Here is a 122,045-nt window from a genome sequence, read left to right on the forward strand (position 1 = left end):
CCCTTTCCATTTCACAGCTGGGGAAACTGAGGCTCAGAGAAAAGAAGCGCTTTTTCAAGACTCCCCACATCTGACCAGGTCTGTCTACAGCGCATGCTTCTCCCCACCCCACAAAATGCCACTGGACATGAAATGAACAAAGTCAAGTTCACGGTTGGCAGGCATCCACACCCGCCTGGGACCAGGCCTCTGGGACCAGGCCTCTGGTCACCGTGCTGTTCTGCTGCTCAGAACTATTTCTCCCATTGTTCAGCCTCGTCCCCACTGCTGGAACCCACTGAGCCTCACTCAGTCCTCTGACCCTCACCTAGAAAATGGGGACACAGTTGTTGAGATGAGATGAAGCAATACTGTGAAAGTGCTTAGAGTAGTACCTGATTCCCACTAAGCCCTCTCTAAGGTTAGCTGTTGATTCAGCATCAGTTTCACACCTTCTGAGCATCTCTCCCAGGCTGAGCTCCAGAGTCTGTGGGCAGTTCGAAGCTGCAGAAGTGGCCCCCTGAGAGCACAGCTGGGGAACCGGGACACGCACGTAGCCACAGCTAACATGGCAACGACGCGGGGCACGCAACTTCCTGTGTGATACCTGGGTGTGCGAAACACTTGTTTTTCAAATAAACATTTCTAAACTTTAAAAAATCTGTCTTGGACTGAGCAAGTAGTACCAGAATGCATTTCCTCAGTGTAAGCCCAGCGCCACACAAGTATAGGGAGTGGGTCTCCCCGCACTGCCCCTTCTCCGCCCTCCTAGAAGGGGTGCTGTTCACAGCTGTCTGCTTTTCCATCCACACACCCCTCCCCAGCTGTGAGCCAGTTCAGCCTCAGTCATGTTCAGGGTCACACGGGAACTGGGGGCTGATTTTTTCTGTATAGTTTGGGAAGGGTCTGGGTCTTTGTCCACTGCAGCTGCCACTCCGCGGCTGTGCCACAGGCGAAGGGATCCAGCATTTGGGTACATCGTGCACGCCCCCTCTTGGCCCGCAAACTGAGGCACCACGCTTGCACACTGAACAACACCGCTGAGCAGTGCCCAGCCCCTTCCCCTGTCTCAAGTGTCTCAATTCCAGGGCCAGCCATTCCCCTACATGCACTCCCCACAAAGCATGCATCCTGTTCTCTGTTCCAGTGATCCAGCCCCCAACCCACCACCCCACCAAGAGACTGAACCACCAGGGCCAGTGGCTCCCCATGGACACCCGGAGGCGGCTTCCCCTTCCTGGGCCGGGGGTGGAAAACCCTCTAGAGGGATCACAGCTGCAAAAGAATAAAGCCACACACTCAAAACCAACAACAAGGAAACACCAAGTCATTTTTTCCATCGCCACTCACCTTTTCACACCCTCTCTCTGGAAGCCCCTGCGGATCCCCATGCTCCTTAGCCGGGGCTGGGCCTGTGCCCAAGCTGCCCCGGAGGTGTGGGTGGAGGATGTTGTCTTGGGCTGCCCTAGGGGCCTTGGTCAGGGAAGGGGATGCTGGATGTCTTCCTGGGCAGTTCCTATCAGCTGCCACAGGATAAGCTTTCTCAGAGTGTTAAAAGAACACTCTGACACACAAGCTACACACAGAAGTGTATAGTACAGAGGTTCCCAAAGGGCACAGCGGGCAGGAGGTTGGAGATCAGAGCACCTGGAAAGCCCCCTTCTCACCCCCTGACTACTGGGGCTCTCTAGAGGGAGCAGCTCTTCAGGCCAGATATAAAACAGAAAAGGGCAGATCTGAGCTTGGTAGGACGAAAATTGGAAGGACAGACAGTTGGACACATGGGGAAATGGAACTGGGAAGAGGGATTTGCATTAGTCAGAACTTTTTCTGTTACCAGTGACAGAAACCCAATTCAGACCAGCTTAGGTGGAAAAAAAGAGGGTTGGGGTATGTTGTGGAATCTCTCGGCTTGTGCACCTGAAATATCCCGGGGTGGGCTGGTTTCAGGTATGGCTGGATCCAGGACTCAAGGAATGATCTCAGTCTCTCTCTCTCTCACTCACATTCTCTCTTCACTTTCCTTATCTTGACTTAGCTCTCATTTGTGTGTTGACCTTTTATGTCTTCCTGCAGATGGGTCATGCTATCAAGGAAGAGAGACCACCAGTAGCCCAGGCTCACATCATCCCAGCTTGGTAATCCAAGCAGAAAGAGACATTTTTCTAATAGCCACATAAAGGCCTGACTGGCGTGGATCACAGGCCTACCCCTTGAGGCAACCCCTGATACCAGGGTGACGAGAGCACTAGCTCTGGGCAAGCCAGGGTCACGTGCCAATGACGTGGCTGGGAGAGCATGGGACCATGACCCACAGTCCCACCAGAACTATCGCTGGAGATGGAGGAGGGTGGTTTTGTGCAGACAAGAAAAAGTCAGTCTGCTACAGCAATCCAAGCTGATGGTATGGAATAAACTAAAGGCCAGAGATGGGAACAGCCAGCCAGGGCAAAGCATTCTTGCTGGGAGAAGCAGGAAATGAGAGAGAAGGTGGGTCAGGCCACCCACAGAGGGTCCCGGACACCCCACAGACAGCTCATCCTCTCCATCCATCACTCTCTCACTTTCTATCAAAATCACCTCTGGATACAACTCAACAACAATAACAAAAGAAACATCCCAACTCAAAAGTGAGCAAAGGACTTGCATAGACATTTCTCCAGAGAAGATATACAAATGGCCGATAAGCACATGAAAAGATGCTTAAATCACTAATCATTAGGGAAATGCAAATTAAAACCATCTGAGATACCACTTTTCACTCAGTAGGATGGCTATTACAAGAGAACAAAAAAGGAAATAACCAGTGCTGGTGAGGATGTAGAGAAATTAGAACCCCTGTGCGCTGCTGGTGGAAATGTGAAACGGTGTAGCCACTGTGGAAAACAGCACGGCATTTCCTCAATAAAATCCAAATAAAATTACTGTGTGATCCTGGTCAGGCGTGGCTCATGTCTGTAATCCCAGGACTTTGGGAGGCCGAGGCGGGTGGATCACTTGAGGTCAGGAGTTCGAGACCAGCCTGGCCAACATGGTGAAACCTTGTCTCTACCAAAATATACAAAAATTAGCTGGGCGTGTGCGCCCCTGTAGTCCCAGCTACTCGGGAGGCTGAGGTGGGAGAATTGCTTGAACCCAGAAGGCGGAGGTCGCAGTGAGATGAGATCTCACCACTGCACTCCAGCCTGGGTGATGGAGTAAGACCTTTTCTAAAAAAAAAAAGAAGAAAAGAAAAATTACCATGTGATCAAGCAATTGTACTTCCGGATATATGCCCAAAAGAAATGAAAGCGGGATCTCACAATAGCCAAAAGGTGGAAGCAATATGCGTATAATATAATATTATTCAGCCTTAAAAAGGAAAAAGATTCTGACATAAGCTATCACATGGATGAACCTTGAGGACATCACGCTAAGCACAATAAGCCAGGCACAAAAGGACAAATCCTATGTGATTCCACTTGTATGAGGTACCTGGAATAGTCAAATTTGTAGGGACAAAGTAGAATGGCGTTGTCAGGAGCTGGGAGCAGGGAGAACGGGGAGTTATTATTTAATGGGTATGGAGTTTCAATTTTGCTAAATGAAACAGTTCTCTGAATGGATGGTGGTGATGGTAGCACAACAACGTGAACGCAGTTGTCTGAGTCAGCTTGGCCTGCTGTGACAAATAACATATAGACCCAATGGCTTAAACAAAAGACACTTATCTTCTCACAGTTCTGGAGGCTGGAAGTCCGAGATCAGAGTACCAGCATGGCTAGGGGCTGATGAGGGTTCTCTTCCTGACTTGCAGACAGCAACCTTCCTGCCTTGTGCTCACGTGGACATTCCTCAGTGCCAGCACGTGGAGAGATCTGATTTCCTCTTCTTATAAGGGATCTAATTCCATCATGAGGGCTCCACTCCCAGGATGTCAACCAAACCTAATCACCTCCCAAAGATCCCACCTCCAAAACCCATCATATTCAGAGTCAGGGCTTCAACATGAATTTGGCAGTGAGACAGTCTGTACCCGTACTTAATGTCACTGAACTACACACTTAAAAATGGTTATGATGGTAAATTTCATGTTATGTATATTTTACCACAATTTAAAGAAAAACTATACAAGTAAAACAAAAATCACCTGCGGAGTGAGTTTAAGATTCAGGTCCTTGGGTTCCATCATAGTGATCTGATGATGGCTCTGAGCTACAGCTTGGGAGGGGCTGATCTTTTATGAGCTACAGGCAAATCCAAGACACGATACAGTTTGAGAAGCACACTTTAGGCACCAGGGAGCCATGGAAAGTTTTCAGCAGGGTGGTGGCAGGATGCAAGTTGAGGGTGATATGATGGTGTGCAGAAAGAGGTTCTAAAACTGTCCTGTCCACATGGATAAGAGGGGAAAGGTGTGGAAAAGAAGACAGCAAGATATGGCGGGGCTGGGGTGAACAATCTCCAGAGCAGCACTGAACAGAAACCCGCTGACCTCAAGCATGGCCAGCCCAGCCAGCAGCCCCCTCTTGATGAAAGGGGAGCGAGCGTCTTCCAGCTGGCTCTCCCAGAGCCGCCCTGACAGAGGTGTCTTGCAGCAGGACCATCTGCAGACACAAAAAGAGCAGCTTCTTCCGCTGGAGGAAACCAGCTGGCATCACTGGGGCCTGGCCAGGGACAGAATCCAAGTTTCGGAGCAACCAGCAGGGACAAAGGCATCTGCACTGTCTCAGCCAACACCTGCCAGGAGGGAAAGAAGAAACCTTCACTGGGAACTGCATGGCTCAGCTCCCAGCCCTCCGGCCACTGATGACCACTTACCATTCAAGGGGACAGACCCTATGGGGAGGAGCAGAGCTGGGGCCCTCCAGAGGCCAGCCTTTCAAGAGTCATTTCTGGTGCTACTGGAGGAGCGAGGCCCTGTTCTGATCCGGAGACACCGCAGCATCTGTAGAAGGAAGAGGCCTGTGGCCCCGCTCTGAGGCCCAGCCTTTGCCAGGCGAGATAAAGAGATCAGTTTCTCCTGGGGCCTCTCTCTGCTCTCTAAACACTTTCCAAGGCACCAAACCAGCTCTATCTAGAATGATAAGGAAGTGTGTGAACTCCGAGCCCCAAGGACAGGCACCCTCCTCCCCTCCAAGGTGAGTCCAGCCAGGTGGCAGATGGATGCAACCAGACAATGGTAGCAGAGGCAGGAGACAGGGCAGGGCATCTTCTCTGTCACATAGAGAACATCAGATGGTGGCAGGGGCAGATGGGAGTTTATGTTGGCTCTTGGGTCCCACTGCCAACAAAGTGATCACTTGGAAGAATGATTTCAGAAGGCCGATGTCTGTACACTTAGTGGCAGTCTTCAGCCTCAGACGTGCCCCTGAGGGTCCCTGCCTCCAGAAGGCCACTCCCAGAATGGCATCTGTCCAGGCCTCCACTATTTATCTCCAGATAATCTTAGGTTTCCTTTTCTCTCCCCATTATATGTGCTTTTTGTAAAAACCTTAAACAGTACTGTTATGGATTAAATTGTGTCCAACCCCCTCCCCAATTCATAAGTTGGAGTCCTAACCCCCAGTACCTCAGAATGTGACCTTATTTAGAAATACAGCCATTGCAGATGTAGTTAGTTAGGCCAAGATGAGGTCATGCTGGAAAAGAGTGGGTCTTAATACAACATGACAATTGTCCTTACGAAACCGCCTTTGCAAAATTATGACCGAGACAGTGAAAGAGATCTAACTTAATCAACTCCATCTTGCTTCTAACTTCCAAGCTGTCCTTGTTCATTCCTGGGCATAGGCTGAACTAACTTTGGGAGAGACTTAGTTTATAGTTTATAGTTTGAAACAAAGATGATGGTAGCCTTTCCCCAAAGCAGGCCTCCTTCTTGCCTGGGGACAAGATCCCCTTTGTAGGACTAACATTAGTCAAAAGATTAGAAATTATGGTTTAGGAGTCATGCAGCTGGAGGCTACAAGATTCCCATCCTCCCTAAACTGCCCCTAAGATCAGTGCTTGAGACATTTTGCTGACCCTGCTCTTGATGGATGAGCTGGCACCACCCAGATCGATAAGCTGGCTCATCTGATCTTGTGGCCCCCACCCAGGAACTGACTCAGTGCAAGAAGACAGCTCTGACTCCATTTGATTTCATCCCTGACCAGTCGGCACTCCCGGCTCACTGGCTCCCCGCACCCACCAAGTTATTCTTAAAAACACTGCTCCCCGAATGCTTGGGGAGACCGATTCAATGTTAAAACTCCAGGCTCTTGCACAGCTGGCTCTGCACAAATTACTCTTTCTCTATTGCAATTCCTGTGTCTTGATGAATTGGCTCCATCTAGGCAGTGGGCAAGGTGAACCCACTGGGAGATTACACTTACACAAAGAGGAAATTTGGACACAGACATGAGTCAAAGGAAGACAATGTGAAGACACAGGAGAAGATGGCCCTTTGCAAGCCAAGGAGAAAGGCCTGGAACAGACCTTGAAGACCCTGGCTTGCAGACCTTCCCTCACAGCCTCAGAAGGAGCCCACCCTGCTGACACCTTCAGCTTGGACCTCCAGCCCCAGAACCATGAGACAGTGTAAGCCAGAGGTACCCAGCCTTGGTACTGTTTTCAGCAGCCCTAAATCCTCTCTATTAAATGCCTTAGCGCTGAAAATGCCTGAAGTGGTCTTCTTTTTTTTTTTTTGAGATGGAGTCTTGCTCTGTCGCCCAGGCTGGAGTGCAGTGGCGCGATCTCGGCTCACTGCAAGCTCCACCTCCCGGGTTCACGCCATTCTCCTGCCTCAGCCTCCTGAGAAGCTGGGACTACAGGCGCCCGCCACCACGCCCAGCTAATTTTTTTGTATTTTTTTAGTGGAGACAGGGTTTCACCATGTTAGCCAGGATGGTCTCGATCTCCTGACCTTGTGATCTGCCCGCCTCGGCCTCCCAAAGTGCTGGGATTACAGGTGTGAGCCACCGTGCCCAGCCATGAAGTGGTTTTCATTTCCCTCCCTAGATCCTGAGTGATAGAAATAATTTGGTAAGTCTTATTTCAGACCTTTCTGCAGAGAACTTAAACACCGTTTGTTAGTTCCCTATTTAAGACTATAAAATTGACACCTATTCATTGTGAAACATTTGGAGTTACTTAAGAGTATACAAAACAAAATAATCACTTAGCATTTTTGAGGTTTTTCCATTCAGTCTTTTCTCTGTGGATCTCTGTAAATATATATATTCTCTTCTAAGCTGGGATCATAATGTGAATACAGTTTTATAACTTGCTTTTTATTCTTTTTACTATGCGAGCATTTTCCCATGTTGTAGAATTGTCTTCAGGAAGACAAGTTTGAATGAATACAGAATATTGTACTATAGTTCAGTTTATGTTTTAACTCATTTCTTTTGTGAGGTAGCTCATAAATATAAAAGAGGCCATTAACATATGCACAGTTTAAACAATAATTATAACATGAACACCAGGTAAAGAAACAGAACAGGCCAGGAACAGTGGCTCATGCCTGTAATCCCAGCATTTTGGGAGGTTAAGACAGGCAGATTGCTTGAAGCCAAGAGTTTGATACCAGCCTGGGCAACATAGTGAGACCCCATCTCTACAAAACAGTTTAAAAGTTTGGCTAGGTGCAGTGGCTCATGCCTGTAATCCCATCATTTTGGGAGGCCAGGCGGGTGGATCACCTGAGGTCAGGAGTCCTAGACCAGCCTGGCCAACATGGTGAAGCCCTGTCCCTACTAAAAATACAAAAATTAGCCGGGTGCGGCGGCAGGTGCCTGTAACCCCAACTACTCGGGAGGCTGAGGCAGGAGAATCTCTTGAAACTGGAAAGCAGAGGTTGTCCTTGAGTATTTTTATAAGAGCTGTTTTAAAGTTCTTATCTGCTAATTTGACCTCCTGGTTCATCTCAAGGTTTACTTCTATTGCCTGATTTTTCTCTCGACTATATGTTACAGTTCCCCGTTTCTTCACATGCCTGCTAATAAAAAGTTAATAGTCTTGCATGGCAGCCAGACAACCAGCAGATCTTGGCAAGAAGTGCTAGAATTTACAGGGCTTGATGCAGAGTCCAGAGTGAGGATGGGAAGCTACGACTAAAACTGCCCAAGGCACTAAGAAAGGCTTGACTAAGAAGGAATTCTGAACATCATAGATGATCTGTTGTATAAGCTCTGGATTATGTTATCTTCCTCTGAAGAGTATTGATTTTTGTGGAGGCTTGGTTTTCACACTTTATTAGGGAAGGTCTGTTTTGTTTTTGCCATTGGTCTTAGATAAATATAAGACCTAGTCTTTGTTCCTAATATATAACCCTCTTGGGGTTTCAGTGGAAATCCAAAGGTGTTTATGAAGCCTCATATAACTTAGTGGGACTCTAACTCCAAACTCTGACTTTGTTGCAATGGGAAATCTCTGATTGGCTTTTTCAAGCCCCCCAAGCGATTACTTTCTTCTGGGTTTCTTGAAGTCTCCCCCATGCAAACATGATTAGGAGTTAATTGAGACTGAGAAGGGGGTTAATATGCAGACTTGGGAGTCCCATCCTTTAGTCTCCCTTCTTTTTGGGATTTCCCTCCTCCACTTCCAGCTACTCTGGCAGCTCTAAACCCCTCATCCTACAAGATCTCAAGCCAATAATAATGGAACTTTTTGAGTTCTAGCTCCTAAGTGCTATGGCCTAGAAAGTGCCCTCCAGGAAGGGGCTGTATAAGTAACATGCATCTCACCCCATGCAGTTCCTTTTTATCAAGCATCAAATTCTCTCAAGTTTCTACCTGATCTTTGTTATTCTCCAGGGCCTTCAAATAGCTGTTTCTTTTTGTCGTGGTGGTTGCTACTTTGTCCATAGTTTATAAGATATGAGCTACTCTACAATTCCTGAAACTAGAATCTTCTGAATACTGTGTATTTTGAAGAAAAACGATTTTACTGCATCTATATTGAATAGTATGTTTAGGGAATCTTAAAAAAAACAAACTTTTAAAAGGCAGAGAAAAATTAAACAGGTAAACTATTTATGAGCTTTACTGTAAAACATCGTATTCAAGGGGCTGCCATTTCTTGGTACCCTGCCAGCAGTCTAAATTGAGGATCTTAAATCTCTCTGGCACTGCATTTCCCCTCTCCCCCCAACATGGATTTTGGAATAAGGCTGATCTGGTATGAATTTTAGATCTGCCATTTATTGGCTCCATGACCTTGGGTACGTCACCTGAGCTCCCTGACCTTCTAGTCCTCATCTGTAAACTGAGGTCAAGAATTCTGATCTCACAGAGATGGGGGAACAGTAAATGAAGTAACTTATATGAAGTGCCTGGCACTTAGCAATGGTTCCGTAAATGTTAACTTTATGATTCAAGAGTGAAACATTCCATATCTGTGAAGTCAGGTTCTTGTTCTTACATTGAAAGCTATTTGATTGTTTTTACCTAAAAACTGAATGTCCCAGGCTGTCTTTATAGAAATATCTAATTTTAGCTGTTATTTTCCTTTGGCAAACCCAGCTGAGAGGCTAGAACAGAAGTGAAGGGTAACTAATCTTGGCTGCACACCATAACCTCCCAGACCCCCGGGGGGGCCACAAAGCTGGGTGTGCATGGGCTTGGCCAGCCTGGTGGGGCAGCAGGCACCCAGTAGATCAAGACACAGTCCCCAGCTGGGAGTAAGATCCATTCATGGCAGGTGGAAAGGGGCCCGGGCTGAGGGTGGGGGGAGGCACGGCTAAAACCCTGCCTAACATGCCCAGAGAGAAGGTCTCATTGCCCCCGAATCAGGAAGTGCGCCCAGGGCAGCGAGGGCCGGGCATTCCAGGCACAGGAAGCCCTGGGGGAAAAGCATCGCTTCCAAGAAGTCACTGCCTGGCTTCCTCTTCAGGAGGAGGTGACTGGGGGGCAGTGGTGATGGGGTGGGGGCTGTGGAGAACAGATGAGGTCAGAAATACAGGCAATGCCGGTCGAGAAGTGCCTCAGCCCAGTTAAGCCAGGAAGTCTGGGCCTGAACCGGTTCAGTCTAAGCAGGAGAGTCCAGATAAGATTTGTTTTTCTTTTTTTTTTAAGGAAGAGGCTGGACTGGAGGAGCAGGAAATGGGCAGGGCATGCCCTGTAAATGCAGCTTTGTCAAGAGATGAGGGGGTGGGAGGAGCATCCTAGGACCTTATCCAGGAGGGTTTGTGGGACCTGGTGACTCATGGGATGTGGGTCTGGAAGGAGTTCTGAGCAGCTGATGCTACCAGGTGGGGAGATAGTGGGGAGGTGACACCAAACTGAAATGAAGTGACAGGAGGAGGGCCAGATTCTGTTCATTCTCCCATCAGTCTTGGGAGATACTGGTAACTATGCCCATTTTGCAGAGGAGGAAGTTGAGCTCCGGTACGTGGAACTTGTCCAAGGTCACACAGCTGCAGGCACACTGGCACAGGGCCTGGCCAACCGTCTGTGGAGTTGATCCAAACCAATGCTATGCTGGTAAGTCCAATTAAAAAAAAAAAAAGCCTGCTTTGAAGCATGTGCCATTTCTTGTCGTGTAAATACTCCCACCTCAGCCAATTTCAGTGACCAGTATGATGTCATTGAATGTGGAGCTGGGGATCCATTTTCATGAGCCAGTCCCTAGCTGGCTTCAGACCACCACTGACTCCAACTCAGGTCAGCCTGGTTCCACAGTGCCAAGCACACAGCTCACAACTAATCCAGGTCTTGGTATTTGTATTCACTGCCCTTTACCCTAGTCTCTCATGGGTTTTATATACAGGTTGGTGTATACAGTGGGATATAGGAAAATATCTGACAGTATAACAGAATCACTATCTCTCACTCTGCCCCCAAGCCCAGGCCTGCTCTGTGACTTCAGGATGGACAATTTAGTTACTTCTTCTGGAGCCATATTCAAGCATCAAGTCTCCTGCAGAGGGACATTCTGCTGAGGGCTCACAGGAATCACTGCAGCACGGCTGGATTTGGTTTTAGTGCTCACTGAGGTGGCTGCAGCTTGGCGAAACTCTGACATTAGCCATAACAGCTACCTGCTCACCATTCAGAACCCAAACACAGTGAGGTCTTGTCCCAAATAGGAATTGTGTTTCTGATGTCAAAATCTGCAAATGGATTCAATTTGCACAGCAGCTGTCCTCAAAGTTGGCAACTCGACATCCTCTCAGACAATTCATTTTAAGACAATGTGCAGTGTTTTAGTCCCAAACCTACAAAAGTCCATATGCATCCCATTTTCTCCCAAATCCTGTGGCCTGTGGATATTTTCCTTCTAACTTGAAACTGACTGCTGTGGAGGCAGAAGAAAGGCAGATCCACGAGGCCAGGAAAGGCGGGCAAGTGGAGCCGCGCGCGGACAGGGCCCTTGTGTGGGTGAAAAGGGACAGGGCACGGGGGCAAAACGGAGCCATTCTGTGACAAACTCACCTCCCAAAGCCACTCAGGGCGGTTGGCTGCAACAGCAGCGACTCAGAGGGAAAGGCCACTGCACCAGCCCTCAGCTCGGGGACAAGGCAGTGAGATGATACCACAGGGCATTCAGCCAGGGCCCCAGATCAGGTGTGACGTGGAAACCAAGCATTCTTCAGGGAAGGCCTGGCAGCAGAGACCCGACTTCTGGGCAGGCAGAGCAGTCAAGGCTGCCCAGCAGCTGCTGGTGGACCCTGGGAAACCAGCTGGGGCTGCACAGGGCCCTCCTCTCCCGCCGAGCTGATGGAACACATATGTCACCTCCTCCTGAGGATGCGGCCCAGATGGTGAGTGCACTGACACCCGCCTTCGAGAAGCCGGGCTGCTGAGTTCCTGCTGGAAGGCACATCCTCTTAGCAGAAAGGCCCATCCCCAAATCTAATTTTAAAGAAGGCCCATGAATCATTATCCTAACTGCTCATTACCCAGGCGCTGCGTGGGGAGCCGCCTCAGACCTTTGGGCTGCTCTAGCCCTGGGGACGCCGGGAAGGCACGTGTTGTTAACAACTGCTCTCCTGGAGCCCACGACCCTCTCTCAGAGACCCCCAGCTCACTGCTGCTGCCCTTTCTGCCACGAGATGCCCCGCGTCTTCCCTTCATCACCTGATACTCCTACAAAAGTGCTCACTCACAGCGTCCCCAGGCCCCCGGACTCCAGCTCACTCACAGCGTCCCCAGGCCCCTGGACTCCAGCTCATTCACAGCATCCCCAGGTCCCTGGACTCCAGTCCACCCCACAGCCAAACATTATCTTCAGATCTAATAATGTGCCGTGCCTTCCAAGTAGCACAGAAACCACATAATGATAAATCATAACCGATATATATTTTCTATATGGCATTATATAAAATATAATATCAATCTTCAAAACTTGCCTAGAACATAGGTAAAGGTGGTCAGTAATTCCATCTATGCATATCAAAATGTATTGCCATCTGTTTGCAAATTCCCACTAGGAAATCACTCCTGGCTGCCCAAACGGAGACCCGGTGCCTCTGGTCATGTCCACATCTCGTCCAACGCTTCCGCCGCCACCAAGTCTGGAAAGAGCTGCTCTTATCTCAGGCTACCCACTTCCACTCCACGCCCCTCCCTGTCCCAGCTCTTGGAATGAGCGCCAGCTTCCTAGAAGTGGAGTGTACCTCATTCCCGAACAGGCCCTCTGTCTGGAACGTGCCTCTTCTCGCTCCCTGAGTCATCAATAAATCTGTCTCACTTTGTCCTGACTCAAGCTCTGCAGTCATAGAGTTGGGTCTGCGGAGTTGCCATTTTCACAGGATGAGGGATCCAAGACTCTGTGTGCAATATTCTCACAGGATGAGGGATCCAAGACTCTGTGTGCAATATTCTCACAGGATGAGGGATCCAAGACGCTGTGTGCAATATTCTCACAGGATGAGGGATCCAAGACTCTGTGTGCAATATTCTCACAGGATGAGGGATCCAAGACTCCGTGTGCAATATTCTCACAGGATGAGGGATCCAAGACTCTGTGTGCAATATTCTCACAGGATGAGGGATCCAAGACGCTCTGTGCAATATTCTCACAGGATGAGGGATCCAAGACACTGTGCAATATTCTCACAGTATTTCTTAAAGGTCATTTCACTTTTCAGGCTTATTTTTAAAAAGGTTTTATTGGAACAAGCTAGTAGGTACAAAATGTCAACGTTGACCAAATAAAACAAAACGCCAGACAACTTAGTGTTATGTCAGAAATGGCCAAGCCCCAAAGTCCCTCAGCCCTGGAAGAGGATGATCCAAAGTACGAAAAGGGTGATGTGGAAAGATGCTCACTGCATCCTCTGACTCAGGATGGAACCACGGGACGCTGGAGATGGCCAGCAGGAGGGAGACGCCCAACTGTAGGAGAGAAGGCAGCCTTCCCGGGCAGTCTCACAGGACCAATGTGTTTTAAATGGACGGAAAAAAAGCAAGATGTCAAATTGTATGGTATGTGCACCCTTACATCAAACGGTAACTGCCACAGCCCCTGACGGGAACTCGGCAGACTGGGAACAGGGTGGTACAGAGGAAGGGCCTGGTCTTTCCTTTCCCTTCTCTACTTCCCTATATGGATATCCTCTGCTGCAGTTACATTGCTATTTCCCATGGAAGAAATAGAATCTGTTCAAAAATCCAAACTGCAGGCCGGGTGCAGTGGCTCATGCCTGTAATCCCAGCACTTTCGGAGGCTGAGGCAGATCCATCACTTGAGGCCAGGAGTTCAAGACCAGCCCGGCCAACATAGTGAAACCCCGTCTCTACCCCGCAGAGGGTTTCAACGTAGTGAAATCCCGTCTCATTTTCATAAAAATATGAAAAATTAACCTGGGGTGGTGGCACATGCCTGTGGTCCCAGCTACTTGGGAGGCTGAGGCACGAGAATCACCTGATCCTGGGAGGTGGAGGTTGCAGTGAGCCGAGATTGCACCACTGCACTCCAGCCTGGGTGACAGAGGGAGGCTCTCTCTAGAAAAAAACAAAACAAACAAACAAAAAACCCCCCAAAAAAACAATATCCAAAATGCTTCCTTCACAACACTAATGGGATCATTTGAAAGTGCACTTTTAGAAATGATTCATTTCTAGCTTCAGACCTCGGGGTGTGCCCAGGGCTTTTGAGGCTATAAATGAAATTCCCCTTTCTGAGCTTTTGCCTAAAACTTAACCCAAACTTAATTCAGAATGAATGAATCTGAAGGTGGCTCTAAGGCTTGGCTGGAAGCATTTCTTTTCTCCAGTAGAGTCACACGTGGAGCAGCGAGCGAGGCATGCGGGGGGCTGTGGTGTGAACCAAGGGGATGACTCGTGGCAAGTTGGTGAGCGGAAGGGGGCAGCGGCAGCCCGGGGGCATCGCCGACTTGACTGTGATGGAGAGAAATTCATTGCAGATAAGCCAGCTTCATTTAAGCATTTTCCAGAGCTTGCCCAACCACTTTGCTATTAAGTGATTTGATCAATTTCTTATTATATTTTCTCATTAAAAAGCGGTCAGGCATAACCGACTACTCTTACAGTTTGAAAGGAAATGTAGCTAGAACGTTCTTTAAAGGACATTTCATTTTTGTCTGTATTAGTAAGAAATGAAGACCCTCATCACTGAAATATCATGAATGGTAAATTAAACGCATTAAGAAATATCTGACAAAAGACATTTAAGTGGTTTAACTGCACTGATGACAAGCCAGCCCCTAATCTGTTTGACGCGATAGTTTCCGGTGAAAATCTACACCCCCTCCCTCACCCCAACACCCCTGCAGAAAACCAAACCTAACTGAAGCATCTGCTTTCTACTGGAAGCCATTCAAAATCAGTTACTGTAATTTGATCCATTGCATTGTAACCTTTACATTTTCAATGCATTTATAACAGGTTAGACTAAGCAGATTTGGTGCGAGCATTTTCATTTCAAGCAGAACAGAAGGGACCATCTTTCAAGGGTTTAGCAAGCACAGCGGGACCCACTGCGGCAGGTAGCAGCCCTGTGCAGCCGCTTGAGCTGACAGACCACCCCCGCCTCCAGCTGAAGCACATAAGCTCCTTTGCAGCAGAGATTACAGCAAGTTATACGGCAGTAATGCAGCCTAATTCCCCGGGGCAGGCGTCTGTCAGGCACAGGGAGGGCTGGCCCTTGGCTTCCTCCGTGATGAGGGCACAAGAGGAAACCTTGCCACCTGGGGCCTGGGCAGGAGCCCCTCAGTGCAGTAGGCAGGTGTGTCACCTTCCTGGAGGATGGGTCTTGAGAAACGAGACCCTAACAGCAGGGAGAATGCCTCTGAAAGCCGCTGGTTCCCATAACCTAAGTGTTGTCCTTACGAGATGGAGTGTGGTGCCGGCAACTCACTAGTGTGTACATCTGACTCGGTGAACACACTGAGTAGTGAATGGAGGTGGCTGCAGGAACGCCCAGACCTCTAGGTGATCCTTCAAGCGCATGGCAAGGAGGCAAGTATGACAATCATTTTGCTCAGGTGAACTGCTATGTAGATGGCCAGTGAGTGCCCTGAGCCCGCTGGGCTGGGGGGAAGGAAACCCGTGTCCACTTCTGGGCTCAGTCAGGTCCTAGGCTTTGATGCCTTTGTGAAATAGCAGGAAGGGGCTCAGACTGACTTTGCCTGTAGGCCTCGAAAACTTACCAGCAGGGCCGTGACGGCGTGCTGGGGCTGGGGCGGGAATAAGATGAGACATCCGAGGGTCAGAGTTCCTTCCATTATCTGAACTGTCGAAGGGCCCAAGCTACGAGTTTACAAGCGCCCGCCCTGGCCCTCAAATCCCAGAGTGGAGGGAATGCTCCACCTTCGCTCTCGAGGCCTGCCTGCTTTTGCAGCCAAGAGGGACCGTCTCATGACCTTGTGACACATGGCGTCTCCACAGAAGGCCTCGGGACATTAGGCTCACATCCATGCTCCGGTCTCATCCCAGCCCAGAACAGCAGTGCAGGGAAGGTGACCCACCTTCTGGAAGCAAGCTGCAGGCTCTCCTGGTTCCACTCCAGGCAGGGCCCCTGGCATCCAACCGCAAGGCCAGGATCCCACTGGCAACCCCTCCCCACACACTTCCCTGGGTCATGAAGCCACGTCCGTCGTCTGCCCTGAGGCTCCCCGCCAGGGTCCACATGCCCAAGAGAGAAGGAATTCCCTAATTTGTGTGCAAAGTTCAAACATGTTGTCTATGCATCTATAGGTACACTTCTGCTTCCTGGCCAGCACAAACTTGGTGGCTCTTTGTGGGAAGTACTGGGCTGGTGCTGGGAGGAAGGAGGGAGGTTCCCCTTCATGCTTTTGTGATTGTGCCCTTCTCCCCTTCTTCAGCCGTATTACACACTACAATTTTAATACTGTTCACAGGAGTCACAAAGCAGGAAACCACAGTGGAAGGGTTAAGTAGGAAGCTTCCAGAGATTCAGGGGGAAGGGATTAGTTCCAGGCCCAGTAGGGGCCGCAGGTCTCAGCCTGTGCACTGGCAGGAGTACTCAGTGCGGAGGATGGGAGGGCATGCCTTTGGCAGGAGGCACATGTGGACACGGCACTGGAAGGAGTAGGGCAGTGTGGTTCCCAACACGCCAGGGGACGGGCAGGAACAAGAGCCCCAGGCCTCCTTGAGGGGCTCTAGTGAGACAGATACAGCCACATGGTCACAGGAGGAGGCCCAGCTGTGTCACATCCCACAGAAGGGTCCAGGGTGGCAGCGAAGTGGACAGTGGGGTGTTTCAGCTGTGTCCTGGGAAAGAGTCAGGTTGTCCAGATGGAGGGAAAGTGTGTGGCAGGGCCACAGACACGGATGTCCCCACAACTTGGGGCGCAGCGGCTGGAGGAGGTGCCCTGTGGAATGGGGGAAGATAGACGCGGGGACAGTAGCCAGGCTGAGGAGGGCCCGGGTGCCAGTGGAACTGCCGAGTCTACCCTCTGGGCAAAAGAACAGCACCAGGTGACGGAGAGGAGAGTGGAACCTGGAGGCCAGCATGCGGAGTGCAGGCACGCCACTGCCAGGGCAGGGAGCCAGAGGAGGGGTCCCACTGTGTTTCTGGAAACCGAGCCTGGAAGGGAGGCAGTACCTCCGTGAACACCAACACTGCTATCAGGAAGAGGGACAGACTTGATCAGGAGTGGGAGCAGGGAAGGAAATGGCAGGTTTAACCAAGGGTCATCGAAATGCTGGATGCTCACTCAAACGTGTCACTCACACCACATCCCAAATCCCCCCCGTTTGTTACTATGGTAAATAGGAAAGAATTTATAATACTTTGTCATTAAGATGCATATTATGTTCTTCCTTACCGAAGAATAAAAATGTCTCTGCTTTTTCTCCAAGAAAAAACTAAACACTCCCACAGAGTAAATGGCAATTAGGCTGAATTACGGCAATTCTTCCTGTGAGTGCAATGTCATTATGCTGGGACTTAACTGTCATTACACTGTAAATATACCTATCCTGGGGGCAATGCTTGTCCACACGAGCTTGCTACCTTGGCATCAAAGATCTCACTTCTTTTGATTCTTGGGTTATATTGCAACTGTGTTGATTTATCCTCTAACTAGATTGATCCCAGAACCCCAAGTTATGCCACAGCACCACGCCGGGCACTTGTTAAAATGCAGATTCTATGGGGCCTAGGAGGGGACATTTCTATCCAGGAGCCAGACGGGGCCTGGGCCTGGCTTGAAGACCTTTGTTTTGAAGAACGTGGAGTCAGCGAGTTGATGAGGAACAAGGACGAGCTCATTTGAGGAAAAAACGGAAGGAAGCACTTGAAACTGGGTTTCGTTTCACTCCCAAACTGCAGTCCACAGAAGCATTTCCCTCAAATAACTTGAAAAACTTTATGAATCGTGTTTAAGTTTTTTACTCTCCAAATGTAATACAATTCTTCAGCTACAACAGGAATAATGAGACAAAATGGTTCTGAAAAGTACAATAGAAAAATATTGTTCACTGGTTTATTTTTCCAAATGAGCATCAGGCTATTTACAAATACGCAGATCTCCAATGATGTGTATTAAAATGGCAAATCTATCACTGTTTGAAATCTAAATGAAAAAAAAATTTTATTAAGGCACATTTGATCTGAGAATTTAAAAAACTAACTTTCTGGTATAATGACAGATTCATTTCACTTTTGTCCCCAAAACACATGAGCACCAAAATTGTCAAAGAACACTTAATATTTAGTAAAACAGTAAGGAATATAAAAATTAAGGAGGGGAAAAAGCGTTTCCAAAAGGAAATCTTTGGAGATCGGTTTACTGCAAATATAACAGACTAAACACACTCCCGATACACATAAATAATACTAACAGGTACTCAAGAAATGGCAGAGCTCTGAACAACAGATATTAAATAAATTAAAGGTATTTCAGATACAAAGGATAAAACAAAACAGTAATGAAATAATGAAAACCATCTCCACCCACATAACACAGACAGGATGAAAGGAACAAAACTAAATGCATTTTTCCCCAATGTTTTGATTGGGGGGTGTGTGTGTGTTTCAGTTTGTGTACATCAGATTTATTGTAATAATTCACCTTTGTCACTCTAAGCCTTAATATTTTACCCTTTAAAGAGAAGAGTCAAGAAGAGAAAATGCCAAATCCTTCTTGAAATTTAATTCCAGGTCTATTTAGGCCGAACGAACTACCACGAAAACAGCCACATATCTCACTGTGCTTTCTTCACACCCCTTGCTTTAAAACCTACATGGCCAGCTGGGCTTGGTGGCCCACCCCAAGCACTCTGGGAGGCCCAGGTGGGTGGACTGCCTGAGGTCAGGAGTTCGCGACCAGCATGGCCAACATGGTGAAACCCCGTCTCTACTAAAAATACAAAAAACTAGCCGGGTGTGGTGGTGTGCGCCTGTAATCCCAGTTACTCGGGAGGCAAAGGCAGGGGAATTGCTTGAACCAGGGAAGTGGAGGTTAAAGTGAGACAAGATCGCGCCACTGCACTCCAGCCTGGGTGACAGAGCGAGACTCTGTCTCAAAAAAAGAACAAAACAAACAAAAAACCTACGTGGCCATGCTGAGCAGAGTACCATTGAGGGGAAATGATCAACTCTGGAAAGCTCTCCTGAAGACAATATGATGAAACAGCTATTATCACATTTCCTTATCTTACAACTGGAACATGAAATGGCTTTAAAACAATTGTAAAAAAAAAAAACACACACAAAAGGTAGAATCTGTGGAATGTTAACAATCACAACAGAACATTTACCAGAGTTACAGTGTTTTGTTAAAATAATACTTTGCAGGAATGTTCACGTTTTCTGCCATAGGACTGGAGCCAAGGGTCTCAAAAGATAACATTTTTTAAAAAAAGTTTTGTTCCTCAGGTACAATTCAAGTCAAAGTTAAGCAGGTCTGCTACATAATGTTCAGCAAGAGGATGTGTTCAAAGGCAAACATTGATCACATTCTTGTTCAGAAAGCTCAATCTTAAAGGAGTCCTATGTAAGAAAACCACTTGTAAAATATATCCTTGTATACGGACTTCAAAAACTGATCATACAAAAAATTTTTGAAAAATAAATTAGATAATTAAAAACGTCTTTTCCAGCAAAGCTGGACATCAGGCTGTCCTCACTGAGCCATTATTATTGCTGCTTTTACTGTAACTTGGATCATTTTTTTCTAGCCACATCTCAGCCAGCTGCTGTGTGGACCCATAGGTCGATGCTTTGGACCCCAAGCACATTTTGTACTGTTTGGGGTCAAGATTGGGATCACAGAAGACAGGATGGTGGACGTGGACTACTCCTACGTCCTGGCTCCTAAACGTCTTCAAACCTGCCTGGACAACCTTGTTGAAAAGGTCCACATCCTCCAGCCCCCAGCCTTGGATGGAAACATCAAAACCACCCACTCGGACAAGATCTCCCTTATAAATACACGTGATGCCAAACCCATAGTTTCTCCAGAAGCCAGTTTTCTGAGTAAAGGCAAAATGGTTGTCACTGGGAACCTTCCCACTATAAACAATCTTTGGGTCATACTGGCTGAAGATGATTGGAAAATATATTTGTTGGCCCAGAACTGTATTTGCTCGACATCGCTGAAGGAATTCCGTAGTAAACACGAGGTCGACGTCGCAGAAGAAGAGCAAGGATTCATTGTTAAACTGGGAAGATCCTACTTCCAGGGCCAGAGCTCTTGAAAACTCTCCAGACACAGGCAGTATCTGCATGTCGGCTTTCGGGTACTTAACTCGGTAATCTCGCATCAGTTCAACTTGTTTGGCCTTGTCAGGGTTGGAGTCAGAATTGAAAAGCAGAACCACGAGCTTGACGTTCTGATTGGGGATAAGACACGTCTTCTCAAAGTTTCCCATAAATCTCACAAACATGTCGAAACGCCCAGACAAAGGAATCAGTATGTTTATCTTTTTATCTTTGGGTTCTTTGTGCTCACTCTTCGACCCAGGGAGCTGAAAGGGGACAAGCTTCTTCAGGGAGTTTGAGAGAAAAGACAAGGATCCAGATTCCTGATTGATTCTCTTGGCCAACTCCTGTGCATCCAGCTCCTCATGCTCCACAAACTGGATTTTGCTGAAAGTCTGCTGTAAATACGCATGCCTCCTCACAGGGACCGTCATTTTCTTCCCTTTGTGCTTTTTGTACAGAAGCAGCAGGTCCAGGATGTACTCAGCCCCATACATGGGGTTCACCCGGCGGTAGCCGTACTGGATCTCCTTGAAGTCAATGATGCGCCCTCTGGTCTTGGCGTTGGCATTGATCATCTCCATGACCTGCATGACAATGTCATCCAAGGCTTCCCTCTGAGCGGAGTCCATTCCTCTTCGAGGGGGCTGGCCGTCAACTGCCGAATACAAGTATTTTCCAGTCAGAAACTCCCATTCCAGAATCTCCTCCCGCTGGCGGGGCTGAAACCTCATGAAGGAAGGAGGGATTCCCAGCTGGAGGTCCTCTTTATGAATTTCTGTGTTGCTGTATTTGCTCATCAGGACAATTTCACGGTGCAGCTGTATTGTGCGATGGCGGAGCTCGGCTATTTTGCGGCTCAGCATGTAGCTGTGGAGCCTGTACTGGTAGGGTGGGTTTTTGTTGGGGTGTAATGTGATAGCTTGGTGAATTTTACTGTTATGGAGATCTCTAATGTACCCCTTTTTGTTCTGCTCATAATTCTCATAAAAAAGCTGCTGCATCTGTTACGGGAAAAAAAAGAGACCACAAATTTAGTACTGTATGATTGAGTGCTAGCACATGCTTAAGAAAATGCAAATATTAGAAATGTTTCTGAATGGACCACAGCACACAAAAGGCCCTAGATAAGGCTCAATCAACGGCAGTCCAACGTGGTTAGAAGAATTCACAGATAGAAACTACTTAAGGAAATAAGGATTAATAACCAAAGTTGGCCAATATACTTTTACAGGCAAACAGAACTATGAAAAAGTTGTCCCATAATGAAAACGTATAAAATTGAGATCACAGCGCACCACAGGAGCACGCCTGAAAGATAATGCCACCCCCATCCTACTATGCCTGTGAAAGGGACCCACAGAGTCATGTGTCCCTGGCTGAAGACCTGAATAGCAGACCCTGTGGCTTCTATCTATGGGAATAAACTTCCTCCTGAGAGCCAGAGAACTCCAGACAAACAACCTGAGCGAAGGAGTACCCTGCTTCCAGGGAGCTAAGGGAAAGGAAAGCCAATCAGAGGCAGGAGGCAGCCTGGCCCTGCGAGGATGCTGATCAGAGGCAAGAGGAGGCCTGGCCCTGCAAGGACGCTGTAGGGATGAAACAAGGCTCTGTGAAGTCTCTGGAAGCAAGCACATGCTGAAAACCCTCTTCACGCTGCTGGCCTCCCTGTGTACGAGGAAGGTACCCCTCTCCCAGGTCTTCTGTGGAGGCAGGAGTGGGCCTGCTTGCTCAGCATGGGGTCTCCGGCACCAGCACGGAGCTTGGTGCCTGGGGGATCAGAAAATGCTGGCAGATGGGAAACATGCAGGACGCACAGGGCTCACCATTCCACCAACTCTGCCTCCGCCCCGTGGCGCAGGTTTTGGGACAGCACAGGCTTACGGGCCATCAGCCAAAATGGGTTCCCTCAAGTTAGAAAGGGAATGTGCCTAATGCCTCAGTACATCCGGGCAAGGAGATGAACATTTTTACAAAGCATGTTGGAATGCAGAATAACAGTTTGCAAAAAATGTTCAGTGAAAGCATTTGAGGTTGGTATCTGGTAAATTAGTCCTGTTTCCTTCAAGTGCATGGTTGTTTTTTGTTCATATTGTTAAATACTAACTCGTGGTAAGGGATGATACGCATTCTGGCTGACTGGTTTATTTGCCTCTGGACAATCATATGCTGACTTTTTCCTGAGCCACTGCAACTACCATTAATAGTAGAGAAATATAAATGGGCACTTTTATATCTTATTTCTTTTTCTCATAAGGTAAAAAGAAAACAGGGAGCCGGCATGCCTGGCAGGCCCCGCACAGAGCTGGGGTCTGAGGACCTTTACCTCCTGGGCACCCGTAAGTCCGGTCTTAGAGCAAGAATTAGAGCGGAATTACAGGTCCTCCAAAGTGCCGCCGCTGTTTCCAACTTTCCTTCCCACACCGCTTATGCTCCCCACGTGGGAGGTGCACGCGTGGACTCACCACTGAAATCGCTGCCACACTGTGGTACACTTTTCCAATTAATCAGAAAAGGTGGTCAGGTTTTCTACGGGGGTAGGAAGCAGGGCCTCCCTGGGCTAGGAGGAGAAACTTCGACCCTGACCCCCAGGCAGCACACAGGGCACACTTTACGTGGAATTTTACATGCCCCTTCTGCTACCTACTATCAACTACAGGAAAGCAAATCTCAAACTCTCCTTTTAAATAAACTGAAGCAAAGAAGTAACCTGGGGCCTGCTGAGAGAAGGCAGTAAGCGACTGGCGCCGGGACTCCTTCAAGCCCTGATGGGTGGGCCAGATACAAACAACATGAAGATAAAGCCCTGCCACAAGGCTTGGATGAACCGCGTTAACTTATCTCTTTTTACTTTGCTCCTTCTGTGGGTCACAACAAAAGAAGCCTTATGAACTCCCTGCCCAAAGCATCCTTACTGTTCACTTTCTAGCTGGGCTGATTCTTGGGTACAAATGGCAGGGCTACAAGGTGGCAAATGTAATGTGAGGACTCAAAGAGAAGAAAGGTTTAGAAAGATTCTTTGCAGGCTCTAAAACCTTGAAGCAAATACAGTCATTTTACAATCCTGTTGGGGCACTCGGGGGCACGGCAGTTACAAGGACCTGCTATGGTGCCTCAGAAGATGCTCCCAGGGTCTGGGAAGCCATGCTTCCTGTTTCACCAAGGCCAGCCTTTGTAACGTGACTTAAGTAACTGTGCAGGCCACCAGACCCCACCGCTGACTCCACCTGAGGATCTCATGGTAAGGAAGGCTCTACCATGGCAGAGAACTCACAAACCCACATGCCGCCTAACTGAGAGCTAGCACAATCATGACTGTCTGCTATATGATAAAAAGCTAGATAACAATTCTGGCAGAGATTCTATATATATTTGTTTCAAGTATATATTGTTTCCATTTCATCTGCTCATAATTTCCAAATTCTTAACAATGAACATGAAGAACCATAATATTGTTTGTGGAAGGTCTCTCCATTTCCAAGAGTGTAACACACATTAATTTGGCCTTACAAGCTGTCTTCTACAGTGAGGTAAGAACAGTCTGAAGCATGTGCTGTTCCTTCTTTGCCCTGCAGGAAGCTCGTGCTGCCAATCCCATCTCCCCATGTATCTCCGACCCTTCTCTCTCCAGCCCCACTGGGTCATGCCACAGCTTCCCCGTGGGTCTGCTTGCAGAATTCTGTTCCTCCCTCAACAGTGCTTCAAGACAGTAGCACAGAGGTATTCTTAGAACACACACTGGAGACTTATGGCTGATAGCACAGAGGTATTCTTAGAACACACACTGGAGACCTATGGCTGATAGCACAGAGGTATTCTTAGAACACACACTGGAGACTTATGGCTGAACAGGAGTGGTGGAACTCACATGATTTTCTCCTCTCTTCCCAAATACAGTGGATCCTTGAACAACGTGGGGGTTAGAAGTGCTGACTCCTCGTGCAGTCAAAAACCCATGTATGGGTTTTGACTCCTAAAAAACGTAACTACTAATAGCCTACTGTTGACTGGAAGTCTTACCAATAACAATCAATAACACATCTTTTGCATGATGTGTGAATTATATACTGCATTCTTACAATAAAGGAAGCTAGAGAAAAGAAAATGTTATTAAGAAAATGGCATGGAAGAGTAAATACACTTACAACACTGTATTTATTAATACTGTGAGTTTACATCGTCTGTTTACAAGATCAATCGTCTGCATCTGAAATGGATGGGCAATTGCAGCTGCAGACCTCAATCTACAGTACCCAGCAAGCAATTCATCTTTTTCTTGTAATGTCATGACTTTTCTGTTTCTTGGGAGCCACTTCAGCATGGTTAGTGGTACTTCATGTGGGTCCCATGGTGTTACTCGAGGTTCACGGTATTGCACTAAATCTGATGAAAAATACAAGAACTGCAAGAGATTGCTTTTTACTGCAATATGCAATTTTCTGGAGCGATGAACTGTTCAGTGGGGATGATTAGTGTCACCCAGCATTTCAAGCCTATATTTGTCAACACCTGAGCTCACACAGTGGCAACAGGAGGTAGCTATGAAGTCACTACGGGAGTAGAGTACGTACTACAGTTGTTTTATACAGTTATGATTGAATGCTGCATCTTAGTCCTCTGGGTTTACTTCCTTGATAAATACATAACCCTGAAGTTTAGTTTTTCCAGAAATTACACCCAAGCACAAGCTGGTGAGGCACAAGTCTGATAATGGGGAAATGGAAACTGGGGGACTTGAGCAGGACCCTGCCCTCATATCCCACTTGCCTCCCAGAAAACTTACCCCACTCCCCACCCCACGCAGGACCCTGCCCTCATATCCCACTTGCGTCCCAGAAAACTTACCCTACTCCCCACCCCAAGCAGGAAACAGGAATAGTCTTTTCTGGATCAACTGAACAGTACCATAGATACCTAGAGTCTCCAACAAAAACATCAACCAAAAAGCTGGATCATTACAGCAAAGACACTAGTTTTAAAAGCCTCTGCTACACAGCTTCTGGTCAGCTTCTCAATGCTTCACTCTTAAATGAGAATCAACAGTCAAGGGTTCCAAATGGGAATGATGAAAACAAAACAAAACAAAAGTAAAAACCTTGGTGGAAAAGACACAACGCAGTGAACAGAAGAAAAACTCAACAACAAAAACAAAAAGCTACAATATAGTCAAAGGGAAGACAGTGCATCCGTGCAACCAAAACAGAATACGATAAACATGAAAATCAGAGGAAAAAACCCTTGAAACCAAACACAGAACAGCAAAACAAAGGAGTAGAGTTTGAAGATAAAGCTGAAGAAATCCCTAGAAGATCATAACGATAAAAAAAACAGACAACAGGAGAGAAAAGTATTCATTCTAGGAACAAAAAGCACATAGGAGGGACAACAACAATATAAAAAAAAGGATCCAGAATTAAGGGAGTCAGGTGCCTGGGTTAAACTCTAAAGTATCCAGTATAAAAAGTACAGTATAAAAGTATCCAGTATAAAAACTACAGGAAAAAGCAATCTAAAAATTTCCAAAGAGGAAGAAAAAGGGCATATACAAATAATCAGAAATGGAAATGACACCGGACACAGATACCATCACTGGAAGCTGAAGAACAATGCCTTCAAAAGCGGGAGGAGTGGAAAATTACTCTCAGTGTAGAATTCTCTTCCCAAACTAACTATCCATCAAGTGAGAAGAGCGAAAGATGCTCAGATACTCAGGACTCCATTTTACCTTGCATTCATTCCTTCCCAGGAAGCTACTGAAGGATATATTCCTCTAAAGCGAGGAAAGAAAGCTGTAAAGAAGATGACAGGATCCAGGAAACTAGACACATGGGCCAGAATGACCATGCAAGGAGGTACCACATGGACAGCCCTGCAGCAGCTGCGGGAACACGTGCAAATGGGGGAGGGTGTGGGTGCTCACTGCCTCCATCTCCAGAGTCCAGCTCAGAGCTTGATACATCGAATTCATAACAAGTGAGGCCTTTAAACAGAGCAAGTATGGAGAAATTGTTGAATGACATCAATACAGAAGGAAACAGCTGATGAGGACAGACATGATATGTTACACATGGTAAACGGCATACAAGGATAAGGCTGGGCTCCTCTGGCCAGGATGTGTTTTAAAATGCAAAAATCAGTAGCATATTTAAAGAGAAAATATATACTACTCTGGAGGGATGATGTAGTGGTCACCTTTTTTAACTCCCTAGACCAAATATGACTGGCACACTTTATTCCTAGCCGTCCACACCCCACACAGAGAGGGCGGGCCCCCATGGGAGGCCTCTACGTGACTGATTACTTCTCACACACCCACTAGGACAACACGTCCCCACACATTTTCAGGAATCCATTTCACAAAATGTTTTAGAAGCTGCCTATGGTTGTTACTTTCACAGAGTCTGTGTGCAAAGGGGGTAAACATGGAGAAAAGTATTGACTAACAGGCTGGTAGAAGCTGTAAAACAGACTGAGGGTTTTAACTACAGTGAAAGTTGCTCTAAGTACCTTCTGGCTAAACTCTAAAAATTTGAAATAAATGTGATATATATATATATAAATTTTTTTTTTTTTTTTTTTTTTGAGACAGGGTCTCCTTCTGTCATCCAGGCTGGAGTGCAGTGGTGTGATCTCAGCTCACTGCAACCTCCACCTCCCAGGGAGCTGGAACTACAGGTGTGCACCACCACATACAGCTAATTTTTGTATTTTTTTTGTAGAGAGGGGTTTCACCAGGTTGCCCAGGCTGGTCTTGAACTCCTGGTTTCAAGCAATCTGCTTGCCTCAGCCTTCCAAAGTCCTGGGATTACAGACATGAGCCACCGAGCCCGGCCATTTTCTCTTTTTAATGAAAAAGAAATCTGTTGTAAGATAAAAAGGTGTGTGTGAGTGGTGCGCATGCACATATGCTTGGGGGAGGGAGCACCTGACAGAAAGTGAACTTAAAGCCAAGTCTATGCCCAGACTGGCTGGTGGGCCCCTGCTCTGTCCCAGAGGATTTACTTTTATTAATTTATTATTTATTAATGTTGCTACGGTATATAAACAATTCAAAGAAGTTCCTACCTGACAGACTGGGTGGAACACATATCTGTAATGATCTCTAAAAAAATCTGAACTGACGTCAAGGAAATAGCTCCCTTTCTAAGAGGCTGATGCGGGTTTAAGCAACAGGTGAGCAAACATTCTGTCACAGGTAAGGATGAGTACCTCCACCTTAACCAAGACCGCCCCAGATGGGCTTCAGGTGGTGCCCTTCAGCCAATTTCTGCACAAAGCCTTGTCATAAACGGCTTTGGTGTAGAGGTAGGGAAACATTTTCTTGTTACCCTCAGTGTGTGGAATGGGAGACAGACAGGCAGAAATCAAATACGCTGTCTTTAGAGCTCTTTAAGAACAGGAAATGTGAAGTATAAAGCAAAGCAAAAATGTCAATGAGATATTAAAGCCAGGTTAGGAAAGAAATTCATACATCATCTGTGATTTCTGAATGGAGCAGGAAGGAAAACCTAGGGAAGCCCTGACCGGCCCCACCAGGCTCCAGGGCCATGGGGCCTCCAGGCCAGCCCTTGCTCTGAGTGTGGATGCCCTCCATCCCCCTTCCCTGTGAACACCCTCCACGGAGCACCCTCCATCCCCCTTCCCTGTGAAAACACCCTCCACGGAGCACCCTCCATCCCCCTTCCCGGTGAAAACACCCTCCACGGAGCACCCTCCATCCCCCTTTCCCACCTTCCCAGGTGCCCCTCCCATGTGACCACATCAACAGATCTCAGTGCTTCTGGATGGAGTCTTGGCCTCTGTGGCACTGCTGCCATTTGTACTCAACTTTGGAATCCTCTGCAATGTTCTCCTCAAAATATCTTTTTTTTTTTTTTTTTTTTTTTTTACCTCACCAAGTTTCTAGTTTCTCTGCTGTGATTTGGGTTTTCCCTACTTCCTACCTTTCATTTTCTTTGAGGATGCCTATCTAAGAGGCATGCTGCGGGTGAGATGAAACTGAATCATTTTGCTCTAGGCACATGAGAAATGGTGGTCATTAAGCGTTTAACACCTACATCTCCAACCATCTTCCTGCTTTCCCTCATATTATGGGCTACATCACTGCTCACCACCAGAATGCCATTAACTAGGAAAGACGCAGGTAACATTTAATTACTGAGCTCCAGGCAATTTCCTCCATTCAACAGGAAATTGTTGAAGTCCCTGACCCTTAAGTAGTATAGTCAGGCTGGGCATGGTGGCTCACGCCTGTAATCCCAGCAATTCGGGAGGCCGAGACGGGTGTATTAATTATTGAGCTCAGGAGTTCCAGACCAGTCTGGGCAACATGGTCAAACCTTGTCTCTACCAAAAAAAAAAAAAAAAAAAAAAAAAAAAGCCAGGGATGGTGGCACATGCCTGAGGTCCCAGCTACTTGGGAGGCTGAGGTGGGAGAATCACTTGAGTCTGGGAGGCGGAGGTTGCAGTGAGCCGAGATCGTGCCACTGCACTCCAGCCTGGGTGACAAAGTGAGACCCTGTCTCAAAAAAATAAATAAATAAATAAAACGTATCGTCACATGACTAAATTGCAATTTTCTTGTAACAGAAATAAAGCTACTATTTCTCTGGAAGAAAGTTTAGAATATAACAATTTCAAGAATAAAGCTGTAAGACCTTGGACAAGCTACTTGAATTGGTCGAGTCTCAAGTTTTCTCATTTATAAAATGACTGGGCTGGGCAAGGTGGCTCACGCCTGTTAACCTCAGCACTTTATGGGGCTGAGGCGGGAGGTTGCTTGAGCCCAGGGATTCAAGATGAGCTTGGGCAACATGGTGAGATCCTATCTCTACAAATAACTTAAAAATTAGCCAGACGTGGTGGCACATGCCTGAGGTCCCAGCTACTCAGGAGGCTGAGGGGGGAGGATCACGAGCCTGGGAGGTTGAGGCCGCAGTGAGCCATGATCACACTACCGCACTCCAGCCTAGGTGACAGAGCAAGACCCTGTCAAAAAAACAAAAAACAAAAAACAAAAAGACCCACAAAAAAGTGACTGCATTGTACTAGACAGAGGATCCGTCAAGGTAAAGAATTCAAAGATCTTATGTGACCATGTCAGAACGAGCCACAAATCCTCTAAAGCCCCGCTCTGACATTCTTCTGCTCACCTACTCCTGATATGGCTGAAGCTGCAGCAATATCTTCATTGACTAAAACTATATTTGAAGCATTAAAGGGTAATACCACATCCCTATTAATTGTTTCCTGTGAAAATTAATCTCCAACTCTTCTATAAAATTAGTTAAAAATATGAGATTCTTAACAGTTCATTTTAGCAGCTCCAGGAGTAACAAAGTAATGACATTTTTGTTATAAAGAATATTTTGGGCCGGGCCAGTGGCTCACGCCTGTAATCCCAGCACTTTGGAAGGCCAAGGCAGGCAGATCACTTGAGGTCAGGAGTTTGAGACAAGCCTGGGCAATGTGGCGAAACACTGTTCCTACTAAAATTACAAAAATTAGCCGGGTGTGGTGGCGTGTGCCTGTAGTCCCAGCTACTCCGGAGGCTGAGGTGTGAGAATCTCTTGAACCTGGGAAGCGGAGGCTGTGGTGAGCCGAGATGGCACTACTGCACTCCAGCCTGGGCGACAGAGCAGGACTCCATCTCAAAAAAGAAAACAAACAAACAAACAAACAAAAAACTCCAGAATATTTTGAATAGTACCAAATTCAAAATTTAAGAGGATTTTATTATCATAAGATATTTCAATAATCTATAATTTGGCACACCACTTAGAAGAATATTATAAAACAGAAAGTTAGAAGTACTGCAGAAGAAAACACAAGTCAATATAGACAGGTTAATTTAATAATCACAAGAGTATTCCTTGCTTAAAAAAAACTCAGTAAAGAAACCTTAAGATGCTTATAGTGGCACTGATGACTTCATTTAATTTCCACTGTCCATGAAACAACTCTTAATCTTTGTTATAAAAAGTGCCTCCATATCCTTCAACTCCAGCAAAGCCATCTCCCTTCCTGTGAGATGTTTCAGGGCCCTGCGTCATCCTCCAGTGAATCTGAGAGGGGCTAATACCAAGGTCACGCTATTCCCAGGAACTTCTAGCCCAGCTGGGAATAACCATCAACTACCCATATCTAATCTTTGGTTAACAAATACCTTCCACAGTCTTCATTAGCAAATGTCCTTCTTGTCTTCTGCAAGGAGAGCCAACATTCTCATTAAGTCCTCGTTCTTCCTGTTAACTGTTTACATGACTGTCCTTCAGCACATACACGTTCAGCCTCAGCTACAGACCGTCACTGCTACAGAGCAACAACTTCCCATTCGGACTTAGGCAGTGTTTCAATTTATACAGAGAAGCGGTTTTCTCACCCTTTTGTCCTGAAAAGTGGTTCAAAGAAAGTAAGCGTTGTCTAAATGTCAAGAGACCGTAACTGCTGGTAGCCAGAGTCACAAGTTTTTAAACATTTAAATTACATTCTCATATGCTTCTAGGTAGGCTCTACAGGTAACTTAATGTCCCAAGCAGGACCTTTTGAGATGAAAGAGTGGGTCTGTTAATAATCAGGCCGAGACCACCAGCATAAACTGGGCCTGTCCAGACTCTCAGGACATATGGTTATCCTACCGTCCCTACTAGGTCTTTCCTAATTAGTTTTGTGTAGGCTTTGCCAATTTTCATCTAATTAAGTTCAAGGATTACGTTTTTGTATTTTAAAGACTCCATTCAAAAAACTAAAATTGTCATGGAAATTAAGCTGGGACTTTAGTGGTAAAAAAAAAAAAAAAAATGAGAATTATTATGAATGAGTCCTGAATGGTTAGTGACTAATTCTGAAACCTAAACACCTTTTAGAGAAGCCTGACTCATTTCAAAATAATTGAGAATTAAGCTTAGCAAAGTAAAACAAAAGCTGTTGATAGTAATTTAAGGCTTCTGCATAAGACTATAAGTAAAGTGATAAAACTGAAACAATAGATTTTGCAAGTGAACATTCCATGTCTAAATAATCAGCAGAGACCGTGGCAGGAGACCCTTATCTGCAGTCCGAAAACTATCTAAACTCCCATGTCTTCCCTTCACAAACATCTGATCTGGGGCAATCAGTTGAGTGCACCAGGCATCACCTTAACAAAAACAAAAATAAAGTGGCAGACGTGGCAGCATTATGCAGGATGAATCCATGCAGAACCATCTTTAAATGGATAAAGTCCTGTGCACATGTGGCACTCAATATTTACTGAACACTCCTGTGAAAGGCGCTGTACCAGGCAGTGAAAGCCCAAATGTCACGTACAAAGAAGAAACAAGCGCGAACACAAGATAGAGCCGGTGAGCGTGGCGTTAACAGGCCCAGCTCGGGCCTGCCACGAAGTGGCTAGCAGGCTTCTCTCCAAAGGTGTTTCTAAAACCCGGCTCACCCAAGTACCAGGTATGGCCCTCTGACCTCCACACCTGTGCTTCTCTCAACACCCTCTTCACTCCAGTCAACACGGACCACACACCAACGTCACACATGACCCAACGTATCTCTATGTGAGAACATGATATAAGCTCTAGTCTAGGGGACTGCCAAAGCACAAACTAAATCAAAAATAAAATTTAAAACAAACTTACAGGGACAAGGTGGCTGTAAGCCAGAAGGGATGGAGCTCAGGGGGACCAGGACCTGCCACACAGACCCAGTGCAGCCAGGTTTAAAGGGAAGCTAGAAATTCAGCTGTTCTGTGTCAAGTCTAACTGAAGTGCTGGCAACCAGTTCAAGTGAGAGAGAAAGGGAAAGGGACAGAGAAAAGGAAGAGAGAAAAAAGAAATACAAGCCAAAGTATATCTGTGGGTTGAATATGACCTACAGATTCACTTCCTTCTAGGATATTTTTTCATCTACACCTTTTCGTAGAATCTTATTTGACATAAAGACATTCAACGCCGTGTTAACGTATAGCATTTAATGAAGTAATGTCTTACTTTAAAAAACCCAACCACCCCCACCACCACCTAAAGACTGAAGCAGCGCTGGGACAGTGGAGGCCTGGTGAGTGGGGACAGCACGGTGGCACTGTGGGCGGGGGGCAGGCCAGCGCGGGGAACAAGGGCTCCCACAGCCCCGCTCCACCACTCGAGTCCTCGGAGGAAAAGCAACTGCTCTAGAAGCCCCGGGGACAACCCAGCTTTGGGTCATGCATTACACTCAGAACTGTCAGTGTTTCTGTCATTTACACAGTGTTGAGTGGGGTGGGGGTTAAATGCCACAGGTTTGGACCCTAGGTTTTGAGCACGACCCCTGTGAGGCTGAAGACTCCATGTCTGCCAGCTCCAGTTCATATGAAGTCTGAGGGGGGACTCTCACTTGACACCTACCTCACAAAGGCACCATTCTGAAAGTTTTTTCAAAAAAGAGGGTAAGAAAAACACTGGAGAGGGGACTGAGGGAAGAAGAGGGAGTGGGTTTGTTTTTCTGGGGAAGGGTATGTGGGGAAGGGAAGCTAGTAAAGCTTTAAATTCCATAGTGTCAAATTCTCAGGGAAGCAATATGGACAGTTTTCAGAGCACAGGCAACCAACAAAAGCAATCCCACGGAGAAGTGACAGGCTTTTCAACCGTTGGGGCTGGAACAACTGGACATCCAAATGCAGGAAGATGACACGAGACACAGACCTTACCCTTCACAGGATCACAGGCCTAAATGCAAAAGGCAAAACTACAAAACTGCTAAAGAAAACAGAGGAGAAAATCTAGATGACCTTGGGTTTGGTGATGACTTTCTAGACACAACACCAAAGACACACTCCATGTAAGAACTGATAAACTGGACTTAATTAAAGTTAAAAACTTCTGCTCTGCAAAAGACACTGCCAAGAGAACGAGAAGACAAGTCACAGACTGAGAGAAAATATTCACAGACTTATTAAGACTTATTTAAAATATACAAAGAACTTCTTAACTCAAAAATACGAAAACAACCCAATTAAAAAGTGGCAAAAGGCTTTAACAAGCACCTTGCCAAAGTTATACAGATGGCAAAAAAAAGCATGTGAAAGTCATCATATGTCATTAGGGAGATGCAAATTCAAACAACGAGATGCCACTACACACCTATTAGAAGGGCCGAAAGGAGTGACGCGAAATGCTGGTGAGGAAGTGGAACAAGAAGAACTCTCACTCACTGCCAGTGAGAATGCAAAATGGTACAGGCACTTAGGGAGACAGTTTGGCAGTTTCCTACAAGACTAAACATACTCTTATAGGATCCAACAAGTGAGCTCCTTGGTATTTACCCAAAAGAGCTGAAAAGTTAGTGTCCACACAAATATCTGCATATGGGTGTTTCCAGCACTTTTATTCATAATTGCCAAAACTCAGAAGCAACCAAGATATCCTTCAGTTGGTGAATGAATAAACTGTGGCACATTCAGATAATGGAATACTATTCAGCATTTTCAAAAAATGAACTATCAAATCATGAAAAGACATGGAAGAAAGTTAAATACATGTTACTAAGTAAAAGAAGCCAAACTGAAAAGGCTACATACTGTACGATTCCAACTATATAACACTGTAAAACAAAACAAGGCAAAACTACAAAGACAATAAAAAGATGAGTGGTTGCCAGGGGTTATGGGGGAAGGAGGGATGAACAGGCAGAGCACAGAGGATTTTTAGGACAGTGAACTGTTCTGTATGATACATATATGAGGGTATTTGTTATAAACTTGTTTAAACCCACAGAATGTTCAACACCAAGAGTGACTCGTATTTTAAACTGTGGACTTTGGGTGATAATGACACGTCACTGTAGGTTCACTGATTCTAACAAAGGTACCACCACTCTGGTACAAGGTGTCCATATGGGGGGAGACTGTGCATGTGTAGGAGCAGGGGCCACTTGGGAAATCTCTGCACATTCCACTCAATTTCGCTGTGAACCTAAAGCTGCTCCAAAAAACTTAATTTTTCTTTAAAGCAACCTATTAGGGAAAAAATGTCCTCAAATTATCTATGTTAAGTAGATTGTAGGGGGAAACTGGTAGTACTTTTTCTCTGGCTTCTCATTTATAATAAATTCATTCATTTTCCTTCATTCATCCATCTACTCACTGCTCTAAGCAAAAAAAAAATTTTACAGAAATATATAAAATACACTAAACTTCAGATCCTTTGTGGAAAGAGGTAGGTGGAAATAAAATGCAACTAATTAATAATTAACAACGAGTAGGACTGTTTGTTCTTTAACACAGTATTCTAAACTGAAAAGCCCTACACAAAAGAAGAGAGAAATATTTTTAAACATCTGCTATGAGATACCATACTTCTCTCTCTCTCTCTCAACACACTCATTTAATCCTCACAATTTTAAACTCCTTGAGAGCAAAACTCATTTTGTTCTAGGTGCCAAGCACTTAGTAATTGCCCTCTACGTACTTGCTGAATAAATGAATGAGTAGATACTGTATCTCGTTTACAGGTAAAGACAAAAAGATTAATCACAGATAACAATGTAAGTGGCTCCTGTCAATACGTAAACATTACAGCAGAAGACGTGTCATGCTCAATAAACAAGAGCTAAGAGAACACACACTCCGCACAGGGCCTTTGCCTGCTCAGAAAAGACATCCCCACCCCCACCCCCACGCCCTACCCCTCAGATTCCCAGACAGCCAGGCAGGGGTCTGGGGCAGACCAGCCAAGGCAAGACAGCCAACCTCAACCCCAACTCCCCCTACTCCCAAATAATATGGCAACAAGAGCTAAGACAAGGGGACTTTCAAATACAGAAGATCAATATCTTCAGAAATACGAGAGGAAAAGCATCCTTCAAAGAGGATCAACTAGAATTTGCAGAATTCAGAGTTCTAAACGCCTCCCTAGTAGCTCCAGAGGTTCCTTGAAGGCAGGTCTCACAGATTCTTTCCACACCCATAGCACACAGCAGAGCCTGGCATTAATATATTCCCTTAATAAACATTTATTCAAAGGATAATATGTAATAGCTGAGAGTAATCATCCTACATGTATTTCCAAAATCACCTACTTCCCTGCACAATCATTCAACTATCCTATTAGCTAAACACTAGGCAACATGTTTAAACTGACAGCCAGCCTTTCACCCTTCAGAGACACCTCATTTTAAAAAATGCTTATTACAACTCCTCTCCCATTGAAGTGAAATAATTTATGTGATTTTATATAATAACATTAACAACTAACATCTCTTGGAAGCTATACCAAGGACCTACCCTGTATGCACTAATGTAATCCGACGAGGCAGCTCTGTTACTGTCCACATTTTACTTTCGGTGATACTCTAGTTTGTGCATTCAGCAACTTGCTCATACCCCACAGCCACTGCACACAGCAAAGCCCAGGTTGGCTCTCAGCTCTCTCTTGGGCTGGTTCTTGACAAGACAACTAGAAATGCCTGCCCGGCAAGCAGGCAACAAACAAGGAGTGTGTCAGACGGGGATTAGAGCTTTGGAGAACCACAAAGCTGGGGAGACAGCAGCGAGGGGGGGCTGCAGCATCACATCCTTGGGTCAGGGAAGGCCTCTCCAGCAGGGAAAACCTGAGGGAGACCTGACAGCAGTGAGGGGGCCAGGGAAGCTTTCCAGAGGGAATCTAAGTTGGAGCAGACTGAGGAATACGCTGTCCTCCTTCAGAACATTCATGTCTTCCTCTGGGCAAGGGGCCACACCCTGGAGCGAGGAGCAAGCATGACAGCTGGGTCACCAGCCTGACCAGCTGCCCGGGAGCAGGTGAACGCTCCTTCCTCTCCAGCCACCGTCACACTGTGTGCATGCACATGTGTGTATTTTAATGGCATCATCAGCAAGAAAGGTTTAAATGCTGGAAATGACTATTCACAGTTTCTGACCAAGTATGTTTACTCCATGGAACCAAATTTGGGTCAGATAATGCATAAGAGTAAAGAGAAGAGTGGGAAAGTCCTCTAGTTAATGTGCACACAATATCAACACTCCTGGCACCAAGGAAGACAAGCTGGGGACAGCAGCATGTTCCACACCAGGAGAGTGTGCATCTTCACGCTCTTTCCCTGCCTGACAAAACCTGCTGCCTTGGCCATGGAGACCACTTAGAGATCACTTCTGCTTGGTGAGCAGGTGGGGCACCGAGTCCCAGCAACAAAGGGCACCAGCAAGGGTAGGGCCATCAGCATGGATTTCCACACCTCCCTCTACCACCTCCTTCCTCCATGTGCTTACGGGCGGTCAGATGCCCTGGCCTTGGCCAAGCACCAGGGCAAAGTGGGATCCAAAGGCCACCAGCATCTTTTAAAAGTGAAAGTGACTCGAAAGCATCAAGTAACTTTCTCTGTGCCCTCTTCATGTAGCTATGGAGCGCCTTCAGCAGGAAAGCCATCACTAGTAATAGTAGAGTTAAGTAATCTAAGAATGGGTAACTTTTGTTTTATTATTAACATTAACACATAGACCACCAAGTACTACCAACTGAAAGAAAAGAAAAATTTCATTGGAAGTAAACCTGTCTCAACTAATGAAATGTTTCTACTCCTCTGTTTCTTTCTTAGCCTGTTTGTGTGTCCATGTGTACGCACACATTTTACATGGGTACCTCAACTGAGAAACATTTCAGTAGGCTAGGCAGCATTTTAAAGTATTTCAAAATGATACTTCACAATTGCATTTTGAATTGTAATTTCTAAACTAATTTTAGATCAGAATTATGTAGCCACAACAGCTATCCAGCCATTAATTTTGCCCTTATGTTCCTTGTTCTCTATTTGGTATTTTGCACCATTAAATAAAGCTGTATAATAATCAGGTGCTGAATGGAAGAGGATGTGACAGCTGTTTCTAAACAGTGCAGTGGTCTTCAATCACTCACAACCAGAGCCTCCTACTCTTCCTAGAACAGATCTGCTGCATGCTACATGATCTCCAAGTCTCCACACAATTCCATTTTCTAATCTTGCCTCTATTTCTAAATTAAATCACAAACCCTGACTTTTTGTATGCATGAGTTGGGTTGGGAGAAGGGAGACAGGGAGAGCTGTGAAGGGTGGGAGGATAAACAGTGGCATCTCAAAAACTCAAAATGCTATTTTCAAGAGTACACTTCTGATGCCAAGAAGATAAGATCTCATGCACTTCTTCCCCAAGTTTTGAACAGATTCCACAACATATGTCTTATAATAGACTGGCTACAATGAAATAAAGAGGGATTCATGAATGAAAAGTAGTCTTACAAACAGCATTTCGTAAGCTCACCCATAACCCACGTGACTCTTAAAATGCCATCGAGTAGAAACATTTACATCACTTATGATTAACTATTTTTAAACCTTCTTTATTATTATAAAACAATATATACTTATTATAAAATTCTGGAAATGGGATGAATCACTCATAATCCTACTCTGACATTTGAAAAACATTCCTTCTAATGCAACATATTCACATATAAGATTACAAAACTAATTATACTTTGCAAACTACATAGTACTTACGTACTTGTATATCACACCTGAGCAATAATCATATTTTGGATCATCTTATTTTCCTGAAATAGTTAACAACATTAACTGCTAAATAAAATCAAGCTATCCTACTATTTGTGTCAGGATTTCAAACCAAAGAAAAAGAGACATGAAAATTATAAGCTATAAGAACAACAAAAATTTCACAGATGTGAGAAAGCTTAAAGGCTAATGGTAAAGGTGTAAGTCATGTGTCAACCAAAAGCTAAAAACTTTTAATTACATTTTTTATTTAAAAGCTGGCCGGGTGCGGTGGCTCATGCCTCTAATCCCAGCACCTTGGGAGGCTGAGGCGGGCGGATCATGAGGTCAGGAGATTGAAACCATACTGGCTAACATGGTGAAACCCTGTTTCTACTAAAAATACAAAAACAAAATTAACCGGGCATGGTGGCGGGCGCCTGTAGTCCTAGCTACTCAGGAGGCTGAGGCGAGAGAATGGCGTGAACCTGGGAGGCAGAGCTTGCAGTGAGCCGAGATTGCGCCACTGAACTCCAGCCTGGGAGACAGCAAGACTCCCTCTCAAAAAAAAAAAAAAAAAAAAAAAAGGCTGTCTCCGGGGAGGAGGTAATTGCAGGAGAGACTATCAAATAGATTCAAATTCCAGTTACATAGTGTCAACACCCCAGTTAGTCAATATAAATTATATATAAATATTAAAAATGGGCATACAAGGCCAGGAGCAGTGGCTCATGCCTGTAATCCCAACACTTCGGGAGGCTGAGGCAGGCGAATTAGTTGAGGTCAGGAGTTGGAGATCAGCTTGGCTAACGTGGTGAAACCCTGTCTCTACTAAAAATACAAAAATTAGCCAGGTGTAGTGGAGGGTGCCTGTAATTCCAGCTAAGGCGGAAGAATGACTTGAACCTGGGGGACAGAGGTTGCAGTGAGCCAAGATCACGGCACTGCACTCCAGCACGGGTGACAGAGTGAGATGCAGTCTCAAAAAAAAAAAAAAAAAAAAGACATATACGTAAAATAAGCATACCCTAACTAAACAATGTAATTCTCATGAGATCCATAAGTATAAATTACACTAGAAGAAATGAAAACATTTTTCTTTGCTGGCTCTTATTCAGGCACTTTCTGGTGTCCCATGCTGATGTGAAGGCCAGGTGTCAGAAGCGGGAAGGTTTACTGCACAACCCATGTTTACTGGCAGAAACTAGGAAAACTCAGAGAGGTAAAAAGAAACACTAAACCTATTCCGTCTACCTAGTGATAACCACTGTTATTATCTTAGGGTACAACTCATGTGAAACTAACTTGAGAGAAGCCGCAACACTGTAATGCCAGCAAGCGGGATTACACCCCGAGATCCATGACTAAGACTATAAACCACATACACTAGGAACCACAGACACTATGCGAACTACAGGACGATTAGCCAACACAAGCAATAAAGCCATAATTTACATGTAAATACCCTGGCTTCAAATGTATTTGTCAAACATTCAATATAGGCTGGGCATGGTGGCTCATGCCTGTAATCCCAGCACTTTGGGAGGCCAAGGCAAGGGAACCGCTAGAGCTCAGGAGATCGAGACCAGCCTAAGAAATACAGCAAGACCTCATTTGTATTTGAAAGAAAAAATAATTTTTAAAAAACCCTTCACTATACCACATTGGGTGTATGTGACCCCAGCAATTCAGTGAACTACTAGTACATCCCTAGAACAAAAAGGGACAAAGCATGTTTAGTCTTAATTCTTCTATTCTTTGTTTACCTAATTCACAAGTATACATCTATACAGATATTCAAGAATCACAAATTTTGCTTGATTCAAAGAAAGTGGCATTATGCAATTTGAGATTTTCCGGCAAGGTGCGCTGGGACATGCCTGTAGTCCAAGCTACTCAGGAGGCTGAGGCAGGAGGATCACTTGAGCCCAGGAATTCAAGGCCAGCCCCATCGGGTGGAAGGAGTGGGGAGAGGCAATGCCTGGCAATTTAAGATTCTTCCCTCAAATTATTGATATATTTGACTGGAAGCCCATTAATTATGTTCCTTATTTAAAGGTCACGTTAAGCTTGGTAACTAATCACAAGACATTTCCATACCTGCCCAAATGTAAGTTTAATCACAAATGTATTCCCAAGCTCACTTGTTATGGCAGAGGAAGAGCTAAAAGCCAAATAACACAAATTTAAAGGAAGGAACCCTAAGGGAAACGTTTCCATCTGGACTGATCTGCTGGTTTATACCCTGAGAAGGTTCCCAAGTTCTTGTATCTACTATTACAGCCAGAATGATTTTCTAGGAGAGACAAATTTAGGGCAAATATCTAAGGACACCCCAAATTATGGCATTTATATAATGTTAAATTATAAACAATTTATAATGTTAAATGATAAACTCCTTTTATAATGTAAAGCTATAAATTTATATAATGTTAAATTATAATACGGCAAAACCAAAACTACAAATACAGGTGACCGATTCCTAAGAAGCCAGGATTCTTACGAATGGAAATACTTGTTAGAAGCCTATCTGAATCTCAAATTAGGAGCTTTTTAACCTAAAAGTCAATTAAACTACATTGTGCAACTGCATTTCTTAAACATCTGACCTTGGTATACCCTAAGAATTCCGAAAGTGGTATTTGGACGCCTTATATCTGAAACCTGAGAAACAAAAACCCAGTCCACCAAAGACAGGAAAGGCTGCTGGGGACTCACTTTGGGATGTAAGGATTTGTTTCCGTCACGTCGCACAGACTGCGACCTCGTCGCCAATGTATCTGTCCCCCTTCCCGTGTGGTGACAGACTGTGGTCTGACTCCGGCGATCGGGCCTTCTGTCCAGTTAGGTGTGAACCAAGACCCCCCCCAGCAGAGTGTGAGTGAGAGACCTGCTCCCCTTTCGGCTTGTGCTTAAGACCTGGCTCTGGGCTCTGTGTCCCCAGGCTCTCTTTCCTCTCCTGCAGCTGTCTGTCACCTGAGCACAGTAGCCATGCCATTGATCGGTCAAGGAAATTGCCACAGGAGACGGCAGTAAAGCAAAATGGAAGACCCTGGACCCCTCAATGACCACAAGGAACGGAGTCCCCCGAAATCCTGGAAAAGCCATCCTGTTACTGGACAGAGAAATTAACATCTATCTCTGCTGCATCCTCTCAGTTGTCTGTGACAGTGGTTTAGCCCTCTCGTAAGTCTTAAGTTGGCTACTATATTAAACACAGGAACCCATGAACAAACTATGATTTAAAAGCCACTTTTCAGAGTCACATCTCACAAAAAACACATCAGTAACTTCTACTTTCAGAGTGGCATTTTACATATTATTTCATGTCATCACATGCCAGGCACAGGTTTTATAGGTATTGCTCCCATCTTACAGCGGAGAAAGTGTACTTTGAAAAACTGGGTAACTTGACAGGAAACAGCAGTCAGCAGTACCAGGCCCAAAACAAAAAACGCTTATATCTGTAACTCAGGGCAGGGGTCGGCACACTACGGCCCACTGGCCAAAATCCCCCATTAAAATTTTTACTGGGACACAGTTACACTCACTTTTGTTACTGTCTACAGCTGTTTTTGCATTACACTGGCTGAGCTGAGTAGCTGGGAGCGAGATCCCACAGCCTGCAAAAACCCTAAAACATTTACCGGCCAGCCCTTTACACAACACAGAGTCTGCTGGCCCTGATCCAGAGCCTTCACCTTTATGCTGGAGCCCCACTTACTGGAGGTAAACCAGGCACATGCAGACTTTGCCTAAAGAAACTCATTCCTAAGTGTGGCATCCTCCTAAGCAGTTTGCCTTCCCATCTACCACTGAGCTGCTCCCTGCTCCCACTCCAGCTGCCCAAACCACCATGCCTGACCTGTGCCCTGCTGTGTCTTCCTGACACCAAGACACTCTGTTACATTTGTGGACACTGCGCCTCCGGCTTCCTACCTTTTCAATTCTAACAGAACTCCTTCAAAACACATCATTGCGGCCGGGCGCGGTGGCTCATGCCTGTAATCCCAGCACTTTGGGAGGCCGAGGTGGGTGGATCATGAGGTCAGGAGATGGAGACCATCCTGGCTAACACAGTGAAACCCCGTCTCTACTAAAAATACAAAAAATTAGCCAGGCGTGGTAGCACGCGCCTGTAGTCCCAGCTACTCAGGAGACTGAGGTAGGAGAATCGCTTGAACCCAGGAGGCGGAGGTTGCGGTAGGCTGAGATTGTGCTACTGCACTCCAGCCTGGGCGACAGAGCGAGACTCAGTCTCAAAAACAAAGAAACAAACAAACAAAAAAAAAACCACATCATTTCAGATGAAACAGTTCTGGAGACTGGTTGCACAACTTACATACTTAAATGACTGAACTGTATATTTAGATGTGACATGTATTTTACCAGTTAAAAATAGATTTTCTGAAAAGTAACTTCAAAAATAAAATTTTGTGGAAATTCTGTAAAAAATAAACATGTTTTATTCAAGTTAGATGAAAAACCTGGAAGTGGCAACGCTGGAGCTGGAAACACGACGCATCAGATTCTGCGTGGCTCTGCGGTTATACATTCAGTCTACTTTGGTTTTGTGCATAAAAGGCAGTTTCAAGAAACTAAAAACAGACATAGCACTCCCCAAAATAGAACCCCCAAAACCACGAACAGCAGAGTATGTTCATTTTATCCCTGTGTCTAACAGCATTACAGCTGCATCAGCAACTGGAGCTAAGTGAGTCACAAAAGCCCTCCGAAGCATCTTTCTGAATAAGGTACGAGAAAAAGTGACTCACACAATTCGTTTCACACAACAAATGCTTTGTGAACACTCACTATATGCCCGGTACTGTGGCACAGTTATCCAATATTCTACAACATAAAATAAATACTTCATTCCAAATATCCCTTATCATCCAGGAACTAAGATGACATTCTAGGTTGAATAAGACGAAACGTTGTCACCATATGTCGTCATTTCATGAGCCAGCTTACTTCTAGAATAACTTTTTTTTCATTTTAAAGAGTATCCAAGTAAAAAATAAGAGATGCCTTTATGCAAAAATGCTATCTATCAACAAAATTATTCAGGTTTGCAGTGCTACTGCATTTAACATGACTGGTAAACACAATGCGAAGAAGACACGGGCTGGAGCCCGCCCTGCTTCTCACAGGCTGTGTCCCTGAGCAAGTCTCCTGACTAATTTGGTCCCAGTTTGTCTCCTGCTTGATTTGGACCAGAAAGGACACAAAAGTCTTTTCTGGGGTTACAATTCAGGGCAAACTAACAGTACAAACAAGGGTAGGAGAATTGTTCAAGAACTGTTCTTAAGTACCATGAAAGATGCACTGATTAAGAACACCTGGCTGCTCCCTGCCAGCCCCTGCACCCCCAGATGGGTCAGGGACCAAACTCTTGCAGATGCAGCTCCCGAGTCTCTCCGATGTACCCACTCTTCTGCAGGCCGCAAGCAAGCCTCTCAGCTATGATTCTCTTCATTTCTTACCTGGCTGTTGCAGAAATCTCTTATGTCTCCTCTGCCCCAGCCTCACCTTGCTCTGAACCTGTCAGGGTGGTCTTTCAATATGGAACCCTGGTCATGTTGCTTGCTGGGAATAATTCGATCCACCCCAACTGCTCCGCATACCCCCTATGTCTCCCTCACATTCCAGCCACCCCTCCTCTCTCTGCCAGGCCTGATGTTGCCAGGCCACAGTTCTGTGGCTGAGGCAGGAGGTTCTCCCTCACCATGTGTGCGAAGTCAGCCACCCTGGGTAAATCCTGTCCCCCTTCCCTGCCTGAGCCAGAGTCCGTGGGAGCCTGTACACCTTCTGAAACACAATATCCAATATCCCACTGCCCATTGCCCTCCGAGGGCATCCCAGAGTGTGTCTAGAGGTGGGGGCGGTGGCGGGGGGGAGGTGGCCGGGGGTGGCGGGGAGAGACAGAGAGAGAATGTGAAATCTCCTTTGATTCCTCTTAGAGAACAGTGATTCCCCACAAATGGGTACAGAGTAGAATCATCTGAGATTGTAACGCACGTCTGGCAAAAATCCACTACATAAAGAAAATAATGAGTAATGAGGCTGGTGGTTAAAGGAGGAGTTGCCTGTTACTCCCCCGGCCCTCAGGCTTCCGTGAATTTCAACGTTAAGGCACCCTGGCAGGAGGAACCACCAAACGTCCTACAGAACAAGGTGGGGACGAGTGAGCAGAAGAGAAAGGCTCACATAAGAAAGATGCCTAAAAACGAGGAGGAAGCCGAGGAGCCCACCCAGCCTCCTCCACATCCTTCTGGGGCTGACCTGACCCATCTGATTGGTGGAGCGCGGCTGACCTGACCCATCTGATTGGTGGAGCGCGGCTGACCTGACCATCTGATTGGTGGCGCGCGGCTGACCTGACCCATGATTGGTGGAGCGCGGCTGACCTGACCCATCTGATTGGTGGAGCGCCAGGGCTCCCTTTCCAGCAGGCGGCTGGGCAGTGGGCTGAGGAGAGGAGGCAGGAAGACTCCAAGAGGAGTTAAATCTTAGCTGGGGTTGCAGCTGTGAGTCACTGGATGGCGAGATGACAGAGGTTGGAAGTCCCAGCAGCAGGGAAGAAATACAGACAGGCGTTCCCTGGCAGCTCTGGTGGCCCTGGGCTGGTAGGGGCTGCCCTTTCATTCCAGCCAATGTTTCTTAGAGAGATCCGCCTAACCAGATGGAAAGGAAGGCTGTTACCTTCCACCTTTCCTGAACTGTGTTCAGAGAGAACTGGAGGCTGCCTTCATGTTCTCCCAGAGGGGGTTAGAAGGAATCTCAGGCCAGCAGCAAGCCAGTCAGGGAAGGGCCCACTATAGCAGCTAAGGAGGACAACCCTCAGCCCTCAACACACTTCGGCTGTCAATTGGGGCTAGATTATGGGTCAGACTGCATTCCATGAGCTTTAGCAATTTCAGAAGCTGCTGATGACATGCTCTGGTCCTATGGAGCTTGCCAGGGTGAAAGCAGCATTTCTGCAGGAGGGGCAGTGGGGTCTCCGACACAGCAGAGGCTGCAGGGGGAGGATGGAGGGCATTTCTGATCTCTTGCAGCACTCACTGGTAAACATGGAATAAGGTGACTCTCATTTAGGATTTTTTTAACTTTAAAAAGCTAACATATAAATAGTAGTTTGCAAATTTAGGGATTTTGGGAGAGGTGGTTAAGACTAAAAGATTATAAAATGAGGACTAATAACTTAAAAGGCATTATGTAATGGTAATCAAACAAGAAAAAAAATATTTTACCATCATGAACCAGCTATAATTTGGGGAGTATAACATGGTCTTTGGGTTTTATACTGGATGTAGACCTAAATTCCACATTTCTTAAAATCCAATCTGCACTGCTACAGAGAGGTCACTTGTTTCCAGAGAAAAACATTACTAGTGCTGGTTAGCATATAAAAATAAAAATGTGACAATGGGATTCAGTAACGGCTATTTTCAAGTAAACAAACAAGAAAACAACCACAAATCAATTTTATTAACAACGGATTGCACCTAAAGCCAAGCTTTAAAGTAGAAATGTACTGGGTTGAAGAAACCACAAACCCCTGAAATAGGGAGGGTGAGGGAGTATAAAGGCAGCGTGGCACCCACAGCACAGCCAGTAGACCCTGTCCACAGTACTGACAGGGCATGGACCTTCTCCCTTTAGGCTGCCCACTCCACAGGCCAAGGCCATACATCCAAGTGTACAGGAGGACAGAGGAAAAGAGACACACTAATTTCAATACAAAGGCTTCCCACAACTACAGTCATTCAAACTACTTCTAAGAATGGAGAAACAGAATTCTTCTAAGAATTACCAAAAGCCCCCATATACGGCTGCTCAACAATATCATCATTTGACAAACATCATTAACTCAAGTAAAAATCATGTGGATGATTAACTCATCATTAACTCAAGTAAAAATTAGTGGATGATGCTTACAGGAAGAACAGGATATCTCATGGCCTCCAAATATCTCCCTATATTTATTAAATAACAAAAGCAAAAGTAGTGATTTTACAGAGGAGAATCTTGGCAAGAGATCAAAGTTAACACTGCCTGTACGGACCATACACCGAAATCACATGCTCCTGATGTGAGGCACTGAGGACACATCATGTAGCCTGGGGAAATGTCAGATAAACCCAGACTGAAGGACAAATAACTACAAAGTAACTCATCTGTACTTTTCAACAACGTCAAGGTCATGAACAGCAAAGACAAGGTCAAGGTTAAAGGGCACTTAAAGAGACATCCCATATAAATGCTGCATGTGACCCTAGACTACACTCTGGAACACCTCAAGTTCTTTATTTTGCTATGAAGGACATTACTGGGACAACTGGTAGAATATGACTAAACTCTGTAGATTACGTAACTGTGCTGTATCAACGTTAATTTCTCTGATTTTGATTACTGCGTTGTTTATGTAAATGAATGTCCTTGTTCTTAGGAAATACACATTGATTTAAGGGCAAAAAGAGCATTATATCTGCAACTTCCAAATGGTTCAGAAAAAAATAATGTAGGCCGGGCACAGTGGCTCACACCTGTAAATCCCAGCATTTTAGGAGGCCGAGGTGGGTGGATCAGCTGAGGTCAGGAGTTCGAGACTAGCCTGGCCAATATGGTGAAACCCCATCTCTACTAAAAATACAAAAATTAGCTGGGCATGGTGGCAGGCACCTGTAATTCCAGCTACTCGGGAGGCTGAGGCAGGAGAATCACTTGAACCCGGGAGATGGAGGGTGCAGTGAGTCGAGATCGTGCCATTGCACTCTAGACTGGGCAGTAAGAGCGAAACTCCATCTCAAATAATAATAATAATAATGTACACTTACAGAGAAAATGATAAAGCTGATGTGGTAAATATTAATAATCAGAGAATTTGGGTGAAAGACTTATAGGAGTTTTCTATTAAATTTTTTCAAAATAAAAATTGCCCCCCAAAAAACAGTGGTTAAAAATGACCATCCAGCTGGGCATGGTGGCTCACACCTGTAATCCCAGCACTTTGCGAGCCAAGGTAGGCAGATCACTTGAGGACAGGAGTTCAAGACCAGCCTGACTGACATAATGAAACCCCATTTCTACTAAAACTACAAAAAATTAGCTGGGTGTGGTGGCACACACCTATAATCCCAGCTATTCGGGAGGCTGAGGCACAAGAATTGCTTGAACCCAGGAGCCGAAAGTTGCAGTGAGCCAAGGTCACACCACAGCATTCCAGCCTGGGCGCTAGAACGAGATTCCATCCCCCCTCCCCCCAACCCACAAAAAAAAAAACCATCTGGCAGAGTTAAGAATACTGCCACTTCGCGAACATCATAGTAATTAATTTTTCACAATACTACATACTCTATCCACCAGCAAATCATGAAATTATGGCTAAGAGAGTTCTAAACAGCTCTTTAACTACTCAGAGAGATTTTCAGAAGCATAAAGCAAGAAGTTTTTCCTCTGTAATCTGTTTTTATTAAGCTTAAAGTTCTAATAATTTATCTTTTTTTTCTTTTTTTTAAAGTAATCAACATGGCAATACCTCATATGCTTGAGGTTTCCTGGACAAAACCCTATTACTATTTCTGTCTCTAATTCATCCTTTTTGCTTGCTGGGCTGTGGGCATGACATCAATTTATTATAACCAATAATTTCCAGTGCCTCCCAGCCACTAAATTGCCACCACACACACGATTCAGAAGAAAGAAACTAGAACCAGGATACTTTTCAGTTGTTTAAGAAAAAGCCTGGTCTTTATATTTCCCCATTTATATAAACAAGCTAGTAATCAATCGACATAGACTCCACAATGTTTCCTGATAACGAGAGAAAACACACAGGTCTACCAGATGTTTATAGCTACTTGTTAAAAGACACATACCCAAACCTGAAGAGTACTGTGATCACAAAACTGAGCTTGATATTTCTACTAATGACTATTAGTATTAGCAGCCTGACATTTAAACACACAAGCCCATACATGCTTATTCTGCTCTAAGTGAAGAATTTTAATTTTGAAGATTGTTGGCCGGGCGCAGTGGCTCACACCTGTAATCCCAGCACTTTGGGAGGCTGAGGCAGGTGGATCACGAGATCTGGAGACCGAGACCACCATGGGTAACACGGTGAAACCCCATCTCTACTAAAAATACAAAAAATTAGCCGGGCGTGGTGGCAGGTGCCTGTAGTCCCAGCTACTCGGGAGGCTGAGGCAGTAGAATGGCATGAACCTGGGAGGCGGAGCTTGCAGTGAACCGAGATGGCCCCACTGCACTCCAGCCTGGGTGACAGAGCGAGACTCCGTCTCAAAAAAAAAAAAAAAAAAAAAAAAAAAAGAAGATTGTTTATTAATTTGCTCTACCCCATGATCCGGGTATGGGAGTGTTTTCTATCTCAAGTTCCTATATGCTTCATAATGTTTGCAATACTAAATGAGAAGTTTAATTTGAAACTCTAATCTATGTCTGCTCTCCTTTCTCTCCCCCTGGGTGAGCCTTTGAGGCAAGAGGTTTGATTTAGGAAATAGAACTAAGGCCGCACAGGCATGGTGTGCCTCGTGTGCCACGGAGTGAAACTAGACACACCAGGGAAAACCTACCAGGTCTCGAGTCGGCAGGAGAACCAACGACCAGCTGTTTGTTTCTAAAGACTCGTATGATCCCCCGAAGACAGCTACTGAGTCAGAGGCAGGGGTGGAGGGTGCAGTGAGGGAGGACATGGCACCCTATCCCCAGGCAGGGGCAGCAGCTCCCACTGTGGGGTTAGTCATCAGCTGGGGCTCTGAAGGCGGTGGCGTGCTAAGTGACAGATCACCACCAAGATCCGTTTCCCATGAAAACACTTTGGAAAGAAGCTTTTATGTGGGCTCACTTTATACAAATAACACTTCAGAAAATAAACAAACACTCATTAAATTATGCACTCAAAGAAAGTAAACTGTGGAAGCTAGAAGAGACAGCAGTGTTAGATATTAATTAATAGGCTACAGAGAAGAAGTATATTTATCATCTGTGAGAAAACATGTAGGTTTGTCATTTTATTTTCCCTACACAGAAGTAGCCATAATGGCAGAGTGAACAAATATTCCCAGGGTTTTGGGGCACAGCCTAAAATAGTCCTCCAAAAAATACCAAATTTCTTTTCTCATTTTTAATCATAAAAATTCACACTAATTTGCATGATACTCTAGGACACCCATGTTTATCTCATAAAAAGAGTCTCTCTCCCAGATCTCAGGTAAAATTAATGTTCTAGGAACGTATGCCACGCATTTCCACTGGCTACCCGGTACCACTCTCGTGTGTCAGCATATTCCAAAATTAGTTTTATTTAAAAGAAACAAGACCAAACAAAACAAAGCCAAAAGGAAACAAACAAAACCTAAAATGGGAAAAATCCTACTAAGATAACTGAAACAAATATTGTCTAATATATTTCTCAGAAAGGGTCTACTCTTGACAAATGTTTTTTATATTAACATAGCATTTGCAGTCAAAAGAAAAATAAGCCACTCACTACCCAAAATGGGAATAAAAGTCTTTTCTTCTATACCTCATTTTTGGAAATAAAAAGTCTTTGGCTGAAAGCAAAGGAAAGAGTTACGCCCATATAACCCTTCAGAATGGGAAGAATCAGCGTCACCAAGTGCTTCTTAACTTCGCCAACTAACAACAGTATTTTAAAAATTGTTCATTCCAATTTTTAGAACCAACTCATGATGCTGGCTATCTGTGAACAACAATACCTTCTAGTACTTTATATAATATTTCATTTCAATGTTAACAGGATATTTTTCTTAAATTTCCAGGTACCCCTCTCATATGCTCTATATCTATAACTTGAATGTTACCAAACATTCAAGTGCCTCATATGTTAACCTCTAAATGGAATACAGAAATAATTAAGACAAGACCCAATCTACTACAAAAAAAAAAAAGCTGAATATTTGGCACAAAAAAACACTCAGAGAAAACAGATCTTCAAGAATATACTATCCAAACAAATATTCAGTCTTGCTAAATTTACCAACAGGTTTTTAAAATCCTCTGAAAATGAGGGCTGCGTTGCCATGTGACACAGGTAGTACCTGGAATCTAGTAACTAAAATTAAAAAGCTTATTTCAAGATGGAGTTAGGCTTCTTGCCCCCGCCCCACCCGTTGTCCTGAAGTAAAAAGCCACTAGTGGGGTCAAGCAAGATAGGGTCCCCAAATGGGGTGAGGGTGGGCTGGTGCAGTGGCCCAGCCTTGGGGCGTCAGGTAGGCTGCCAACCCTTGAGTTGAGTCACATAGGGAAGGCACTGAGAAGGAGGCATTGCAACAGAGGATTGCTCACTTACAGCGGAAATTGATGCAGTAAGTAAATGTGGCTGAGGCCAATTGGGAGCTAGATTTCTCAACTGTCAAATAAACCAATTACAAATACAGAAAGGGAGAGAAGAGGAAGAACCCTTTGGTGTTGAAATGGGATTTGGAGGATCAGGGGGAACACAAGGACACACACACAGACACGCACATTTTCCCTTGGTCAGCCCACTGCTCAGGAGTGGGCCTGCCAACACCCACAGCAACGAGCACACCCACAGTCTAGATCTTGGCTTCTAAATGTTTTCCACTAAAAAGAACCAGAGACTCTTCGAGAAATGGCAGACTGCAAGGCTAGGGCAGGAAAAAATAACAGCCTGAAACATCTTAGTATGCCAGAAAGAAATTGCTCAAACAAGTATAGGGGCATATCAAAAAGATACAGAAGGCCAGTCATGGTGCCTCATGCCTGGAATCCCAGCACTTTGGGAGCCTGAGGCGGGCAGATCACTTGAGGTCAGGAGTTCGAGACCAGCCTGGCCAACATGGTGAAACCCTGTCTCTACTAAAAATACAAAAATTAGCCAGGTATGGTGGCGGATGCCTGTAATACCAACTACTTGGGAGGTAGAGGCATGAGAATTGCTTGAACCCAGGAGGTAGAGGTTGCAGTGAACCGAGATCGTGCCACTGCACTCCAGCCTGAGCGACAGAGCGAGGCTCCATCTCAAAAAAAAAAAAAAAAAAGATACAGAAGCCTGCAAGAAACAGCAGCCACTGACAAGTCTAAGGTGACATAAACATGGAAATGTGTAATAATGATAAGAGATTATAACTCATTAAATAAAATAGGAATACAAGAGTGTATACTCATACAAGCACACACACAAATAAATGGGAAAAGGAACAAGCTTTTCCTCACTTTCAACTAATAAAAGTAGAAGGAATGACTGGATTAGAAAATCACCACTTAGCAACTATCACAGTATTCATTTATTCTGCCAAGAAACATCAATTAATGCTAAAACTATTGGGTGGGAGTTTGATGAGGAACAGGATATTTACAGTCTCTCCACAATGACACTCACTAATTATAAAAAGAGAGTAACTTTACAGTGGAGAAATCTGGCTAGGTTTTCCTAATCACTCTACCTTAGTTAAATGATCAAAGTTAATACTACCAATAACAGAGCAAACCAAAATCACAAGCTGTTAGGGTACAAAGAGAACAGAGCATCGTTTCTGTACTACCTGCATACTTGAATCTAACCATGAGAAAATAAATCCAAACTGATCATTCCACCGGCCTGTAAGCTCCAGAAGTGTTAAGGTCATAAAAATCAAGAAAAGAATGGAGACCTGCTTCAGACTGAAAGTGACTAAAGACATAATACCAGTGCTTGTAAAATGCCATCCACTTTAATAAAACTTCACCTTATACATAGACTTACATAAGAATAATAAAGCGATATGTACCTGTATGCCATAAAGCCTTTTAAGGAAAAAGGGTTAAACAAAAACCTTCATCACTTGAGCTTAAGAGACTGGAAATTGTGATATGAATTCAATATTCCATGGGAAAAAATAAACTGCTAAACAAAAATAACAAATACAGGATCAGTTGCTATGCAACAATAAGAAATGTTTGCATGAAGTCAACAAAGGAGGAGAAAGGGCAGTAAAAATGAATCTTTCTATATTTTCTATGTTAAATTCTCAGGGCAGGTTATAAATAGTGAATCAGAAACTGTTCCAATAGACAGGTATTTTCTTAGAAGATACATAGTGGCATTCTTCAGTTTCTTAGTGTAGAGGATGTGAGGACATCACTATAATGCTAGAAAGAAATCTACTGGCATGTGACTTATCTGTACTGAATGACAACTGAAATGGCAAGTTCAACACAGAAAGTATACAAGTGCCTTAAATTTTGTAATGAAGACTCTTTGAGGTTACTACAAGTTAGTGTCGTTAAAATACTAAGTTTCTTAAAGTACTTGTCTTCAACTCTTAGTCCATTATTTCTCTTCCTGCCTACTGATTAACCTTGGTAAAACTTTCTGAATGTTTCTAGGAAAAAGCATGGAAAAGAAAAAAACAAAGTTCAAAAACAAGATCTGTAACCTTGGAATATGATTACAATCACTTACTAAACAGTTAGATTAGCCAGTACTTTTTATTGTCAGGTTTTAAAAATACTTGGCTACAGGGAGTTAGTAAGGCCTATTATAGCCACAATTTTGCATAACGTGCAAAGCAGAAGTGCTTAGCAGAAAAAGAGGCTGAAGGCACCATCGCACCTTACACATAAACCTCTTAAGACTTTATCTTCCTGTCACTGCAAAAACACTACAGTTAATAGAAAAACTGATCCCCATCTAAATAACATCTAGAAGAGATATAGAGATACCTAGAGGGATATTGGAAAAGTAATGCTTTGAATCTCAAATCCTATTTTCTTGAGTTTTAAAATTACAAATAGTTTTTTTGAGTCAAAGAAAACTAGAATCTAAGTTGTGATTTTAAAGAAATCATAATCAAGAAGACTGCAAAATGGAGGAAAGTAGAGGGAGAAAAGGAGGAGAACTGCATCTTAAGAGCAGGGGTGGACCAGAAATAGACCAAGTCTTAGAAAAATGAAGCAGCTGATTCAGAACTCAGCTCAGTATCTGATTGGATTAAGGTTACGTGGTCCAACCTTAACCGTCTGCCAGAAGCAAAATTATATACTCACTGTAGGACAGTAATCATATCCAAAGACATTACAGTTTTTTTTTAAAATACAATGTTTGTGATTCAGTCAAAAGCTACTAAACATGCCAGCTGTTTAAGACCAAGTGACTGAAAACCAAGAAAAACAGACAAGAGAAACCTATACTTGTCAGATATGGGCTTTGAAATAACGTGATTAATATGTCCAAGAAACAGATGATAAGATGTAGAAGTTTAGCAGACAACATTAAACTATTAAAAATATCAAATGAAATATCTAAAATTAAAATATACAGCTAAAAGTTAAAATGCAATAGGTTTAGGCTGGGTGCAGTGGCTCACGCCTGTAATCCCAGCACTTTGGGAGGCCGAGGAGAGTGGATCACCTGAGGTCAGGAGTTCATGACCAGCCTGGCCAACATGATGAAGCCCCGTCTCTACTAAAAATACAAAAATTAGCCAGGCGTGGTGGTGGGCACCTGTAATCCCAGCTACTTGGGAGGCTGAGGCAGAAAAATCACTTGAACCTGGGAGACGGAGGTTGCAGTGAGCTGAGATTGCACCACTGCACTCCAGCCTGTGTGACAGAGCGAGACTCAGTCTCAAAAAACAAACAAAACACAATAGGTGTGATGGCAGATTAGATACAACTGAAGAGATATTAGTATAATGAAAGGTGTGTCAGATGGAAAAAATCCAGAGATTTTAGAGTAAAAAAGAATACTGAAAATAACATAAAACACATATAGGACTCAGTGAAAATGGGTAATATATATGTAACTAGAGACCCAGAAACAGATGCAAAAATGAGACAGAAGCAATATTTATAAAAATAACGGCTGAGAAATTTCTAATACTGATGAAAGACATAAACCCATAGATTCAAGAAGTTCAGTGAATCACAGGTGAATAAATACAAAGACAGTATAACCGGGCACATCATAATAGGACTACTCAAAATCAAAGAGAAAAAAAATTTCTATTATTTGACTATCAAGGGAGAAATAATCCTAAATACAGAGAAAAGATAAAATACCTTCAAAGAAAAAACAATATGACTTGAGAGGTGATTTCATCAGAAAATAACTGAAATCAGAAGGCAATGGAATGATATCTTCCAAGTGCTCAAGAATAGTCAGACAAACAAACAAAAAAACCCTGCCAATCTGGAATTCTATACCTAGAAAATGTATCATCCAAAAAAAAAAAAAAAAGGAGGTGGCTTAAAGATAGGAGAATAACTTCAAGACTTGGGGGTAGGCAAAAGTCATGGACAAAAGGTGTGAACAGACACTGCACAAAAGACAGGCACATGATGAATAAGCACATGGAAACGCACTCAATATCACTAGTCGTAGGGAAAACGCAAATTGAAATCACAATGAAGTAAATACACTACACACCAATCAGAATGTCTAAAACCATAAAAGACTGAGAATGCCAAACAATGATGAGGACATGAAATAACCAGAACTCTCATACGGTGCTGTTGGGAGTTAATAAGATACAGCTACTTTGGGGAAAAAACACATGGCAGTTTCTTATGAAATTAAGTATATACCTATCCTCTGACCGAGCAATTCCACTCCTAGGTATTTATTCAGAAAAAATATTAAAAAATGTCCACAAACAAAATCGTGTTCAAGAACAGTCAAAGGAACTTTGTTCATAATAGTAAAAAACTAGAAATACTCCAGGTGAAGTTTACTAAGCAATAAAAAGGAATGAGCAACTGATACACGCAATTGCATGAATGAGCCTCAGAAACATGCTCAATTGAGACAAGCCTTATACAAAAGAGTACATACATATGATTCCATTTAAATTAAGTTAGAGGACAGAATCAATCTTTGGTAGAAGAAAATCACAACAATGGTTGCCTTGAGCTGGGAGATTCATTGGGAAGGACAGGAGGAACTTTCTGAGGTAACAGTAATATACATCTTACAAGGAGTCTGGGTTACTACATGGGTATGCACTTATCAAAACTAGGCGAATGCAAGCTTAAGATTTGTGCATTTTGTTGAATATAAACATGATCTAAAAGAATAGTAAACTGTAAGTCAATATGCAACTCTAGGTAATAATAAGCATGTTGAAAACACTTGAAGGAAAGTGTACCAATTAACTTTGAAATGCATCAAAATATAAGATGGTTGGACAGATATGTAATAAAGCAAGTATAATAAAGTATCACTGGTAGAATCCAGGTGGTAAGTATATAAATACTGACCGAAAACACTTTCAATTTAAAAATTTTTCATAAATATTGAATAAAAATAGGAAGGTGAAATTAATACTTGACAAAAATGAAGAAATCATGAATAGAAAACCTATATTAAAGGAAATCTGAAAGAGTTAATTCTTCTGAAAAGAGGAAAAAATCCAGATGGAAGAACGGAGGTGTAGTAAGGAAAACAGAGTAAGAGGAAGGGCAACCACGAACATAAATCTAAATAAAAATCAACTGTATGGAACAGTAACAATGATGTCTTGTAGCAAACACACACACTTGACAACTATATCCTAAAAGGAGGGAGGACTGCATTGAGCTACAGTGTTGTAAAATCCTTGCATTTTTTCTGGGAAGTGATCCTAGTTTATAGTCTTTAAAAAGTCAAAACTGCATGAGGTAATCTCTAGAGCTTACCATTAGACAAATGGTAGAGGAAGGAAAAAAACAAAAAGCATCTAAACTGGAAAAAAAAATTAGAAGAGGCTGACCAATGGAAAACAAATAATAAGTATGGCATAATTAAACCTAAGTGTCAGTTATTATACTAAAAGTAAACAGACTGAATACTCTAAGACTATTCTCAAATTTAAAAAAAGAAATGTGCTACCTGACAGAATACTGCTGAAACCAGATAAATCCTGTTTATCAAATGTATTCCACACAACAGCTAACATAGAGACCAAATGAACAAGCAACTAGGATGGCATAAATTACGCTACAGTCACTCAAACTATTCCAAACACTACAGCAGCACAGCAGCACAAAATATGTCTTTGTGATTAATCACACCTCGAAGCAAGATGAAACAGAAGATACAGGTACAAAGAAAAGCAAACGCCCACATTACATATTTACATAGTTCCTACTGTGTGTAATTTCCTAGACTCGGTGTTTAAGTCTTACTCAGTCGTACCTGAAATATCACGAGGCTTTTACTTTTCCTAATGTGGTTAAAACAAAAATACAAGAACGTGGCAGACTAGCCACTGTCTCATTTTCCCTCCAATGAAAACTGACTACTTCAACCTTAAACAGATAGCCCAGGTATGGAAAACTGGTTAAACCTGGGCCAGTCCCAAGTGACCTGTGGGGCTGGTGGGGCAAAAGCCTGTGAAATGGCATCTGGCCTTGTGCAGAGAGAGTCCCCATTGCACAAACTGTTTTTGTGCTGTGTACAGACATCAGGGTGAGTATGTGTGTTTGCTGTCTGTGTGTGCAGAACTTACACCCCCTATTTGCCAAACCCAGCCTCATCTTGCATTTGGTAAAGACACAGCAGCTTCACATTACTGGATGCAGCACATCTCACCACCCACTGACCCTGTCCCTCACATACCCTGAACACCTACTTACCAGGGCCTGTGTAAGATGCAAGGACACCCATTTCACTGCAGTTATACCATAAAAGCACCTTATGTCCTTTTTTTAGGAAGACATGGACTAAAGTAAGATCTGCATCAATCTCACTGCACAAGTTGAGTCTGCATCTGCCATCTTAAAATGATAACTGAATTTTCACTTGTGTACATCCTCAACGACTGTAACAGATGCTTATATACTTTGGTATATGAATGCTGTGTGGCATGGCTTGGATCTGTGTTTCCATAAATCTCGTGTCAAACTGCAATCCCTAATGTTGGAGGGGGACCTGGTGGGAGGCTGCTGGATCATAGAGGTGGATTTCTCATGGATGAGGTTCAGCACCCTCCCCTTGGTGCTGTTCTCGTGACAGTGAGTTCTCGCAAGATCTAGTTTTTTAAAAGTGTGCAGCACCTCCTCCCTTTGCTTTCTCTTGCTTCTGCTCCCACTATGTGAGACACCTCGCCCCCACTTTGCCTTCCACCATGATTGTAAGTTTCCTGAGTCTTCACCAGAAGCCAAGCAGATGCCAGGATCACACTTCCTGTACTGCCTGCAGAACCATGAGCCAATTAAACCTCTTTTCTTTATAAATTGCCCTGTCTCGGGCATTTCTTTATAGCAATGTGAGAACTAACACAATGTGTAAAGATCTGAGAATACAAGATAAAGACTGTAAGTTACAGAGCTTAAAACCTTAAAAGGTTTTCCAGGGTATACTATCAGTATGAGCCTACATCATCAGATACAGCAAACTTAAGTTTTCAAGGCCATAAAAAGATGAAGGGGTAGGATACAAAGTTTAACAGCTACTGAGTAAGACCTTCACAGAGTTGCTATGGTACAGAATCTTCTATAATTTTTAAATATAGGCCACGTGTGGTGGCTCACGCCTGTAATCATCTGAGGAGGCCAATGTGGGTGGATCACCTGAGTTCAGGAGTTCAAGACCAGCCTGGCCAACACGGCAAAACCCCTTCTCTACTAAAAATACAAAAATTAGCCAGGCGTGGTAGTGCATGCCTGTAGTCCCGGCTACCCAAGAGGCCGAGGCAGGAGAATCGCTTGAACCTGGGAGGTGGAGGCTGCAGTGAGCTGAGACTGCACCACTGTACTCCAGCCTGGGCAACAAATCGAGACTCTGTCTCAAATCATTAGACATGAATTCATCAACAAATGAATGAACAATTCATGTACATCTTCCAGATCTTTTTCAGCTTGTTAATATTCATCTAGGTAGGAAACATGGAATGTGATAATCTTCTGTAAGTTTTTCAGACTTGTCTTAAAAACTTTTGCCATTACCATTAAGGTTAAGTAATCCATATTATTAATATTCTAGACGCCTGAGGCACGTGAACAATCATAAAAAGAACATTAAAAAAATCAAACCCAACCTCAGAGAAGATCAGTTCGACAATTTACCATATGCTCATTATAGTCAGGTGTAAACATGCCTAACTTTAATATTATTAAAATACGAAAATGGAAAGAGCAACTTGCCCAAATTATAAACAGCTAGAAACACAGTACCAAATAAAAGCCCCTCAGCCTGGACTAAGCCATCAAAAAGGCATTAAAAACCTCTCCCTAAAACAAAAATGAGACATCGCTCTATAACTATTAGAATGGTTAAAATCCAAAACACTGATAACACCCAGTCCTGGAGAGGATGCAAAGCAGAAGGAGCTCTCGTTCATTGCAGCTGGGAATGCAAAATGCTACAGACACTCTGGAAGAAAGTTTGGCAGTTTCTTACAAAGCTAAACATAGTCTTATATACAATCCAGCAGTCATACTCCTAGATACTTACCCAACTGATTTAAAAATGTATGTCCCCACAAAAACATGCACACAAATGTTTATAGCAGCTTTCTTCCTAATCGCCGAAAACCAAATGTCTTTCAGTGGGTGAACAGATATGGTACATCCATACGATGGAATAATATTCAGTGATTAAAAGAGAAATGAGCTATCAAGCCACAGAGAGGCATGGATGAATCTTAGATGCATACTCCTAGGTGAAAGAATCCAGTCTGAAAAAGCTATGTATGGTATGATTCCAATTATATGACATCCTGGAAAAAGCAAAACTATGGAGACACTAAAAAGATCAGTGGTGCCAAGGACCTAGCAGTTGGGAAGAAGGAGGGAGAAGCACTGAATAGGTGAGACACAAGGATTTTTAGGGTAGTGAAACCATTCTGCATGATACTGTAATGGTGGGTGCATAACACTGCATTTGTCAAAACCCATGAACTTTACAGCACAAAGAGCTAACCTGGATGTATATAAATTTTTACGAAATCATTTACGAGGTCAGGAGCGGGGGTCCCAGGATGGAATGCAGAGTGTGACAAAACAATCTAACTGCATTACAAATGTATGAGACAATCTCACTGAAATGGGCAGGGCAGAAGGTGCTGACCTAAGTAACCGTGAAAATGAGTGGAGACTGTAAGACTAAAGGCAAAAGAAAATGTACATAAGCACTGTACTCTATTTGCTAAAGTTGTTTCCCAAAGAGATATGTGTTAATTCTGAAACCACTATGCTTGTACACTGAAATTACAGAATTAAGTAAATGGATGGCGGGTGGTAAAAGCCAGGTTTCTTACTGTTTGGGAGGTTACAGTTTAGCAAAGAAGGAGGCTAGAACGATCCACATGGTAATAATTAGAGCTGGAGACATCACCATCAATTCATGCGTAGCTTAATAGAAATACCGATCGTCCCATAAAGAAATATTTATAAATATGTGTATACACATGGGTTAGTATACACATAGATATTTCCATGCTCTGTCATCTGAGGGGGCCAAGCGACACCCCAATAGCAACAAGCATACCTAGCACCCAAATCTTGCTTTCTAATACCATTCTCCAAGAGAAGAGCCTGGATTCCTTGAAGAAATGGCTGATTCTAGGCCTTGGGCAGGAAATATACAAGATGAGCCTGGAGCATCTTCTAGTGCCAGAAAGCAAAGAGGTGCAGGAGTGCAGAAGGAAGAGATGGAGGGAGGAAGGACCGACTAACTGAAAGAGCACCCAGTGGACAAAGGTGGAACAAGTTTAGCAACAAAATAAAAGCGTATATAATCCAAAATATAAATACGCATGAGACCATATTGATATAAATATATAACTCAACAAATAAATGAGGAAGAACAGACAAATTTCCTTCCTGAACAGAAGAAATCACATAGATATTGCAACCTCAAGGAAGGAGAGTGTAACTCCCCACCCATAAGTGTGAGTTGCATATTAGTGACCTTCTCCTGAAGAGCACAGTATGTAAAGAAGGGAAAAGAGCAACTCTGCAGTGAAGAAACCTGACAAACACTCCCTTCAGCCAGATGATCAAGATGAACATCAACAATGATAAATCATGCTGACAGTATGTACCCTTGATATGATGTGATGGAAATGGCATTTTATCTCTACAGTCTTCCCCTCAGAAATCCATAACACCAATCTAATTGTGAGAAAAACATCAGACAAATCCGAATAGAGGAAAATTTTACAAAATACCTAACACTCCTCAAAACTGTCAAGATCATCAAAAACAAGGAATGCCTAAGAAACTGGCACAGACGGGAGAAGCCTGGAGATATGGCAATAGAAAAAAGACAGCAGGTCAAAGCTAAGGACATCTAAATAAAGTATAGATTTTTATCTTTATAATTTTTCTGTAAATGTAAAACTCTCCAGCTGGGCACAGTGGCTCATGCCTGTTAATCCTAGCCCTTTGGGAGGCTGAGGCAGGTGGATCTCCTGAGGTCAGGAGTTTGAGAACAGCCTGGTCAACATGGTGAAACCCCGTCTCTACTAAAAATACAAAAAATTAGCCTGGTGTGGTGGTGTGTGCCTGTAATCCCAGCTACTAGGGAGGCTGAGGCAGGAGAATCACTTGAACGCAGGAGAATCGCTTGAACCTGGGAGGTGGAGGTTGCAGTGAGCTGAGATCGCGCCACTGCACTCCGGCAGTGCATAAATAAAACTCTCCTGAAGTTAAACTTACGTTGAAACAGGCCGGGCATGGTGGCTCACGCCAACAGAAGGCTGAGGTGGGAGGACTGTTTGAGCCCAAGAGTTTGAGGCTGCACTGAGCTACAGGCATGCCGGCCAGGGTGACAGAGCAAGACCCTGCCTCAAAAACAAATCCCTCTATGAGGTCCAACAGCTGTCACTTGAATATACTGTTAAACATATGAGTATACTAAAAGTATCCCACCAAATGAAGAAATGTAAGAACCATGAAAATTTTCCCTTTGTCAAAAATTCTCAACATTTCAACTTTATTGGTTCTTTTCAAACAAATACTGGCGGTATTTACAATAAAAAGGTACAGTGCAGTATCATACAGAAAAAGAAAATGTGATCATTAGAGTTCAAACTGCAGGCTCTACAGTCAACCTGCCTGGATTAAAACTCTGAATCTATCTCTTTACAAGCAGTACAACCCTGGACAAGGTTAAATAATCCTGTTTTAGGGAAGAACTGAAGCAGAGGCTTAGAAGAATGCAGTTTAAATGGGGTTTCTCTCTATACCAAAAGTATAAGATAACCTTAAACCTCATTCTCCTCCAAAAAAATCTATTTATTACAAAGGCTTAACCGAATCAATGTTCAATTATAATTGCCTCCTGAAATTAATAGTGATTTCTGCCAAGGTAAGTGTCCAGTTAGAAATCTTAAATATTACAAAAGGCTTAGATCACCAAGTGATCAATAGCATTCAGTCTCTTAAAGTTGATGGACTGCAGACTACAAAACAAAGGCTGAGGCCCAGATACATTTCCATGCAGCTGGTAAAGGTATGAAGCAGCTTCATGAGGGTGCATCCAGTTCCATGGTAGGGAGGGGTGGATTACCTTTTTAAAAATAAACAAATCATACGTTTTTAAATCAATATAAGCAAACGTCAAATTTCATGGTAAATAAAACCTCTGTAACACAGGGCTTACTTCTCCAAACAAACACCACTTACTTCTCCAAACAAACACCACAGCTTACTTCTCCAAACAAACACCACTCAGCTCTGCCCAGGTGCTGACCACCAGCCGTCTGTGGTCCACTGGTTCTCAGGCTGCCATTGAGGTTTATTATTTTCAAGTACTGTCTCGTACACCAGTCATCAGCAGAGAAAAAAGTTTCCCATTGTTATGCCAGCACATACCCCGTCCTCGTCCACCCATACCAGAAGATTCTCTTTTTTTTTTTTTTTGGAGATGGAGTTTCGCTCTTGTTTTGCCCAGGCTGGAGTGCAATGGCGTGATCTTGGCTCACAGCAACCTCCACCTCCCAAGTTCAAGCAATTCTCCTGCCTCAGCCTCGCAAGTAGCTGGGATTACAGGCATGTGCCACCATGCCCGGCTAATGTTGTGAGGGGGTTTCTCCATGTTGGCCAGGCTGGTCTTCAACTCCTGACCTCAGGTGATCCGCCCGCCTCGGCCTCCCAAAGTGCTGGGATTATAAGCATGAGCCACTGTGCCCAGCCTAGGATTCTCTTTTTAAACATAATATTCACTTTTGATAAGAATCTCCCAAATACCTGCCTTCCAAGTCAACTATTAATGTAATAAGTACCCAAATGGTGAGTGTTCAAGCATTGCAAGTGCAAACTAAGCAAACGTAAATCAAAGTTTCCTCCTATATCATTGGCCTCCCCTGCTCAGTCTCCTCAGCTGGTGCCCCCTCATCTCTGACCTCTAACCCACTGGAGCCTCAAGGCTCAGCCCTCAGACCCTGCCTCTATCTCCCTAACTCCTCGTGTACTTAAATACCATCAATATGCTGTGGATGGTATTTGTATATCAAGCCTGAACTTCCCAAGTCTTCCCCTTTACCAGGAACCCTATCCCTGTGAGTTCCCTGGGAATTCAACTGCTCAGGCAACCTGTCTCTCTCCCCACATCCTATCAACTCTACCTGCAAAATTTATCCATTTATCCACCATCCAACCACTTCTCACCAGTCATCCGGTCCCAGTCCCTTTCCCTCGCCTCTTCGCAGATGTTTCAGCATGCCTGCCAACCAACCTCCCTGCTCCAACTCTGCAGCTGCCTCTCCATGAGCTTAGCAGAGGGACCCTCTGGAAATGGAGGCTCGTCTGCCCCAACTCTCAGGGCCCTCTCAGCTCACTGACTGTAACCCTCAATGTTCTTATCACAGAAGGGGACAGGTCTCACAGGACACTGCCCTCTCACTCACGTGCTCTAACAACTCACTTCCGTGTTTTCTTAGTCATGTGCATATCCCACTGCCTCAGGGCCTCTGCACGCCCATTCCCTCTGCTTGAACTGCTCAAAAGGTCCTTTCCCAGATATGACCATGGTTTGCCTCTCACTCTCTCAGCTGGACAAGCAGCCCCGTCCCTCCATCAGTTGACTGCCTTATCACGCTTGTATTTCCGCAGACTCAGTGCCACCTGCCATTATTTATTTATTTGTCTCCTTATTTTCCGACATCCCCATAGAGAAACAAATGCATTGAGAGAATAGGAGCTTTGCTGGGTTCACTGTGGCAGCCCCTATGCCTAGAGCAGGGCCTGTCACATGCAGGTACACAGACAATTTTTTAAAAATATATATTAACAGGCTGGGTGCGGTGGCTCACGCCTGTAATCCCAGCACTTTGGGAGGCCGAGGTGGGCGGATCACTTGAGGTCAGGAGTTCAAGAGCAGCCTGGCCAACGTGGCAAAATCCTCTCTACTAAAAACAACAACAACAACAATTAGCCAAGTGTGCTGGGGTGTGCCTGTAATTCTGGCTACTCAGGACGCTGAGTCACAAGAATCTCTTGAACCCGGGAGGAGCCAAGCTTGCCCCACTGCACACTAGTTTGGGTGACAGGTTGAGAGTCTCTCAGTCTCTCTCTCTCTCCCTCTCTCTCTATATATATATAAACAAAGTTTTAAAAATTAAGTTTGTATTATCTGGGATATTCAATATCCATGCTCACTTTACCCTAATAAAGTAACCAGAATTCTAATTGATTACAGAATCAATATATAAGCATCTAAAAAGCAAAAAGGCATTCCTCGGGTGGTAAAAATGAATGAAACCGTACTCAACTTTCTGCCTTAAATAAACCACATCATTTTAAATAAAAGTTTTGTCTTTAAAACCAGTGTACCTGTTCCAGGAGACGGCACAGACATGTTAACATATGTGAAAGAAAAACTAGCACCTATAGTATTTTTCTGTCACAGGGAGTTTTTTTTTTTTTTTTTTTTCTTAAGAAAAGGCTGTGGAAATAAGTGCTAGACATCAAAGAAAATAGCTTTGTACTTTTTTTTTTTTTTTTAAATCCCTGCAAGAGTTCAATGAGAGAAAACACAGAAGCCAAACACTACAGGGTTAACCAAGATGATGTCAGCAAGCCCGAGCGTTAAATTGCTGAGTGAACGCTGAAAGATCTTTTTAGCCAGGGAAACGTTTTGCTGTAATGGTACCATTACAAATTTTTTACAGTAATAACACAGTAATAACACAGCACATTATAAGCTTGCTCAACTGATAAGCTCTTTGTAAGGGTTAGAAGTCTACGGCCCTCACACACAAAGACCTTTCTGTGTGAGAGTTCTTAGAAGTCAATAAGCTAAAAATCACATCCTGCACAATAGCCACTTAGAGTCACAGAGGATCCAGTCTTCTATTGCTTTGCCTAGTTTCCCCTCGGCATGGACAAGCTATCAGGATACAGAGGCAGAGACAGCGACATCACTTTTGTGTCCAATTATCTCTTGGTTCTAGCCACTTTGTACTTCAAGACGATTTTAGATTTAAAGAAGAATTGTAAAGATGGCAGAGAGAGTTCCCACAGCTTCACCCCGCTTCTTCTGATGTTAACATCTCACTTAACTATGCCACACATAGCAAAACTAAGAAACTGATACACGTATACACTATTACCTAAAGTGTAGACTTTATTCAGATTTCACCAGTTTTCCCACTAATGTCCTTTTTCTCTTCCAACCTAGGGCCCCACAGTACATTTATTAATCCCATCTCCTTGGTCACCTCTAACCTGTGACAGTTTCCCTGTCTTTCCTTGCTTTTCATGACCTTGACACTTTTGAAGAACACGGGTCAAGTATCTTGCGGAAAATCCCACCCCTTGGGTTTGTCTGAAGTTTTCTCCTGATGAAAGTGGGGTTGTGGATTTGGGGAAGACTATGCAGAGGTGATATGTCTTTCTCATGCCATCATGTCGGGGGGGGTACCTGATACGAATGTGACCCACCACTGTGATGTCAAGGTAGTGTCCACCAGATTCCCATTCTCCACTCCATTCAGGAGACTCGAGTCACCCTGTCCCTCCACAGTCAAGAGGAGGGAAATTAAGCTCCACTTCCAGGAGGAAGATTATCAAAGACTTTAAAATGAGCATTAAAACCGCCACAGTGATTAACAAATACTTTGTTAACTACTTTATTTGAGACAGAGTTTTGCTCTTTGCCCAGGCTGTAGTGTAGTGGCGCGATCTGGGCTCACTTCAACCTCTGCCCCCCAGGTTCAAGTGTTCTCCTGCCTCAGCCTCCCGAGTAGCTGGGATTACAGGCATGCACCACCACGCCCGACTAATTTTTTGTATTTTTAGTAGAGACAGGGTTTCGCCATGTTGGCCAGGCTGGTTTCGAACTCCTAATCTCAGGTGATCCACCTACCTCGGCCTCCCAAAGTGCTAGGATTACAGGTGTGAGCCACCATGCCCGGCCAACTACTTTCTTTAAACTATAATTTGTTCGATAAATAAATCTGGAGTTACAGTTCATGGCAACTAACAAAAGCTGAGGCTTAAGAAGGCTTATAACCAGACCACATGAACATTTGTGAAATCATCAATTACAGAAACAAAAGATGTTTTAAAATATCATATAGTTTTAGCTTTAAGGTGTTTGTCAGTTTAACCCCCCGCCAAAAGCTCTTTGTTTTCATCATCTCATCCAATACAGAGTACTTCCACATTGGGACTCATGATTTAGTGCTGACCGCTCATCTGCTCACTTTTACAGTCCTGGCCCCTGTAACGATGTCTCAGTCAACAACTGACCCCTTAGACTGTGGTCCCATAAGATTGTAACACCTTATTTTCACTGTACCTTTCATATGTTGTGATATGTTCAGAAATACAAACACTTACCATTGTGTTACAGTTGCCTACAGTATTCAGCACAGTAACATGCTGTACAGGTTTGTAGCCTAGGAGCTGCAGGCTACACCATACAGCCTAGGTGTGTTGGAGGCTGTACCATCTAGGCTTGTGTAAGTGCTCTCTATGATGTTTATACAAAAAATCACCTGAGGATATACTTCTCAGAATGCATCCCTGTCATTAAGTAACACATTACTGCATCTGGTTATACAACTCATTGCCAGTAACACGGCTCAGAGGAGAGAAGCAAGGAAAAGAATACATATATATAAAGCATTAACCTATCAAACATGTGAAGAAAGGAAAAGAATACATATATATAAAGCATTAACCTATCAAACATGTGAAGAAAGGAAAAGAATACATATATGTAAAGCATTAACCTATCAAACATGTGAAGAAAGGAAAAGAATACATATATATAAAGCATTAACCTATCAAACATGTGAAGAAAGGAAAAGAATACATACATGTAAAGCATTAACCTATCAAACATGTGAAGAAAGGAAAAGAATACATATATGTAAAGCATTAACCTATCAAACATGTGAAGAAAGGAAAAGAATACATATATGTAAAGCATTAACCTATCAAACATGTGAAGAAAGGAAAAGAATACATATATGTAAAGCATTAACCTATCAAACATGTGAAGAAAGGAAAAGAATACATATATGTAAAGCATTAACCTATCAAACATGTGAAGAAAGGAAAAGAATACATATATGTAAAGCATTAACCTATCAAACATGTGAAGAAAGGAAAAGAATACATATATGTAAAGCATTAACCTATCAAACATGTGAAGAAAGGAAAAGAATACATATATGTAAAGCATTAACCTATCAAACATGTGAAGAAAGGAAAAGAATACATATATGTAAAGCATTAACCTATCAAACATGTGAAGAAAGGAAAAGAATACATATATGTAAAGCATTAACCTATCAAACATGTGAAGAAAGGAAAAGAATACATACATGTAAAGCATTAACCTATCAAACATGTGAAGAAAGGAAAAGAATACATACATGTAAAGCATTAACCTATCAAACATGTGAAGAAAGGAAAAGAATACATATATATAAAGCATTAACCTATCAAACATGTGAAGAAAGGAAAAGAATACATATATATAAAGCATTAACCTATCAAACATGTGAAGAAAGGAAAAGAATACATATATATAAAGCATTAACCTATCAAACATGTGAAGAAAGGAAAAGAATACATATATGTAAAGCATTAACCTATCAAACATGTGAAGAAAGGAAAAGAATACATATATATAAAGCATTAACCTATCAAACATGTGAAGAAAGGAAAAGAATACATATATATAAAGCATTAACCTATCAAACATGTGAAGAAAGGAAAAGAATACATATATATAAAGCATTAACCTATCAAACATGTGAAGAAAGGAAAAGAATACATATATGTAAAGCATTAACCTATCAAACATGTGAAGAAAGGAAAAGAACACATATATATAAAGCATTAACCTATCAAACATGTGACTGGGGCATGTGTGTGCCAAGTCTGGCCTTCCACTAACCTGACTTTATGAAAGTTACTCACCAGAAAGACCCAGGGCTAAATGGGATGATGTCAATTCACAAAAACATAACTTCAGTTTCCACACATCCCTAACATCACTACATCATAAGAAATGTTTTAAGAGTATAAATGGCAATGATGGTTCTTAAACACTAGCAATTATAAGATTCACCAGAGAAGCCTGTAAACAGCGCAGATCACTGGACTCCACCTGCCAAGTCCGGGGCCTAGAAATTTGCCCATTAGCAAGCACCTCAAGTGATTCTCTTGCAGACGGTCTGCCTCTAAGAAACTCCCACCTCGTCTAAGAACCACAGGCAATGCTAATACTTGACGTCCACACACACACTGACTTACACTTCTAAACCTTACACTTTACCTCAGATTTTCCTGTCCCAGACAACACTGTCTCTCTCCCTACATCCTATCAACACTGCCACCATCAGATCCAGCTGCACCTTTGTTCCCTCACCTGTTCCTTTTCAAACACCAGAGTCTTATTAGTTCAATAAAGATGATTAAATGTTAGAACTAAAGACTCAAAAGCTTTGCTGATGCCATCTTAAGACCTCTTAAAAATGTGAAAGGATGCCTTCGTGATTGGTTGGAACAGTCCAGAAACCCAGCCACCTTTACAGAAGGGCGTGGCCCAGGCAACGAGAGTGCCTCCCACCGCTCCCCAACTCATCCTGCCTGCTCTAATTGATCCAGGCACCCACCCCGTGCTTTCCCGTATAGCTTACAGTATTCTGCCTTGGTGTGCAGTGGCACAGTCACAGCTCCCTGCAGCCTCAACCTTCCAGGCTCAAGCCATCTTCCCACCTCACCTCCAAAGTAGCTAGGACCACAGGCGTGCAACAAAATACCCAGCTAATATATATATATATATATATATATATATATATATATATATATTTTTTTTTTTTTTTTGGCAGATACAGGGTCTTACTATGTTGCCCAGGCTGGTCTTGAACTCCTGGGCTCAAGTGGTTCTCCCACCTTGGTGCTGGGATTACAGGCGTGAGCCACTGCCGAGCCTTGTTTTATTCCTATCTCAAAATGCTTCGAATATTGATATACGTTTTAAAAAGCAGATTGCCGCTGATATAGTTTGGATATTTGTCCCCTCCCATATCTCATGTTGAAATGTCATCTCCAGTGTTGGAGGTGGGTCCTGGTGGGAGGAACTGGACCCTGGTGGGAGGTGGATCCCTCATGGATGGTTTAGCTGTGGTGCTGTCCTCCTAACAGTGAGTTAGTTCTTTACAAGATCCGGTTGTTTAAACACGTGTACCACCCCCCTCCCCTTGCTCTCACTTGTGCCACGTGAGATGTCTGCTCCCCCTTTGCCTTCCACCATGAGTAAAAGCTCCTTGAAGTCTCCCAGAAGCCAAGCAGATGCCTGTGCTATGCTTCCTGTACAGCTTACTGAACCACCAGCCAATTAAACCTCTTTTCTTTATAAATTACCCAGTCTCAGGTATTTCCTTATAGCAGTGCGCGAACGGACTAACACGCCAGTTCTATTATGGGAACTGAGGTGATAACAGCTGTGATCTCAGTCTCTTCAAATGTATACAGGAAATGCCACTGTGCTATGCCTTAAGATAAAGAAAATGATATGTCGATCCCACCTCCTGAGAATGTGCTAACAGGCTCCCACAATCACAGGACTCTGATATACCCAATGGTGAAACCATTTCAGAGATGTTCATGTACCTGGAGAAGGTTTGTTTTGCCAACAAAATAATCACAGATCCAAAGCAACTAACACATCCATTTTAGGTAAACTATGATTGGTTCTGTCAAAATAGTCTTCCCTAAATTGTAAAAACAAAAACATGAGATTCCAAGACTACAATGTTAATAAAAAGCATATTCAAGTATTTGTTTATATAGATCAAAACCTATGTGGTGGTCTCAGGGAATGAGTTCTGAAGGGCTTTGCTTTTCAGATACTTGAGGATAGTTTCCGGTAGCCCTCACATTTCACAAGCAAGCACTCACCTGTCCCAAACATGAGCTATGGTAATAGGTAACATGCACCATCTCAATTTATCCTTGGAACGACCCTATAATGTAGACAATTTCTACCCTCACCCCATCTTTAAGGAAATTAAGGTTCAGGGGAGTCAGGTAACTCGCTGCCCAAGACCACACAGCTAGTGAAGAACAAAGCTGAATGAATGAAGCACCATGATTCAATTCAGGCCTATTTGCGCCCAAACCAATGTCCTCAGCATTCCCTGCCTTCCCTCAACTCTGGTGCTGTCTGGCCTTACCCTTCGCCCCACTCTGCCTCGTCACTCCACTCATGCTGGCCACTGTGCTATGTCCTAAACATACCACTCATACTCCTCTGTGCTGTCTCTCACTGCACCCCACCTAGCTCCACCAGCATATAGGAGACCATGGTCTTGGCTTTCTGCACTGTTGTGTCCCCAGCTAGCACAGTGTCTTGCTACAGATGTCCAAAATTTATTTTTGAAATGAATGGATATGAATAGTCACTAATTGGTTGGAAGTCTTTCTAATTTTTAGAGCACAATACCCTGACTTCTTAAACAGAGTATAAGGCGACACTCAGCGTAATTCATCTAATTATAAAAAGCAAAATTTAAGCTGTGGCGCTAAGTCCCCATAATGGATGCTCTTAGGTGACATCAGTGAAAATGGCAAAGTGAAGACCTCCAAAAATTCTGTCTGCCCTGAAAGTAAAGCGAACACTGACAAAAATGGGCAGAGGCAACCTTTTCAGGACTCTGGATATTAAAGATTTGCAGTAATCCAGATAGTATTTATGCAAGAAAAAGACAAAAATTTTGATAACAGTAAGCTTGGTAGCATTTTAATTTGCCCTATTTCCAGCCTGGTTTCTACCCTAGCCTTGAAAAACAACAGTCTACAATCACAGCAAAAACCAGCAGCTTGGAAGCCACTAGAGGGGTCAAAGAGGGGCTGGAGCTCCTTCAAAGCCCCATTCCCAAAGAACTGTCATTATCTGACCTATCAAGTGGTCCCCTGGAAGACCTTTATTTGACCTGACTCAGAATTTTCCTATCGTAAACATCGTAGACAGCTTCTTGGAAGGGGAAAGGAGGCTGGTCAAAAACAATCACAGGCAGTTGTTGAATACAGCACTGCCCAAGGGAGATGGCTAACCATAAACGCAGTGGGGTTGGGGGGGGAACAAACAAAAAAAAACAGGCTGAATAAAAAGCTTAAAAAGAAAAGCAGGGAGTAAGATGCGATATGGGGTTTTGAAAAAGCTTCAATATATTACTCCTGGGAATCCACAAGGCCACATGCATGTGTGGGGGTGGGGCAGGTTCAGCAAAGATCCACGAAGGCCCTAAGCTCTCTGCACAAGCAAGTTAAGTAGTTAAGGGAAGGTTAAGGCAGGGTTGTCAAACGCCTGGTGAGTGTTCAGGGCAAGCACCAACAGGTATACGTAGCCCCTCAGCAAAGAGTCAGAAACTTTTTAGCTCCAGGCATCTAAGGAAATCTCTGTCCAGTCATTAGCTAAGCACTAAGCAAATCATGTAGAGACTTCCGTGGCCACATACAAAAAAAATACACTGTACGGAAGTGGTTCTGAAAAGACACTAAACAAACAACAAAACCCAGCAATAACATCCCTGAAGAAGGGGCAGAATGTGATTTCAAGAGTTGTCACATTTAAATAATAGTAAGTAAATGTCCAGTTTCCAAAAAAAAATTATAAGGTATCAAAGAAACAAGAAAGTATGGCCCATACAAAGGGGGGGAAACCAGGCAATACGGAGACAGAAATTATTTGTATTTTTAATGAGCCAAACAGAAATTATGGAGTTGAAAAGTACAATATCTGAAACGAAAATATCACAACAGAGTCGAACAGGCAGAAGAAAGAATCCATGAAACTGAAAATAGGCCATTGCAATTATCTGGTGTGAGAAAGAGAAAGAAAACAGGAATAAAAATGAGTAGAACACAGCATGACGGGCATTCCAAAGGAAAACAGAAACAGAGAGAAAGGGGCAGAAATACTCAAGAAATAATAAGTGAAAAATCTCCAAATTTGATGAAAAACAAGCTACATATCCAAGAGACACAACAAACTCCAAGTATGATAAACTCAAAGGGATCACCTAGACACATCCTAATCAAACTGTTGAAAGCCAAAGAGAATCTTAAGAGTAGCAAGAAAAGCAACTCATGACATACAAAGGATCCTCAATAAGATTAACAACTGATTTCTAATCAGAAACCATGAAGGCCAGAAAGCATCCATTCAAAGTGATGAAAGAAAAAAAGATTGGCAACTAAGAATTCTATATCCAAGAAAGATGTCCTTCAAAAGTGAAGGAGAAATTAGGAAAAAAGTGAAGGAGAAATTAGGACATTCCAAGAGAAACAAACAGAATTCATCTCTAGCAAACTTGCTCTATGAAAAATATTAAAGGAAGTCTTTCAAGCTGAAATGAAAGAACATTATACAGTAACTCAAATAGGCATGAATAAGAAGCCCCATAAGGGTAACTACATAGGTAAAAAAGGGTATAAATGCATTTTTTTATTTGTAATTCCTTTTTTCTCTGATCTGATTTAAAAGACAAGTACATAAAGCAATTATTATAAATCTCTGTTGACTGGCATACAATGCATAAAGATATAATTTATTTGACCACAACAGCACAAAGAGAGGAGACAACACAGCTACACATGAGCAAATCTTGTGTTTACTATTGTTATTAAGTTGGTATTAATCAGAACTAAATTATCAGGTAAGATGTTCATCCCCAAGGCGACTACTAAAAAATACAGTAAAAGAAATGAAAAAGGAATTAAGATGGTACACTAGGTAATAAAAAAGGTAGTACTGGAATAACAGAAAAACAAAGATACGACATACAGAAAACAGAAAAATGGCAGACATAAGTCCTCCTCTATCAGTAATTATATTAAATGCAAATTAATTAAATACCCCAATTATGAGGCAATATTGGCAGAATGAATTTTTTAAATGATCCAACTATATGCTGTCTTCATGAGAGACACACTTTACATTCAAAGACACAAACAAGTTGAAAGTAAAAGGATGAAAAAAGATATACCATGCAAATGGTAACCAAAAAAGCTGGAGTCATTATACTAATATCAGACACAATAGACTTCAGACAAAAATTGTTACTAGAGACAAAGAAGGAATTTTATAATGATAAAAGTGTCTATGCATCAAGCAGGTATAACAAATATAAACATATATACATCCCAAAACATGGCCCTGAAATAAAAGGAGAAAAACCTGACAGAACTGAAGGAAGAAATAGACAATTCAACAATAACATTAGAGACTTCTGACTAGGTACAGTGGCTCACACCTGTGATCCCAGCATTCTGGGACGCTGAAGCAGGCAGATCACTTGAGGCCAGGAGTTCAAGACCAGCCTGGTCAACATGGTGAAACCCCATCCCTAATAAAAATACAGAATTTAGCTGGGCATGGTGGCATACTCCTGTAATCCCAGGTACTCAGGAGACTGAGGCCGAGAATCGCTTGAACCAAGGAAGCAGAGGTTGCAGTGAGCTGAGGTCATGCCACTGCACTCCAGCCTGGGTGACAGAGTGAGACTCTGCCTCAAAAATAATGATGATGATATTAGAGACTTCAATATCCCACTGTTTTTTTTTTGTTGTTTTTTTTTTTGAGATGGAGTTTTGCTCTTTGCCCAGGCTGGAGTGACGTGGTGTGATCTCGGCTCACTTCAACCTCTGCTCCCCAGGTTCAAGTGATTCTCCTGCCTCAGCCTCCAGAGTAACTAGGACTACAGGCGCCCGCCACCATGCCCGGCTAATTTTTGTATTTTTAGTAGAGACAAGGTTTCACCATGTTGGCCAGGCTGGTCTTGAACTCCTGACCTCAGGTGATCCACCCACCCTGGCCTCCCAAAGTGCTGAGCCACCACGCCTGACCCTAATACCCCACTTTTGATAATGGATAGAACATGCAGCATTAGTGCTCACTCTTTGGGACATCTAGCCACTGACGGTCTGCCTGGTTCTCAGGCCTGCAAGTTTAACGGGCAGCCTAAATGAGTGAGGAAGGAACTACTGGAAAACAAATCATCTCCACGACAACCCAAAGTCAAGAAAAATTATTTATTTGTGGAGAGAACATTCAAAAACCTCTCATGAGGTGATGGACATGTCAACCTTCCTGATTTGATCATTATACAACATATACATGAATACATTAAACCATACTCCATAAATATGTACAATTATAATGTGTCAATATTTTTTAAAAAAGAGACATTATTTCTTCTATTATTAAAGGGAAAAATACCCCAGGCTTCTGGTATATGGATGTTCAACGTTCCTTTATAAGACAGACTAACAAGGAAGATTTTATCTTTTTACACATTTTGCTGCAAACTCCAATTTCCCTTGATGATATATGCCTCCCCATAAAAAGAACATTATCCATTTCAGCCTTCTCTGTACTGTTTTATATTTAAAATCAGTATCACAAGTTTCAATATTTAAAATCAGTATCACAGGTTTCATATTTTTAATTTCTCTTCAACTGTTTCATGAACATATGGTCTTTGTCTCCTCAACTACTCTGAAGTCCTTGAGGGAGAAAAAGGTGGCCATTCATGTTTCAATCTTTTGCAATTTCCCTACCAATTCAGAGGGCAGTTCTGAGGTCATTAATGAACCCTTAACAACTACTCACTGGCTAACTCGGAGCTTCATAACTGGTGTATTTTGGTGTGTGGGTGTAACATGAACAAGTTCCACGTGTGCCCAGATAACAAACCTTCCAGGCCTAGAGTGGTATGGGGCTGTAGGGGTGGTGGAGGGGACAGGAGCTAGGGATTGGGGTAACAGCAGCCCTTGGAGGCAGGCTCCTCAGCGTAAGTGAATTGAGTCAATGTCATGATGTGAAAAAGGTTGGGGAGCCTTGGGCTAAATGACCGCCTGGAAACACTGCTGAAAGAACTCGAAACAGCCTGAATGTCAGCCTGAATGTCATCAAAAAGACGAAGTTCTTTTATTTACCAAATGGGAAATCTTCCAAGACATAGATAGTAGGTATTATGCTACCATTCGTGTAAATGGGGAGAGAAGTAGAAACTTAATTGTTTGTATGTGATACGATACACAGGAAACCTGAGGCACCATGGTGGCTAATTCACAGCAGAAGCCCAGGGGCTGGAGGCAGAGGAAGGAAGACTATTCCTACATGCCCTTTGCACTTCTGAATTTTGAGCCACGCGACAATATTGGCTATTAAAAACAATTAATATTTTAAAGTTGTCAAATCCACCTTTGCCTATCTCCAAATTTCATTAATAATGATTACTGTCTACACCTTCACCCCTAGTCAAATATGAGAAAACAATAAAAGAAAGATCTACTGGTTGCCTGCGTGCAGTCTGTGAAAATGCACTGAGCTCTACACTTACGACCTACGCACTTTTCCATAGGTATAGCACACGTCAACTTGAAAGTTAAAGACAAAATGAATAGCTTACTTAAGTCAATTTTCTTTTTGTTCCCTCTTAAGAGTAGTATAGCTTTTCATATATTTGCCTTGATAAAATGAATTCCTATTTCAAATTTTTCAATAATAATTCTCAAAAGCACCTCACCTGAGTTGAGTCAATATTGCTGACACCATGTGGCAAGGGAACCAGGAGCTGGGCTCCTCTCAGCTCTTCTCCAGCCTCAAGGCCTAAGCTATCACTCTCCTGTGACTTCTCTGAGTTTAACGTTATTTCCAAACACAGTTCTCAAGGCTATTTATTAATAACCACCAATAATTATCAAAACAAGTTTAGAAATGAATCTAGACTTTGATTTTGACAGTTGTTCCTCACAAGTCATTTTAATTACCTAAGTGTTATCCCAAGGTATTATTTCTACTTGCCAAAAAAAACCTGTACCTTCTGGCTAGGCTTATAATAGGGCAAAATAAGTACCTTCCAAGTCCCAAAGCTTAACGTAATTGTCTTTAACATAAGACTCCACCTCAATAATTTCCCATAATGTGAGCCTTAATGGGGAAACTAGATTTACAGGAAGTTTAATAAAAGTTCCTCATCCACATGAAGGATTAATCTTACCTGAGTGGTGAACACAATGATAAACCTAATAACAACTTAGGTTAGAAGCACTTAAAGCTTTATAAAAAGAAAAAGAAAAAAAAATAGAAATCAAAGGTCTAATAAGATGGCAAGTGTTCCAATAGATGAATTCTTAAAATTATAATGAAGAACTACACGTGAAAGGGAACACTTTAAACATATAAGAAAACATACAGGAGAAAAAATATTCATGACCTAAGGAAGGGAAGAATTTCTTAAACACAAAAGCATAAACCGTAAAGGAAAAGAATGATGCATTAGATTGCACTTAGATTCACAATTCGTGTACAATAAAAATCCCACAATTAAGGTGAAAAGATAAGTCACAGTCTGAGAAAAGATACTCTATCCAGAAAAAAGCACTTCAACAAAACCGTAAGACAGACAACATTTCAGCAGACAGATGGGCCAACACTATGAACAGGCAAGGCAGCTCACAGAAGAGAAAAAGAGAGCTTTGGGCACTGCAGGGGGGAGGACCCTGTGGCACAAGCCCGAGGAGAAGCCTGCAGCAGTCAGTCAAAGCTCTGTCACCACAGGGCATTTAAAGAAATACAGAGCAGCAGCAGGCCCAATAACCACACTCCCAGGGACAGCCTTGCTGCTGCTGTCCCTGACCCACCTCCCAAGGCAGGGAGACAGGGAACCACACAGGGAGGAGGCCTCCTCACCAACCAGGTCCCTTTAGCTGATGAGGCCACTGACAGGATGCACCAAGCCTAAGAGGGGGCTCCAAGTGTCCAGACAGGATCATTCCATGCACCCCTTCGCAGGTCATCAGAAACCTTTTGTAATTACCTCATGTCAGAGGAAAACCACCTCCAAAATGGCCTCCTAGCCCTGCAGCCCCAGGATGACACTTTCTAACTACATCTTGGCATTAACGCTAAACCCATGTTCTTGATCAAACTCAAGAGACTGGCTCTGTTGGTGTCTGTCCAGCAGTATATAACAGCGCGACCACACTAAGACATACTTTTAAAAATTCTCTCCCAAAAGAAGGTCTGTCTTCTGTGAATCCAGCAAGAAGGCTGTCTTCTCAGAGATGACGGTCAGGAGAAAGTGTTCCAAAATATACAACGTGTTACATATTTTAACCATAATGAAATGTGTCAAGGTTATAACTACTTAATTAGGATGGGGAAAAATGCAGAAATATTGCCAGCTGTATTCTGCTTAAAACAGCGTGAAACCCTCAAACAGCTTTCCTCGCTGCAAAAATCCGTGACAACAGAGAGATCCCGTAGGCCCAGTGAGCTGTCCCCTAAGTGCTGGGGTTGGGGGGATAGTGTAAGGCACACAGGGATTGAAGAGTTCACTCAAGATCACATTTAGGACTTAAAATGTATCTTTGTAGACTTTGTAATTAAAAATTACAGGACCACTCCCTGTATGCTTGAAAATGTCCACTTCTCTAAAGTTCAAACAAAAAAAAAAGTACGAGTGATTAGCAGACATTTAAAAGTAAGTCTGGGGGTGGACAAGTACAGGCAAGAATACTGCTCTTTCACTCAAGTAAGTGGTTTAGAAAATTAGTTCAGAAAAAAGCTAACAGTTCATATCAGAAAGTGGATTCTTCTTCTTAGGCAAAAGATCCAGCAATTCCCCCTGCTCCTCACAACTGCCAGGAGTTTATCAACCTAAAGACAACACAACCTAAATAATTTTTTTCACCATTAACTGATATCAGATTCTGCAAACTGCAGGCAAAGGGAGCAGTAACAATAGAGGAAAGTCCTCTGTTGCCAGTAACAACAGAGGAAAGTCCAAAGCCAACTGATCTTCTCTAGAACTGCTACAGAGAAAACATCTACAAGTGGACTTCCTTTGGCAAATTTCATTTATGTGTCACGGTAACTCAGGAGCTGCATTGACAACTATTCTGAAAGCAACAACTATATTGTAAACTCACAGATTAAAGTAACTATCTGAAAAGTCAAGGTACACAACAAATGCGAAGTCAAATGCTATTGGCTTTTTTACATCATAATTCCTTTTATAAATTCAAAACATGTAAGTTTCTAATCTGTGTAGGTCATTATGACCAGATGAGAAGAGCCAGGCCTTTGCAAAAACAAATAGGGAAATATCCTACATTCTTGCAATTACATCTGTGGAATCAGCAGAAGTCAGACAAGACGATTTTCTGGATAATCAAGAAAATATCACTGTGACCATCAGCAACCCATTATCTTTTCTTTAGGCCCCAAATGCCATTATTTATTAACTAAGTATTAGGACAAAAGTATGGAAGAGCCGAGCGCAGTGGCTCACGCCTGCAATCCCAGCACTTTGGGAGGCTGAGGCAGGCAGATCACAAGGTCAAGAGTTTGAGACCAGCCTGGCCAGCATGGTGAAACCTCGTCTCTACTAAGAATACAAAAATTAGCCTAGCGTGGTGGCGCCTGCCTGTAATTCTAGCTACTCAGGAGGCTGAGGCAGGAGAATTGCTTGAACCCAGGAGGCAGAGGCTGCAGTAAGCCAAATTGGTGCCACTGCACTCCAGCCTGGGAGACAAAGCAAGACTCTCTCTGGGGGGAAAAAAGTACAGAAGATACGCGCTCAAAGCCAAGGAAAGGTAACAAAGGGGAACTGAATTTTTTTTTTTAATCTAAGGCTAAAAATGTAGAATAATACCAACTTTAACCCTCGAAGAGGATATCATCTCTAGTTTCCTATGATACGCTAGAACTAATGACAAAATTGACAAAATTAAATTTTTCCCATGGTAAAGAATTCTGTTCTTACCTCGTAAGACCAGACACACTGCACCCCTGCAAACCTCCGGACACATCTTCCCACCTCCACGTCCTCATGGGTGGTGTACATCTCCCGGAGACACTTGCCAATGTGCGGCACCATTCTCCGAAGCACCTCCCGGCTCATGATCACGCCAGGCCCCCCCATGCAGAAGTTCTCACCAGGCTCAAGGGCCAGTTTTCCCATTTCTTCTGTGGTGCCCAGGCCTGTCTGCCCAAGAAAGAGGGGCTCGCTGCTATTCAAACTCCTCAGGAAGTTCTCCAGACGGTCTCCTTTGATGTACACGTCATCATCTGCTCTCATGAACCATTCATACTTGTCCAAGTAGTGGTCGTGCATGTACTTGAGCATCATGAAGGACTTCTTCTGGGGTGGGTAGGAGTCGTCCACACCCCGTAGTGGCACGATTGGAATTGGTATAGATGTGTCAGAACCCTCACTTGAGAAGAACTGAACTTTCCCAGGAATTGTCTTGGACCATGTTCTGGAATGAAAATAAATATCGGTTAGAGAACACTTTATTTCAAGCTGATTTTCAGGAATTCATGTATCTGCTCATCTTGTATCGCCGTGTCCAGTGGAATGATAAAAAGCTACTTGGCCTGCTTGGTTCCTCTTAATGAAAGGCCAAGTTACCGGGTATTGCAAAGTCTAAATTAATTTTCAAAAGAACCCCAACAAAAAATGAAGAAGTGTTAAAACTGTTCTAGGATAACTAAGTTTTAGTTATGGCTGAAAACCAAACTGCCAGGGGACCAAGGTCTGGGTATACAGATTAATTTTGTGATACTATCAACTCCCTACCTAAAAACTTCTCACCTCTATAAAACAAAAAACAAAATCAAATGGTTCACTCAAAAAATTTTCTTTGAACCAAGTGCCAAGTATGTGCTAAGCTAAAGGGATGCGGTAGTGAACAAAAACGTGGTCCCCAAGTCATAGAGAGGACATCAGGAGAGACAGACACTTTTCAGAATAATGAGACTAATGTACATATTATTATGAACTAAGAGAAGTACTCCCAAAGGGCAGAGCACAGGACATGAGCTAGACCAACAGAACAGGGAGCCTTCCCCTGAAACAGGGTAAACATCAAGGAATGCAGGGCACGAGAGCGCTGTCATGAGGCGAGGAAGAAGGCTGATACAGTTTGGCTGTGTCCCCACCCAAATCTCATCTTGAATGATAGCTCCCACAATTCCCACATGTTGCGGGAGGGACCCAGAGGAAGGTAAGTGGATCACAGGGGCAGTTTCCCCCACACCGTTCTCATGGTCAGGAGTGAGTCTCATGAGATCTCATGGTTTTACAAGGGGTTTCCCTTTTTCTTGGCTCTCATTCTCTCTTGCCTGCCACCAAATAAGACGTGCCTTTCACTTTCCAGCATGACTGTGAGGCCTCCCCAGCTACGTGGAACTGTGAGTCCATTCAACCTCTGTTTCTGGGCCGGGCGCGGTGGCTCACGCCTGTAATCCCAGCACTTTGGGAGGCCGAGGAGGGCAGATCATGAGGTCAGGAGATCGAGACCATCCTGGCTAATACGGTGAAACCCCGTCTCTACTAAAAATACAAAAACAAAATGAGCCGGGCGTGGTGGCGGCGCCTGTGGTCCCAGCTACTCGTGAAGCTGAGGTGGGAGAATGGCGTGAACCCGGAAGGCGGAGCTTGCAGTGAGCTGAGATCGTGCCACTGCCCTCCAGCCCGGGCGACAGAGCAAGACTCCATCTCAAAAATAAATAAATAAATAAAATAATTTTAAAAACCCTGTTTCTTTATAAATTACCTATTTTGGTATGTCTTTATCAGCAGTGTGAGAATGGACTAATACAGAGGCAAATGTGGTCGGGCGCAGTGGCTCATGCCTGTAATCCCAGCACTTTGGGAGGCTGAGGCAGGCAGATCACAAGGTCAGGAGTTCAAGACCAGCCTGGCCAACATGGTGAAATCCCATCTCTACTAAAAAAAAAAAAAAAATACAAAATTTAGCCGGGCATGGTGGCATGCACCTGTAATCCCAGCTACTCAGGAGGCTGAGGCAGGAGAATTGCTTGAACCCGGGAGGCAGAGGTTGCAATGAGCCGAGATCGCACCACTGCACTCCAGCCCGGACAAACGAGCAAGACTCCATCTCAAAACAAACAACCAACCAACCAAACAAACAAAAAACAGAGGCAAATGTGCAGGGCCTGGCAGAGCACACTAGAGATGCAGGCCTCTATGCTGCAAGAGCCACACGAAGCCTCTAGAGGGAACACGGCAGAAGACAAGATTAAGGCCCACACATTTTGAACCCCCTAGGAATGGAGAAGAGGGCGGAAGGAAGCCCGAGTGGACACAGGAAGACCACCGAGTAAACTACTGCAGCAGCCCAGACCCGGGTTCAAGAGGCAACGGTTGCCCATCAACAGAGGGAAGATGAGTGGCAAGGAAACCACGTAAAGGCTCCTTCTGCTGAGCAGCTAATGGAAGGCTGTCATGTTGCACTTTCCCTCCTACTTTCTTCACGTTCTGTATTAAGATCTAAAGTTGTTTGGCTACAATAATTCATTTATACAGACTACTTCCAAGAAAAATGTATCATGGAGAATAAATAAAATAGTAAATTTAATCCTAAAATCAAAAAAGCAGTTATCAAATGATGTTCTCTCAAATATTTTTTATTTTACCTGTTACAAGTGTATTCATTATAGTGAAAAATTACTTGAAGGATCAATGAAAACCCCACACATCTGTAAGGGAAAGTCTTAGGAGAGAAATATCTGAAAAGATACACACCAAATCTCTGGGGAAGAGGTACACAAGGAGGAAAACTGGGAGGAGCTGGAATGTGTGTGGACAAAGGTGACTTTCACTTTTTATTCTATGCATCTCTATATTGAAGGACAACTGCATAAGTATCATATTACTTATTTTTTTTTTAATTGTGATAAAATATACATAAAACTTATCATCTTAACCATTTCTAAATGTAAAGTTCAGCAGCGTTGAGTGTTGTGAAACCATCACCACTACCCATTTCCAGAACTTTTTTCATCTTGCAAAACTGAGATTCTAAACATTTTACTTTTGTAATTTTAAAAAGAATTTACAATGAAGTACTTGGAAAACAAATGACTGGCTTTTATTTCTCTTCCAAACCCAAATATGAGGAATACAAAACAACTTCGAATGTATCTCTTTCAAGTAGAGGCAAAATTCGATGGAATTCAACTTTCTGCCAACACGCCTCTCAAAAAGTGCAAGGATTAAATATATACCTTTTTTCATCAAATTTAGGATGTTAACTGGAAGATGCACCATTGTTTTATCTATTAACAAATTTAAAAAATACTGCCAATCATAATCCCAGGATGCCAGTAACTATAAAATGCATCCTAATTTCTGAGATGTCAAAATCACAGAAGGGATATAAGATGGTGTTGTTAATCTTTTCCCTTAGTGCCTATGGATTTAAGATGGACCTGTATTCTTATGCCACGTAAACAACTCATTAACAAAGAACAACAATAACAACAAAAAACAAATTCAGCCCATTCATTCATTCCACGGTTATTAACAGATACTGTTCTAGGTACTGCACTCCATTTTCACAAAGGATATGCTCCTGAAGAAAAAGGGTGTAGAATAAACATAGAGATGTGGCAATTAATTTAAAGAAAAACCAATCCCACCTACAAAGGGACAAGTCCTTTTGCAAATGCGACAATGTGTGAATGTGTGACAAGCTATACATAGTCTTCTGATGTGGTGACATGTGGAGGGGAGATAACTTCTCAGAACTCCTCCAGCCTTGGGAAGTTAGTAAGGACAAAATTATAGTGCAATGACCCCCCTGATAATGCTCTCTTTATAGAGAAATGTTTTTCATTTGGCAGTCACAACAATTCTTTGAAAATGTAAATAATTTCAGTGCTTGGCACATTATAGAGATCAATAAATGTGTGGACTGAATACTTCCCACTCGTGTACAGTAAGTGACTTAATGGTGCCGCATGTGTTTGCAAAAGGTCAGAAATCATTTCTTTCTTGTATCTTTGAGAAATTTTCAACCTAGAAAGCCATGAAAATACTAAAACACTATAATGTTATTTGGGAGATGGGGTGGCTGAGACAATTCCTGCCTTCAAAGAACAACCAACTAAGGAGGCAATCTACAGCATCACAGTCAAGAGCTGGCTCTGGAATCAGGCCATGGGGTGAGAATCCCAGCTCCACTTTGGACAAGTTACTCTGTGACTCAGTTTCCTTATCTGTAAACGGGGGTTGCTGTGAGGGTTAAATGAGTTCTCTATAACCAGCTTAGAAGCCTGCCTGGCACTATGTAAGTATGACTTATTATTAAGGAGGACAAGAGTTTGCAAATCAAATAAGGTAGTGAAAGAAAAAGTACGGAAGACAGGAAAGTGTGGGCTCCACATGGACTAGTCAGTCTCAGCAGCACACAGAGCAAAGGTAATGTGGAAAATGCTTCTTACATTTCTGGCTAAAAACCTGAGCCTCAAGCTATGTACTGAAATCCTGTTTTACTATCAACTTCAGACAATGCTACAGGAAAGAAGTCTAACTTTAAATTTCACAAGTATTTTTGCTGTAGAACACGAGAAACTTTCCTATTAGACTGAGGATGAAACTTCATTTTAGTTTGGCCCTGCTTCCCGTGTGCCCCACCAGGAAGAACACAGTGAAGGAGGCCCCAGCAGTACAACCAGCACGTATGCAACTAATGCCTCAACTGTGACTTGAAATGGTGTAATTTGCCCAAGAAGAGAAACCAATTAATTTTAAAAACAGTCTAACCTCAACCCTACAGTTTTATGGTAACTCCACCCAATTATTATCTGTTCCTTTTTAGGTAACTCAGGGAAAAACCTCATGTTGTCCTTTTCTGTTCTAAATGACTGGTGGTTGGTTTGAGGGAAATCTCTCAATGTCAAATCTTTGTAAACCCTCCAATCTTAAGAAATTATCATCTTTTCAATTAGGGTCCTTTAACTTAAAGAGCTCCACAAAGTGAACGAGTTCTGGAACATCAATCGTGATTCACCACCATCTTGAGGAAGGAGGAGGGGGTGCATTAATAATTTCAAATAATTGAAGGGAATGCTCCCAAAGAAGCAAGCTGTCCCCTCTTCTGCAATATCAACAGGTCCAGTTCCTTCATTTTCATAAGCAAACGTCAGCTTTGCTATCAACAAATGTGTTACAGGGAGCAAAGAACTCTCACTTAATTGAAACGACAAAACGTTTGCAGAGGACTTGCCAGAAAAAGCTCATTTTCAACGAACTGATATCCAACTCTTGCTTAAGCCCAGATAAGACAGCTGAAACTTGAGAGTGCCAAGTGAATCTTCCATCAATCTAGGTTTCTAAACGCTATTCCTACACTGAGTTAAATCACAGTTAAGTAATTCAGCTGGACCAGTGTTAGCTTAGCTAAGGAATGCCTTTGCTGGTTAGGACTTAACCCATTTATGTCGGAGGTTGCGATTTTTGTGTGTGGAAAAAAATCAGACTTTAGTGATGACCTTGAGCAGGATATAAATAACTCCCACAAGCTTAGCGTTCCAATAATGGAACTCTAGGCATAAATGGGTTAATATCATAGTCTCCATTTCTATTCAGTGTTGTTTTAAGAAAAACCACATAAAATACACTTCTGTACAAAACTGCATCTATAGCATGACTCTTGTCCTCGGTAAATATTCATAATATATGGGTAAGTTTAAAAAGCAGGCAACAGTATATATGTGGCTTACCAAGGGAACAAAAGTACATATACAAAAATAAAATAACGTACAACTCCACCCCCAAAGTATTCACCGTGGTTATTTTTGGATGGGAAAACCAGAAAGGATTTAATAGTCTTTTTTTGTTTTCTGAGACGGAGTCTGGCCCTGTCGCCCAGGCTGGAGTGCAATGGCGTGATTTCACTGCAACCTCCGTCTCCTGGGTTCAAACGATTCTCCTGCCTCAGCCTCCCGAGTAGCTGGGATTACAGGCACCTCCCACCATGCCCAGCTAATTTTTGTACTTATAGTCAAGACGGGGTTTCACCATGTTGGTCAGGCTGGTCTCGAACTCCTGACCTTGTGATCCGCCCACCTCAGCCTCCCAAAGTGCTGGGATTACAGGCGGGAGCCATCGCGCCCGGCCAACAGTCTTCTTTGTGCTTTCTAAATTTTCTAAGTTTTCCGCAACAGGTATATTTAGCGTTAGAAAAAAAGTTTTAACTGGGCAAAAGCTTTGAGGCTAACAAGCAACCAAAGAAATCAAAACATGTAACAACAGAGAATTTTTACTTTTGTAATAAAACATTTTTTTTTTACCCAACAAGAAAAACTGAAAGAAAAATGGAGTAAAATTGAGTCGTTTCGATTGTGATTTTTAAGCTTTAATAGTTATTCTACTATTTACCATCAAAAAGGTGGGGAGATTTTCTGTGAGTTCCCCAAAATCACTATTACATGTGCTGTCTGATGGATACACGGCAGTAAGTTTTAAAGGACTCATGACAAAATCATCTTGGAAGTTAAAGAAGGGAGGATATGGGTTTTTCTCTGTAGAACTGATGGATAATAGGAATGAAGTGTATATACAGCTGTTCCTTATCATCCAAGAGGGAATGAGCCCAGGACCCCAAAATCCACAGATGCTTTAGTCCCTGATATAAAATGGTGCCGTACTTGCTTAAACCTTCACATATCCTCCTGTCTACTTTAAATCATCTCTAGATTACTTATAATACCTAGTACAACGTAAATGCTATGTAAATAGTTGTCATACTATATTGTATTTACTTGTATTGTTTTTATTACTGTTATTTTTCATTGTTTTTCCCCCCAAATATTTTCAATCCATGGATGGTGGAATCCACAGATGTAGCAGATAGCAGGGCCAGCTGTATTTACATTCTCCCCTGTTACAGAAGGGATTTAAGACAACTTAACCAAAATGCATACAGGATGAGAAAAATCAGCAAGAAAATGAGACCAAAGAAAAGTAAGAGTAGGAAACCCTCATGCAAGGAACAAAAGGCAAATCCTAGTGGGGGCTGCCCTGCCCAGGGCAAACCCTGACTCAGTGAGAGCACTCTCAGGAGTCACCACTTCAACTGCAAAGTGCTCATGTGCCGAGACCTATCCGCCATCACGTGACCTACGGATTTGCTAGTGGTGGGCCCAAATTCAGCTATAAACTTTTCAGCAGGCAGCCATGAGAAGTCAGAAGACTGTGTCCTACTGTTCAGGGTTAAGTGTAAAAACTCTTTCAGATACTAAGGCCTGAGGGAAACTTCCCCCGAGGTCAGTGATGGAGGTGTCCTTACAGGAAGCACAGGATGATGGAGCGGCAGTCCAAGTTCATCCTCCAAAAGAGTACATGGAGGCCACTACTCTATGCTGCCAGTCAGAGCCACGGCCTTCAGAAAAGGCAGAGGTCTTTCAAGGCCACCAAGTGATGCCACGGGCCTCGCCTGGGCTGGAAGGAATCCCTCTGGCAGGATGTTGCAAACACTGTTCAATCCCTCATCTCCGTCGTCTGCCTTGGTCCCAGAAGCTCTGCAGCAAATGCATTCAGCTGCAGCTTCCCACTCCTGGGCATGTGGTTTCCTCTTTCAAAACCCTTAACCGTCTCATCGTGCACGTCCTTATGACCCGTCCAATCTCAAATCCTTTTTGAAAGGAGGTGGGAAAATATAACAGAGGCTGTGAATGGTGGGGAAATTATTTTAAAACAAAAACCAAATTATACTCCTTACTGTCCATCCTAAAAAATAGACTTGAAGGGAAAGGAAGCAGTAAAGAGCCCTTTTTTTTCTTAATTAAGCTGTTGGCAGGGTGGATTACAGCTTCTCACTTCAACAATGGCCTAGGCACAAGCCCAGACGGCATTCCAAGGTATTAAGAGCTATGAGGAGCCTGCCCTTTGAGCCCAGGTTCACAGCAAACAACGGGAACAGAGACCACAAATAGGCCACTTTTGAAACATAAGAATTAAAATTTGGAGTGTAAATGACAGAAGACAAATTCTGATCTCATGAGACATTTCCAAAGCTTGAAAGTGTTGGAGAGCTACTTTATATAATTTGCATATCACTGCTGTACCCTTAAAGTATAAATATGCGACTAATTCTTAACGATCCACATGAACCAAAAATCAGTATCATTTAATGCAAACAATTAAACCACCCTGAACTTATTCCGGCCGACCACTTTGCAAATCACCGTCTTCCTGGACTGAGGCACTGCCCTGTATGAAGCCCACCTAACCACAGTCACCAGCCACCCCGGCCCTACAGCCTCCACACTGGCTTTCCATCCCACACATGCGCCTCCCAGGTGATCACCCACATCACTTTTCCAGTCTCACGGACACTGCTAAGGCTGGACAAACAGTCACCGTGGATAAGGAGACCAGCCTTACGCACTTCAACCACTTTCAGACCCACTCTCAGCGTGCATGGCTTGGCGACTTGAAAACCTGGACAAAACCTGCCTGTCAAGGACAACTTTGCAGTGCTTGGGCTGCATTTAACTGAAGGCCAGAAACCTTGATTCCAACGTTAGCTTCTGAGGCCACATTCTGACTCTGGATCCATGTGCTACTCTAAATTTTGCCCAATTATCTGCAGACACTACCATCAGAAACACGCCGAGCAAAGTATAACAGCCTTTGTGCCTATGGTCCACCTAGAAAACCACAACTTCAGTGGCCTCAAACCTACACTGTCAATAATCCTCAGGCTTTTGGTTTACAAGCACCAACTTGACACCGTATCAGAGCAGACTGTACCTTATTTTTAATCATCCAGAAAATGTATTTGTCTATAGAATAAATGCTGCAGCTATAAATGCTTCAGAGATGACACTGAATTCAGGTGAGAAGATGGACAGCTTTTATACTTGTAAACTGTAGCTAGGTTTTCTCGTTCACCCAATGCCATCCGGAACCAGAAGCCAAAAAGGCATCAACAACAGGTGGAAGCACTGAGTATTTACATTAAGATACAAAAGCTGGGGCCCTTGCATTGAAAACGCTGCCACCAGATCCTCCCCAGTATCACCTGGAAGCGTGAAGTTACAGTAACTGAGGAAAACAGTCATTACACTAACCAAGTAAATGTCACTTCAGGACAGAATCAATGGTAACTGACTGAAACAAGAATGGGCTGCAGTTCTGTGCCTAGCGGACCTCCACGCCAGCAGCCTAATGTGCTCAAAATGGAATGCAGTTTCTCTTAGAGCTGACATCTTTTTGTGGTTTTACTGTAGCTTTATTACAAAATAACTGCTTACTGTAGAAAAACTAGAATATATAGAAAAGTACTAAGAAGAATATAAAAGATCATGTGGCATCACAGTGAGTACATCCTTTTATGTTTCCTTTTCTACGCTACACAAACATACACTTTTGTTTTACTTTAAACACAAAGGGCTTTGTACTGGCCATACTGTTTCACAGTTTACTTTCACTTAAGTATATTCTGAACCTCTCTTCATGTCAATAAAAGTATTTCAGCCACACCATTTTTACTTGTTAGAGATGCAGACCACAGTATGGATGAATCAGTTAAGTCAATTTTGGTCCTTATCTCCTAAAGCAGGACACCTAAGATACCTGAAATTTCCACTTCATATGTACACATTTAAGCACACCTTTAAAATTCCTTTGGAAAAAATTCTAGAGGAATTGCTAGACCTCAAGAGAGCTGCATTTTAGACTTCTTGATAAATGCTACCCAAGCACCCCTCAACAGGTACCGGTCCTGTCCAACTCTAGCTAGGTACCGGTACCTGACCAACTCTAGCCACCCTCTGCAGCAGCAACACCGCTGGGCTGATCTTCCAAAACACACATCCCATCAGGCTACTGTCCTGCTGAAATGTCACCAATAGCTCTGGACAGCAACCACACAAAGCCTGGAACGCAGACCTTCCCTCCAGGTCCCTGCCCACCACTCTACCACCCACAGCCTACACCCAGCCCCAAGGAGCTGGCCTTTCCCATCGCTCCTTCACTAACTCCTGCCATTTCATGTTGTAGGAAACCTGTAGTTGTCTCTGCCTCAAGAACACCTCTTCATCTTCCAAGACTCAGCTAGTGGGTAAAAAAAAAGGGTGGGAGTGTGGGTGAGACATTTCTTGATCCATTCACCCACTGGGTGTAAGCCTCTTTCTTCTGTTCCCCCACAGTGATTAGTTCAGGCACCTTGACAGCCCTCATCAACCAATACCGTCGCTCGTTTCCTTCTGAGACTATGAACTCTGCAGAGACTAGGGCCCTGTATTTGGAATCTACTGTTAATAAAGAGCAGCTTAGTTAATGGACAGGGGAAAGTGAAGCTGCCGATGCATTGAAAACAGTCATGCACAATCCCCTATTGACAGCCATAGCTATCCCTGGAATATTCTGTTTGAGGGCATCAAGATCTTGAACCATGACATAAAAAACTACACTCATTTTCAGAGCCACATTGTTCCCTAGTCTCCTACAGCAAATTCATAATCTGAAATGACTTGGTGCTCCAAAAGTTCACTTACAGGTTGATTACTTAGATTTTATATGGAAAAGCCTTCTGTATAAATGTTTGCCAAGCTGAATTCTATCTAAGAAAGTGAGGACTGCTCTGAACTGTTTGAAGATAAACATGGTTTACTTAGCTCAAGAAATAAGGAAATGAATTCAGATTTATAAGGTAGGAGGATCTCATTAAGGTTGGTAAAGGAACAGTCCGTCTTCATTTAAAGCATTAGGAAGAGATCATTAACTGATAACAGTATCTTGAAATAAGATTCCTATATCTCAAGGTAACGCTTCTCAAACTTTCTTCCCACAGTCCCCTACAGACTGATGCTAATCTTTAATGGTGCCCTTGTTCAATCTTGGTGCATAGAAGGGAAATCATCCACCTCTTTCTTTTGATGACATAAAAAAAGAACAAAACTATTCCCCATCTTCAGCCCAGAGAGGGTAAGAACCAAAACAAACAAAAGGTGTTGGATTAGCTCAAGGTTCTGGGCATAAAAATGGACGAATAAGCAAAATATGTGTGGCTTTTTCTTTTTATCCAAACGTTGATTAAAAAATCTAAATAGCATAAAAACTCTCTCAGCAAGAAAAGGTAAGTGTAGCCAAGAAATGTTTGAAGCAGATGAATAACAAAGGGGAACTTGTCCACCGGATATTAAAATATTATTCAACCTCCAATGATTTCAATGGGTGGTACTGGCACAAGAACAGACAGAAAGATCAATGGAACAAAACATGAAGTCCAGAAACATACCCAAGAATTCTGAGCATGACGAAGATGGCATTTCAAACTGGTAGGGAAATGAGAACTTAGTCAATGGTACGTGGTGCTGCGACCACATACTATTTGGGGAAAAAATAAAGTTGAGATGATTTCTACCCTTTCTAGAATTAGGAAGGAAATGTTACCTTTGAAAATCTCTCCAGGGCAGTAACTGTGAACCTGGGGTAGAGGAAACTAAAATCAGAAAGGGAAAGACATAGACTAAACTACATAAACATTTCCCTTCCATGTATCACAGAACATAACTAAGAAGGAAATGTTTAAATATGGGAAAAATATGAATCGCAGCTAGTAATGCAAGACACAAGAAACCCAGAGGTTCTGACAAGCGGTCCTTAATTCGCATAATAAATGACTTCAGAGGAATCACAGTACCATTTTAAAGCGAAATTACCTAGAACACACACTTGCAGATGAGTCAAAATAAATTATTTTATGTGTTAATTTACAGAACCCCAGCTACCCACCTCCTTTTCCTGCATAAACCCTCCAGTGGCTTTCTAATTCACTCAGAATGAAACTTTACAAGACTGGACACTAGCGAGCCCCTTCCCTTTCTTTTATTGGCCTTCTTGGTGTTCCTTTCCAAGCCGGTCCCTGCCTTGGGACTTCCCAGTGCTTCCTTGGCCCTGATGCTCATCAATGACATTCACACAACTGGCTCTTCACGATCAAATCTCAGTCCAAATGACACTCTCTCCAAACTCTTCCCTAATCACCTAACACAAAGAGGACACACTTGTCCTGCCCCAACCCTGTTCTGTTTTCTCTACAGCATCCATCACTAGCAGAAACCCTCTTTTTAGTGTCGTCCCTCTGACTAAAGAACATGACAGCAAGCCGTGTATTGCAGTGTCCCCCAGGACTCAGGGTCCGGGCCCAGATGGGCCATGCATGCACGTGCTTTACAAAGAAATGGATCCTAAGTAATGAATCAGGATCACTCCTATTAACTTAACAGCTACTGTGTCACTCAGGGCCTCCAAAGGTCAGCCCTGGCTGGTCACTCACCTGCTACATTTTGAGTTTTGTCTCGCCTGCTTTGAAAAATCTGTTTCTTGTCTGCTATCAGCTGTCACTGCCCTGCTATATCTTGGTGGCCCCCATCCACCCCTCAAGCAGATGGCAGGTCTAGAAAGTAAAAATGTGTAATGATGGAGATGTTCTATCATCAAAGCGCAGTGCCTTTAGTGTGGACAGGCATATCTCCTTGGATTTTCAAAAGCTTTTTTAGCCCCTTTCTGGATCTCAGAGTTGTTGGAATGAAGAGGTTGCTAGCTACTAGTCCCTAGACCTAAATTCTGACATTTTCAGTATTCTACACCAAAGTATCATCTTACTGAAAGTGCTGGCATCTCCTTCATCTATAAACCAAACAACAGTTGTTTTTTTGTTTTTTTAAAAAACAAAACTAGAGTTTTCTCTAAGATAAAGAATGAATTTACCTTTCAGGAGAAATGTAAAGCTCAGCACATCGATTTCCAAACCAGAGTTCTACCGTGTGCTAGAAGAGTCAAGCTTACTTTTATACTGAACTGTGCATGGAATTTCCAATTTAAGAGCTCAGTGCGGACTTTTGGCCTGGGCTGCAAAGCACAGTAAAACTGTAATCATATGTTATACCCTATAACCTCCGTCCCAATTGAGGCCTTCCCCAAAAGTTCCTTAACTTTTAGCCTTAAGGCTAAAATCGTCTTGTGCCAACTCCTGCAGTCAGTCTAAACACAGGGTTGGCAGGCAAGAGGCAAAGGACCCTAACTGGCAGGGCAGGTCCACCTCCAGGCTCCACACACACTGACTTCTTAAGATCTGAGAGATAAAAGAAACTTATGTGAGAAAGCTGGAGTGACACTAGCTGGACACTATCTCCCGGCAGGCGTTTTCCTTTCTCAGAAAAGCAGAAGTGTCAAAAGAAAGGGAGAACCCGGCCTGGGGGCAAACTGTGTTTCTGCTTTCCCCTAACTACCTGAAAAAAATAAATAAATAAACAATGAGATTAAATCTTACATCCAGAAAAAGATGAGGGAAGAGATGTGGAAAGGAGGCCAAAAGTAAGAGCGTTAAGCTCGGGTTTGGGAAACCATCTCCAAGTGTGAAACAGTAGTTCTAGTTTGCATTACATTTTTTTCTTTTTTTTTTTTTTTTTGAGATGGAGTCTCGCTCTGCCCCCCAGGATGGAGTGCAGTGGCGCAATCTCGGATCACAGCAACCTCTGCCTCCTGGGTTTACGCCATTCTCCTGCCTCAGCCTCCTGAGTAGCTGGGACTACAGGTGCCTGCCACCAAGCCCGGCTAATTTTTTTTTTTTTTTGGCATTTTCAGTAGAGACGGGGTTTCACCGTATTAGCCAGGATGGTCTCGATCTCCTGACCTCGTGATCCGCCCGCCTCAGCCTCCCAAAGTGTTGGGATTACAGGCGTTAGCCACCGCGCCCGGCCTGCATTACATTTTCTGAGTATTGCTGGTGCATTAGGCCCCCCACTGATTTGAATATATTGATACCGAAACCATGAAAATGCATCTGTTCAGGGGGCATGGGGGAGATAAGGGAGTTACCTAATTTACTGTTTGTGCTAACTAGTTTGGTAACTGTCCCCAAAACTGTGATTTCACATCGTCTATCACACTAGAGTCATGCAGATTTACTTTCAAAACCATGCTGTAAATAATCTATATGGCTCATCCTCGATTTCTGATGCGGCTGTTTCTCTGGTCAAAAAAAAATCCCATAAAACCTCAGGTAATGCAAGGTAGATCTGGGAGAGAATCCTGATCGGCTGGTTCCCAAATCGCTGCATTAGTCTATGCATCTCTAACTATCGATCGATAGATAGAATTTGTTTTTTTTTTTGAGATGGAGTCTCGCTCTGTAGCCCAGGCTGGAGTGCAGTGGCATGATCTTGGCTCACTGCAACCTCCGCCTCCTGGGTTCAAGCGATTCTTCTGCCTCAGCCTCCTGAGTGGCTGGGACTACAGGTGCACCCACCACAGCCGGCTAATTTTTCTACTCTTGAGTAGAGACGGGGTTTCACCATATTGGTCAGGCTGGTGTCGAACTCCTTGACCTCAGGCGATCCGCCCGCCTCGGCCTCCCAAAGTGCTAGGATTACAGGCGTGAGCCACAGCGCCTGGCCTGCATTAGTCTGTATTTACAATACCTGCATTCTAAGCTCTTCAAGCCACTCAGGACCCTTCCTGGCGGAATGTGGGTTCTGGACTTAAGCAGGACCCTAATGGAAATGTGCAGGAATGGGGATCAAGCCATTCAACGGGCAGTCACTGAAGACCACTTTCACCTTCCTTCTCAGACCTTTACTTTCTCCCTTAAAGGCAGGGGGGACCATATATGCTTTTCCCCTCACAACATCTAGTGCCTGAAAAATCTGACCAAGACTGCATTTAAAACTGAAGTGTAAAGGTATTGGTTATAAGAACAAACAGCAACCAGCTTAGCCTGGCTCAGCACTGGCTGCTCTGAAATTTCATTCCCAGACCATTGACGCTCTAAAACCATTCCCCACATTGGTTTGCTCTGTGGCTGGATAAGACCCAAACTTTATCCATACAGTAAGTGTTTCTATACTTCACACATATAGGGTTTCCATCAAATCCCTTTATTGAGTCTACAACCCTCTCCAACTTCAAATTCACTCCAATACAAATCTGATTCTAACCATGCCAGCCATTCCAAAATCATCTCCCTTCTAAAGACTACATTGGCTAATCCCTTTGTTAAACCTGAACACGATTCCAGCTGCTTTTATGACTCATTTGGCCAACTAGAGCCCAGTTACTGGATAACAAGCATACACCACCAAGCTGAACTAATTAACACCAGAATGCAGTTTTCCACTGAATCTACCAAGGGCCAAGAACTGCTTTCCCCCAAGGTTCTCTCTCTCTTTACTCAACAGACTGGTGTGGTCCAGTGTGCTGCGGGCATTCTCTTTCATTTATAGGAGTGCCTCCAAAGGCGAAATGTGAGAGTACGATGTGGAAAGGTTCTAGTACTAGATTAATGGACACGGGCTCTAGCTTTGCAAGGACAAAGGTGCACATTTTAGGGAATCCAATATCAGCCCCAACTGCCTCCACTATCAGGTACTGTGCTATGAGTTTTCCAACATTACGAGGGAGACCCGATCTGTCGGGCCCTTTTAACGAGAAGCTTCGATCTGTAAAGGGCTAAAGTGCCTTAATCAGGGTGAGAGGCACACCCAGTGAGGCCACACTAGTCCATTTGACCCCAAAGGCCATGTTCTTGAGCGCTGCGCTCACCATCCCGCCTCTGATCTTTTCTCCCTCGGCCCGGCGTCTACCGAGAGGCAACCCGATCCCACCGGAAGCCCAGGAAGAGCCTAGGAAAGCGGGCGGAGGCGAGAGCCAGGAGAGGACCCGGCATGCCGGACGCAGGTGGCGGTGCCCGGGGAGCAGGGGCTCACCTGTAGGCGGCCACGGCGCGGGTCTGCAGGTATTTCTGGGCGGTCATGACTCCCACGAAGAGAAAGTTCCTGTCGCGCGGGCCGCCATCGGGGTCCGAGCCGGGCGGCCAGAGCTGCGCCCCGCGCGCATCGCCGCGCGCCCCGCCGGCCTGGGAAGCCGCCGCCTGCCCGGACCGGCAGCCCTCGGGGCTGGCGCGGCGCCGTGGGCCCGCTCGCTTCAGCTCGGAAGCACGGGGCAGGACGAGCCGCGAGGCCAGCACGAAGCCCAGGACGAGCCCGAGCAGCACGCTGAGCCAGGCGCGCCGGCCACGCGCGGCCATGCCCGCGCCGCTCCGCCCGCCGGGCCGCCGCCGCCGCCGCCGCCGCACGCTCCGCGCGCCCTCAGCCCGCCGCCCCCGCCCGCGGAGGCCAGCCCGCCCTAGCGCCGCGAGGCCCGGCCCGGGCAGCGCCGCCGCCGCCGCGGGCCCGCCGCGCCCATCGCGGCCCCCGAGCCGCCCGCAGGCCCCGCGCCGGCGCTTTGTTCCGCACGCCCGCCCCCGCCGCCGCGGCCTGCGCCTTTAAGAGGGGACCATGCCCGGCGCGCGCTAGCGGCGGCTCGGGCGCGAGGTGGCGGCGGCTCCTCCCGCTCGCGCGCGGGGACGCGGGGCCGGCACGACGGCGACGGCAGTGGCAGCCAAGTCCGGGCTCCCGTCCCGCCCTGCCCGCGTCCTCCGGCTGGCTCGGCTCGGTTCGCGCGGCGCCTGCCCCCGTCCTCTTCGTGGCCGGCGCCGCCGCCGCAGCTGCACATCCTCCGGCTTAGCTCGCCATTGCAACAGGAGCCCCTCACGTCACGCACAGCGCGTTATGAAGCGGCCCCGCCGGCGGCGAGCCGTGGCCCCTCTCGGGATCCGTCCGCGCCGCGCGATTGGCGCAAAAGTGAATGAGGGGCGGTTCACGTGGCCAAAGTTTGACCAAAAAAAAAAAAAAAAAGCCCTCAGCGCCCCGCCCGCGCGGTCTGCGACTGGAGCTGGCGGGCGGAGGGGGCGTGGGCTCCGGCGCGGGGCCCGCGGGGCCGGAGCTGCCCGTTATCCGCACCTACACCCGGCGCAAGGGCGGCCCCGCGAGGGCGGCCGGTTCCTGCACCGCGGCGCCGGGGCGCGAGTCTCAGGAGCCAGCCTTGCAGTGGGGGCTTCTCGGCCCCGAGGCTCCACGCTGCGCACGTTCGTCCCGCACAGACCGTCCTCGCTGCACCCCACGGCCACGCCCTTCCTGCCGCCCGGCCGACCTCCCGCTCCCGGCCCCGCGCTCCCGACCACACTGCAGCTTTGTCCGCAGTCCCGCGGCCGCACGCAGGGAACAGCCGTCCCGGAGCCCTGGGGACGTGCGCGCCTGCGAGTGGACCGTGAATTCAGTCACCTTGTTCCCTGTTGCCAGTTTCTACGCTAAATAAGAAGAAGAAGAAAAAGCCATCTTTAATATTTGAGGTCCACGCTTCTCATACAGTACTAGCATTTAATGGATCCTGAAGACAAGGAAAGTGATGTTAATGCCCTGGTTGGTAAACCCTACTTTCATTTACATACTGTGTGGGCAGATAGCCGGCTAGTACCCCCAGCCTGGGACTTTGTCAGTATTTTAATATAGTCTGTCTGTAAAAGTGCCGTGGATTTCTAAAGACGGATTTTGGGTCCCAGATCCTATACTCTGGATTTTAAGTTTTATACATTTCCTCTACAATACTTCAGCTAAGGCAACAAAAGCGGAGGTCTCCGTACAAAAGTTTGTGTAGAGTTTCAGTCTTGTTACTTAGTCTCCAGTATATTGGGGTTTTCTAATGAAACTTTTGAAGGGCAAAGTGTTTCCCTGGGCCTGAGAAGTTACCTTCATTAAATCAAATAAACACATGCCTGGGGCAATCCTTGGATCTTTCTTCATTGTTGACCAAATGGTTGAAATACTATCACACAGTTTAAAATGCCTGTGGGAGCTTCAGATACCTTCTCGGCACCTGAATGGTGGTCACTCTTGTTTATTCTTTGGATATTACCACTTTCTTTGACACTTGTGATTTATATTAAAAATAGTTCATTACCTGCCTTCCCACAAACTCCCTCCCTAAGAGGTGATCCACATCTAAAAATAAAATACTCATTATGCAGTGAATACAGGATTCCAGTAGTGGTCTTGGGAAAAATACAGAACATACAACCATGAATTACAGGCTCGAAAACCATCGAAAGAGGTTTCCAGTAAGACCATAAACCACAATGCCGAGGAGTCACCAGATCCCCCAAATTCAGCAGCAGCCCCGTCATTCACAGTGATTTACATGAAACACAAATCTGGCAAGTTTCAGATGTTCAATTTTGTGGCATATTCAATGATTTCAATATTTTCTAACCTGCTAGTTTTCTTCTAAACTAGTGTCCAATGAGAAGTTGGCCGGGCGCGGTGGCTCACGCCTGTAAACCCAGCACTTTGGGAGGCCGAGGCGGGCAGATCACCTGAGGTCAGGAGTTCGAAACCAACCTGACCAACATGGAGAAACCCCGACTCTACTAAAAATACAAAATTAGCCGGAGGTGGTGTTGCATGCCTGTAATCCCAGCTACTCGAGAGGCTGAGGCAGAAGAATCGCTTGAACCCGGGAGGCGGAGGTTGCTGTGAGCCGAGATCGTGCCATTGCACTCCAGCCTGGGCGACAAGAGCGAAATTCCGTCTCAAAAAAAAAAAAAAAAAAAGTATATAAATATGTGATGGGAATAATATTTTGAGGATGCCAAATATTTTGTCCTCCTCAATATCCTGGTTCCTAGTTGTCCCTCAGTTCCTAGGTTAACAGTCTCACCTGTCTCACCTGCAGGCTCAGTGGGGGTCTTTCGTAATGTGGAAAGGATACCCTTTTCTTTGTAAAGGCTGAGCCTGAAGGCTTACAGTTCCCTGGAGAAGGAGAGTAAGACATAAGAGAAGTCCCTCTGGGAGAAGAGGGATGTGCCAGGCCAAGAGAGGGTTGGAAGGAGAAGAGAGAAACTGAGGTCCTATAGAAGTCTGCCAGGGGCAGGGACCAATTCCGGCATGCAGCCTAGGAGCAGGAGGGCAAGCTCTAGCACAGCTGGAAGGAGCAGCTGGATTGTTGAGCTGAGACAGTTCTCCTGGGGAAGAATCCAAAAGTGTCCCAGCAAGGGGCCTGGCTCTGAGACAGGGCTATCATAAGTGGAGATTTCACAGCCAGTAGCAAATACCTGGAATCAAGAACTTCAGTGACAGCCAGAGGCCCAAACAGCTGGACAGGACTGGTACCCCCAGTATGAAGGCCTGTCTCATGCCCAGCCCCACTAGTCAATACCAGCAAGGAGCTAGGGAGGACAACGAGGGTCTGGAACATCTGCCCCGAATGCACACACATGCGTCCTTCCCCGAAGCCCCCTGGGGGCCAAGGCTGCTCCTCATCCTAAAGCCCCCTCACCCTAATTTATTTTTAAAGGTAAGGAGAAGGCAGGGTGATTCGCATTTACGGGGATTTCACTGCAGTGAGCTGAGGAAAGACTTCTCATGATTCCGGGTTTCTTGATTTCAGTGTGCTACCGCCCTTCTCTGTTGAGGGAATCATTGACCATTTTTCTCATCATAAAAGAAGGGGAGGTATTAACTTACCAGGAACACTTGTAAGGAAGCCCTTAACTGTAGTTATTCCATGAAAGTCCCAATGGCACAGGACTGGCCCAGGAGGTGGGCTGTGATGGATCAGGGATCAGGAGTGTGGGACCGAGTCTGAGCTCCGCGTGGAGTGAGTTCCACCTGGAGGGGCTCCGGGAGTCCGACTGTGTCTCCAAATGAGTCTTTCTGCTGGATCACGTTAAACGGTCCTCCATAGTGATTCCAGACCAGTATTCAGAAATTTGTTCAAAAATCCCAGATCATTTAACTTCCCTTCTGTGTTCATGAGTGTGACTCTTTATGACACATCATTAAAGTTCATCGCCACCTACCTTACTGAACATTTTCTCACAGATGGCAGCTTTGTTCCCACACACTTCACATTTTTTTTCTGTTGCTAATACATTGAACGTCTGTTACCAGTATAACATTTCATATAATTTGCAGCAATTTCTTGGAAACCCTTGGTAAATACCTCAATTGTTTGTTGGCAGCAAGCCTCAAACGACCGACAGAGTTCCCTGTAAGAGCTTCTTTAAAGATGAAGCCTCTCCGCTCATGCCTCAAACAGGGGTCCCTGGAAAAAGTGGTAATTTTTATTAAAGAAAAAAAACTTTCAGAAAGGCCTGTTTTAAGAAACAGTGAATGCTGAGGAGTTATAATCATCCTTTCAGAAGGTTCTGTTCACTGCCTGCAAAAAAAAATCTATAATGACCACTTTACTAATATTGCCACTTAACCTCCGTTAACCCAGTAAAACGCTGCTTCATTATTAATGCTCCTATTAAACTTACAAGCAAGATCCTCATTAGGTTATTAATTTTGCTCAATATTTCCTTCTGTTTGTAGCATTTCCAGTCAGATGCAGGAAAGGGCAAGTGAGCAGGGCTTATGTTCTGGCTTCACACACTGGCCTATCCAGCCCTGGGTGTTCTGGAAAGTCCTGCAGTGCCTCGCGCTGCCGGGATCTGCTCATCAGCTGTGTACACTGTTTCCATCAGACGCTGAGTCAGTGTGAGTGCTTCTCACACAATGTGTGTGTGTGTGTGAGTGTTCGTGTGTATGACAGAGACACAGGAGAAATTTAAATTTAGTACAACTCTGTGGACCACCAGATGGGATGTGATCTTCGTAACTAGAAAACGTTGGGTGCCGCCAGCACAGGCACTACTGGGAAACAGCCTGAATGTTCTTTAGGAGATAACCTCACTGCAGAGGCTGAGGACAATTGGCTTCTGGTGTAAGACTTAATCCTTGTGTGGAGGAGTTTGCCTTTCCCATCCCTTGCCAAGAAATGCATTGATCTTTAAAGCGGTGCCAGCGTTTCCACAGCTGGGAAGTTTGCACAAAGACAAAGCTCCCATCCACAGGAGGGAACTCGCTGTAGGAACCCAGGCACTGGACAGCTGGGCAGCAGCATGGCTACCTGAGGGCTCAGCGCAGCTGGGGCCAGATGTGCAGCTCAGACTCTATTCCCACTGGAGGCCTAATGAAGCGTAAAACTGGGAAAAACATTCACACTGCAGAAGACGGTTTAAGCTACAAGTGAAGCAGCAGAAATAGGGATCTACAAACACCTGAAAGTACAATGCAAGAGAAAACACTGTCACCATGATACTCACGGCTAAATGGCCCCAAGTCATTGATCCTTCATACACCCTGTTATTATGCTATCAAGCCCATGCTAGGGTCATAAATACTCTTAATGCACACCTCATGGGTGATAAATGTTGTTATCCAAACTTGGCAATTAAGGCCTCTCTAGGAATTCAAAATAATCACCGTATGTATATTCCCTTGGAGGAGTCTGTGGAAATAGAGGCTTTCAGGAGAGCAAAGTCATACAACCCACTGGGAGGGCAGTTTTGTCTGAATATACATGTGAATTTTTATTTTCATTTTTTTAAAGACAGGGTCTCACTCTGTCACCCAGGCTGGAGTGTGGTGGAGTGATCGTGGCTCACTGTCAACATTACAAATTATAAGTGCATTTACTTTTGACCCCACAGTCCTACTTCTGAGATTTGTCCTCCAACCATACCAGTACAAAATGACACTTGAACGAGGTTATTCTCCGCGACACTGTTTGTGATAGTGAAAGATTAGACCCCAGTGTTCATGTATAGGGGAATGGATAAATACACAAAGGTGCACCCGTCAGAGAATGAACTATTGTGCAGCTGTAAACCACAGCAAGGAGGTGCTCTCTCTACTGAAATGGCACAAAACAGAAAGCAGAAAGAATAAGAAGTTTGCTAGTGTTTTTATAACAAAACGCTAGAGGGATGCACAAGAAATAAAAGTGATGGCCTAATGGGGAGTGGGGAAAATGAGGGCAGTTGAAGTGTGTGTGCAAGATTTCCTAATTGGGCACTGATAAATATCCTTGATATCACTGATATGTGTGTGTGTATATATATATAATTTATATATATAATTTGTATATATATAATTTATATATATAGTATATGTGAGATATATATATAGTTTATATATATTATTTATATATATGTTGTATATGTGAGAGAGAGATATATATATATCTCACATATTCTTTTTTCTTTGAGACAGAGTCTCGCTCTGTCGCCAGACTGGAGTGCGGTGGTGCGATCTCAGCTCACTGCAACCTCCGCTTCCCAGTTCAAACAATTCTCCTGCCTCAACCTCCCCAGTAGCTGGGACTACAGATGTGCACCACCACACCCAGCTAATTTTTGTACTTTTAGTAGAAACAGGGGTTTCGCCATATTGGCCAGAATGGCCTCAATCTCTTGACCTCATGATCTGCCCACGTTGGCCTCCCAAAGTGCTGGGATCACAGGCGGGAGCCACCGTGCCTGGCCCTTTTTGTTTTTTTTAGACGAAGTTTTGTTCTTGCTGCCCAGGCTGGAGTGTAAAGGCGTGATCTTGGCTCACTGCGACCTCTGCCTCCTGGGTTCAAGCGATTCTCCTGCTTCAGCCTCCCAAGTAGCTAGGATTATAGGTGCCTGCCACCATGCCTGCCTAATTTTGTATTTTTAGTAGAGACGGGTTTTCACCATGTTGGCCAGGCTGGTCTCGAACTCCTGACCTCAGGTGATCCACCTGCCTTGGCCTCCCAAAGTGCTGGGATTACAGGCGTGAGCCACTGCGCCTGGCATGATTTTTTTTTAAAGACAGGGTCTCACTCTGTCACCCAGGCTGGAGTGCAATGGAGTAATCCTGGCTCATGGCAACCTTGACCTCCCAGGCTCAAGCCATCCTCTCACCTCAGCCTCCCAAGTAGCTAGGACTACAGGCCTGACTTTTCTTTTTTTTTTTTTTGAGATGGAGTCTTGCTATGTTGCCCAGGCTGGTCAAGTGATCTTCCTGCCTTGGCCTCCCGGAGTGTTGGGATTACAGGTTCGTGAGCCACGGCACCCAGCCTTATTTCCCTCGTTTTATATGTGTCCCTCCTTGTACTTTATTCTCGGACCTTCCATACTATTAGAGCCTTGTGTCATGTCTTTCTTTTAGCCTTTTAACATAGAAAAATAATTTTTCAAAATTTCCTTGGATGTCGTATTGAATATAACAAAGAGCTGGAGGGGCAGTGCTACAACTTTGCGACAATGGCACCCTCTTGTGGTATACAGCTAATTCCTGCGAAGTGAGGAGTTCTTTAATCTTGGACTTAAAGAACAATGGTCAGACATTTTACTTTATGGTTAATAATAACCTACTTCTAATTATCGCCTATTCCAGCATTTTCCAAGGTGATACCCTAGTTCTGGATTTGTGGTTCTCCAGCTGGTGACACTGTAACATGAGAGAAGTTGAATTAAAAGCTGCCGGCTGGAAACTCCCCCTAAACTTCAGCAAGCACCCAAGGTGATTCTGATACCCAGAGTGGTTTGAGAGTCACAGTCTCTGCTTTCATGTGAGAAACGGGTCAGTTATCCCCCAACAGATGCAAACTGTCAGCCAGCATAAGTTATTGCGCACGGCTGTAGGTGCTAGTTGAGAAGATTTGTCTTCCTGTATCCGCATGGGTATCTCAAGCTGCAGAGGAGGTCACCCAGGACAGCTTGTCTGCAGGCCCTTGCTGCTGAAGTCTCAGCCAAATAAGCACTATGTGGCTGTACAAAATCTGGAGTTGTCTGGGATACTCTTGGGTACACTGCCTCCAACAGCATCAAACATGCTCACAATGCAAAAGGTCACCAGAGTGCCTTCCCTCAGCCGGGCAAATCTTGATGTCCCATGGGGGCTGGTGGGTATAGAATCCGGGGCAGTGGGAGGAGGGGCCAGGGTTAAAGGTCAGAGAGGTTGTTTACATCATCGGGCTTTCACTAGCCCCCCAACACCAATGCAAAGGGAGTGAGCCCCTCTTCCTCCCCATGAGGGGCTGCTGACCTCTTTGAGACTTCTGTTTTCTTTGCAATTCTCCTAAAACTGCAAACTTTTTTTTTCGGTATTTTGAAAATTGTTGTGGATATGTAATAGTCATATATATTTATGGGTACATGATACAAACCTACAATGTGTAATGATCAAATCAGGGTAACTGGTCACCTCAAACATGTATCATTTCTTTGTGTTAGGAACATTCCAATTCTACTCTTCTAGTTACTTTGAAATACACAATAAATTATTAACTAAAGTCACCCTATTGTGCTACTGAACACTAGATCATATTCCTTCTAATCTATCTCTACTTTTGTACCCATTAATCATTCCCTCTTTATAATCCCTGGTAATCACCATTCTATTCTCTATCTCCATGAGAAAAAGGTCTCACATATGAGTGCAATATTTGTCTTTCTGTGCCTGGCTTATTTCACTTAACATGTCCTTAGTAGTTCCATTTATGTTGTTGCAAATGACAAGATTTTATTCTTTTTATGGCTGAATAATACTCCATTGTGAATACATACCACATTTTAAAATCCATTCATCCATTGATGGGCACTTTTCTTTTTCTTTTTTTCTTTTTTTTTTTTTTTTTGCGGGGGGAGACAGAGTCTCACTCTGTCACCCAGGCTGGAGTGCAGTGGCACAATTTTGGCTCACTGCAACCTCTGCCTCCCAGGTTCAAACGATTCTTGTGCCTCAGCCTCCTGAGTAGCTGGGATTACAGGCATCCACCACAACGCCTGGCTAATTTTTGTATTTTTAGTAGAGACTGGGTTTCACCATGTTGGCCAGGCTGGTTTCAAACTCGTGACCTCAAGTGATCCGCCCACCTTGGCCTCCCAAAGTGCTGGGATTACAGGCGTGAGCCACTGCTCCCAGCTTCATGGATGGACACTTTTGATTCCATATCTTAGCTATTGTGAATAGTGCTGCAATAAGTGTGGGACATTGAAGACATATCTTCGATATATTGATTTCCCTTCTTTTGGGTACATACCCAGCAGTGGGACTGCTGGATCATAGGGTAGTTCTACTTGTAGTTTTTAAAGGAACCTCCATACTGTTCTCCATAATAGCTGTACTAATTTATACAACAGCGTACGAGTTCTCTTTTCTCTGCCTCCTTGCCAGCATCTGTTATTTTTTGTCTTTTTGATAAAAGCCATTTTAACTGGGGTGAAGTGGAAGTGATATCTCATTGTGCTTTTGCTTTGCAATTCGCTGATGATTAGTGATGTTAAGTATTTTTTCAAATACCTGTTGGCCATTTGTATGTCCTCTTTTGAGAAGTGTCTATTCAGATCTTTTGTCCATTTTTAAATTGGATTACTTGGGGTTTTGTTTTTGTTTTGAGATGGAGTCTCACTCTGTCACCCAGGCTGGAGTGCAGTGATGCCATCTCAGCTCACTGCAACCTCTGCCTCCTGGGTTCAAGCGATTCTTCTGCCTCAGCCTCCCGAGCAGCTGGGACTACAGGCACACGCCACCACACCCAGCTAATTTTTGTATTTTTAGTAGAGATGGGTTTTCACCATATTGGCCATGCTGGTCTCGAACTCCTGACCTCGTGATCCACCCGCCTCAGCCTTCCAAAGTGCTGAGATTACAGCGTAAGCCACCACACCCGGCAAAATGTTTTGTAGAGATGGGAAATTTTTGAGTCAATGTTTTACTTGGTTAAAAAAACATGTATGCCACTTAGCATTTGTTAACTCAGAAATGAACATTTGTGCCACTGAAAAGTACATGTAATTTTAAAGTATTTAGTAGTAGCGAGGCCAACTGCTTCACCTATGAGACAGCAAATATCAGAAACAAGGGTGAGAAGCTGTGTCACTTCAGCTAGGGCACTGGAGCTGCCCATGATGCTTGCCTGAAACATATTCCAGGCCAAACCACCTCTGCTTCACTTTTGGTCAACTTTTATGATGTCAAAGAAGCAAAGCTCACAGAGACTCCAAGATCCCACAGGGAGCTCTGACCCTGAACCAGAACCACCTGTGTCATGAGGGTACAGAAACTTTGCCACTTATTTGAACAGAGAGGATTTTTTTTTTTTTTTTTTTGAGATGGAGTCTCCCTCTGTCACCCAGGCTGGAGTGCAGTGGCGCGATCTTGGCTCATTGCAACCTCCGCCTCCAGGGTTCAAGGGATTCTCCTGTTTCAGCCTCCTGAGTAGCTGGGATTACAGGCGCCCACTACGATGCCCAGCTAATTTTTGTACTTTTAGTAGAAATGGGGTTTCACCATGTTGGCCAGGCTGGTCTCGAACTCCTGACCTCAGGTGATCCGCCTACCTCTGCCTCCCAAAGTTCTGGGATTAAAGGCGTGAACCACTGTGCCTGGCTGAGGATTTTTAAAAAACAGTTTTATTGACGTATAATTGATATACGATAAACTGCACGTGTAAAATGTAGTTTAAGTGCTGACATATACACCTGTGACACCATGTGTAAAATGTACAGTTTAAGTGCTGACATATACACCTGTGACGCCACGTGTAAAATGTACAGTTTAAGTGCTGACATATACACCTGTGACGCCATGTGTAAAATGTACAGTTTAAGTGCTGACATATACACCTGTGACACCACGTGTAAAATGTACAGTTTAAGTGCTGACATATACACCTGTGACGCCATGTGTAAAATGTACAGTTTAAGTGCTGACATATACACCTGTGACGCCATGTGTAAAATGTACAGTTTAAGTGCTGACATATACACCTGTGACGCCACGTGTAAAATGTACAGTTTAAGTGCTGACATATACACCTGTGACGCCATGTGTAAAATGTACAGTTTAAGTGCTGACATATACACCTGTGACACCACGTGTAAAATGTACAGTTTAAGTGCTGACATATACACCTGTGACGCCATGTGTGGAAAAACCAACTCACCTGTGTTTTTCCCCTGCTTTCACACCATAACAATCAACACAGAAGGTTTCTGTGATCAAATGTGTTGGGGGTTGTGTTTTCCCCACCAAGAAGCAACCAATCAATTCTGCAGCCAACATCAGCTAGGTGTCTTCCAATTCAATTCTGACACCATCTACCTGGAGATAGCGTCAGATACAGGTTGAGGGCTCAGTGCCCCAGATGGGTCCTGTCCACACTCAGGCACGTGTAAGTCTGGGCCTTTGGACGTTGTGACTATGAACTAGGGTTCCCACAACCCCTCTTTCGTTCAGTGAATTTGCTAGAGTGGCTCACAGTACTCAGGGAAACATTTATGTTTACTAGTTCATTACAAAGGATATTTTGAAGGACACAGATAAACAGCCAGATAAAGAGAGACACAGGGAGAGGTCTGGAAGGGTCCTGAGGACAGGAGCCTCTGTCCTGGTGGAGTTGGGAGGCACTACCCTCCTGGCACATGGATGAGGTGTTGTTCACTTCCTTGTAAGCCTCCAAATGTTCGGCTGTCTGAAATCTCCCCAAATCCAGTCCTCTTGGGTTGTTATGGGAGCTTCATTTCACAGGCACGATTGACTACATCACTGGCCATTGGTGGTCAACTCAACCTTCAGCCTCTCTCCCCTCCCTGAGGTTGGGGAATGGGGCTGGAAGTCCCAACCCTCTAACCCTGCCTTGGTCTTTCCGGTACCAGCCCCATCCCGAAGCTACCTAGGGAGCTACCAGCCACCAGTCAACTCGTTAGCATAGGAGAGGACATCACTTGAAGATTCTGAGGATTTCAGGAGTTGTATCCCAGCAAACAGAGTTGAAAACCAAATATATGTTTCACAGTATCACAGACACCATCACCACCAAGACAGCAGACTTGTCTATTACCCTGAAAAGTTTTCTGAACCACCTTTTCCTCCTTCCCTCCCTGTTCCCCACCTCCACCTCAGGCAACCACTGATCTGCACTCCATCACTATAAATTAATGTGCATTTTCTAGATTTTTGTAGAAATGGAATCATATGGTATGTAGTGTTTTTTGTTGTTGTTGTTGTTTTGGCCTGGCTTCTTTCGCATGGCGTAACTATTCTGAAATCCATCCACGTGGCATGCATCAATAGTTCATTCCATTTTGTTGCTGAATAGCATTCCATTCTATGAACATACCACGATTTATCTATCCATTCACCTGTTGATGAGCATTTGCATTGATTTCAATTTGGGCTACTACATGTAAAGTAGCTGGGAACATTCAGGTGCAAGTCTTGGTATGGACAGATGCTTTTATTTCCCTTAGGTATTTATGGGTGGAATGGCTGGATCATATGGTAGGTGTAATGTCACTTTTTACGGTACTGCCAAACTGTTTTCCATTTTCTGTTGCTACCAGGAGTGTGTGAGTTCCAGTTCATCCACATCCTCATTAACATTTGGAATAGTCTAATTTTAGCTCTTTTTTTTTTTTGGCAGAGTGTCACTCTGTCATTCAGGCTGGAGTCAGTGGCATGATCTCAGCTCACTGCAACCTCCACCTCTCTGGTTCAAGCGATTCTCATGCCTCAGCCTCCCAAGTGGATTACAGGTGGGCACCACCACGCCCAGCTAATTTTTTTTTTCTCTTTTTAGTAGAGATGGGGTTTTGCCATGTTGGACAAGCTGGTCTCAAACTCCTGACCTCAAGTGATCCGCCATCCTCAGCCTCCCAAAGTGCTGGGATTACAGGCGTGAGTCACCACTGCGCCCAGCCTAGCCTTTCCAATAAGTGTGTAGTGGCAGCTCATTGTGGTTTTTAATTTGCGTTTTCCTAATGACTAACATTGTGGTCTTGGGAGACATACACTCAAAATGGGACTGGGGACAGGCTCGCTCAGCTATTTAATAAGGAATGAGCAGCAGGACTCTGGTGCTTACTCCATGGCAGGCAGGGGCATCATGGGCATTCAAAATACCAATGGCCATGGCCGAGGAAAGTGGATGAGAGCAGAGCGAGGCAGTGGAGGCCAAATGGCTGTGAAGCAGGCACAATGGCAACGAGGATGACTATGAAGAAGGTGGGGTCACCTGGCTGCTTCTGATGGGCCTTGAGTGTGTACAGGGAAAAGGACACGTTAAAGTTACTTAGGATCCGACGCGGAACACAGACGAAAACTGAGGTCAGGAGTTCAAGACCAGCCTGGCCAACATGGTGAGACCCTGTCTCTGCTAAAAATACAAAAATTAGCCGGACATGGTGGCATGTGCCTATGGTCCCAGCTATAGTCCCAGCCTCCCAACTGGGAGGCTGAGGCAGGAGAATCGCTTGTACCCAGGAGGCAGAGGTTGCAGTGAGCTGAGATCCCACCATTGCGCTCTGGCCTGGGTGACAGAGCGAAACTCTGTCTCAAGTAAGTAAATAAATAAATAAAAAATAAGAGAAGAGACACAGACACTGAAAGGTGATCACGTGAAGCCCATGGCAGAGACGAGTGGTGCAGCCACAAGCCAAGGAAAGCCTGGGGCCACCAGAAGCTGAAAGAGGCCAGGAAGGACCCTCCTGTCAAGGCCAGGAGGGAGCATGGCCCTGCCGACACCTTAAGTTTGGCCTCAGCAACTGTGGGAGAAGCAACGTCTGTAGTTCTAAGCCACCCAGTTTGTGGTCATTTGTTCTAGCAGCCACAGGACGTGAATACTGTGACTTCTAGCCCTGCTGGAACTCCCCCATCCCCTGTAGTTGCAGGAGAGAAATGGCTGAAGCCCAGCCCAGGCCTGGCTTTAAGGTCTGCAGAGCAGCATTGCCAATGAAATGCTGACCCGTCAGGTCTCTAATGCTAAGGGCACTGACGGGAAAGGAGCGGGACCCTGAAATATGGGTCATCACAAAGGAGGCTGAGAATTGAGAACGCTGGGCCTCCAAATCCCTTCATCTCAGCCCCCTGCCTTCCTCCTGCAGAAACAGCTTTCACTTAAGGTACTGGGACAGTTGTCTCTCCAGCTGCTGCTGATCCTGCAGGCCTCATTCTCATCGCCCCTCACAACCTCCAGGCAATGGAAAGAGTCTGATTCCAGAAAATCCCAGGTCGAAAAGTACCAGGCTCACTGTACATAGCCATCACTGAAAATGTAGTAGGACTTCATCCATCCCTGTGGCAGGAGTCTGGGAAGAATCACGGCCACGGACTCCAAGGGTGTCAGGAGGAGAATGGATCCTAAGGCTTGCTAGAGCCCAACTTCAGGAAAAGGAATTCAGGGTTTACTGTGCTGGCCGGAGCACCTGCGGTGGTGTTCGTATCCACTGAGAAAGTTACCTATGCCTGCAGTCAAGGTGGCCTAGGGACAGCACCCCAGGAGAGGGCCTGAATGGACTGCATAGAAGGGCTCCCTGCATGCATACAGGTCAGCCTCCTGGGGCTGGAACCGGGTGGAGAGTAGATGTGGAGGGGCAGACAGACCTCATCCAGCATGGCACAGTCCCACTGCCCTCAGCCGGCCTTCCTCCCATGTTGCTGCAAGAGTCCTGGTTCTCCCGCCAGCACTTGCTTTATGCTCTGATGAAGGAATGTCCTCTGGAGCATCTCTGGGGAGCATTGTTGGGAAGGGGTGCTGAGCAAGCTACACGTGGTACATCCATGCAACTTGCGTGTGCCCTGAGCCTTGGGACACATCTCGTCACATGGGAGGGAAATTCTGACAGTTGAACTTGCCAAAGGCCACTGTATTCACTTCCAGTAGCTGCTAGAACAAATGACCACAAACCGGGTGGCTTAGAACTACAGGCATTGCTTCTCTCAGTTTCTGAGGCCAAACTGAAGGTGTCGGCAGGGCCATGCTCCCTCCTGGCCTTGAGGGGAGAATCCTTCCTTGCCTCTTTCAGCTTCTGGTGGCCCCAGGCTTTCCTTGGCTTGTGGCTGTGGCTGCGTCACTCCGGTCTCTGCCGTGGGCTTCACGTGGTCACCTTCTTTCAGTGTCTGTGTCTCTTTTATTTATTTATTTATTTATTTAGACAGAGTCTCGCTCTGTCACCCAGGCCTTCATGTGTCACCTTCTTTCAGTGTCTGCGTCTCTTTTATTTTTTATTTATTTAGACAGAGTCTCGCTCTGTCACCCAGGCCTTCATGTGTCACCTTCTTTCAGTGTCTGCGTCTCTTTTATTTATTTATTTATTTAGAGTCTCGTTTTGTCACCCAGGCTGAACAGAGTGCAGTGGCGGGATCTCGGCTCACTGCAACCTCTGCCTCCTGGGTTCAAGCGATTCTCCTGCCTCAGCTTCCCAGTTGGGAGGCTGGGATTACAGGTGCACGCCACCATGTCCGACTAATTTTTGTATTTTTAGTAGAGATGGGGTCTCGCCATTTTGGCGAGGCTGGTCTTGAACTCCTGACTTCAAGTGATCTGCCCACATCAGCCTCCCAAAGTGCTGGGATTACAGGCTTGAGCCACCATGCCTGGCCTCTTCTCTTTTATAAGGACACCAATTGTTACGAGCTGAATTGTCCCCCCTAAAATTCATATGTTGGAGCCTTAACCCCTCAGTAGTCCAGAATGTGACTATATTTGGTGACAGTCTTTAAAGAAGTAATTAAGAAGAGGCCATTAGAGTGGGCCCTAATCTGGTAAGACTGACGTACTTGTAAGAAGAGATTAGGACACAGAGAGGCAGGAGGGGTAACTGTGACAAAGAAAAGACCCTGTGACCAGGCAGCAGGAGGGTGGCCATCTGCAAGCCAAGAATTGAGGCCTTGGAGGAGAGTCCTGCAGCACCACCTCCAACTTCCAGCCTCCAGAACTGTGAGGGAATAAATGTCTGTGGTTGAAGGCACCCAGTCTGTGGCATCTTGTTACGGCAACCCTAGCCAACTCACACAGTAATCACATTGGCTCAGGGCCCACCCTCTCAGCAGATCTCATGTTAACTGGATTACATCTGCTGAGATTCTATTTCCAAATAAGGGCATGTTCACAGGTACTGGGGGCAGGACCTCAGCACATTTTGGGGGACACAACTCAACCCCTAACAGTCACCTTGAGTGCAGGCATGGGTTAATGAGCTTAGCAGATATTAAAGCCGGGCGCAGTGGCTCATGCCTGTAATGCCAGCACTTTGGGAGGCCGAGGCAGGAGGATCACTGAGGTCAGGAGTTTGAGACCGCCCTGGCCAACAAGGTGAAACCCTGTCTCTACTAAAAATACAAAAATTAGCTGGGCGTGGTGGTGTGTGCCTGTAATCCCAGGTACTCAAGAGGCTGAGGCAGGAGAGTGGCTTGAACCCGGGAGGCGGAAGTTGCAGTGAGCCGAGACCGCGCCACTGCACTCAGCCTGGGTCACAGAGTGAGATTCCATCTCAAAAAAAAACAAAAAAAGAAACAGAAAGAGATATTAATGCCATCCCCAGAGGCTCACGCCTTCAGCTGGACTCAGCCAATGGGAGGCACGGGCAGAAGGCTGGTGGGTGGGAGGAGACTAAGGTCATTTATCATGGTCCTTCTCGCTGGGTCACTGAGAGCTGGCTGTCTCTATTGAAGGCTGGTCTCTGTCGAGCGGCCCTCTCCCCAGGTCCTGGTAACTGCTCTCAGGTTTGGGGGCATTAAAGGCTCCCTGATGTTGCTAGCCGCCCGGGTTGTATCATGCCTAACCCTGTCTGCACCCTGGCAAACAGCTCCTTTACTGAACGCTCCTCAGCTAGCCAATTTGAGATGCCATTTCCGGCTGACCCCTGACTGATACAGGCCATTTCCTAGGCTCTTTTGGGATTCAGGTGGAGTGTATTGGTCAGAGCAGGAGTCTTCACATTTGCCGGGTAATTCTCTTGCTTATAAATTTTGGGGATGATCCTCAAAGATCAAGTTGGGGCAGTCTTGATCCAGATGGGAAGAAGTTTCACAGACGCAAAGATGTATACTAAGGCTGTGTGACCCGGAAGACTCAACTTCTACTGCAAATGGCCAGTTTCTTCCCCTCCCTGCATCTACGCCTTTGCAATGTGACTCGACAGCTCCTCCCACCGAGAGGCTGTGCCTTCCTCCAGCCTTTGCGTTGGGACTGGCCTTACGAATTGCTTTGACCCGTGGGATGGTAGCAAAGCGTGGAGCAAGCAGCAGCTTGAAAAACTTGGGCGCACTGTTTTTGGAAATGAACAAATCCGGGTTAGCTGCAGAGGCAGAAACACACGGGCCAGTCGCCTGTCGCCCAGCTTAGCGCCAGCCAGCGGGCAGGTGTGAGGGAGGCCACTGGGCCCCGCCAGCCGCCAGCTGCCCACGAGCGTGAGCGCGGAGCCAGCCCAGCAGAATCTTAGGGATAAATGGTTGTTTGAAGTCATTATGTTCAGAGCAGTCTAGATGCTGGAAACGCTGAGCTGACCATCTTCCAAATCAGAGGCCACCCTGGCAAGCTCACTTCTCTTGCATTTGTTCATGACAAGCCCTTTGTATTACAGGGTTTGCCGTTGTTTGGATGATGATGAAGAGAAGCCTGAAGTGAGCCGAGTGGAGGCTTGGAATAGCTACTTCAAAGAGAAGGGGGCTTAACCTGCATCAGCATCTGCAGACGTGCTCTCCTGAAGCTGGTCTGGTGGCATTGGATGACCCCCTCTCAGGATGCTGAAGGCAGCAAGGGGCCAGTGAAGGTTCCTCAGAACCTGCAAAGGACCACTTAGACCCCAAGACGGACATAGCTACTCAGGAGTGTTAGGAGCTGTACTAATACTGAACACTAGAGTCTCCTGGTTTGTGGTTGTTATGGATTGAATGTATGTGTCCCCCACAAATTAGCATTTGAAATCCTCACCCCCAAGGTGATGGTATTGGAGGGGTGCCTTTGGAGGTTAACTAGGTCATGATGGAATTAGTTCTTCTATAATGGGGGCCCCACAGCTCTCTCCACCACGTGAAGACACAAGGAGAAGTTGGCCATCTGCAGCCTGGAAGAAGGCCTCACCAGAACCTGCACCCTGATCCTGGACTTCCAGCCTCCAGAAACAAATGCCTGTTGTTTAGAAACCACCCAATCGGTGGTACTGTTACAGCAGCTAAGACAGAGGAAAAGGTTGTTTCATCTCTAAATTATTTCCTACAACTTCCAACCCCTACTTCCACAGAAGTGGAATCTGTAGCTACAGAATAAACCTAAGTTAGGTCTTCATAAGTCAGATCATTTTACTGGAATGTTATTTCCCATCTATGGGTCTTCATCAGCTATCGTCATCTACTTCTGTGACCATGCAGTGCTCGTCTTCCCCCACAGATCTCAAGGCCCTCAGGGCGGGGCCTGTGTTTACACTGTCCACAGCATCCTCGGCACCCCCAGGCCCATTCTGAGCCTTTAGTTCCCCAGAGCCCATCATTTTCTGTGAGTTCTTCAAAACAGAGCATTTGAATTGGGGTATGAGACACTGATATTTTATCATAAGCCACAATTACCCGTCTACAGAATCACTAGAAGATGCGTTTGCACATATGTGGTATCCACAATGCCACTTTCGCCACGTGGCATTAGTGATGGTTTCCTTCTTGCCTTTTCTAACTCCATGAGGTAGGCGCTTACGTCAGGCCTTGTTCTAGTTGCCGGGGATGCACCCACACACCAAAGAGACAACTCCGTTTGTCTTGGAGTGAGGAAAAGACACAATTACAACGAAATGTGACAGTTGTGCCAGGGGAAGCCTGGATGCTCCGAGCACACACAGCAGTCACTGCAACCTGACTTCTTCCCCTTAGTCAGGCGAGAAAGGGGGAGGGAGGGGGATCCCCTCAGCCACTGTGAGACTGAGGACAAATGTGGCCAAGAGAACAGGTCTAAAGACAGCTCTGGGCACCCCAGGGGTTTCAGGAAGGTGAGAAAAAGCAGCAAAAGAGAACGAGGAGTGGCCAGAAACACAGGAGAAAACCAGGCCAACTCGGTGTTTTGGAAGCCAAGGGAGGTGTTTCTTGAGGAGTGCTCAAGGACTGCAAAGGATGCTAACTTCAGGCGAGGACCGAGGCGACACATCACTCCCTGCCACAGGTGACCTGAAGAGCAGCTTCAGCAGAATGGATTTAACAGCAAATGCAGGAAGAGAAATTAGGGAACACAGAACACTTTTTCAAGACTAGAGACCATGGCACAATTGGCAAAGGAGAGAGGTGTGGACTGTCACGGGGGCTAAGATCCAGTGTGTAGAGTGTTCTAGAAGGAAGAAGGGAGGGCTGCGAGGAGAGGCATGTAGGAAATGTGCTGTCAAGTCAAATACAGTGAGACCAAAATTCCACTGGCATTTGAAATGGGATGAACTCAGTAAGAGCACCTGCCACATCCCTAAGGAGTAGGGTGAGGAACGCCTACCCAGAGGCACCCAGGGCTGCGCATTTGACGGGGCCTTGCTCTTTCCAAGAAGAGACAGACTTGGCATGTTACCTCTCTGATGAGGAGCAGCCAGTGGAGATGGCATGAAGGAGAGGAGAGGAAGGGGCGCAGAGTGGAGTCCCTGAGGAGAGGATGGGATCCAGGCGGTGATGGGATCCAAACGTGGCTGTTGAAGTCTTTTCTCCTCAAACCTTTGGGCAAGGGCACAACTCCATCTCCTAAGCATTCCAATTGAAGACGCATGTGTGTTCTGCCCCACAATTTACTCATGTTGCTCCATGATTAGGATAGGGTGAGTCACACATTACCTAAAGGTTGACAGCTCCCAGTGTCTGTCCCAAACTCCTGCAAACTGCCAGGACCTGCCACGAGCCCCACCGCAGCCTCTGCTGGTGGACAAGGTGAGCACATGGCATAGGTTTGAAGCATGGTTTTTATGGCTCTGGCCGTCCCTTCTTCCCCAGGGGCCTCAGCTTTTGGCATTTGCACCTCTGGCCCCAATTTCTCATTTTTTCAAGAAAGGTCCAAGACCCGCTTTCCCCGGCAGGCTCAGTTCACCTTTCTGAAATGCTAAATGCCCTAGATCTGTAATGTGATTTTCACTGTATTATTACTCCACGTAACTTTTTTTTTTTTTTTTTTTTGGAGACGGAGTTTTGCTCTTGTTGCCCAGGCTGGAGTGCAATGGCACGATGTTCGCTCATCACAACCTCCACCTCCACCTCCCACGTTCAAGCGATTCTCCTGCCTCAGCCTCCCAAGGAGCTGGGATTACAGGAATATGCCATCACGCCCAGCTAATTTTTTGTATTCTTAGTAGAGACAGGGTTTCACCATATTGGTCAGGCTGGTCTTGAACTCCTGACCTCAGGTGATCCACCCATCTTGGCTGGTGGGATTACAGGCGTGAGCCACTGTGCCTGGCCACATAACTGTTTCATTAGCTACAAGAAGCTTCCCACACCTTGATGACCTAAGACCTTTGGCTAATATGAACACAAGGATGAAGGAGACTACAGTGAAGGGTCATGGACCAGTTACTAAACGCATCTAAGCTTCAGTTTCTGAAAACCAAGGTTAGTAACATACCCATTTCATAGGATTCTAGGGGGATCAAATAGAAATGGACACTCCTGCCACGTGGTAAGTGCTCTTCAAATGCTATTACAGAATGCAAGTTTCCCCTCCCCTCCATTATCTCCTAATCATTCTCCATGACACCCTCCTTCCACCCCCACCAAAAGGTGCTAGATGCAAGGGGGGCATGCAGAATTCAAGCACTGTTTCTTCCCATGAAAAAAACATCAGGTTTCAAGATAGTCAGTCACATCTAATAGTATACTTAAACATACCCCTCTACTTTTTTTTTTTTTTTTTTCTACTTTTCGTAGTTTATTTCTATTTATAACAAACTCTTGTGTTGAGGGCTCTTGATGGACGGCAGCAAGGGAGCTGCTCTGCTGCATATGAAACCCCGACCCAGAGCCCCTCTGCTTATGAAATGTGTAGTTGACAGCCACTTCACATACATTTTCAGCTACAGAAAATATATTCAAAGAAGAATGTTAAAAAGTTTCCTTATAACCTACAAGGGGTTCTCTCCAGATTTGGATGAAATATTTTAATCCAAGTATCTGGATGAAATATTTTAATCCAAGTATATCATTTCCCACGTTGTAAATCTTCTGTGCTGGTGGGAGCCAATCCAGTTACACACTGGAAGGGGAGTGAGGTTCCCAGGGCTTCCCCACACGTCACAAGGCCCATCCTTGTTTCCACTGACCCTGTCTTTGACCTGAAACCCCCAATTTCCTCCACAGGCAAAATAAAACTCAAATCTCTCTAGACTCAAAGACTTAAAGACTATGCCAACCTATTTGTTTGTAATTACACTGCTCAAAGCTCCTGTTTCCTCTCCTTCAGCCATTCTCCAGAGCGCTCCTCAAGAGATTTTAAGTCTTGCACAGCCAGACTGTATTTCCCTTGGTCAAGAAGCAACCACGGAATATTCTACCTGCAGGAGATAACAAATGTTGACTAATTTATGTATGAGAACATCCTAGAGTACTTTTGTAGCGAATTACCCCTATTCTGAAGGTTAATGTTTTTCCTTCTGATGATCTAGACGGGGTCCACACACTACAGCATGCAGCCCAAATCCAGCCCATGAGCAGAGAATCTTTTTTAAAAACAATCCTTTAAAAATATAAAAACCTAAGGCTATGTGACAGAGATCATATGTGGCCTGTAAAGTCTAAAATATTTACTGTTTGGCTCTTTATCCAGAACTGCTGATAGTGCCTCTGGACAAGAGCATAAAAGATGAGTCATGGCGTAAGGGAATAACTGAGAGGACACGTAGAAACCTCGTCAGCCTATGAGGAACCTTGAGGCGCGATGTTTCCTTATCCCAGTAATTCAGCAACTCGACTCCAAGCACCCAATTTTGTGGATGAACCCCAAGGAGTCTGTCAACTTTCAAAATCACGGCAGCTGTCTGCCACTTGCCAGACTTATTTTGGGTAAGCAATAATAAATAGACAAATAAGTAATAGTTGGAGGTTGTGAGTAGTAAAAAGCTATTTAATGTTTGATAGACAAATTCAAGTCCATAAATCTCCTTGAATAAAGATGCTAAAAATGTTATTCTCGTTTTTTAAATAGTTTCGTTTTTACAAAGTTCTGTACATAAAAATAAATATACAGAAACAAACCCCATCAACTGTCCGCATCAGTAATCCTCACTGGTGGGCTCACCATTGATAAGGAAGACATCATTCAACGCAACCTGTCACAGAGACTGTCCTAGCAGCAAGGATTTCTAACTTCAAAAGAACATTACTAGGCCTCTTTTATCAAGATTGCTAATCATCTAGAGGCCTTTACCTACCAACTAGCAATCAACCATGAAATCAATGAATGCAATCACTGTCTCCAAGTAGAATGTGACCAATGACCTAATGCCTAGAGGCAACATCTATACCTTTTGCTGACTGGAGCCCTGACATATGCAGGTGTAGTTAGGAACAGAAATCAACCCCACCTCCCCTTGGCTAGTCACTGTGAAAAGCGTGCGTAAGGCAATTGAATCGAGGGTTAAGGATTCATCTTGCTAATGTCAAAATCGACACTAACAAGATTCTTAGCCTCATCCGCCAGATGACGGGCCTCTGCGTCCAGGTCTCCAGGAGCAGGCTCCACCTCCTTCACCAGACAAAGGGTTATAACCTGGGATGACAGAAAAGAAGCACAACAGTACTGATAAAAATCTGAAAATCTGGGAACATTGTATATTCAAAATAAAATTATGAGAGTGACATGCAAAGCATTGCAAAGATACGGATCCTAAGGGACATTTAAAAAACCTTTTAGCTACATGAAAAAAAGACCTTTATATTGTGATTGCCGTTTGAACTGATTTTCTGGTGGGGAAAAAACTCATTCAGCTTCTTTGTCCCAAACTCCAAAACACATGCAAAAGGGTCACCAAAAACTCTCTCAAAAGCGCCTGATTTAAGTATATGGATCCTCCTATCACAGTGCTTACTGAAACTCATACATTCAAATAAGGGCTGTTCAAGCTACAGAAAACGGATTAAAAAAAATCAAAACAGAGTCAAACTTGTCACTTCTACCAGTCAGAACTGGGTCATCTGTATCCTTCCCTACCCCCCCACCACCCCACTCCCTCGTGAGCTTCCCAAAGTCAATGCACAACTGGTAACCTGGTTGAGTGCTAAGGTTCCAGGGCCAGCCAGAACTTAAATGTTAGTTTTACTCCTTACTTGCAGTGGAATCTTTGGGCAATTAAACCCTGTGCCTCAGTTTCCTTATTTGTAAAGCCAGGCTAGTCAAAGCCGCAGCTCAGAAACGCTGGGGACACTGAAAGAGGCCGTGCAGGCAAGCATGCCCCGCGTTCCATCTTCTACGATTTCCATTCCTCTCCTAAATATCACCTCTGTGTGTCTAAAAATAAGCTTCCGGCAGGACCATTTAAAAATAGCATTTTCTTTCCAGATGCATCACCTTCTCTACAGCAAGCCAGGTTTAGTCTTCTGACACAAAGGGGATTACAGCTCAGCGTTTAAGGTCAGCCAAGTCTGTGGCCCTGCTGCCTTGGAGCCCATGTCCCAGTCTTTCCTCAGTCCTCAAAGACGCCATCAGGGCCTCTGCAGTACCCCTCTCCTCCTACGGAGGACGCAAAGTCTTCCGCCTTGGTTCCTACAGTGTTCTAGTGTCTTTGTTCTTTCCTTCCTCAGCAGTAACTTGCAACTCTTAGCCAGAATCACAAAGGATTGCTTATTTTCATTTGTGAGTCCCATCTTCCCAGATTTGAAATTCTCAGGGATGGGATGAAGACAGACTGCTGTGGCATCATCCAGAGTCCCCAGGGCAGTGCTGCACACAGGAAAAAGCTTTGGATGAACATCTGTCTGCTACTCCTTGTTATTTGTAAAAAACAAGGTGGTCCCGGCTAGAAAGACCAAAACCATTGTGTTCCAGCTCCTTGACACTCACCTGGAGACTGGCAGACAATTCCTCACCCTCCTTAGCTCTCCCTACCAAAACCACTGTGTTCCAGCTCCTTGACACTCACCTGGAGACTGGCAGACAATTCCTCACCCTCCTTAGCTCTCCCTACCAAAACCACTGTGTTCCAGCTCCTTGACACTCACCTGGAGACTGGCAGACAATTCCTCACCCTCCTCAGCTCTCCCTCTACGGGGCTGCAGAAGAATCAAGTCAGAATACTGTAAGTACAGTCCTTCTAAGTACGTAGTGAGGACCTACGAGGTGATTTGCATCTGCTTCCTTTATTGAATCTTCACAATCCTAAGGAATTAGTCTTAATTTATGGGCAAAGAAACAAACAATCTTGTTCCTAAAAGGTAACTATATCCTGTAAGTGTTGAAAACGTTAACATTTGACATCAGTGGTGCTTACCACCTCCCCGCAAAGGCTTTCTGTCCGATTTCCGTTTCAGGACGACAGATGAAGTGGAAGGGCCAGGACTGTCTTCCTCCTGTTTGAACACACACAGTAGTGTAAGAAGCAATTAAAACATTCTACTTGGCAATCTTCATCTACTGCATGCCAGCTGGCCGAGGTCTCCAGTCACCTGGGGCTTCTTTGCATTTCCTTTGTAACTTTTTCCTTCTTGCATGCTGTCCCACATTTCAATCTTCTGTCTCCTTTTTTCTTCTTCAAGCTGAGAAACAATCACATTTTATAAAAAGAATTCAGAAGCTGCCATTTCTCTCAAAGACAATGCTAACTCTGATAATTCTTAATTTAAATGTCTTTCAGAACAAACTTCACCCTCATTTTCTTTAGTTAATAAAACTGTTGTGATCTGGTGGTGTGAGTTTAACTCACATAGAGCAGCTTTGGTTTTTGTACACTATTAAAGCAAAATGTTTCATGAAAAAAATTACTGACTGACTCCATTCTTCTGAAACTCACTCCTATCAGGACATTTTTGGTAATGTGGAAGACACAGGCACATGCACACACACACTCACATGCTCCCTGCTCCAGCCTGTCCCTCCTTTTGTGCTCTGGACCTTTCATTGTAATATATTCACACATCTAGTGTTCCCTAACAATAGTGTATTCTTCTTGATATCACCAATACTTACATGGTAGGAACTGAAATGCTTATCGAATCTAATGGGATAGGACCTGGTCCTAGAAGCTTATAGACAACACACACACAGACATCGTTATCCACTAAGCCTCAGACAATTTCTATGTACACATTCAAACTGAAACCAGTTCATACCTGTTTCAGTTTTTCCTTATGCTTTTCAACTTGCGCATTTAGTTCTTCTTGCATTTTCAATCGAGCAGCTGCTAAAGCTTCTTGTCGTTTAACAACAACATCAGGTTCTAAAATGTCAGAAAAAAATGGAGATAAAGCACTCTGTACAATATAAAATAGAAACTTTTGAGTGTCCATATTATTAAAAGTATAAAGAGGTATGGACATCAGACAATGAAACAACATATTTTTACATGAGTACTCCTAACCCCTCTGCGTATATTTTACTGCTTCAGGGGGCAGGGGTCTGTTGCTGAGCGACGGATTTTAGCCCCAAATATCTACATCACCAGAAATCTGTTAGAAATGCCAATTTCTGAGTTCCCCTGAGCAATTCCGATTCATAAAGCCTGGGATAGTGGCCACACAGAGAACATCTTGGATACCTCAGTGACACCCACAGTCTCTAGGCTGACTAGAATCCTGGAAGACTACCAAGGAAATATAAAGTTTTCTAAATCACAATCCATCCCTTAATTAGCGCAGAAGATTCTTAAGTATTTGTTTCTAAAGAAAAGAAAAATCCTTCCAAATAGCATTATGAGTAGAAATGAACTCATTTCTATTCATAATGTCTACTCATAGAGTCTCGCTCTTTGCGACAAGGCTAGACTCCATCTCATAGAAAAAAAAAAAAAAGAAAGAAAGAAAAGACAGTCTCACTCTGTTGCCCAGGCTGGAGTGCGGTGGCACAATTTCAGCTCACTGCAATCTCCACCTCCCAGGTTCAAGCGATTCTCCTGCCTCAGCCTCCCTAATAGCTGGGATTACAGGCGCCCGCCACCACGCCCCACTAATATTTGTATTTTCAGTAGAGACAGGGTTTCACCATGTTGGCCAGGCTGTTCTCGAACCCTTGACCTCAAGTCATCCGCCTGCCTCGGCTTCCCAAAGTGCTGGGATTACAGGTGTGAGCCACCGCGCCCCGCCAAGAACCATATACTTCCTACTTTTTTTTTTTTTTTTTTTTTTTTTAAAGACTAGGTCTCAATCAATTGCCCAGGCTGGAGTGTAGTGTGGCCCGAGCATAGCCCACTGCAGCTTTGACTCCCTGGACTCAAGTGATTCTCCCGCCTCAGCCTCCTGAGCAGCTGGGACTACAGGTGTGTGCCGCCACTCCCGGCTATTTTTTTTTTTTTTTTTAAAATAGAGACAGGGTCTTCCTGTGTGGCCCGTCTTACTTTTACTAAGAGAATAGCTCTTAATATAAAGAAGGAGGTGCAAAACCACCGCTTTCATTTCGGTTATCAGGCACTAACCCACAGCAGCCGCAGCTCGGTCCAGCTGCCTCTGCCTCAAGGCTCTTAGCCGGGCGGAAAGCTTCTGAAAGACCACGTAGAGAAGGATGCAGCTGAAGACGATGTACCAGCCATAGGTGGCCAGCAGGGAGCCCACTGAAAAGAAAAAAAGTTTTCAAAAAACTAAAAATGACACTACTAGTTGACCTTTCCATAAGACTCAACAAACACAAAGTGTAACTCCTGCCCTCAAAGCCTTCTTGGTCTAGGCTGAGGAAAAAGCCTCCTAAGTAGATCGTTAAAACATGAACTCAAGAAGTGCGACAATTCAGGGATCACTGAGAAGTGAGACTTCCCAACCATCTGGGGAGTCGGGGGCAGTTCGAGTGTGGAGGGCGCAGCAACTGGCTTTTGAAGAATGAAGAGCAACTAATCTGAATCAGGAAGGCAAAGGCCTTGCAGAACCACATATAAAGGGGTGACAGCGCGGGGAGTCAGGAGTGTGTATGGGGCGGTGCGGGACGCGTCCCAAAGGCAAACGCCAAGGGCCGAGTGACCCCGGTAACTAGCACACGAAGGGCTTGGTTCGCAAAAAAGACTCGCGCAAACAAGGGCCAGCCGAGCCGCCCAGGGAAGTGCGGCTCCCGAGAGGCCTCCGCGCGAGGTCCGGGCCTGCTGCCCGAGGTCCGCGTAAGCGCCAACGCCCGACCGTTCCCAGGCCTCCCAGGCTCCGGCGCCCGGTGCAGCGGAGGACGACCCACCGATCATGGCTGCGCGTCGCAAAGGTGGCGGCGCGCGCCCTGCTGGCCCGCAACGACTCACCCGTGATGTGCAGGAAGCGCAGCCCCTCGGTCTCCAGGGCCGGCCGCGCGGACAGGGAATCCTCTTGGCGCTCCATGACGGCCGCCGCCGCCCAGCCCTGCCGCCGCGCCTCCAGCCGGGCGCTTCCGGTGCGCTCCTACGCACACGTGGCGCTCCCGGACGCGGTCGTGGTCCCGGCCAATCGCAGGCCGACCCCGCCCCGTGGCTGGGGCCAAACGCAGGGGGCGTGGCCGAGGGGCGTGGCGGGGAGAAATCCCGGCTACACTCGCCGGGGCCGGGACAGCGCGTGTGGGAACGTTCTGTGCTATCTCTTGGCTTGAGTCGGGGGTGGAGGACGGACCTCTTTCACGGATTTCTTAGCGAATTTCTACTTTCTTTCTTTTTTTTCCTAATTGGACACTGAAGCCAAGGAGATCAGTGGTCGCCCGGAGGCAGGATTTGCACCCACATCCTTGCCCGGGGCACATTGGACAACAGGGCTTAGTTGGTTGACGACTCCCAGCATTTGAGGGTTGCAGCCAACGTCCACCCCAAGTGGAAACACGAAATGTGAGCAGCCTCCTGCTTCTGCTGGTGATACCTTTCAGGCCAAGAAAGTCCCCACCGATCCTCAAGGTTCTTTCTCCAAAATCAAAGCCTCTTAGGAAAGAACGATCATAGTAACTGCTCTAACCTGTGTTGAATTATACTGTATCACAAGACACGATCACTGAGTTACTTATAATAGTGTCCTGGCTGTGTTCCTCTGCCTGCAATGCCGTCCCGCACCCTCTTCCACCACTCAAACGTCACCACCTTTTTGGTGACCGTAACCATCCTATTTGAAATTTGACCTTCGGTTTTTCTGGAGCATCTGAAGTGCACATACTTAGCTGTGTCTCAAAAGAAGGGTTGGGAATTGGGAATATAATTGAAAAAATAATGAATAGGTGACAACATCCGAGTGCTGCGTCACCACTGTCGCCAGGAGCAGTATGGGGAAGGCAAACCATGACATGAAGCGTGAATGCAATCAGTGTTTCTTCAATGCAGGTTTGCCAAGAAGTTCCTCAAGGGGGACAGCTGCAGGGATTTGAGCACTGACCTCATCAAGCTTTCCCAGCAGTGTGTTCAGAAAGCAATAAAGCGGACCGGGCATTCATGAGCCACAGCAAAGACAAGCCTGAAAGTTCTTTTCCCTGTTGGCTACCTTGAAAATGACTCCTCAAATGAACCGAGGACTCTGGATGTTATCCATAAAGGCTGTGAAGATAGCTTATCGATTTAATGAGGATTTTAGGAGGGAGAATTTCCTTCATGTTTGCCTTTCCGTTGTAAAAGATGATGAACCATCATCACTCTTTGCTTTGCTACAGAGTGATTTCTCACTTGCTCTGGCATCTTGCAGGAAC

General features: G+C 44.6%; 2 protein-coding genes across 3 annotated transcripts; both read right to left on the reverse strand.

Annotated features, from left to right (window-relative positions):
- Positions 1–17,747: 17,747 nt before the first annotated feature.
- CHSY1 (chondroitin sulfate synthase 1) lies at positions 17,748–93,858 on the reverse strand. Its single transcript, XM_054449973.2, has 3 exons — positions 93,539–93,858; positions 77,775–78,270; positions 17,748–21,080 (listed from the first exon to the last, which is right to left on the reverse strand). The coding sequence occupies exons 1-3, from the start codon at positions 93,856–93,858 to the stop codon at positions 19,488–19,490; spliced, it is 2,409 nt and encodes an 802-aa protein (XP_054305948.1). The 3' UTR covers positions 17,748–19,487.
- Positions 93,859–115,334: 21,476 nt separating this feature from the next.
- On the reverse strand, positions 115,335–120,866 carry SELENOS (selenoprotein S). Of its 2 annotated transcripts, XM_054450427.2 has the most exons (7): positions 120,655–120,824; positions 119,854–119,988; positions 118,556–118,662; positions 117,893–117,982; positions 117,718–117,796; positions 117,449–117,499; positions 115,902–116,000 (listed from the first exon to the last, which is right to left on the reverse strand). In XM_054450427.2, the coding sequence occupies exons 1-6, from the start codon at positions 120,728–120,730 to the stop codon at positions 117,492–117,494; spliced, it is 495 nt and encodes a 164-aa protein (XP_054306402.1). In that variant the 5' UTR covers positions 120,731–120,824; the 3' UTR covers positions 115,902–116,000; positions 117,449–117,491. The 2 variants fall into 2 exon arrangements, with proteins under 2 accessions (XP_054306401.1, XP_054306402.1); XM_054450426.2 differs by lacking the exon at positions 117,449–117,499 and having other exon boundaries at positions 115,335–116,000; positions 120,655–120,866.
- Positions 120,867–122,045: the final 1,179 nt, after the last annotated feature.

This window comes from Pongo pygmaeus, chromosome 16 (genome assembly GCF_028885625.2).
Source record: "Pongo pygmaeus isolate AG05252 chromosome 16, NHGRI_mPonPyg2-v2.0_pri, whole genome shotgun sequence".
Taxonomy (NCBI): Eukaryota; Metazoa; Chordata; class Mammalia; order Primates; family Hominidae; genus Pongo; species Pongo pygmaeus.

Excerpts from the sequence above, each read along its gene's own strand:
- SELENOS (XM_054450426.2), bottom strand. The coding sequence starts at position 120,730 with ATGGAGCGCCAAGAGGATTCCCTGTCCGCGCGGCCGGCCCTGGAGACC. Across the intron at positions 118,663-119,853 it reads CCGAGCTGCGGCTGCTGTGG|AACCTGATGTTGTTGTTAAA; the intron begins GTTAGTGCCTGA and ends CTGACATTTTAG. Across the intron at positions 117,983-118,555 it reads ATAAGGAAAAACTGAAACAG|CTTGAAGAAGAAAAAAGGAG; the intron begins GTATGAACTGGT and ends ATTGTTTCTCAG.
- CHSY1 (XM_054449973.2), bottom strand. The coding sequence starts at position 93,858 with ATGGCCGCGCGTGGCCGGCGCGCCTGGCTCAGCGTGCTGCTCGGGCTC. Across the intron at positions 78,271-93,538 it reads CGCGCCGTGGCCGCCTACAG|AACATGGTCCAAGACAATTC; the intron begins GTGAGCCCCTGC and ends TTTTCATTCCAG. Across the intron at positions 21,081-77,774 it reads AGTGTGTCTGGTCTTACGAG|ATGCAGCAGCTTTTTTATGA; the intron begins GTAAGAACAGAA and ends TTCCCGTAACAG.